Source organism: Pelophylax lessonae (assembly GCF_965119305.1).
Source record: "Pelophylax lessonae genome assembly, chromosome: 5".
Lineage (NCBI taxonomy): Eukaryota > Metazoa > Chordata > Amphibia > Anura > Ranidae > Pelophylax > Pelophylax lessonae.
Window position 1 is genome coordinate 560978606 of NC_138772.1, and position 122134 is coordinate 561100739.

The window sequence follows — 122134 nt, forward strand, 5'->3', positions numbered from 1 at the left end:
CCCTGACTAAGGCCCCCCTCCCCCGATCACTCAGTTTGGCTGGGCGGCCGCTCTAGGAGGAGTCCTGGTGGTTCCAAACTTCTAAAAAGAAACAAATCACCGCTCTGAAAGCAGCCAGCTGAGCCAGATGGATCCCGAGCAACTGTGGCAGTCCTGCAGGAATGGGTGCTCACCAAGGTCCGCAACCTGAGAAGTCCATGTAAGTAGAATAGAAAGTGGCACTTCCAGACCCAGGAACTTGGAAACTTGAGTTTTATTCTTCAAATCAAAGGTACAACATCAGACAGGAACACAAGACAAACTGGACAGCAGACGCGTTTCACACCTTGTGCTTATTCATTGCATAGCAATGAATGAATAATGAATAGCAATGAATAAGCACAAGGTGTGAAACGCGTCTGCTGTCCAGTTTGTCTTGTGTTCCTGTCTGATGTTGTACCTTTGATTTGAAGAATAAAACTCAAGTTTCCAAGTTCCTGGGTCTGAAAGTGCCACTTTATTTTCTACTTACATGGTTCCAAACTTCTTCCATTTACAGATGATGGAGGCCACTGTGCTCATTGGGACTTTCGATGCTGCAGAAATATTTCTGTACCCTTCCCCCAATCTGTGCCTCCATACAATCCTGTCTCCGAGGTCTGCAGACAATTCCTTGGACTTCATGGCTTGGTTTGTGCTCTGACATGCACTGTTACCTGTGTGACCTTATATAGACAGGTGTGTGCCTTTCCAAATCATCTCCAATCCACTGAATTTACCACAGGTGGACTCCAATCAAGTTGTAGAAACATCTCAAGGATGATCAGTGGAAACAGGAGGCACCTGAGCTCAATTCTGAGTGTCATGGCAAAGGGTGTGAATACTTATGTACATGGGATTTTTTTCCGTTTTTTTTAAATTTGCAAAGATTTTAAACAAACTTCTCTCACGTTGTCATTATGGGGGAGGGGTTTGTAGAATTTTGAGGAAAATTATGAATTTAATCTATTTTGGAATAAAGCTGTAACATAAAATGTGGAAGAAGTGAAGCGCTGTGAATACTTTCCTGGATCCACTGTAAGTCACAGGCCTCAGATCAGTCTCAGTTCCTGAACCTTCACACCTCAGATCACCCCAAGTAGTAGAACTTCACACCTTGATTCGCCCTAATTCCTGAACCTTCTTACCTAAGATTACCCCCAATACCTGGACCTTTACACCTCAGATCACCCCAATTCCTTCACCTTCATACCTCCGATCACCCCAATTCCTAGACGTTCACACTTCAGATCACCCCCAATTACTGGACCTTTACACCTCAGCTCACCCCAATTCCTTCACATCTTAGATTACCCCAATTCCTTCACCTTCATACCTCCGATCACCACAATTCCTAGACGTTCACACCTCAGATCACCCCCAAATACTGGACCGTCACATCTCAGATCACCCCCAGCACCTGGACCTTTACACCTCAGCTCACCCCCAATTACTGGACCGTCACATTTCAGATCACCCCCAGTACCTGGACCTTTACATCTTAGATGATCCCAGCTCTGTGAGATCTTTCCGGAAGCGCTGTATCTTATCTGTTCACATGCTGGTTGTCTATAGTTAGGAAATTGACAACTCGTGGGAAGTATTTTTTTTGTCTTTCTGGCCGCGCTTTCCCCAAATCACAGTGATTGACAGCTAGTGAGACTTTTATCTCCAAATTCCTAAACCGTGAGACTCCAGATCAATACGCACCCTATACTCCACAAATTCCTAAACAGTGACTCTCCGGGACAATACGCACCCTATACTCTCCGAGGGGAACAAACCTCTGGTGCCTCCCACAGGTACACAAAAATGGACTCTGTTCTCATTGGTCAAATAAAGCCACGTCCGGAGACGATGAACGTTGGGTCATTCACAGGAGGATGCCATGCTGAGAGTTCCCTCTGTGTTCCGGCACCTCCAGGGCTCATTCTCACACATTTCCTTCTCATAACCTCCAGCGATGGGGATATCCTCGGTCACCCTGTGATGTGAAGCCTGGGTGACCCTTCCAACCATCATGGTGTCCAGGATCCACAAGTTCTCTTCCTACCTTCTCCATGTCCTCCTCATTCTGTATCAAGTGCGCACCAGCCTTCAGGAGACCTTCACAAATGGTGAGTCCTCGTCCTCTGGGGTCGTACATCTGGGTGACATACTGGGGGGGAACTATATAACCTGGGCACAGGGGGGCAGAGATCAGAGGGGCAGAAGACTGCCCTCTGTGAGTAGACAAAGGAAGAGGCCACCATGATCATGTGTCACTAAACCCTAAATATAAATGAGCCGCTGACATCAACACCCCTTGTATGTTGCTTCCCCTATCTTCCTCATTGAGCCAATCCATCGCGGCCCCAAGTCTTCCTATGTTTGGGGGGCTGCGTTGCCTTACAGGGCCCTATGGGGCCACCCTTTCACAGTGGAGGACTACCTCCAGACGTTTATACGCTGACTCAGCCTTAACCCAAGGCCAGGCTAACAGGACAAGATGGCGCAGAAATGGTGGCGGTAGGACACGTAGCCCACAAGTAGGAGAATTAGATGGCATGCATAGTGTTTACTTCCTCACAGGAAGTTCAGGGAAGCGGCAAAGAGGAAGCAGGTTTCTGCAGCTGTAAGAACTTTGAAATGAGTTTGTGGTCACTAAACATTTTTTGGCCAATGCTAAATTGGTAAATAACAATGTAATTTAAAAAATATGGGCTTTAGCACTACCCTAACCAGATCTTGACCTGTTACCAGGGTCGGGGGCAGGAGGGGCAAGTGCCCTGGGTGCAATGGGGACACTGTGCAGATATTGGACACCATACCTGGGTGGGAGGCTCCTCCTGTCTCTGCCATAGTGTTGATGGTGACTGGGATGTTCTCTATCTGAGGAATCTCGATATGTTCATATAAACCAGATACCGTATAGAATGGAAAGTAGATGGGGCAACAAAAATAATTAGGGGAATGGAGGACATCAGCTATGAGGAAAGACTACAAGCACTGAACTTATTCTCTCTGGAGAAGAGACGATTGAGGGGGGATATGATATCAATGTACAAATACTGTACTGGCAACCCGAGCATAAGGAACAAACTATTCAGAGAAAGGGAATACAATAAGACACGTGGCCACTCACTAAAACTAGAGGAAAGGCGGTTTAACCTTAAAATACGTAGGGGGTTCTTCACTGTCAGAGCAGTAAGGATGTGGAATTCTCTTCTACAAGCAGTCGTATCAGCAGGGAGCATCAATAGTTTGAAAAAACTATTAGATGGGCACCTTAAAGACGACAACATACAGGGGTATACAATGTACAACATACAGGGGGTATACAATGTATAACATACAGGGGTATACAATGTACAACATACAGGGGTATACAATGTACAACATACAGGGGGTATACAATGTACAACATACAGGGGTATACAATGTACAACATACAGCGGTATACAATGTGCAACATACAGGAGTATACAATGTACAACATACAGGGGTATTCAATGTACAACATACAGGAGTATACAATGTACAACATACAGGGGTATACAATGTACAACATACAGGGGGTATACAATGTACAACATACAGGGGGTATACAATGTACAACATACAGGGGGTATACAATGTACAACATACAGGGGTATACAATGTACAACATACAGGGGTATACAATGTACAACATACAGGGGGTATACAATGTACAACATACAGGGGGTATACAATGTACAACATGCAGGGGTATACAATGTACAACATACAGGGGTATACAATGTACAACATGCAGGGGTATACAATGTACAACATACAGGGGTATACAATGTACAACACACAGGGGGTATACAATGTACAACATACGGGGGTATACAATGTACAACATACGGGGGTATACAATGTACAACATACAGGGGTATACAATGTACAACATACAGGGGTATACAATGTACAACATACAGGGTTATACAATGTACAACATACAGGGGTATACAATGTACAACATACAGGGGTATACAATGTACAACATATGGGGGTATACAATGTACAACATACAGGGTTATACAATGTACAACATACAGGGATATACAATGTACAACATACAGGGGTATACAATGTACAACATACAGGGGTTATACAATGTACAACATACAGGGGTATACAATGTACAACATACAGGGGTATACAATGTACAACATACAGGGGTATACAATGTACAACATACAGGGGTATACAATGTACAACATACAGGGGTATACAATGTACGGTTAACAGCAAACACGCACACACATCTTAGGTTGAACTGGATGGACTGATGTCTTTTTTCAACCTCACAAACTATGTAACTATGTAACTATGATGACTTTCAGTGAAGGCCGTATTTCTGAGAGCTTCTGGGAGAAATATTTAAAGCTTTTTGGGCTTTAGTGTTTTCAAGACATAAAAACAAATGTTTGGAGAGCCGTTAGATGGACATCTATCACTTAGGCGGAGAAGACAATCATGATTCCTTTATTTATATTGCAGAGACGTTGACATATAATGCCACTACAGATCTAGACTTGTCCTTCCCCACCGGAGAGGATGTCACCACCAACACTACGTCCGATAAAGGAGAAGCCTCACATCCAGGTATGGTATCCCAATGGGGGACGTCTGTATGGTGAACCTGGATATGATAATCCTGATGCCATATGCAGTGGATTATTAGACCAGATTGATCATGAAGAGCCTCATTTATTTTATGACTGAAAGCTGATTGGTCAAATATTTGAATCTTTTTGGGTTTTAGTGCATTGATGTGTAGACAGCGTTAGCATAGATCGGAGTTATCACCGAGGGCCTCATTTCTCTTAAATCTAAGAGCTGCTGGGTAAAATGTTTAAACCTTTTTTTGGTCCATGGAGTTTTCGGGACGAAAAATCTTTGAAGTTCCATTTGTTAGACAGCGATGACTTAGAGAAGATCACAATGATTCCAGTATTTATTAGACATGTGCAATTTTTTTTGGTCATTCAGAGATTCGTATGAATCCAAATCTCCAAATGAGAATGTTGAAATTCGTTTTGTTTATTCGTTTTCTAACGAATTCCAAAATTTCAGAATTATTTGAATTTGGATCGGTCTAAAATGATCGACCGATTCAAATTTTGTGTGAAGAACAAGCTGGTTGTTAAGGAGAAGGCCGGGGAAGCCGGCCACCGCATCCCTAACAATGAATGACTCATCAGCTGTCAGTGGGGTTCCCCGCAACTAAAAAATTCTGAAATAAAAGACAGCTTGAGTCCCCGCCCCCCCTCCCAATCCATACCAGGCCCTTTGGAATCCCCATGCCGAAATGTATAAAAAAATGGCGTGGGACCCCACGCCAAAATCCATTACAGACACTTATCCAAGCAGGAAAGGGGGGGGCAGGTGATCGCCCTCAAAAATGTTCTCACTTTTGAACGTGCCTTTGTTATCATCATGTTTAGCTATGGGGAGCACTATGTGTGCTGCTCTCATCATGTTTGGCTACGGAGAGCACTATGTGTGCTGCTCTCATCATGTTTGGCTATGGGGAGCACTATGTGTGCTGCTTTAATCATGTTTGGCTACGGGGAGCACTATGTGTGCTGCTCTCATCATGTTTGGCTACGGGGAGCACTATGTGTGCTGCTCTCATCATGTTTGGCTACGGAGAGCACTATGTGTGCTGCTCTCATCATGTTTGGCTTTGAGGAGCACTATGTGTGCTGCTCTCATCATGTTTGGCTACAGGGAGCACTATGTGTGCTGCTCTCATCATGTTTGGCTACGGGGAGCACTATGTGTGCTGCTCTCATCATGTTTGGCTACGGGGAGCACTATGTGTGCTGCTCTCATCATGTTTGGCTACGGAGAGCACTATGTGTGCTGCTCTCATCATGTTTGGCTACGGAGAGCACTATGTGTGCTGCTCTCATCATGTTTGGCTACAGGGAGCACTATGTGTGCTGCTCTCATCATGTTTGGCTACGGAGAGCACTATGTGTGCTGCTCTCATCATGTTTGGCTTCAGGGAGCACTATGTGTGCTGCTCTCATCATGTTTGGCTACGGAGAGCACTATGTGTGCTGCTCTCATCATGTTTGGCTACGGAGAGCACTATGAGTGCTGCTCTCATCATGTTTGCTACGGGGAGCACTATGTGTGCTGCTCTCATCATGTTTGGCTACTGGGAGCACTATGTGTTCTGCTCTCATCATGTTTGGCTACGGGGAGCACTATGTGTTCTGCTCTCATCATGTTTGGCTACAGGGAGCACTATGTGTGCTGCTCTCATTATGTTTGGCTACGGGGAGCACTATGTCTACTGCTCTCATCATGTTTGGCTACAGGGAGCACTATGTGTGCTGCTCTCATCATGTTTGGCTACGGGGAGCACTATGTGTGCTGCTCTCATCATGTTTGGCTACGGGGAGCACTATGTGTGCTGCTCTCATCATGTTTGGCTATGGGGAGCACTATGTGTGCTGCTCTCATCATGTTTGGCTACGGGGAGCACTATGTGTGCTGCTCTCATCATGTTTGGCTACGGGGAGCACTATGTGTGCTGCTCTCATCATGTTTGGCTATGGAGAGCACTATGTGTGCTGCTCTCATCATGTTTGGCTACAGGGAGCAATATGTGTGCTGCTCTCATCATGTTTGGCTACAGGGAGCACTATGTGTGCTGCTCTTATCATGTTTGGCTACGGGAAGCACTATGTGTGCTGCTCTCATCATGTTTGGCTACGGGATGCACTATGTGTGCTGCTCTCATTATGTTTGGCTACGGGGAGCACTATGTGTGCTGCTCTCATCATGTTTGGCTGCGGGATGCACTATGTGTGCTGCTCTCATTATGTTTGGCTACGGAATGCACTATGTGTACTGCTCTCATCATGTTTGGCTATGGGGTGCACTATGTGTGCTGCTCTCATTATGTTTGGCTACGGGGAGCACTATGTGTGCTGCTCTCATCATGTTTGGCTACAGGGAGCACTATGTGTGCTTCTCTCATCGTGTTTGGCTATGGGATGCACTATATGTGCTGCTCTCATTATGTTTGGCTACGGGGAGCACTATGTGTGCTGCTCTCATCATGTTTGGCTACGGGGAGCACTATGTGTGCTGCTCTCATCATGTTTGGCTACGGAGAGCACTATGTGTGCTGCTCTCAACATGTTTGGCTACGGGGAGCACTATGTGTGCTGCTCTTATCATGTTTGGCTACGGGATGCACTATGTGTGCTGCTCTCATTATGTTTGGCTACGGGATGCACTATGTGTACTGCTCTCATCATGTTTGGCTACGGGGAGCACTATGTGTGCTGCTCTCTTTATGTTTAGCTACGGGAGCACTATGTGTGCTGCTCTCATCATGTTTGGCTACGGGGAGCACTATGTGTGCTGCTCTCATCATGTTTGGCTACAGGGAGCACTATGTGTACTGCTCTCATCATGTTTTGGCTATGGGGTGCACTATGTGTGCTGCTCTCATTATGTTTGGCTACGGGGAGCACTATGTGTGCTGCTCTCATCATGTTTGGCTACGGGGAGCACTATGTGTGCTTCTCTCATTGTGTTTGGCTACGGGATGCACTATATGTGCTGCTCTCATTATGTTTGGCTACGGGGAGCACTATGTGTGCTGCTCTCATCATGTTTGGCTACGGGGAGCACTATGTGTGCTGCTCTCATCATGTTTGGCTACGGAGAGCACTATGTGTGCTGCTCTTATCATGTTTGGCTACGGGGAGCACTATGTGTGCTGCTCTCATTATGTTTGGCTACGGGGAGCACTATGTGTGCTGCTCTTTTTATGTTTAGCTACGGGGAGCACTATGTGTGCTGCTCTCATCATGTTTGGCTACGGGGAGCACTATGTGTGCTGCTACTGAACCCTTAATTCTCTATGGAGCTCCTTTTATTGCTTGCTAAGGGTGGCTTGGAGGGGGTCCCAGGGCTTGCATTGGAGGTTTTTGTTTTTTTAGGCCAAATATTGCCTAAACCAACTGGGTGAACCTAAAGACTAATTTCGATAAAGTTTCAACAAAGATGAAAATCCCAATTTTGTAGCTAAATTATTTTCCCCCGAAGTGTCTCCCTTCATCTCTACTCATTATCTAAATTTTTTGTCATAATACAGAAATGGGCTCATTGTACCCCACTGGAGGGGGGATCACAGTCACCCCCAGCACTACGCCAGGGACAGGAGGAGCCTCCCACCCAGGTATGGCATCTGATGCACGTTCGCTCCATGAGGAACCTTTATGTGGAGAATCTGAATATTCTCATATGAACTGGATACTATATAGAGAAGAATATAGATCGGAGTTATCACCGAGGGCCTCATTTCTCTTAATGCTAAGAGCTGCTGGGTGAAATGTTTGAACCTTTTTTGGTCCATGGGATTTTTGGGGCTCAAAGATTCTTTGAAGAGACACTAATTGGACAGCTATGACTTCAGCTGAGAAGACAATAATGATTGCAGTAATTATATTACAGAGCCATCTATGTATAATGCCAGTGCAGACCCAGGCTTGTCCTTTCCCACCAGAGATGAGATTCCCGGCACCAGCAACACTACGGTAGAGACAGGAGGATCCTCCCAACCAGGTATGGCTAAGAGTTGCTGGCTTCAATATTTTACATTTTTATGGTTTCAGTAGCATCCATGGAGTTTTCAGGAAGAGCCACTAGTTGGACGGCTATGAATTATGCAGAGTAGACGGTAATATTTCCAGTATTTCTATTATAGATCGATCGATGTACAATGCCAGTGCAGGCCCAGACCTTTCCTTCTCCACTGAACAGAAGAACTCTGTCACCACCAACCCTACAACAGAGACAGGAGGAGTCTCCCACCCAGGTATGGCATCTGATATCCGCACAGTGGTGTCCGTATGGGGGAACCTTCTATGTGGAGCTGGATATGCTCATATAAACCTGATACTATTTAAAGTAGAATGTAGATCAGAGTAATCATTGAGGGCCTAATTTCTCCTAAAACGAAGAACTGCTGCGTGAAATGCTTAGGACTTTTTTGGTCCATGGAGCCTATGGGACAAATGGATTCTTTGAAAAACCTGTAGGGGGGCTTTGGGGGGGGGGTCTTGATTGACCTTTCTTCCATGCTTCCCGGTAACTCGTTGGGTGCCAAGTTCTGGGTCACATAAGAGGACTACCCCACTGAGGTAGGTTCTTTGGACTACGCCAGGTGGTGTCCAGAGTCACTCATGCTAGTACAGGGGTAACACCTCGTCTGAAGGTGTGCTCACCAATGCCTGGGACCAGGCGGGGGCCACGGTCATATGAAGAATCAAACATTGGGGCAGTCCCCCAACTCAGAGTTGAGCCACTTGTGTGCAGTGTTGTATGTGGAGTCCCTCCAGGAGATGTTGTCCCTTGTCCTACACAATTGTACAGGTGTATGTGTTGCATTAGGAGGGATAAGCAGAGCCTATGCCCACTCCTCCAATCAGCTTACCTCTGTTACCCTACTCCCAGTAACAGAATGGGGTTCCGCTGAGCACCTAGCATGGACCTCATGCATGCTCTCAGTTAACTCTTGCCTTGCGTACCTATTGACTAAGCGCTAGATCTCTGTAACGCTGTTACGCTCCCAGACACCGGCGGAGACAGACAGCTAGGGAGCAGTTGGAACAACGAACCCCCTCGCTACTGGAGGACACGTCACCTAAGCAGGTACCACGCCAACGACTAGTTGCTGTTTCCTCCTGTGGTTGCCCATAGCAACTTCCTTCTCTTCTTAGACTCACAGGCTAACCTTGTGCTGCAGTGATTTTCACAGACCTCCAATATGCTGTTTCATTCCTGGTTTTCTTGGAGAGATGCCAAGACCCCACATGCACCCTTGAGTAACTTCAGACCAGGCAGCTTTGAGCAGTTGAAACAACTTTACTGAACTTTCGGCAGAACATGTATAACAGGCAGTAACGTCTTTTCCCTAACTGGATCTAACTGTGCCTGCCTCAGGTTACCTGCACAGGTGAAGTTTCTTAGAGGAAAGTCCAAGCTTGGTGGTGCTCTAACAGAGAAGTCCATGTTCCAGGTTTCTTCTGATGAACTGGAATTCCATAGCAGACCAAAGGTCCCAGTATCAGGGATCCACTGGCATGCGGTTTGGTGCCGCAAACCGGCGAATGCCTATGCGCATGCGCGTACGAAGAGGCGCCTTGAATAGCTAGAGGCTACCTTACAATAGCTCAAGGCTACCTTGGAATAGTCAGAGGCTACCTTGGAATAGTCAGAGGCTACCTAGGAATAGTCAGAGGCTACCTCGGAATAGTTCGAGGCTACCTTAAAATAGTTTGAGGCTACTAAATTGGAGCCAAAACGGCCTATTTAAACACAGCAGTCACTCCAGGTAATTGCTGTGTTATCTTCAGCTCTTCCTTGTGTTCCTGTGTACCTGTTGTTGCTGATTATTTGACCCGGCTTCCTCTTGACCTTGCTACTTGCTGCCCGCCCTGACCTTTGGCTCGTCTGACTACTCTTTTGGTTATCCCTTGTCTGCTTCTCCGCTTCTGGACCGGAACCTGCACTCTGCCTGGCTGGGTGATCCTGGGGACCGCGACCTGGTGCTAGCTTGCAGCGTAGTCCATCCCCACCACTAGGGGCTCTGGTGAAAACCAGCTAACACTTAGATTCCGCATCTCAGGTGAACCTGTGTCCTTATCAGAGTACTTACCTTAGTGTCCATCCAGCATCCAGCTCTGCTATCGCAGCCTTTCCTCAGGTGAGAGTTCTCTCTATTAGTCAGGCTCCACCTGCCATCCTGACAACCAGCAAGTCTTTAGCGTAGGTTCTCCATGCTTTTTCCCAGTGTTTTGAACCTCTTCCTTTTTATAGTTCAGGGGAGGGAGGCTGGACCCCAGCAAAAGTTGAGGACCACCACCCAGTTATGGGATCCCAAGTCTCTATAGTGGCTCCAGGGTGGAAACTTCTGTGTGGAGAACCTGGAATCTCTATGAATCCAATAAAATACATAGAGGAGTTTGGATCAGAACTTTCATCGAGGGCCTCATTTCTCTTAAAGCTTAGAGCTGATGGGTGAAATATTTAAACTTTGTTGGGTTTAGCAGTATTTTAGTAGATATTGAAAGGAACAAGGAATATTGTGACCATTGTCTATTTCTTGACCACATATTGAAATGCTTTTTTCTGCATATTGTCAAGATTGCCCATTTGTTGCCCATGTATTGTAATAATAATGACCATATAACTGTAATTGAATCCACTGTGTGGGCTTATCACTATTGGAATATGTCTCTGTTATCCCTGTGTTCGGCTGAGGAGCACTATGTGTGCTGCTCTCATCATCTTTGGCTACGGGGAGCACTATGTGTGCTGCTCTCATAATGTGTGGCTTTGAGGAGCACTATGTGTGTTGCTACTGAACCCTTATTTCTTCATGGAACACCTTTTACTGTTTGCTAAGGGTAGCTTGGAGGGAGTCTCAGGGCTTTCATTCAACGTTTTTGTTTTTTCTTTGTTTTTTAAGGCCAATGTTGCCTAAACCGGCTGGGTGAACCTAAAGACTAATTTCGATGAAGTTTCAGTAAAGATAAAAATTCCAGTTTTGCTGCTAAAATATTTTCCCCCGAAATGTCTCCCTTCATCCCTACTCCTGATCATCTCAATTTTTTGTCTTATAGAAATGGGCTCAATGTACACCACCGGAGGGGGGATCACAGTCACCACCAGCACTACGCCAGGGACAGGAGGAGCCTCCCACCCAGGTATGGCATCTGATGCACGTTTGCTCCATGAGGAACCTTTATGTGGAGAACCTGAATATTATCATACGGATACTTTATAGAGAAGAATGTAGATCAGAGTTATCATTGAGGGCCTCCTTTTTCTTAAAGCTAAGTGCTGCTGGGTGATATTTTCAAACTTTTTTTGGTCCATGAAGTTTTCAAAGCCCAAAGAATATTTGGAGAACCTCTAGTTTGAAAGCTATGACTTAGGCCGAGAAGACAATAATAGTTTCAGTATTTATATTGCAGAGCCATCGGTGTACAATGCCAGTGCAGTCCCAGACTTGTCCTTCCCCCCCAGAGATGAGATTCCTGGCATCAGCAATGCTACACCAGAGACAGGAGGGACCTCCTACCCAGGTATGACATCTGATTTCCACATGGTGCCTCCACGAGGGAACTTCTATATGAAGAATCTGGATAAGCTCTTATGAACCTGATTGTAATGATGTTGTGCCCGGAGTACCCTAAAAGCTGTCGCGAGCAACCATCCTTGTCCCCACGGGCAGCCATCTTGTTCAGTGACACAGGCAGCATTCCAGTTTAAGCTATAGCAGCAGATGTGTACTCAGCAGAGATATTTCCTTCCCCCCTCTCTCTCACTCAAAAGAGTGCCTTATCTCCAAACACATCCTGGCTGGCAGGTTGTAAAGTCTTATCTGCCCTTCTAGCAGGATTTGGGTCTCCGAGGACAGCATGGGGTCTGAGCAGATGTCCAGTGAAGTTGCCTTGTAAATTCCCCAAGCCAAATTGTTAATTTACATCTCACGATCCATGCTCAAATCATACCTTTTTAGCTGAACATAACACATTGCCAAAAAGTAGATATTTGGATGCCCCATAAAATACCGATCGAATTAAGATCCAACATGAACACCTTCATGCCTAGGAAAGACAAGCTAGCGATCAGATGCCTTACATGTCAGAGGTTATTCCGAGATAACCCATGTTTAGTGTCTGTGGAAAGCCAATTCAAAACCGGACCATAAAATATCAGTTTCAAGCATGTAACCATTACATATTTCAAGATATGAGTGCTTTTAATATTCTGTCAAACCGGGAGGTCCCTTAGCAGTTTATGGCCCCAGAGCCTATTGGCCAAGTACTTCTGGTGACACCCCCTGGGGGGTCAGAGAAAAAGGACAGGAACTGATAAAGAGTCAGTTCTCATCCTACCATCCAAGCCATAACATCGCTCAAGGGGAACCAATCATACCTGTTCAGCTTCTGAAATGAAGGTAATACCAGGACAGTTTTAATGCAAGTATTTTCATTCTTTATATTCATATTTCTAAATTGCTGTATTGTGTCTCTATTTCTTTGTAACCCATATTTCTGTAAATATTTTTATTTGCACCAATTTTAACCGATCTTATAGTTAAACCTTATTTTGAAAAGTGTTAACCTTGTCTCTAAGCTCTTAAACGCAAACTGACCCAAAAGAACCTGCCTCCTGAAAGAGCGCTACTGTTTAGGCTAACCTATCTGAAACATTCTTGTCTGAGGTGACAGTGTGTGTTACAGACGGTTATTCTAAAGTCATAATTGATATTTGTAAAATCACGAGCATCCTCTAGGCTCATTATAACGTAGAGGTGGTGGCAGAGAAAGGGTTAATCGTTTAATTAGCCCAGTGACAATCGCTCTCAGTCTGCTTGCATCTAGATTGTGGTCCCGCAAGCTGGACAATCTGTGTACCGGGTGCAAATGAGAGTGGCATTGTTACGCAAGTGACGGCAGGGTGTGAGATTGCTTGGTCTTTGGTCACGAGGTGGATGAGAAGGCCAGGGGTCTGATACCCGCCACCGTCACACTGATACTAGATAACATAGGATTTAGATCAGAATGAGCATTAAGGGTCTTGTTTATCTTACAACTAAAAACTGCTCCATTCAATATTTTTACTTTTTATGGTTTCAGTAGCTTCCATGGAGTTTTAAGGAAACAAAAAGTATTTGGAGAGCCGCTAATTGGACAACTATGAGTTATGCAGAGAAGACAGCAATAATTCCAGTATTTCTATTACAGATCCATTGATGTACAATGCCAGTGCAGGCCCAGACCTTTCCTTCTCCGCTGAAGAGAAGAACTCTGTCACCACCAACCCTACAACAGAGCCAGGAGGAGTCTCCTACCCGGGTATGGCATCTAACATCCACACAGTGTCCCTATGGGGGGAATTTCTATGTGGAGAATCTGAATTTGCTCGTATGAACCTGATACTATATACAGCGGACTGTAGATCAGCGTAATCATTGAGGACCTCAATTCTCCGAAACCTGGGAGCTGCTGGGTGAAATGTTTAAACCTTTTTAAGTTCATTGAGCTTTTGGGGTTCAAAGATTCTTTGGAAAGTTTCTAGTTGGACAGCTGTGACTTAGACTGAGAAGACAATAATGATTGCAGTATTTATATTACAGAGCCATCGGTGTACAATGCTAGCGCAGGCCCAGACTTGGCCCTCCCCACCGGAGAGGTGATCACTGTCACCACCTACCTTACGGCAGTTGTGGACCCCCACCCAGGTATGGCATCCCAAGTCTCTATAATGGCTCCATGGTGGAAATTTCTGTGTGGAGAACATGGATCTTCTCAAATTAACCCAATAATATATAGAGAGGATTGTAGATCAGAACTTTCATTGAGGACCTCATTTCTCTAACAATAACATGGAGCTGATGAAATATTTAAACTTTTTGTGTGAAATGGTAATTTAGTAGATATTAAAAGGAGCGTTGGCATAGCGTGACCATTGTCTGCTTGTTTCCACATATTGCTTCTTTTCCCTGCATATTGTAACGATTGCCCATTTGTTCCCCGTGTATTGTAATAATAATGACCATATTATTGTAATTTAATCCCTAGTGGACCTCTCACTTTTGAATATGCCTTTGTTATCAATGGTCTTCAGGTTCACCCATTTGGTTTAGGCAACATTTGCCTTAAAACAAAAACAAAAAAAAACCCTCCAATGCAACCCCCTAGATTCCCTCCAAGCCACCCTTAGCAAGCAGCAAATGGGGCTAATGATAATAAAAAAGGCATGTTCAAAAATGTTCTCTTCTCATTTAAACATGCCTTTGTGATTTCTGTGTTTGGCTATGGGGAGCACTATGTGTGCTGCTGTTATGTTTGGGTACAGGGAGCACTATGTGTGCTGCTGTTATCATGTTTGTCTAAGTAGAGCTTTATGTGTGTTGCTGTTATCATGTTTGCCCAAAGAGATCACTATGTGTGCTTCTCTTATCATGTTTGGCTACGGGATGCACTATGTGTGCTGCTGTAATCATGTTTGGCTACGGGGAGCACTATGTGTGCTGCTCTCATCATGTTTGGCTACGGGGAGCACTATGTGTGCTGTAATCATGTTTGGCTATGGGGAGCACTATGTGTGCTGCTCTCATCCTGTTTGGCTACGGGGAGCACTATGTGTGCTGCTCTCATCATGTTTGGCTATGGGGAGCACTATGTGTGCTGCTCTCATCATGTTTGGCTATGGGGAGCACTATGTGTGCTGCTCCCATCATGTTTGGCTACGGGGAGCACTATGTGTGCTGCTACTGAACCCTTAATTCTCCATGGAGCTCCTTTTACTGCTTGCTAAGGTTGGCTTGGAGGAAGTCTCATGACTTACATTGGAGGATTTATTTTTTCTTTTTGCCTAAACCAGCTGGGGAAGCCTAAAGACTCATTTAGATTAAATCACAATTTTGCAGTTAAATTATTTTCCCCTGAAATGTCTCCCTTCCCCCCACTTCTCATTATCTCAATTTTATGTTTATTAGAAAGTGATAACAGCACAGAAGCGGGGCCATTTCCCCCCATCGGAGGCGGGATCACAGCCAACACCAGCCCTATGCCAGGGACAGGAGGAGCCTCCCACCCAGGTATGGCATCTGACATCTGTACATGGGGGACTTCTGTCCGGAGGAACCGAGGTGATACTCATATGGATCTGACAGAGCGCTTCACCCGTGTGTCCTCCATCCTTCTAGGACAGGGGACCCCAAACTTCCTAAACAAAGGGCTAGCTTATTATCCATCCATCTATTTATATCAGACATTAGGGGGCTGGATTGTGGCTAGTAGGAGTAGAAAATGTCCTGGCGTTGATAACATTGCTGCATCATTGGTGTCAGTGGGAGGAATAGTGCCCCATCATTGGTGTCAGCGGGAGGAATAGTGCCCCATCATTGGTGTCAGTGGGAGGAATAGTGCCCCATCATTGGTGTCAGTGGGAAGAATAGTGCCCCATCATTGGTGTCAGTGGGAGGAATAGTGTCCCATCATTGGTGTCAGGGGAGGAATAGTGCCCCATCATTGGTGTCAGTGGGAGGAATAGTGCCCCATTGTTGGTGTCAGTGGGAGGAATAGTGCCCCATCATTGGTGTCAGTGGGAGGAATAGTGCCCCATTGTTGGTGTCAGTGGGAGGAATAATGCTCCATCATTGGTGTCAGTGGGAGGAATAGTGCCCCATCATTGGTGTCAGTGGAAGGAATAGTGCCCCATCATTGGTGTTTGTGGGAGGAATAGTGCCCAATCATTGGTGTCAGTGGGAGGAATAGGGCCCCATCATTGGTGTCAGTGGGAGGAATAGTGTCCCATCATTGGTGTCAGTGGGAGGAATAGTATCTCTTCATTGGTGTCAGTGGGAGGAATAGTATCTCATCATTGGTGTCAGTGGGAGGAATAGTGCCCCATCATTGGTGTCAGTGGGAGGAATAGTATCTCATCATTGGTGTCAGTGGGAGGAATAGAGCCCCATCATTGGTGTCAGTGGGAGGAATAGTGCCCCATCATTGGTGTCAGTGGGAGGAATAGTGCCCCATTGTTGGTGTCAGTGGGAGGAATAGTGCCCCATCATTGGTGTCAGTGGGAGGAATAGTGCCCCATCATTGGTGTCAGTGGGAGGAATAGTGCCCCATTGTTGGTGTCAGTAAAGGAATCGTGTCCTATTGTTTGAGTCAGTGGGAGGAATAGAGCGTATCAGTAAATAGATATCTAACATGTCTCGCTTTAATCACTTAACCCCCCGCACAAAGGCCGAAAGACAGCTACAGCGTAGGCTTCAAATGCTGGGAGGGTGCCCACGCGCCCCCTGTGCTTGAAACATGGCTGATCACATCAGGTCCTCTACCACATGATCAGCTGCCAGCCAATGAAGTAAACCCTTTCAGTGTGAATAAAGCTGTTAACTGGCTTCTGTTAGAGGGACATCAGTCCCCTAAGTGCCCACCATTGCCATCTGTCAGTGCCCATCAGTGCCTCCTGATCAGTGCCCATCTGTGCCGCCTATCAGTACCACCTCTCTGTCCCACCTACCAGTGCCCATTAGTGCCACCTATCAGTACCCATTAGTGCCACCTATCAGTGCCTCCTGATCAGTGCCCACCAATGCCACCTAACTAGTGCCCACTGGTGCCACCTATCAGTGCCTCATTAATCAGTGCCCACCAATGCCACCTAACTAGTGCCCACTGGTGCCACCTATCAGTGCCACCTATCATTGCCCATCAGTGCCTCCTGATTAGTGCCCACCAATGCCAACAAACAGTGCCCATCTGTGCCACCTATTAGTGCCCATCAGTGGCTCCTGATCCGTGCCCACCAATGCCACCTAACTAGTGCCCACTGATGCCACCTATTAGTGTCCATCAATGCCACCTATCAGTGCCCATCAGTGCCTCCTGATCAGTGCCCACCAATGCCAACTAACAGTGCTCACCAATGCCACCTATTAGTGCCCATCTGTGCCACCTATTAGTGCCCATCATTGCCACCTCTCTGTGCCACCTATCATTGCCCATCAGTGCAGCCTCATCAGTGTCACCCATCAGTTCAGCCTCATCAGTGCTTCCTGATCAGTGTACACCAGTGCCGCCTCATCAGTGCCGCCTCATCAGTGCCCATCAGTGAAGGAGAAAAATTACCTGTTTGTAAAATTTTATATGATTAAATATCACCAAAAGAAAGCGCTTTTAGTGCGAATAAAATGTCATATGGGTGCATGTTACATGACTGAGTAATTGTCATTCAAAGTGTGACAGCACTGAAAGCTGAAAATTGGCCTGGGCAGGAAGGGGGGAAAGTGCCCGGTAAGCAAGTGGTTAAAATTGCGCATGTTCGTGGAATGGAGCCATACTACGATATTTAAAAATCTCCATAGGTGACGCTTTAAAAATGTCTACAGGTTACCAGTTTAGAGTTACAGGGGAGATCTAGGGATAGAATTATTGCTCTCATTCTAACGATCACAGCGATATCTCACATGCGTGGCCGTTTACGTATGAGGGCGCGACCTACGTATGCGTTCGCTTCTGTGTGCGAGCACGGAGGGATGGGTGCTTTGCTTTTTTTTCTTTTCTTATTTATTTTATTTTTTATTTTTCCTCTGTTCCTTTAATATTTTTTTTCTTATTTATTTTATTTTTTATTTTTGCACTGTCCCTTTCATTTTTTTTTTATATTTTATTTTTGCACTGTCCCTTTCATTTTTTTTTTATTTATTTTATTTTTTATTTTTGCACTGTCCCTTTCATTTTTTTTTTATATTTTATTTTTGCACTGTCCCTTTCATTTTTTTTTATATTTTATTTTTGCTCTGTTCCTTTAATATTTTTTTTCTTATTTATTTTATTTTTTATTTTTGCACTGTCCCTTTCATTTTTTTTTAATTATTTTATTTTTTATTTTTGCACTGTCCCTTTCATTTTTTTTATATTTTATTTTTGCACTGTCCCTTTCATTTTTTTTTATTTATTTTATTTTTTATTTTTGCACTGTCCCTTTCATTTTTTTTTATATTTTATTTTTGCACTGTCCCTTTCATTTTTTTTATATTTTATTTTTGCACTGTCCCTTTCATATTTTTTTTTTTTTTTTTTTATTTTTTTTTTGCACTGTCCCTTTCATTTTTTTTTTTTTTTTTTGATTACTTTTATTTCTATTACAAGGAGTGTAAACATCCCCTGTGATAGAAATAAGGGATGACAGGTACTCCTTATGGAGACATCTGGAGTCTATAAGACCTTAAATCTCTCCTCTACCTTTAAAAGTAAAAGATCAAAAAAAAAAAATTAGATCTTTTGGTATAAAAAAATAAATAAAAAATTTACTGTTGCTCTAGACTGGAAGTGACATCATGATGTCACTCTGGTCCTCCAAGATCATAGAGGTGATGAGAGGCAATCTGGTCTCTGTTTACCTCTGTGTCCAGCCGCCGCACTGTCAGATTGTTTCTTGGATGTACCGGTGAAAGCGGTAAGCCCGAGAATCAGTGGTGTCATGCCTTCAGCCTATAAGGAAAAATATCTTTGGACTTGCAATACCAACATTGTCCACAAGATGCCACTCTAGCAAAAGACAACTGATGGACAGTGTTCTATATGGTATTAAACATTTCCTGTTATACCACTGGGAACTCGCTGCACCTCCCACTGCAAGTTCTTTTTACATTCTCCATTGGGACACAACGCATGGGAGTCAGCTAAGCCTGCACCACACGTTTCCGAGGAAATCCTTATCTGAGGCAGCATCGCTGGTGTGCTTAAAGATTGTTAGCTGTATATCCAGTAGACATTTGTTTATGTTCATGTACTTATTATATGTTCATTTATCTGTTTATTTCTAGTTTCACTGCATCTGTGTACATCCTATTCTTATATGACCATCATCTGTTCATTGTAATAAAGATCGAAGTTACAGACAGTCTGGTAATTTTAGGATTCAAGGTTTAAGCTGTATGTTGAGCTACATACACGCCAGGGGCAAACGTGTAGTGAGAACAGAAGAAGTGGCATGGGGGGAAGGGGATGACCCCTTTTGCTGCTTCTGAAAGCGATCCAGCTGCTAATTAGTCGCTTGGACCGCTTTTATGAGAATGGGAATCACTGGCTTGATAAAACAATAGCCGATAGCTTCATCCACGACCTCGGGGAACCACTTGCAAGCCGCAACGTATAAATATAGCGGGGGGGAAAATAATGAATTGATCCCTGCAGATTGTGTAATTTTGCCCACTTACATAGTAATGGGGGGTGTATAATTTTTATCATAGGTGTATTTTATATGATAGAGACAGAATATCAACCAAAAATACAGAAAAATCACACAATACAAATATTATAAATGGAGTTGCAGTTCAGTGAGTAAAATAAGTATTTGATCCCCTTAGTAGTTGGTGGAGAAACCCTTGTTGGAAGCACAGAGGTCAGACGTTTCCTGTAGTTGGAAGCACAGAGGTCAGACGTTTCTTGTAGATGGAAGCACAGAGGTCAGACGTTTCTTGTAGTTGGAAGCACAGAGGTCAGACGTTTCCTGTAGTTGGAAGCACAGAGGTCAGACGTTTCTTGTAGTTGGAAGCACAGAGGTCAGACGTTTCCTGTAGTTGGAAGCACAGAGGTCAGACGTTTCTTGTAGATGGAAGCACAGAGGTCAGACGTTTCTTGTAGATGGAAGCACAGAGGTCAGACGTTTCTTGTAGTTGGAAGCACAGAGGTCAGACGTTTCTTGTAGATGGGAAGCACAGAGGTCAGACGTTTCTTGTAGATGGAAGCACAGAGGTCAGACGTTTCTTGTAGTTGGAAGCACAGAGGTCAGACGTTTCTTGTAGATGGAAGCACAGAGGTCAGACGTTTCTTGTAGATGGAAGCACAGAGGTCAGACGTCTCTTGTAGTTGGGAGCACAGAGGTCAGACGTTTCTTGTAGTTGGCCCCCAGGTTTGCACACATCTCAGGAGGGATTTTGGTCCTCTCTTCTTTACAGATCTTCTCTAAATCCTTAAGGTTTCTTGGCTGTCACTTGGCAACTCAAAGTTTCAGCTCCCTCCATAAATTTTCTATAGGATGAAGGTCTGGAGACTGACTGGGCCACTCCATGACCTTAATGTGCTTCTTCTTGAGCCACTCCTTTGTTGTCTTGGCGATATGTTTTGGGTCATTGTCATGCTGAAAGACCCATCCATGACCCATCTTCAGTGTTCTGGAGGGAAGAAGGTTCTCACATTGCTGTATATAATGAGGGGGAGGGGGGACACATTGCTGTACAGTATCTGACAAAAGTAAGTACACCCCTCCCATGTTACAACACTGAAGAAATGAGACTTTGTTACAATGTAAAGTAGTGAGTGTACAGCTTGTATAACAGTGTAAATTTGCTGTCCCCTCAAAATAACTCAACACACAGCCATTAATGTCTAAACCGCTGGCAACAAAAGTCAGTACACCCCTAAGTGACAATCTCCAAATTGGGCCCAAAGTGTCAATATTTTGTGTGGCCGCCATTATTTTCCAGCACTGCCTTAACCCTCTTGGGCATGGAGTTCACCAGAGCTTCACAGGTTGTCACCGGAGTCCTCTTCCCCTCCTCCATGATGACATCACAGAGCTGGTGGATGTTAGAGACCTTCCCCTCCTCCACCTTCTGTTTGAGGATCCCCACAGATGCTCAATAGGGTTTAGGTCTGGAGATGCTTGGCCAGTCCATCACCTTTACCCTCAGCTTCTTTAGCAAGGCAGTGGTCATCTTGGAGATGTTTGGGGTCGTTATGTTGGAATACTGCCCTGCCCCCCAGTCTCTGAAGGGAGGGGATCATGCTCTGCTTCAGTATGTCACAGTACATGTTGGCATTCATGGTTCCCTCAATGAACTGTAGCTCCCCAGTGCCGGCAGCACTCATGCAGCCCCAGACCATGACACTCCCACCACCATGCCTGACTGTAGGAAGACACACTTGTCTTTGTACTCCTCACCTGGTTGCCCCCACACACGCCTGACACCATCTGACACCAAATAAGTTTATCTTGGTCTCATCAGAGCACAGGAGATGGTTCCAGTAATCCATGTCCTTAGTCTGCTTGTCTTCAGCAAACTGTTTGCCGGCTTTCTTGTCCATCATCTTTAGAAGAGGCTTCCTTCTGGGATGACAGCCATGCAGACCAATTTGATGCAGTGTGCGGGGTATGGTCTGAGCACTGACAGGCTGACCCCTCCCCCACCCCTTCAACCTCTGCAGCAATGCTGGCAGCACTCATACGTCTATTTCCCAAAGACAACCTCTGGATATGACGCTGAGCACGGCACTCAACTTCATTGGTGGACCATGGTGAGGCCTGTTCTGAGTGGAACCTGTCCTGTTATACCGCTGTATGGTCTTGACCACCGTGCTGCAGCTCAGTTTCAGGGTCTTGGCAATCTTCTTATAGCCTAGGCCATCTTTATGTGGAGCAAAAATTCTTTTTTTAGATCCTCAGAGAGTTCTTTGCCATGAGGTGCCATGTTGAACTTCCAGTGACCAGTATGAGAGAGTGAGAGCGATAACACCAAATGTAACACACCTGCCCCATTCACACCTGAGACCTTGTAACACTAACGAGTCACATGACACCGGGGGAGGGAAAATGGCTAATTGGGCCCAATTTGGAGATTGTCACTTAGGGGTGTACTGACTTTTGTTGCCAGCGGTTTAGACATTAATGGCTGTGTGTTGAGTTATTTTGAGGGGACAGTAAATTTACACTGTTATACAAGCTGTACACTCACTACTTTACATTGTAGCAAAGTGTTATTTCTTCAGTGTTGTCACATGGGAGGGGTGTACTTACTTCTGTCAGATACTGTATATAATGGGGGGTTGGGCACATTGTTGGAAATAATGAGGGGGAGGGGGACACGTTGCTGTATATGAGGGGGGGGGACACGTTGCTGTATATAATGAGGGGGAGGGGGGACACGTTGCTGTATATAATGAGGGGGATGGGGGACACATTGCTGTATATAATGAGGGGGAGGGGGGACATATTGCTGTTTATAATGAGGGGGGACACGTTGCTGTATATAATGAGGGGGGGGACACATTGCTGTATATAATGAGGGGAAGGCGGGACATGTTGCTGTATATAATGAGGGGGAGGGGGGACATATTGCTGTATATAATGAGGGGGAGGGGGGACACGTTGCTGTATATAATGAGGGGGGGACATGTTGCTGTATATAATGAGGGGGGGGGACACGTTGCTGTATATAATGAGGGGAAGGCGGGACATGTTGCTGTATATAATGAGGGGGAGGGGGGACACGTTGCTGTATATAATGAGGGGGGGGGGACATGTTGCGGTATATAATGAGGGGGAGGGGGGACACATTGCTGTATATAATGAGGGGGAGGGGGGACACGTTGCTGTATATAATGAGGGGGAGGGGGGACACGTTGCTGTATATAATGAGGGGGAGGGGGGACACATTGCTGTATATAATGAGGGGGGGATATGTTGCTGTATATAATGAGGGGGGGACACGTTGCTGTATATAATGAGGGGGGGACATGTTGCTGTATATAATGAGGTAGGGCATGTTGCTGTATATAATGAGGGGGGCATGTTGCTGTATATAATGAGGGGGGGACACGTTGCTGTATATAATGAGGGGGGGCATGTTGCTGTATATGAGGGGGAGGGGGGACACGTTGCTGTATATGAGGGGGAGGGGGGACACGTTGCTGTAAATAATGAGGGGAAGGCGGGACATGTTGCTGTATATAATGAGGGGGAGGGGGGACACATTGCTGTATATAATGAGGGGGAGGGGGGACACGTTGCTGTATATGAGGGGGAGGGGGGACACGTTGCTCTATATAATGAGGGGGAGGGGGGACACGTTGCTGTATATAATGAGGGGGAGGGGGGACACATTGCTGTATATAATGAGGGGGGGGGACATGTTGCTGTATATAATGAGGGGGAGGGGGGACACATTGCTGTATATAATGAGGGGGAGGGGGGACATGTTGCTGTATATAATGAGGGGGAGGGGGGACACATTGCTGTATATAATGAGGGGGAGGGGGGACATGTTGCTGTATATAATGAGGGGGAGGGGGGACACATTGCTGTATATAATGAGGGGGAGGGGGGACACATTGCTGTATATAATGAGGGGGAGGGGGGACACGTTGCTGTATATGAGGGGGAGGGGGGACACATTGCTGCATATGAGGGGGAGGGGGGACACGTTGCTGTATATAATGAGGGGGAGGGGGGACACGTTGCTGTATATGAGGGGGAGGGGGGACACATTGCTGCATATGAGGGGGAGGGGGGACACGTTGCTGTATATAATGAGGGGGAGGGGGGACACATTGCTGTATATGAGGGGGAGGGGGGACACGTTGCTGTATACGGTATATAGTAAGGATTCCCTCTCTCTGATTGCAGAGTTCCTCTCCTGCCTCCGGGACACAGACTGCCCCCCGCTCAGCTCCTGTACACCGGGCCCCGGGCCCCCCAGCTGTCTCTGTCACCTCGGCCTCTTCTTACACCCGCACCTCGGCTGTGTCACAGGTAATCCTATGAGATTCTTATTACATCTCATCCTTCATTCAGTGACTCTCAGCAATGTCCGTCTATCATCAGGCACAGGAGATTCTTCCTGCTGCTCCGCAGAGATTCCTCCTCTACACATAATGATCCATGGGGCCGATGATGATATACAGGATCTGACAAAAGTAAGTACACCCCTCACAATATTTTATTCTATCTTTTCATGTGACAACACTGAAGAAATGAGACTTTGCTACAATGTAAAGTAGTGAGTGTACAGCTTGTATAACAGTGTAAATTTACTGTCCCCTCAAAATAACTCAACACACAGCCATTAATGTCTAAACTGCTGGCAACAAAAGTCAGTACACCCCTAAGTGACAATGTCCAAATTGGGCCCAATTAGCCATTTTCCCTCCCAGGTGTCATGTGACTCGTTAGTGTTACAAGGTCTCAGGTGTGAATGGGGGGCAGGTGTGTTAAATTTGGTGTTATCGCTCTCACTCTCTCATACTGGTCACTGGAAGTTCAACATGGCACCTCATGGCAAAGAACTCTCTGAGGATCTGGAAAAAAAGAATTGTTGCTCTACATAAAGATGGCCTAGGCTATAAGAAGATTGCCAAGACCCTGAAACTGAGCTGCAGCACGGTGGCCAAGACCATACAGCGGTTTAACTGGACAGGTTCAACTCAGAACAGTCCTCACCATGGTCCACCAAAGAAGTTGAGTGCACCTGCTCAGCTTCATATCCAGAGGTTGTCTTTGGGAAATAGACGTATGAGTGCTGCCAGCATTGCTGCAGAGGTTGAAGGGGTGGGGGAGGGGTCAGCCTGTCAGTGCTCAGACCATACCCCGCACACTGCATCAAATTGGTCTGCATGGCTGTCATCCCAGAAGGAAGCCTCTTCTAAAGATGATGGACAAGAAAGCCTGCAAACAGTTTGCTGAAGACCAGCAGACTAAGGACATGGATTACTGGAACCATCTCCTGTGCTCTGATGAGACCAAGATAAACTTATTTGGTGTCAGATGGTGTCAGGCGTGTGTGGGGGCAACCAGGTGAGGAGTACAAAGACAAGTGTGTCTTCCTACAGTCAGGCATGGTGGTGGGAGTGTCATGGTCTGGGGCTGCATGAGTGCTGCCGGCACTGGGGAGATACAGATCATTGAGGGAACCATGAATGCCAACATGTACTGTGACATACTGAAGCAGAGCATGATCCCCTCCCTTCAGAGACTGGGGGGCAGGGCAGTATTCCAACATAACGACCCCAAACACCTCCAAGACGACCACTGCCTTGCTAAAGAAGCTGAGGGTAAAGGTGATGGACTGGCCAAGCGTCTCCAGACCTAAACCCTATTGAGCATCTGTGGGGGATCCTCAAACGGAAGGTGGAGGAGGGGAAGGTCTCTAACATCCACCAGCTCTGTGATGTCATCATGGAGGAGGGGAAGAGGACTCCAGTGACAACCTGTGAAGCTCTGGTGAACTCCATGCCCAAGAGGGTTAAGGCAGTGCGGGAAAATAATGGCGGCCACACAAAATATTGACACTTTGGGCCCAATTTAGACATTGTCACTTAGGGGTGTACTGACTTTTGTTGCCAGCGGTTTAGACATTAATGGCTGTGTGTTGAGTTATTTTGAGGGGACAGTAAATTTACACTGTTATACAAGCTGTACACTCACTACTTTACATTGTAGCAAAGTCTCATTTCTTCAGTGTTGTCACATGAAAAGATAGAATAAAATATGAGGGGTGTACTTACTTTTGTCAGATACTGTAAATTCTGAGGAGCACAGACTGAGAAATGTATTTTATAATAGGACCCCCTTGAGCCCGCCCCTGAGTTCTGTTCATTGGCTCTGGGGCGGAGCCTCTGATGGACAAGCTGACAAAGCTGCTTTTTGTGAGGCGGAGTCTTGGGGTCTATTTATAGGACCTTCGCTGGACGAAAGCCACACCCACCTTCCTGCAGGCTGGATGAAAGTTCCTCTAAATCCTCGGCTCCATCTAGTGGCCAGAATACAGAATACTCTGCTTGGTGCGTCTCAGATATCTATACCATATTCTGCCCACTAGATGGAGCCGAGGATCTATTACAGAGAATACAAGGAATGTTCATGCAGCCGACTCCTCCCCCTGCACTGAAACGCCTTCCTCTGATTTCACCGCACACTGCGAGCTTCTCATCATGTGCATTAGAAGCTGCAGCAACCCAGATAAAGCCCTGCCCCCATTTCCTAGCTGGAGGACATTCAGCATCATCTAGCCCTTTCCTCCTCAGCCTGACTGTCCCTGGCTCCGCCCCCTCCATTCATTGGATTTTTAGTTTTTTCAATTATGGAGGCTCAGCATGCTCCTCCCATAAATTGTAACATTTCTCTGTGTTTCCTGAAAGCCAGAACATTCCCAGCCCGACTCGCCCTCTCCGCCCTGCACTCCACACACCGGCCAATCCGAGGAGACAGCCAACCAGAGGCACCGATGTCCCAGGAGGTGATCAATCTGGTGAGTGTCAATATCCCCTCCCCCACATTCACACCCGTGTCTGAACCAGGGGAGCTTACACTCTAATGTCCCCTCCCCCCACAGTCACATCAGTCTCTGTACCAGAGGAGCTTACACTCTAATGTCCCCTCCCCCACAGTCACATCACTCTCTGTACCAGAGGAGCTTACACTCTAATGTCCCCTCCCCACAGTCACATCAGTCTCAGTACCAGAGGAGCTTACACTCTAATGTCCCCCCCCCCCACAGTCACATCAGTCTCTGTACCAGAGGAGCTTACACTCTAATGTCCCCTCCCCCACAGTCACATCAGTCTCAGTACCAGAGGAGCTTACACTCTAATGTCCCCTCCCCCACAGTCACATCAGTCTCTGTACCACAGGAGCTTACACTCTAATGTCCCCTCCCCCACAGTCACACCAGTCTCTGTACCAGAGAAGCTTACACTCTAATGTCCCCTCCCCCACAGTCACATCAGTCTCTGTACCAGAGGAGCTTACACTCTAATTTCCCCTCCCCCACAGTCACATCAGTCTCTGTACCAGAGGAGCTTACACTCTAATGTCCCCTCCCCCACAGTCACATCAGTCTCTGTACCAGAGGAGCTTACACTCTAATGTCCCCTCCCCCACAGTCACATCAGTCTCTGTACTCCAGGAGCTTACACTCTAATGTCCCCTCCCCCACAGTCACATCAGTCTCTGTACCAGAGGAGCTTACACTCTAATGTCCCCTCCCCCACAGTCACATCAGTCTCTGTACTCCAGGAGCTTACACTCTAATATCCCCTCCCCCACAGTCACATCAGTCTCTGTACCAGAGGAGCTTACACTCTAATGTCCCCTCCCCCACAGTCACATCAGTCTCTGTACCACAGGAGCTTACACTCTAATGTCCCCTCCCCCCACAGTCACACACTATTATTATTATACATTATATAGCTCTGACATATACTGCAGCGCTACACACACAGTTTAGTTTTGGCTGCACTGACTTCCCTCCACCTGTAGATGGCAGTGTTTGCTCAATAATAGAAGCAGTGACTCTCCTCCACCAGTAGATGGCAGTGTTTGCTCACTAATTAAAGCAGCGACTCTCCTCCACCAGTAGATGGCAGTGTTTGCTCAGTAATAGAAGTAGTGACTCTCCTCCACCAGTAGATGGCAGTGTTTGCTCAGTAATAGAAGCAGTGACCTCCCTCCACCTGTAGATGGCAGTGTTTGCTCAGTAATTGATGCAGCGACTCTCCTCCACCAGTAGATGGCAGTGTTTGCTCAGTAATAGAAGCAGCGACTGTCCTCCACCAGTAGATGGCAGTGTTTGCTCAGTAATAGAAGTAGTGACTCTCCTCCACCAGTAGATGGCAGTGTTTGCTCAGTAATAGAAGCAGTGACCTCCCTCCACCTGTAGATGGCAGTGTTTGCTCAGTAATTGATGCAGCGACTCTCCTCCACCAGTAGATGGCAGTGTTTGCTCAGTAATAGAAGCAGCGACTGTCCTCCACCAGTAGATGGCAGTGTTTGCTCAGTAATAGAAGCACTGACTCTCCTCCACCAGTAGATGGCAGTGTTTGCTCAGTAATAGAAGCAGTGACTCTCCTCCACCAGTAGATGGCAGTGTTTGCTCAGTAATAGAAGCACTGACTCCCCTCCACCAGTAGATGGCAGTGTTTGCTCAGTAATTGATGCAGTGACTTTCCTCCACCAGTAGATGGCAGTGTTTGCTCAGTAATAGAAGCACTGACTCCCCTCCAGCAGTAGATGGCAGTGTTTGCTCACTAATTAAAGCAGTGACTCTCCTCCACCAGTAGATGGCAGTGTTTGCTCAGTAATAGAAGTAGTGACTCTCCTCCACCAGTAGATGGCAGTGTTTGCTCAGTAATAGAAGCAGTGACTCTCCTCCACCAGTAGATGGCAGTGTTTGCTCAGTAATTGAAGCAGTTACTCTCCTCCACCAGTAGATGGCAGTGTTTGCTCAGTAATAGAAGCAGTGACTCTCCTCCACCCCTGTAGATGGCAGTGTTTGCTCAGTAATTGAAGCAGTGACTCTCCTCCACCAGTAGATGGCAGTGTTTGCTCAGTAATAGAAGCAGTGACTCTCCTCCACCCCTGTAGATGGCAGTGTTTGCTCAGTAATTGATGCAGCGACTCTCCTTCACCAGTAGATGGCAGTGTTTGCTCAGTAATAAAAGCAGCGACTGTCCTCCACCAGTAGATGGCAGTGTTTTCTCAGTAATTGAAGCAGTGACTCTCCTCCACCAGTAGATGGCAGTGTTTGCTCAGTAATAGAAGCAGTGACTCTCCTCCACCAGTAGATGGCAGTGTTTGCTCAGTAATTGAAGCAGTGACTCTCCTCCACCAGTAGATGGCAGTGTTTGCTCAGTAATTGAAGCACTGACTCTCCTCCACCAGTAGATGGCAGTGTTTGCTCAGTAATTGAAGCAGTGACTCTCCTCCACCAGTAGATGGCAGTGTTTGCTCAGTAATTGAAGCACTGACTCTCCTCCACCAGTAGATGGCAGTGTTTGCTCAGTAATTGAAGCAGTGACTCTCCTCCACCAGTAGATGGCAGTGTTTGCTCAGTAATTGAAGCAGTGACTCTCCTCCACCAGTAGATGGCAGTGTTTGCTCAGTAATTGAAGCAGTGACTCTCCTCCACCAGTAGATGGCAGTGTTTGCTCAGTAATTGAAGCAGTGACTCTCCTCCACCAGTAGATGGCAGTGTTTGCTCAGTAATTGAAGCAGTGACTCTCCTCCACCAGTAGATGGCAGTGTTTGCTCAGTAATAGAAGCAGTGATCAGTGGAATGGATGGAATTGTTACATGAAAACTCCAGATTAACCCTTTGTGTGTCTGTTGGGTTTGTAATGAGAAATGTGTATCTAAGCAGCTATAGGGAGAATCTCATTAGATACATCTATATAGCTCTGACATATTCCATGGCGGACACACCCGGGTAGTTCTAGAATTCTCTATCTTTATTTCATTTTCTGAGCAGACGTTTCCCGCACACGGGAAGGAAATTCCATGTAGATCTGTCTCTGGTGAGAATTGAACCCTGGACTGCAGCGCTGTAAGAGAAGAGTGATAACTGAAGGTTTTCCATGCTGGTCCCCTCCCATCACTGTATATATTATATGGGGGAGACCCCGGGGTCCCGTATACATTTTAACGGGTATTTCTCTTGCAGTTTGGCGGTGTTTTCGGAAATGTTCGGGGATATCTGTCCACATCGGTGACCAGCCTGCAGTGAGTAGAGTGTGTGCGGGGGATGGGAGCTCAGAGCTGGGACCCCCAGTCTCTGAAGTTCTGTTTCTGGGTCAGGAGACTTTCTGTTTTCTTTTTCTTTTTTTACTTTACTTTTTTAAAATACAAAATAAATTGAAAAAAAAAAAAACAAAAAGGCCGGAGTCTCCGTCCATCTTATCTTCTTTATGTTGTTTTATTCCATGAAATTCAAAGAGAATGCATAGATTCTATGTCCACCCAACACACCAATCACCAACGCGTTTCACCAAAATGGCATTACAGTAGGTACTCAGCACAGCACCCAAGGGAGGGGGCATGGGGGACAGGACATGACAAATGTAGGGAGAGGATATGGCGGGATAGGACACAATAGTGGGGACAGGACATAAGTGACCGGGGGGGGATAGGACATGAGGGACAGGACAAGGAGGGCCGGAAACCAGGGGACAGGGCATGAGGGACAGGAGATGAAGGCTGGGGGACAGGAGATGAGGGACAGGAAATGGGGGACAGGAAATGGGGGACAGGAAATGGGGGACAGGGCATGAGGGACAGGAAATGGGGGACACGGCATGAGGGTCAGGATACCAGGGGACAAGACATGAGGGACAGGACATGAAGGAATGGGGACAGGACATAAGGGACAGGAAATGGGGGACAGGACGTGAGGGACAGGAAATGGGGGACAGGACATGAGGAACAGGAAATGGGGGAAAGGACATGAGGGACAGGAAATGGGGGAAAGGACATGAGGGACAGGAAATGGGGGAAAGGACATGAGGGACAGGAAATGGGGGACAGGACATGAGGGACAGGAAATGGGGGACAGGAAATGGGGGAAAGGACATGAGGGACAGGAAATGGGGGACAGGGCATGAGGGTCAGGATACCAGGGGACAAGACATGAAGGACAGGACATGAAGGATGGGGGACAGGACATGCAGGATGGGGGACAGGACATGCAGGATGGGGGACAGGGCATGAAGGATGGGGGACAGGGTACGAAGGATGGGGGACAGGGCATGAAGGATGGGGGACAGGACATGAAGGATGGGGGACAGGACATGAGGGATGGGGGACAGGGCATGAAGGATGGGGGACAGGGCACGAAGGATGGGGGACAGGGCACGAAGGATGGGGGACAGGGCATGAAGGATGGGGGACAGGACATGAAGGATGGGGGACAGGGCATGAAGGATGGGGGACAGGACATGAAGGATGGGGGACAGGGCATGAAGGATGGGGGACAGGGCATGAAGGATGGGGGACAGGACATGAAGGATGGGGGACAGGACATGAAGGATGGGGGACAGGACATGAGGGATGGGGGACAGGACATGAAGGATGGGGGACAGGGCATGAAGGATGGGGGACAGGGCATGAAGGATGGGGGACAGGACATGAAGGATGGGGGACAAGACATGAGGGATGGGGGACAGGGCATGAAGGATGGGGGACAGGGCATGAAGGATGAGGGACAGGACATGAAGGATGGGGGACAGGACATGAAGGATGGGGGACAGGGCATGAAGGATGGGGGACAGGGCATGAAGGATGGGGGACAGGACATGAAGGATGGGGGACAGGACATGAGGGATGGGGGACAGGACATGAGGGATGGGGGACAGGACATGAAGGATGGGGGACAGGGCATGAAGGATGGGGGACAGGACATGAAGGATGGGGGACAGGACATGAGGGATGGGGGACAGGGCATGAAGGATGGGGGACAGGACATGAGGGATGGGGGACAGGGCATGAAGGATGGGGGACAGGGCGTGAAGGATGGGGGACAGGACATGAAGGATGAGGGACAGGACATGAAGGATGGGGGACAGGACATGAAGGATGGGGGACAGGACATGAAGGATGGGGGACAGGACACGAGGAACAGGAAATAGGGAAAGGACATAAGGGTCAGGAAACCAGGGGACAGGAGATGAGGGACAAGAGATTGATCATGAGGAGCGGAATGCTGGGGGACAGGACACAAAGGGAGAGGATATGGGGGACAGAAGATGAGGGATGCGGGGACAGAACATAAGGGAAGGAGGAAATGGACATGAGGGATGGAGGGGGGGGGGGTGGGGGCCGGACATGGGATACAGGACATGAGGGATAGTGGGAATGGACATGAGGGACAGAATGCTGGAGGACATGATAGGTGATGGAGGAATGGGCATGAGGGTTTGGAGATGGGTAATGAGGAACAGAATGCTGGGGACACAAGGGACAGGACATGAGGGGACAGCATTTGGGGGGCAGGAAATGAAGGACGGGTGGAAAGGAAATGAAGGATGCGGGACAGGACATGAGGAATGAGGGAAATGGACATGAGGGTCAGGATATGGGGGACAGAGAATAAGGTACAGTACAGAATACAGGGGACAGGATATCAGGGACAGGGGGACAGGACATGAGGCTCAGGATATGGAGGGACAGAACATGAAGGACAGGAGACTGGTCATGAGGGACAGAATGCTAGGGGACTGGGTACAAGGGAGAGGATATGGGGGCAGAACATGGAATATCAGACATAAGGGACAGGATATAAGGGATGGGGAGAGAGGACACGAGGGACAGGATATAAGGGATGGGGAGAGAGGACACGAGGGACAGGATATAAGGGATGGGGAGAGAGGACACGAGGGACAGGATATAAGGGATGGGGAGAGAGGACACGAGGGACAGGATATAAGGGATGGGGAGAGAGGACACGAGGGACAGGACACAGTCTCACAACACCGTAGTGTTAAAATGTAACAAGTTTTTTTTTTTTTTTTTTGGTTCATTACACTTTATATTCAACCTTCTTTGCTCAACTCCACCGAATCCATATCCATATCACCTACAACTGCTGAGTTTAAAGGTCACCGGCATCAATAACCATAAAAGGTCAAAAGAGTAACAATGGCGCTGCAACAGTGGTGGGAGAAGCTCTCGTTCTGAACACATTATATAGACCGTGTGTCCGCTTCCTAAGGAGATGAATGGAGGGCTTAGTATATTGTACAAAGCTTAGTCTAACCATAGAGTCCGGTTCCCGAAGAGGCCGACCACAAGACACATCACATGGGTTTATTCCACATGAAATAAAAAAAACAAGCCAATCATCTGCAATGTCCATAATCATTGTGTAGTTGATAGGAGGAAGAAGAATGGTGGCCACCACATTTCAATGGCCTGGAATCCCCCCTTCATCAGCGCCTGATGTCAGAAATTGTTAAATGGACTCTGTAGAACCTCTTGGAGGAAGATCTCTGTCAGAAGAAATAGCTGTGTCCTCTCAGTTGACTTGTAATGGAGATCCCGGTATCAGAAGTGTTGTTCCATTGTTATTTAAATATGTTCCAGCAACCGAATCAGCACTCCTGATACCGGAATCCTTTACAAGTCAATGGAGTCGGCATGGTTACTTCATCTGATAGAGAATGTACTCCGGGACATCGAGTCCTCCATAGAGTCCTCCATAGAATCCTCCATAGAGTCCTCCATAGAGTCCTCCATAGAATCCTTCATAGAGTCCTCCATAGAATCCTTCATAGAGTCCTCCATCGAGTCCTCCATCGAGTCCTTCATAGAGTCCTTCATAGAGTCCTTCATAGAATCCTCCATAGAGTCCTCCATAGAGTCCTCCATAGAATCCTCCATAGAGTCCTCCATAGAATCCTTCATAGAGTCCTCCATCGAGTCCTCCATCGAGTCCTCCATCGAGTCCTTCATAGAGTCCTTCATAGAGTCCTTCATAGAATCCTTCATAGAGTCCTCCATAGAGTCCTCCATAGAGTCCTCCATAGAGTCCTCCATAGAGTCCTCCATCGAGTCCTCCATAGAATCCTCCATAGAATCCTCCATAGAATCCTTCATAGAGTCCTTCATAGAATCCTCCATAGAGTCCTCCATCGAGTCCTCCATAGAGTCCTCCATCGAGTCCTCCATCGAGTCCTCCATCGAGTCCTCCATAGAGTCCTCCATAGAGTCCTCCATAGAGTCCATGTAAAAACAGCTCTGGTATTAAGCCTGAGCCCTGATGAAAAGGTAACTTTAGGGGATTGTTTGGTGCTCTGTGTTTTTTTTATTTCATGTGAACATCTAGATTCAGTTGGCTTCTACCTTGTGTTGTGAACATATCGCCATTGTTCATATCAGTATTATCAGTGTGTCTATATGTTGCGTGTGGATTCCATACGTGTCCTGACAGCAGTCATGTGTCGTTATATTTGCCTGTCCTCCAGGTTCTCCATGTCATTGTATGGACATGTCCTGCAGGTGTCCTCTGTAATCATTTGTGGACCTGTCCTTCCCCTTCTTGTATGTCATGGTTTTCTGGTTTGTCATTCTGGTAGACCCAGCGAGGGACACGTGACCATCGTCCACTCCTTCTCCATGCTGCATGAGATCACCGAGGAGGTTCTGCGGGAAGAACTGACAGTCTCGGCACTGCGGTGTGAGGAGGGGAATGGCTCCTGTATCTCCCTTCTTGGAACAGAGATCTACCAGAGTAAGATGTGGGAGGATCTATGAAACATGTTGGGGCTCCCCGACCACTTTGGTATACAGTAGGTGGTGCCTGGAGTGGGGGGTCAGTGAGGAATGAGACGTGGTGGGGTCAGAGGTCAGGGAAGGTAGTGGTGCCTCGGTAGACCTCCCATAAACTCGGGCAGTCATGGCACAGATGGATCTCAGTCAGTTGACGCATTTTGGGAACCCCACAAATTTATTGAATAAAACTCTGACAGAGGGTCCAACCCTTCTACACTCCATCTAAAACCGAAAACCAAGTTGCAGCTGGAGATTCCCTTTTCTTTATACTAAGAGATGGAGCCTGATGAACAATCTCAGGCACCCAATGTAGGTTAGCCAATGAGGCCTTCCCATTGGGGAGGAGGCTGGTAGAAGGCGGGGCTTAACCATGAAATCAGGAAGGGTCAGGCCCCTGTTCCAAAGCTTGTTTCGTTACGAATTAAAATTGGGACAAATTTTTCATTTTTCAGAATTTCGGATGTATCCGAATTTTCGAATTACAATAGTAATGAACTTAAATAAATCCGAAATAATGAAATTTCAGACAAAACGTGAATCCCTAATATTCTTTTCTATTCTATTATTTTATTTTCTAAGAATAAAATAGAAAATAAAATAATAGACAAGAAAATAATAAAATAAAAAGAATATAACAATATAACCATTTTCTGAAATTGGAACAGAATAATTTTGAATTAGAATATAAATAAAACGATTAGAATAGAATAGAAAATAATAGAATATAATAGAAAAGAAAAGAACAGAATAGAAAATAAAAAAATAGAATAGAATGGAATAGAAAGAATATAACCATCTTCTAATATTCGAAATTCGAATAGAATAAATTCTGCACTTGTCTAATGTAGATAAAGTCCGGTACAGTGAAAAGCTTCCAGAAATTTCCAGACTCTGGCAGTCTACAGTCTGTCATAGAACAGAGCTATAGGGAATGGAAGCTGAAGGCCGGAGTCTATCCTATGGCAGTAGACAAAGGGCATGGATTTAAAGCTGTAGTGCAGTTACAGATAACATCTTCCTACCCATAGCGGACACAGCCCAGTGTCACCCATCTCTCATGGTTGGTCCTTCAGACACAGCCCAGTATCGTCTCTCTGAACTGGCTGACTCCTCAGACACAGACCAGTTGTCTCCCATCTCTCATGGTTGGCCCTTGTGACACAGTCCCAGTATCTTCCCTTTCATGGTTGGTCCTTCAGGCATGACCCAGTATATTCTCTCTTTCATGGTTGGCCCTTCTGACACAGCCTCTGTATCTTCCCTATCTCATGTTAGGTCCTTCAGACTCAGCCCAGTATCTCCTCTATTTCATTTTAGGTCCTTCGGACACAGCCCAGTATCTCCCCTATCTAATGGTTGGCCCCTTAGGTACAGCCCAGTATTGTCTCTCTGAAATATCTGACTTCTCAGACTTAGCTCAGTTGTCTCCTATCTCTCATGGTTGGCCCTTCTGACACAGCCCCAGTATCTCCCCTATCTAATGGTTGGCCCCTTAGGTACAGCCCAGTATCGTCTCTCTGAAATATCTGACTTCTCAGACTTAGCTCAGTTGTCTCCCATCTCTCATGGTTGGCCCTTCTGACACAGCCCCAGTATCTCCCCTATCGCATAGTAGGTCCTTCAAGCATGACCAAGTATATCCTTTCTTTCATAGTAGGTTCTTCAGACATGGCCCAGTATCTTCTCTCTTTCATGGTAGGTCCCTCAGATATGGCCCAGTATCTTCTCTTTTGTGGTAGGTCCTTCAGACACAGCCCAGTATCTCCGCTATCTCATGTTAGGTCTTTGAAACATGGTCCAGTATCTTCTCTCTTTCCTGGTAGGTCCTTAATACACGGCCCAATATCTCCCCTATCTTATGGTAGGCACTTCAGACCTGGCCCAATATCTTCTCTCTTTCATGGTAGGTCCTTCAGACACTGCCCAGTATCTCCCCTATCTTATGGTTGGCCCCTCAGGTACAGCCCAGTATCGCCTCTCTGAAATGGCTGACTCCTCAGGCACAGCCCGGTTGTCTCCCATCTCTCATGGTTGGCCATTCTGACACAGTCCCAGTATCTCCCCTATCTCATCTCATGGTGGGTCCATCAAGCATGACCCAGTATATTCTCCCTTTCATTGTAGGTCCTTCGGACACAGCCCAGTATCTCTCCTATCTAATGGTAGGTTCTTCAGATATGGCCCAGTATCTTCTCTCTTTTATGGTAGGTCCTTCAGACACAGTCCTGTATCTCTGCTATCTCATGTTTCTGTAGGTCCTTCAGACATGGTCCAGTATATTCTCTCTTTCCTTGTAGTTCCTTCATATACGGCCAAATATCTCCCCTATCTTATGGTAGGTCCATCAGTAACAGCCCCTTATCTTCTCTCTTTCATGGTAGCTCCTTCAGCCATGGCCCAGTATATTTTGTCTTTCCTGGTGGGCCCTTGATACATGGCCCAATATCTCCCCTATCTAATGGTAGGTCCCTCAGACATGGCCCAGTATCTTCTCTCTTTCATGGTAGTCCTTCATACACAGCCCAGTATCTCCCTTCTCTCATGGTTGGCCCCCCATATCTGATGTCACCCTCCGCTGTCTCATCTCTCCGTCTCTCTCCCGCAGGTCTCAGTCTGTGTGATTTTGCGTTATGTGACTCCTCCTCCAGCGACTGTCAGAGCCACGCCGGGCTAGTGACCTGCAAGTGCCAGAATGGATATTATAAATTCGACCCCAGTGACCGCTCGTGTAGAGGTGAGTGCTGGACACTAACATGCAGCACCTACCTACATGTCATCACTACAGAGACACTAACATGCAGTACCTACCTACATATCATCACTACAGAGACACTAACATGCAGCACCTACCTACATGTCATCACTACAGAGACACTAACATGCAGTACCTACCTACATATCATCACTACAGGGACACTAACATGCAGTACCTACCTACATATCATCACTACAGGGACACTAACATGCAGTACCTACCTACGTATCATCACTACAGAGACACTAACATGCAGTACCTACCTACATATCATCACTACAGAGACACTAACATGCAGCACCTACCTACATGTCATCACTACAGAGACACTAACATGCAGTACCTACCTACATATCATCACTACAGGGACACTAACATGCAGTACCTACCTACATATCATCACTACAGAGACACTAACATGCAGCACCTACCTACATATCATCACTACAGAGACACTAACATGCAGTACCTACCTACGTATCATCACTACAGAGACACTAACATGCAGTACCTACCTACATATCATCACTACAGAGACACTAACATGCAGCACCTACCTACATATCATCACTACAAGGACAGTTACAGGCGGCACCTACCTACGTATCATCACTACAGGGACACTAACATGCAGCACCTACCTACATATCATCACTACAAGGACACTAACATGCAGTACCTACCTACATATCATCACTACAAGGACACTAACATGCAGCACCTACCTACATGTCATCACTACAGAGACACTAACATGCAGTACCTACCTACATATCATCACTACAGGGACACTAACATGCAGTACCTACCTACATATCATCACTACAGAGACACTAACATGCAGCACCTACCTACATATCATCACTACAGAGACACTAACATGCAGTACCTACCTACGTATCATCACTACAGAGACACTAACATGCAGTACCTACCTACATATCATCACTACAGAGACACTAACATGCAGCACCTACCTACATATCATCACTACAAGGACAGTTACAGGCGGCACCTACCTACGTATCATCACTACAGGGACACTAACATGCAGCACCTACCTACATATCATCACTACAAGGACACTAACAGGCGGCACCTACCTACGTATCATCACTACAGAGACATTAACAGGCAGCACCTACCTACGTATCATCACTACAGGGACAGTTACAGGCCGTACCTACCTACATATCATCACTACAGGGACAGTTACAGGCAGCACCTACCTACGTATCATCACTACAGGGACACTAACAGGCGGCACCTACCTACATATCATCACTACAGGGACACTAACATGCAGTACCTACCTACATATCATCACTACAAGGACAGTTACAGGCAGCACCTACCTACGTATCATCACTACAGGGACACTAACATGCAGTACCTACCTACGTATCATCACTACAGGGACACTAACAGGCAGCACCTACCTACATATCATCACTACAGGGACAGTTACAGGCAGCACCTACCTACATATCATCACTACAGGGACACTAACATGCAGTACCTACCTACATATCATCACTACAGGGACAGTTACAGGCAGCACCTACCTACATATCATCACTACAGGGACACTAACATGCAGCACCTACCTACATATCATCACTACAGAGACACTAACATGCAGCACCTACCTACATATCATCACTACAGAGACACTAACAGGCAGCACCTACCTACGTATCATCACTACAGGGACACTAACAGGCGGCACCTACCTACATATCATCACTACAGGGACAGTTACAGGCAGCACCTACCTACATATCATCACTACAGAGACACTAACATGCAGCACCTACCTACATATCATCACTACAGAGACACTAACAGGCAGTACCTACCTACATATCATCACTACAGGGACACTAACAGGCAGCACCTACCTACATATCATCACTGCAGGGACAGTTACAGGCAGCACCTACCTACATATCATCACTACAAGGACAGTTACAGGCAGCACCTACCTACGTATCATCACTACAGAGACACTAACATGCAGTACCTACCTACGTATCATCACTACAGGGACACTAACATGCAGCACCTACCTACATATCATCACTACAAGGACAGTTACAGGCAGCACCTACCTACGTATCATCACTACAGAGACACTAACATGCAGTACCTACCTACGTATCATCACTACAGGGACACTAACATGCAGCACCTACCTACATATCATCACTACAAGGACAGTTACAGGCCGTACCTACCTACATATCATCACTACAGGGACAGTTACAGGCAGCACCTACCTACAGTACTTGTTATCATTTCAGGGACACTTAGGGACAGAACCTACCTACATATCTTCACTACATGGACACTAGCAGGCAGCATTAACACCATAGGGAGCCACCCAGGAATCACAGCTCTGGACACGTATGATAAACCTTTACTCCATATTAAATCTTAAAACAAAAGTTTCTCCTATGTGCAGAAATCGGTTCTCACCGCCATTACCTGCAATCCCTCCTCTGTGAGCCTCTCTGGTTAAGTTTCACTTTGTTACTTGATCCTGATGACTTTCTCCGACTTTCTGGCTCAGCCCTGCCCACTGACACGTCTTTTTCTAATGAGGGTGTCCTTATTGGCCAATGAGGCCTTCCCATTGGGGAGGAGGCTGGTAGAAGGCGGGGCTTAACCATGAAATCAGGAAGGGTCAGGCCCTTGTTCCAAAGTGAAACTAATCCAGAGAGGCACACGGAGGAGAGTTGTGCTGTATATGATAAGAGGAGAGGCTCACCTGGTGGGGGACCCCAGTGAAGCTGTAGGTGACACTGGAGGAGGCCAATGGCAGTGAGATTATTGAGGTCAGCTGACGTGCTTGGGTTTGATTGGCTCATGTCTTCCTACGTTCTCAGGATAAAGAGATTCTCCAACATTTTATTACACATATAGCGCCTTGAAAAAGTATTCACACCCCTTGAAATTTCCCACACTTTGTCATGTTACAACCAAAAACGTAAATGTATTTTATTGGGATTTTATGTGATAGACCGACACAAAGTGGCCATAATTGTGAAGTGGAAGGAAAATGATAAATGATACAAATAAATCTGTGAAAAGTGTGTGTGTGTGTGTGTGTGGGGGGGGGGCATTTGTATTTACCCCCCTTTACTCTGATACCCCTAACTAAAATCTAGAGGAACCAATTGCCTTCAGAAGTCACCTAATTAGTAAATAGAGTCCACCTGTGTGTAATGTAATCTCAGTATAAATACAGCTGTTCTGTGAAGCCCTCGGAGGTTTGTTAGAGATCCTTAGTGAACAAACAGCATCATGAAGGCCAAGGAACCCCCCAGACAGGTCAGGGATAAAGTTGTGGAGAAGTGTAAAGCAGGGTTAGGTTATAAAAAAACCCCAAAACTTTGACCATCTCACGGAGCGCTGTTCAATCCATCATGGGAAAATGGAAAGAGTATGGCACAACTGCAACCCTACCAAGACATGGCTGTCCACCTAAACTGACCGGCCGGGCCCCTACCAAGACATGGCTGTCCACCTAAACTGACCGGCCGGGCCTCTACCAAGACATGGCCGTCCACCTAAACTGACCGGCCGAGCAACCCTACCAAGACATGGCCGTCCACCATAACTGACCGGCCGGGCCTCTACCAAGACATGGCCGTCCACCTAAACTGACCGGCCGGGCCTCTACCAAGACATGGCCGTCCACCTAAACTGACCGGCCGAGCAACCCTACCAAGACATGGCCGTCCACCATAACTGACCGGCCGGGCAAGGAGAGCATTCATCAGAGAAGCAGCCAAGAGGCCCATGGGAACTCTGGAGGAGGTGCAGAGATCCACAGCTCAGGTTGGAGAATCTGTCCACAGGACAACTATTAGTCGTGCGCTCCACAAATCTGCCCTTTATGGAAGAGTGAGAAGAAGAAAACCATTGGTGGAAGAAAGCCATAAGAAGTCCTGTTTGCAGTTTGGGAGAAGCCATGTGGGGGACACAGCAAACATGTGGGGGGAGGAGCTCTGCTCAGAGGAGACCAAAATTACACTTTTTGGCCTAAAAGCAAAACGCTATGTGTGGGGGAAAACTAACACTGCACATCACCCTGAACACACCATCCCCACCGTGAAACATGGTGGTGGTGGCAGCATCATGGTGTGGGGATGCTTTTCTTCAGCAGGGACAGGGAAGCTGGGCAGAGCTGATGGGAAGATGGATGGAGACAAATACAGGACAATCTTAGAAGAAAAGACTTGAGACTGGGGCGGAGGTTCTCCTTCCAGCAGGACAACGACCTGAAACATCCAGCCAGAGCTACAATGGAATGGTTTCATGTGTTAGAATGGCCCAGTCACAGTCCAGACCTAAATCACATTGAGAATCTGTGGCAAGACTTGAAAATTGCTGTTCACAGACGCTCTCCATCCAATCTGACAGAGATGAGATATTCTGCAGAGAAGAATGGGCAGAAATGTCCTCTCTAGATGTGCAAAGCTGGTAGAGACACCCCCAAAAAGACTTGCAGCTGTAATTGCAGGGAAAGGCGGTTCTACAAAGTATTGACTCCGGGGGGTGAATACAAATGCAGCCACACTTTATTTGTATCATTTATCATTTTCCTTCCACTTCACAATTATGGCCACTTTGTGTCGGTCTATCACATAAAATCCCAATAAAATACATTTACGTTTTTGGTTGTAACATGAGAAAATGTGGGACATTTCCAGGGGTGTGAATACTTTTTCAAGGCACTGTTAATGGCAGATTTGTATGCGGAGAGGGCACATAGAACAAACTGTAGAGGGGAGGAGGGGGTCATATAAATCTTACGCTTTCTTATTGTGCTGATTTCATCTTGCAGCATGTGAGAGCGGATTCTGGTGGACGGAGGGTCGGTGCCAGAGGTGAGTCCCCCTGTGACCATAATTCTCCACTTTTTGTTCCCATCCATTGAGGGACACAGGAATGTAGATTCAGTCAGTTAGGTTGTACTGCCACCTACAGGAAAATTGTAAGCCAGCCCCAGGATAACCCAGCCTCTACCCAGCATGCCTCAGTTTTTTGCTAGTGTCCTCCCCCATTCTGGTCAGGTTGACCCTCAATGGTCGCCCTTTCAGTCGTGTTGGCAGGTTTCCCTATCTGGCAGGGGGTCCCACCTCATCCATTCAGATTTAACTGTTAGTCCCCCGGATGGTTCCTGGGCTGTAAGTGGTTCCCAGTCCTCCCAGGGCGCCCCCTAGCGTTTTTGCTGTCACCAACCTATCAGTTGGATGTTTCTTTTGGATCTGAATTCCTGTGTCCTTCAATGAAGGAGAACAAGACTCCGGTCCCTCTGGGATTCCATTCATGCCCTGGGTGCTGTTTTACCACAAAACCTAGGCATGCTGGGTAGAGGAGGGGTCATTCTGGGGGCTGGCTTACAGCTTTTAGTTTTTTACTGTACAATCCATCTATAGGGGGCCAAATAACCCAACTGTATCAGAATTCCTGTGCCCCTGTATGGACTCCAAGAAATGTTTATTATGGCGCCTTGCACAGCAGTGTGACTATTTCTTGATCCAGTCACTGTGAGGAGCACTGCTAACACCGGCGCTGGGAATGCTGCATGCAGTGTGTGGAGGGCTGGACGTTGTATGACATCATTATGAATGGACTGACTTCATACATTCAGACAAACTGAAACTCCTCCACCATCAACTGACCATCTCCTGTATCTCCCACTGTTTTCTTCCAGGTGCCCCCTGGGATATGGCGGCTTCAACTGCCAAGAGGGTGAGTACCATCCAACTGTCCATCTATTGGGTATTGATTAGTACTCTGGGGTGATTTGGCTCAGGATGGGGTGTTTTGGGATGTGAGGCTCAGGGTGGGGTGTATTGGGATGTGAGGCTCAGGATGGGGTGTATTGGGGTGTGATGGCTCAGGATGGGGTGTATCGGGTGTGATGGCTCAGGATGGGGTGTATCGGGTATGATGGCTGAGGATGGCTTTAAAAGGAATGTGATGTTATGGTAAGCGTGGCGTATTTCAGGGTTTTATGGCTCAGATAGGTTATAATGGGGTATGACGGCTCAGTATGGGGTGTATCGGGTATGAAGGCTCAGGATGGGGTGTATTGGGTATGATGGCTCAGGATGGGGTGTATTGGGTATGACGGCTCAGGATGGGGTGTATTAGGGTGCCATGGCTCAGGATGGGGTGTATTGGGTATGATGGCTCAGGATGGGGTGTATTGGGTATGAAGGCTCAGGATGAGTTGTATTGGGTGTGATGGCTCAGGATGGGGTGTATTGGGTATGAAGGCTCAGGATGGGGTGTATTGGGTATGATGGCTCAGGATCAGTTGTATTGGGTGTGATGGCTCAGGATGGGGTGTATTGGGTATGATGGCTCAGGATGGATTGTATTGGGCATGAAGGCTCAGGATGGGGTGTATTGGGTATGAAGGCTCAGGATGGGGTGTATTGGGGTGCCATGGCTCAGGATGGGGTGTATTGGGTATGAAGGCTCAAGATGGGGTGTATTGGGTATGAAGGCTCAGGATGGGGTGTATTGGGTATGAAGGCTCAGGATGGGGTGTATTGGGTATGAAGGCTCAGGATGGGTTGTATTGGGTATGAAGGCTCAGGGTGGGTTGTATTGGGTGTGAAGGCTCAGGGTGGGTTGTATTGGGTATGACGGCTCAGGATGGGTTGTATTGGGTATGAAGGCTCAGGATGGGTTGTATTGGGTATGATGGCTCAGGATGGGGTATATTGGGTATGATGGCTCAGGATGGGGTGTATTGGGTATGAAGGCTCAGGATGGGGTGTATTGGGTATGATGGCTCATGATGGGGTGTATTGGGTATGAAGGCTCAGGATGGGTGTATCGGGTATGAAGGCTCAGGATGGGTTGTATTGGGTATGAAGGCTCAGGGTGGGTTGTATTGGGTATGATGGCTCAGGATGGGGTGTATTGGGTATGAAGGCTCAGGATGGGTTGTATTGGGTATGAAGGCTCAGGATGGGTTGTATTGGGTATGATGGCTCAGGATGGGTTGTATTGGGTATGATGGCTCAGGATGGGGTGTATTGGGGTGCCATGGCTCAGGATGGGTTGTATTGGGTATGATGGCTCAGGATGGGGTGTATTGGGTATGAATGCTCAGGATGGGTTGTATTGGGTATAATGGCTCAGGATGGGGTCAATCCAGTATAATGGCTCAGGATGGGTTGTATTGGGTATGATGGCTCAGGGTGGGTTGTATTGGGTATGAATGCTCAGGATGGGTTGTATTGGGTATCATGGCTCAGGATGGGTTGTATTGGGTATGAAGGCTCAGGGTGGGTTGTATTGGGTATGAATGCTCAGGATGGGGTGTATTGGGTATGAAGGCTCAGGATGGGTTGTATTGGGTATCATGGCTCAGGATGGGGTGTATTGGGTATGAAGGCTCAGGATGGGGTGTATTGGGTATGAAGGCTCAGGATGGGGTGTATTGGGTATGACGGCTCAGGATGGGGTGTATTGGGTATGAATGCTCAGGATGGATTGTATTGGGTATGATGGCTCAGGATGGGGTCAATCCAGTATAATGGCTCAGGATGGCTTGTATTGGGTATGAAGGCTCAGGGTGGGTTGTATTGGGTATTAATGCTCAGGATGGGTTGTATTGGGTATCATGGCTCAGGATGGGGTGTATTGGGTATGACGGCTCAGGATGGGGTGTATTGGGTATGATGGCTCAGGATGGGGTGTATTGGGTATGACGGCTCAGGATGGGGTGTATTAGGGTGCCATGGCTCAGGATGGGTTGCATTGGGTATGACGGCTCAGGATGAGTTGTATCAGGTATGATGGCTCAGGATGGGGTTTATTGGGTATAATGGCTCAGGATGGGGTGTATTGGGTATGAAGGCTCAGGATGAGTTGTATTGGGTATGAATGCTCAGGATGGGTTGTATTGGGTATGATGGCTCAGGATGGGGTGTATTGGGTATGATGGCTCAGGATGGGGTGTATTGGGGTGCCATGGCTCAGGATGGGGTGTATTGGGTATGAAGGCTCAGGATGGGGTGTATTGGGTATGAAGGCTCAGGATGTGGTGTATTGGGTATGAATGCTCAGGATGGGTTGTATTGGGTATGATGGCTCAGGATGGGTTGTATTGGGTATGATGGCTCAGGATGGGGTCAATCCAGTATAATGGCTCAGGATGGGGTGTATTGGGTATGAAGGCTCAGGATGGGGTGTATCGGGTATGATGGCTCAGGATGGGGTGTATTGGGTATGATGGCTCAGGATGGCTTGTATTGGGTATGATGGCTCAGGATGGGGTGTATTGGGTATGAAGGCTCAGGATGGGTGTATCGGGTATGAAGGCTCAGGATGGGTTGTATTGGGTATGATGGCTCAGGATGGGTTGTATTGGGTATGACGGCTCAGGATAGGGTTTATTAAGGTGCCATGGCTCAGGATGGGGTGCATTGGGTATGACGGCTCAGGATGGGTTGTATTGGGGTGCCATGGCTCAGGATGGGGTGTATTGGGTATGATGGCTCAGGATGGGGTGTATTGGGTATGAAGGCTCAGGATGGGTTGTATTGGGTATGAAGGCTCAGGATGGGGTGTATTGGGTGTGATGGCTCAGGATGGGGTGCATTGGGTATGATGGCTCAGGATGGGTTGTATTGGGTATGAAGGCTCAGGATGGGGTGTATTGGGTATGAAGGCTCAGGATGGGGTGTATTGGGGTGCCATGGCTCAGGATGGGGTGTATTGGGTATGAAGGCTCAAGATGGGGTGTATTGGGGTGCCATGGCTCAGGATGGGTTGTATTGGGTATGAAGGCTCAGGATGGGGTGTATTGGGTATGAAGGCTCAGGATGGGGTGTATTGGGTATGAATGCTCAGGATTGGTTGTATTGGGTATGAAGGCTCAGGATGGGTTGTATTGGGTATGAAGGCTCAGGATGGGTTGTATTGGGTATGATGGCTCAGGATGGGGTTGTATTGGGTATGAAGGCTCAGGATGGGTTGTATTGGGTATCATGGCTCAGGATGGGGTTGTATTGGGTATGAAGGCTCAGGATGGGTTGTATTGGGTATCATGGCTCAGGATGGGGTTGTATTGGGTATGAAGGCTCAGGATGGGTTGTATTGGGTATGAAGGCTCAGGATGGGTTGTACTGGGTATGAAGGCTCAGGATGGGGTGTATTGGGTATGATGGCTCAGGATGGGTTGTATTGGGTATAAAGGCTCAGGATGGGGTGTATTGGGTATGAAGGCTCAGGATGGGTTGTATTGGGTATGATGGCTCAGGATGGGTTGCATTGGGTATGAAGGCTCAGGATGGGGTGTATTGGGGTGCCATGGCTCAGGATGGGGTGTATTGGGTATGACGGCTCAGTATGGGGTCAATCCAGTATAATGGCTCAGGATGGGGTGTATTGGGTATGAAGGCTCAGGATGGGTTGTATTGGGTATGATGGCTCAGGATGAGGTGTATTGGGTATGAAGGCTCAGGATGGGGTGTATTGGGTATGATGGCTCAGGATGGGTTGTATTGGGTATGATGGCTCAGGATGGGGTGTATTGGGTATGAAGGCTCAGGATGGTGTGTATTGGGTATGAAGGCTCAGGATGGGGTGTATTGGGTATGATGGCTCAGGATGGGGTGTATTGGGTATGAAGGCTCAGGATGGGGTGTATTGGGTATGAAGGCTCAGGATGGGGTGTATTGGGTATGATGGCTCAGGAGGGCTTGTATTGGGTATGATGGCTCAGGATGGGGTGTATCTGGTATGAAGGCTCAGGATGGGGTGTATTGGGTATGAAGGCTCAGGATGGGGTGTATTGGGTATGATGGCTCAGGATGGGTTGTATTGGGTATGAAGGCTCAGGATGGGTTGTATTGGGTATGATGGCTCAGGATGGGGTGTATCTGGTATGAAGGCTCAGGATGGGGTGTATTGGGTATGAAGGCTCAGGATGGGTTGTATTGGGTATGATGGCTCAGGATGGGTTGTATTGGGTATGAAGGCTCAGGATGGGTTGTATTGGGTATGATGGCTCAGGATGGGGTGTATTGGGTATGATGGCTCAGGATGGGTTGTATTGGGTATGAAGGCTCAGGATGGGTTGTATTGGGTATGAAGGCTCAGGATGGGTTGTATTGGGTATGATGGCTCAGGATGGGTTGTATTGGGTATGATGGCTCAGGATGGGTTGTATTGGGTATGATGGCTCAGGATGGGTTGTATTGGGTATGATGGCTCAGGATGGGGTGTATCTGGTATGAAGGCTCAGGATGGGGTGTATCTGGTATGAAGGCTCAGGATGGGGTGTATCTGGTATGAAGGCTCAGGATGGGGTGTATTGGGTATGAAGGCTCAGGATGGGGTGTATTGGGTATGATGGCTCAGGATGGGTTGTATTGGGTATGAAGGCTCAGGATGGGGTGTATTGGGGTGCCATGGCTCAGGATGGGGTGTATTGGGTATGAAGGCTCAAGATGGGGTGTATTGGGTATGAAGGCTCAGGATGGGGTGTATTGGGTTTGAAGGCTCAGGATGGGGTGTATTGGGGTGCCATGGCTCAGGATGGGTTGTATTGGGTATGAAGGCTCAGGATGGGTTGTATTGGGTATGAAGGCTCAGGATGGGGTGTATTGGGATGTGAGGCTCAGGATGGGGTGTATTGGGTATGATGGCTCAGGATGGGTTGTATTGGGTATGATGGCTCAGGATGGGTTGTATTGGGTATGAAGGCTCAGGATGGGGTGTATTGGGTATGATGGCTCAGGATGGGGTGTATTGGGTATGAAGGCTCAGGATGGGGTGTATTGGGGTGCCATGGCTCAGGATGGGGTGTATTGGGTATGACGGCTCAGTATGGGGTCAATCCAGTATAATGGCTCAGGATGGGGTGTATTGGGTATGATGGCTCAGGATGGGGTGTATTGGGTATGACGGCTCAGTATGGGGTCAATCCAGTATAATGGCTCAGGATGGGGTGTATTGGGTATGAAGGCTCAGGATGGGGTGTATTGGGATGTGAGGCTCAGGATGGGGTGTATTGGGTATGATGGCTCAGGATGGGTTGTATTGGGTATGATGGCTCAGGATGGGTTGTATTGGGTATGAAGGCTCAGGATGGGTTGTATTGGGTATGAAGGCTCAGGATGGGGTGTATTGGGTATGATGGCTCAGGATGGGGTGTATTGGGTATGAAGGCTCAGGATGGGGTGTATTGGGGTGCCATGGCTCAGGATGGGGTGTATTGGGTATGACGGCTCAGTATGGGGTCAATCCAGTATAATGGCTCAGGATGGGGTGTATTGGGTATGAAGGCTCAGGATGGGGTGTATTGGGTATGATGGCTCAGGATGGGGTGTATTGGGTATGAAGGCTCAGGATGGGGTGTATTGGGTATGATGGCTCAGGATGGGTTGTATTGGGTATGAAGGCTCAGGATGGGTTGTATTGGGTATGAAGGCTCAGGATGGGTTGTATTGGGTATGAAGGCTCAGGATGGGGTGTATTGGGTATGATGGCTTAGGATGGGGTGTATTGGGTATGATGGCTCAGGATGGGGTGTATTGGGTATGAAGGCTCAGGATGGGTTGTATTGGGTATGAAGGCTCAGGATGGGGTGTATTGGGTATGATGGCTTAGAATGGGGTGTATTGGGTATGATGGCTCAGGATGGGTTGAATTGGGTATGATGGCTCAGGATGGGTTGTATTGGGTATGAAGGCTCAGGATGGGGTGTATTGGGTATGAAGGCTCAGGATGGGTTGTATTGGGTATGAAGGCTCAGGATGGGGTGTATTGGGTATGATGGCTTAGGATGGGGTGTATTGGGTATAATGGCTCAGGATGGGGTGTATTGGGTATGAAGGCTCAGGATGGGGTGTATTGGGTATGATGGCTCAGGATGGGGTGTATTGGGTATGATGGCTCAGGATGGGTTGTATTGGGTATGAAGGCTCAGGATGGGTTGTATTGGGTATGAAGGCTCAGGATGGGGTGTATTGGGTATGATGGCTTAGGATGGGGTGTATTGGGTATGATGGCTCAGGATGGGGTGTATTGGGTATGAAGGCTCAGGATGGGTTGAATTGGGTATGATGGCTCAGGATGGGTTGTATTGGGTATGAAGGCTCAGGATGGGGTGTATTGGGTATGAAGGCTCAGGATGGGTTGTATTGGGTATGAAGGCTCAGGATGGGGTGTATTGGGTATGATGGCTTAGGATGGGGTGTATTGGGTATAATGGCTCAGGATGGGGTGTATTGGGGTGCCATGGCTCAGGATGGGGTGTATTGGGTATGAAGGCTCAGGATGGGGTGTATTGGGTATGATGGCTCAGGATGGGGTGTATTGGGTATGAAGGCTCAGGATGGGGTGTATTGGGTATGAAGGCTCAGGATGGGGTGTATTGGGTATGATGGCTCAGGATGGGGTGTATTGGGTATGAAGGCTCAGGATGGGGTGTATTGGTTATGAAGGCTCAGGATTGGTTGTATTGGGTATAATGGCTCAGGATACAGTAGCTTTTAATAGAATGTGATGGCTTAGGCTGGAGAATAGAGCATCCGGAAAGTATTCACAGAGCTTCACTTTTTCCACATGTTGTTATGTTACAGCCTTATTTCAAAATGGATAAATTCATTATTTTCCTCAATACTTTGGTGAAGCTCCTTTGGCACCAATCCCAGCCTCCAGTATTTCTGAGTATGATGCTACAAGCTTGGCCCTCCTATTTTTGGGAAGTTTCTCCCATTCTTCTTTGCAGGACCTCTCAAGCTCCATCAGGTTGGATGGGGGAGGGTCGGTGCTCAGCCATTTTCAGATCTCTCCAGAGATGTTCAATCGGCTTCAAGTCTGGGCTCTGGCTGGGCCACTCAAGGACATTCACAGAGTTGTCTCGTAGCCACTCCTTTGTTATCTTGGCTGTGTGCTTAGGGTTGTTGTCCTGTTGGAAGATGAACCTTCGCCCCAGTCTGAGGTCCAGAGCGCTCTGGAGAAGGTTTTTATCAAGGATGTCTCTGTACATTGCTGCATTCATCTTTCCCTCCTTCCTGACTAGTCTCCCAGTTTCTGCTGCTAAAAACACCCCCACACCATGATGCTGCCACCACCATGCTTCACAGTAGGGATGGTATTGGCCAGGTGATGGGCGGTGCCTGGTTTCCTCCAGACATGACGCTTACCATTCAAAGAGTTCAATCTTTGTTTCATCAGAGCAGAGAATTTTGTTTCTCGTGGTCTGAGAGTCCTTCAGGTGCCTTTTGGTAAACTCCAGGCGGGCTGTCATGTGACTTTTACTGAGGAGTTGCTTCTGTCTGGCCACTCCCATACAGGCCTGATTGGTGGAGTGCTGCAGAGATGGTTGTTCTTCTGGAAGGTTCTCCTCTCTCCACAGAGAAATGCTGGAGCTCTGTCAGAGTGACCATCGGGTTCTTGGTCACCTCCCTGACTAAGGCCCTCTCCTCCCCCGATCGCTCAGTTTGGCCGGGCGGCCCGCTCTAGGAAGAGTCCTGGGGGTTCCAAACTTCTTCCATTTACAGTTGATGGAGGCCACTGTGCTCATTGGGATCTTCAATGCTGCAGAAATGTTTCTGTACCCTTCCCCCGATCTGTGCCTCCATACAATCCTGTCTCCGAGGTCTACAGACAATTCTTTGGACTTCATGGCTTGGTTTGTGCTCTGACATGCACTGTTACCTGTGGGACCTTATATAGACAGGTGTGTGCCTTTCCAAATCATGTCCAATCACCTGAATTTACCACAGGTGGACTCCAATCAAGTTGTAGAAACATCTCAAGGATGATCAGTGCAAACAGGATGCACCTGAGCTCAATTCTGAGTGTCATGGGAAAGGGTGTGAATACTTATGTACATGGCAAAGGGGGTGAATACTTATGTACATGGGATTTTTTTATTTTTAATAAATTTGCGAAGATTTCCAACAAACTTCTCTCACATTGTCATTATGGGGGAGGGGTTTGTAGAATTTTGAGAAAAATAATGAATTTAATCCATGTGGGAATAAAGCTGTAAGATAACAAAATGTGAAAGAAGTGAAGCGCTGTGAAAACTTTCCGGATGCTCTGTAAATTGGATTTTATGGCTCAGGATGGGGGGGGGGGGGGGGTGACAGCTTAGGGTTGAAAATATTGGGCTGTGATGGCTTAGGATGAGTTATAATGGGGTGTGATGGGTCAGAGAGGGGTGTATTGGGGTGTGATGGCTCAGTATGAGTTATAATGGGGTGTGATTGCTCAGAGAGGGGTGTATTGGGGTGTGATTGCTCAGAAGGGGTTATAATGGGGTGTGATGGCTCAGAAGGGGTTATAATGGGGTGTGATGGCTCAGAGAGGGGTGTATTGGGGTGTGATTGCTCAGTATGGGTTATAATGGGGTGTGATGGGTCAGAATGATGTGTATTGGGGTGTGAGGGCTCAGTATGGGTTATAATGGGGTGTGATGGGTCAGAGAGGGGTGTATTGGGGTGTGATGGCTCAGTATGGGTTATAATGGGGTTTGATGGCTCAGTATGGGTTATAATGGGGTTTGATGGGGATAATGATGTGTATTGGGGTGTGATGGCTCAGTATGAGTTATAATGGGGTGTGATTGTTCAGAGAGGGGTGTATTGGGGTGTGATTGCTCAGTATGGGTTATAATGGGGTGTGATGGGTCAGAATGACATGTATTGGGGTTTGATGGCTCAGTATGGGTTATAATGGGGTGTGATGGGTCAGAATGACATGTATTGGGGTGTGATGGCTCAGTATGGGTTATAATGGGGTGTGATGGCTCAGTATGGGTTATAATGGGGTGTGATGGCTCAGTATGGGTTATAATGGGGTGTGATGGGTCAGAATGACATGTATTGGGGTGTGATGGCTCAGTATGGGTTATAATGGGGTGTGATGGCTCAGTATGGGTTATAATGGGGTGTGATGGCTCAGTATGGGTTATAATGGGGTGTGATGGGTCAGAATGATGTGTATTGGGGTGTGATGGCTCAGTATGGGTTATAATGGGGTGTGATGGGTCAGAGAGGGGTGTATTGGGGTGTGATGGCTCAGTATGGGTTATAATGGGGTGTGATGGCTCAGTAGGGGCTATAATGGGGTGTGATGGGTCAGAGAGGGGTGTATTGGGGTGTGATGGCTCAGTATGGGTTATAATGGGGTGTGATGGCTCAGTAGGGGCTATAATGGGGTATGATAGCTCAGAGAGGGGTGTATTGGGGTGTGATTGCTCAGTATGAGTTATAATGGGGTGTGATGGCTCAGTATGGGTTATAATGGGGTGTGATGGGGATAATGATGTGTATTGGGGTGTTATAGAGATGTATATTGTCTCCCGTAGCCTTCCTGCTGGTGGTGATTGCGGAGTCCTGCGCTCTCGGTGTCCTCCTGGGGTCCCTGATCACCGTTCTCTTCTATTATTTCCGGTAAGTAACCTTATCCTGGAGAAACGGGGCAATTCCTGTCCTGTGTTACCCCAGAGCTACCTGAAGGGGGAGGATAGATTGTTTGTTTTTGTAATTAATATCTTAGTAAGGACAGTATGGTGGATCTCTGGTTACCATTGTAATCCTTTAGTGTTAGGGTCAGCTTCTCACCAATGCGAACCCACTGTGTGTAAGGATGTGACTGTGGGGGAGGGGACATTAGAGCGTAAGCTCCTCTGGTGCAGAGCCTGACATAGTAGCCAGTAAGTATTTAGTTATTAATGATTTATTCTGTTTTGCACCCCTCTGTATCTTCTATCTGCTTTGGACGGTTGGTCTTTGTGCCGCCGTTATCTCTGCACTTTGTCCGATGAAATGATTTGATTTGTTTCTGGCGCTGTGTTCCGTTTCTTGCACAATTTTTGGCAGCTTGGCTGTGTTCTGAGGGTGTGAAGGACCGGTAGGAGGTGTCCGTTTAGGATGAATGAACCCTTTGTTTGCCCAGCAGGATAACAAAGATGTACACTGGAGGTTATCGCAGGTTACACATCATGGCCGTGAGAACACCAGATAAGATTGCACACGCAGGAAAGCAATCTTGTGAAATCCAGAGTGGGACACAACTAATGACCAGCTGGCCTTGGGTGCCACCTGTGTGATCAGGAGCTACCCCCGATGGAGTCACAGGGTGACTTCATCTCCTTTAACCATTTATTGCAATTAAGGATTCCTCGGACTCCGATCTGGTACCAATCTGAATCCACTGCCTATGACCACATGGTATCATTCTGGTTACAGGTGTGAAATTGTATCGGGGAGGTCCAATGGTCTCAGTGCCATCTTCAGTGGCTTCATTGTTCACACGGAGAGTAAGAAGGACGAGCTTGCTTATGGGGGGTATTCTAATAATGAGTTTGAGGACCCATATCACCTCAGACCGGCCCCGCTGATGTGTTCTGGTGTTTATGAGGGAGATGTGTCAGCCAGAAGAATTAGAGGCCCCATCTAGACACATTGGTTCCTGAACTTCTGATCATGACTGGTCTCCTACAAGGAAGAAGGCCAAGTATAGAGATGATGGAAGCCTTCATTCCAGCTGTCAAAGTGCTGAAATGCCAAAGTATGTGTTGAATTTCTCAGTTCAGAAAGATTTTCATACCCCTACAGACAGCATGAAGACCAGTGAGACAGACCACCATCATGTTGTCTAAGAACGTAGACAGCCATTGGTGGACAAGGCTTGGTTTAGGGATCACATTGGAATCTCATCTTCATCGAATTATCTGATTATACGAATGTCTAATATTTGTTTTATTTTTCCTGTATTGGTTTGTTTTATTTCCAGGAAAAAGAAAAAACCAAAACCCACCTTCATGGACAGCCTTGTCCTGGGGATCTCCACGGACCAGCCGGAGCTGAGACTGCCGAGAGCTCAGTTCTCTTGGAGAAGAGAGTGGGAATGGACTGACCCACCTGGGAAAAACCCGGAGGATCTTCCTCAGGAGGGGACAGTGCTGGTATGGTTCCTTTTCCAGGGCCAGTTGGTAGCGGGGGGTCATCATTGGGATTTCATATGATCATTATTGATAGATTCTTGGGTAATACTCTTTATTGTAAAATGTTATGTCATCGAATATCTTACTATCAGCTCAAGAACACGGCTGTATATACAAAGTCTTCATTGGGTGCGAACATTGCCATTATTTCCATGCTTCGCCATCCTAATTCTGACCGTGTATGCACCATGTCCTGTGCATAGGGGATCACATGTCTTCCCTAAGGGGGTCTCCAAAATCTAATTTATTGTATATGTCCTCTACCCTACCCCTCTTATCATCCTTCTTTACCTACCCCACCCATCACTATAATTTATCTATCATTTCTGTATCTGTCCTTTACATTCTGCTCAAGTCCCTTTCCGGTACCTACCCTTCCTGTCTGTACTTTACATACCCTCCTGTCATTGCCCTTTATCTACCCCTCCTGTCACTGTCCTATACTTACCGCTCCAGTCATGTCCTTTACTTACCGCTCCAGTCATGTCCTTTACTTACCGCTCCAGTCATGTCCTTTACCTACCGCTCCAGTCATGTCCTTTACCACCTTCTCTTTCCATTGTCTTATACCTACCCCTACTGCCATTTTTCTCCTCTTTCCATTGTCCCATACCTACCTCTACTGCCATTGTCCTCCTCTTTCCATTGTCCTATACCTACTCCTCCATTCTCTGTCATTCACATACAACACCTCATAACTCTACAGCTCCCTGTTCTTTATCCACCCTTCCTGACTCTTTACATTCTGCTCGAGGTGCTGTCCATTACTTACCTTTCCTGTGTGTGTCTTTTATATACAACTCCAGCCACTGTCTTTTACCACCACCTCCTTCCATCCTTTATCAACCCCCCCCCCCCCTCCCTTGCCGCCCATCAATGTCCAGCACCTACCCCCTTGCCTTTGCCCTTTACATCCTGTACCCTTCCAGTCTCCGCTCTTTATCTTCCCCTTCTGTCTCAGGTCTGATAAGTTATTATTTTCCAACCTTTAACCTGTAATGGCTTTCCTGTGTATGGGCCACCACCAGGTATTGAGACTTCTACAGTATGTCCTCCATCCTTCTACTTCAGCACTGTTCAGACTTGAAGCTTTGTATTCTGTACTAGAGGGTTACTAATATAACTCCAGACTTAGACTCATGTATGGACTGCAGACTTATAGACTGATGTATGGACTGCAGACTTATAGACTGATGTATGGACTGCAGACTTATAGACTCATGTATGGACTGCAGACTTATAGACTGATGTATGGACTGCAGACTTATTGGCTCGTGTATGGACTGCAGACTTATAGACTGATGTATGGACTGCAGACTTATAGACTGATGTATGGACTGCAGACTTATAGACTGATGTATGGACTGCAGACTTATAGACTGATGTATGGACTGCAGACTTATAGACTGATGTATGGACTGCAGACTTATAGACTCGTGTATGGACTCCAGACTTATAGACTTGTGTATGGACTCCAGACTTATAGACTGATGTATGGACTGCAGACTTATAGACTGATGTATGGACTGCAGACTTATAGACTGATGTATGGACTGCAGACTTATAGACTCATGTATGGACTCCAGACTTATAGACTTGTGTATGGACTCCAGACTTATAGACTGATGTATGGACTCCAGACTTATAGACTGATGTATGGACTCCAGACTTATAGACTGATGTATGGACTGCAGACTTATTGGCTCGTGTATGGACTGCAGACTTATAGACTCGTGTATGGACTGCACTCTCATGTATGGATTGCAGCGGTCTAAATCTAATAAGCTTTTCCATTTTCTTTGATAGAACCAAAACTCTGAACCGTCAAATATCCAATTGAGGACCTTTGGAAGTGTTTCCAGAACTTCAGTCCCAATCTACAATCGCGGCAGCCATAATCTGGCTTTTATTAGTGATAATTAGGTATGAGGGGCGGGGCCTGACAGCGCTTATCCTGAGCAGCCATGATGGTATTATTGGACCTTCAGAACTGATATCACAGCAGGAACGGAAGATGAGATGATTGCAGAGTCAAACCGCTTCCTCCTCGTCAGGTCCGTCTGGAATGCAGGAACCGCAATGACAACCATAGACTCGGCCTGACACGCATCTATTCTTCAGTTGTCACACAAGAAACGGCAAATCTGTCATATATTTGGCCACATATCCATCATATGGACCTTCTACAATGGAGACAATCTTCTACAATGGGGACAGTCTTCTACAATGGGGACAGTCTTCTACAATGGGGACAGTCTTCTACAATGGGGACAATCTTCTACAATGGGGACAGTCTTCTACAATGGGGACAGTCTTCTACAATGGGGACAGTCTTCTACAATGGGGACAATCTTCTACAATGGGGACAATCTTCTACAATGGGGACAGTCTTCTACAATGGGGACAGTCTTCTACAATGGGGACAATCTTCTACAATGGGGACAGTCTTCTGCTCTGCACAGTCATGAGGACATTTTTTGTACCCTAAGAAGCTTCTTTTTATAGGATGAATCTGGCAGCAACTTTGTATCTATACTGTATTAAATTCCTCTTTGTTATCATTTATGAATATGTCAACCCCATCCTTGGTCCACCTAGAGGTTCAGACTGATTGAGCACCTGACATACTGACCCATCGAGAGCACACAGGGTCTATCCATGATGACTCACGAGCATCTACTGCAAATACTAAAATGCCATCTCCCCTGCGTGTGCTCAGCTAGATGGGCACAGCAGGTGTACAGACCCAGGAACTCAGCACACGGATGGTGGAAACCCCTCATAATGGGCACAGCGGGTGTACAGACCCGGGAACTCAGCACAGGGATGGAGGGAATCCCTCATAATGGGCACAGCGGGTGTACAGACCCTGGAAATTAGCATAGGGATGGTGGGAACCCCTCATAATGGGCACAGCGTGTGTACAGACCCGGGAACTCAGCATAGGGATGGTGGGAACCCCTCATAATGGGCACGGCGGATGTGCAAACCCAGGAACTCAGCACAGGGATGGAGGGAACCCCTCATAATGGGCACAACAGGTGTACAGACCCCGGAAATCAGCACAGGGATGGTGGGAACCCCATTATAACGGGGGAAACTGTCCATCAGTCTATCCAGCTTGTTCTGTGTCTATTGATGAACGCTGCAGGTGGCGATCAACTGCAGCAGCATTGCAGAGGGAGAGGAAGTTGAGAGGAACATGGTTCTTGTGTCACTTGGGAAGTTATCCGATTGGATGCTACTGCCCCACGTGACTACGGGAGTTTATTTTAGACTCTGGATCCCCGACTTTGTGCGCATTTAGTGAGTGCGTAGTGTAGGGACAGGTCACCCGTCTGTCAGGGACAGTGACTGGTGGTAGAGAGGGGTTTGGCCACGGACAGGCAAGGCCACATTCTGTCCCTCAAGACAAACGCTGTCGGCACATCAGAGAACTGCTCTACTACACATCGCTGTTACATCCTGTCAGTGTTCCCAGTTGGGGGCCTTTCCGCTGGGCTTATTGTGAATTTCCAAGCTTTAACTTTAATACAAGTTCTGTTTTCTGAAACTGGACTCTGAGTGTTTACTGCCGCTGCACCTCTCCACATCTTCCTTAGAGAAAGTGATCTGTACCAGAAATATTTCTATTCTCTTCATTGAGGACATTCCATAGATAGGAAACTTCTCATAAGCAGACCTAACCCACAATTTTTTACAGAAAAATGGGTTACAAAGAAATAGAGACGCAATTCAGCAATTTAGAAGAATAGATAAAGAATTAGAAATTAAATACTTGCATTCAAAGTCCCAAGTGTATCTTAGTTTCAGAAGCTGAACATGTGTGATCGGTCCTCCAGCTTGATGTTACTGCTTTGATGGTAAAATGAGAACTGAGAGCTCCATCAGCTTCTCTCTTTTTCTCTGACCCGCAGGGGGTGTCACCAGAAGTACTTGACCAATAAACACTGGGGCCATGGGTGGCCCCGGAGGCATAAGCTGCTAAGGGACCTCCCGTTTAGACAGATTTATAACAGAATTCATATCTTGAATTATGTAATGGTTACATTCTTGAATCTGATACTTTAGTGTATGGCATTGAATTTTACATCCATAGACACCAAACACAGGTTATCTCGTAATAACCTCTGACCCGTAAGGCATCTGACCGCTAGCTTGTCTTTCCTAGGAGCGAACGTGATCATATTTGATCTTATTTCGATCGGTATTTTATTTGGCATTCAAATTTTGGTTAATGTGTCATGTTCCTATCTGCATTTATGAAATAGGTATAAATTGCTACATGTATGTGTTACATTCTAATTAACAATTAGGCTTGTGGAATTTACAACCCAGCCTGCTGAGATAAGGTTTGCCTTGATTATGACCCGGCATCTGCCAGGGTCTGTTAAGATAAGGCTTTCGTTTGAAGTAACAGTTCCTTTTGAAGCTCTCATACTAATGTTAATTAGGATAAGGTGGGGGCTGGTGGAGGAGTGCCTTTTGGCTTTTAAACTTTCATGGCTGAGCTCTGAAACGAAAATGGCTTTTTGACAAAATGGTGTCCCAGCGCATGATATCATTACACCCTGGACAAAAGGGTAAGGGTTAATGTTTTGACCCGGTTTTTTAGTTTGGCGGGTTTTCTTGGGTCTGACCCACTGATCCTGTGTTATAAGAGAGGGGCAAAGGTCCAGAGCAGAGAGCCTTAAGGTAAGAGTCAAAATGAGAACATTCTCATTAGTGCAGCTTTCTAACTTCTGCATCTGCCTTGATGTAGGAGGTCATCAGTATCGGGGGTTCATTCCAGCCACTGAGGAATGTCATTGATGGATCCCCTTTATTATACAAGGCCTCTGCCTTTTCAGGTATGCTGGGGCAGCACGTAGCCTTAGTTAGGAGTAGGGATGAAGGGAAAGGGTGGTTCTCGCATGTTTGGACTTTGTGATATTCTTGCACTTTTCCAAGTAAAGCTTTTGAAACCTTGTTCCCACCTTGTCTGAAGATACTCAAGAGGTGTAATGCAAGTAGCCAGCATATTTCTACAGCTCAGGTCACTAAATTACTTCTGGGTATGAAGACCTTAGTACAAAGAGTTCCTACAGTGCAAAAGATGCAAGTGGTTACCAAGGGTATCGGAGGTTTACCAAGCAGCCTGTTGTGAAGCGTGTACATGTGACAGGTAGGACAGCCTCTCGCAGCGAAGAGAGTTGTTGTTGGGGCTCTCTCCGTGAGCAGTCCATCTCCCATAGTAACAGAAGCAGACTCAGGCAGCAGAGGCCCTCATTCTGAAGAGAAAGTGTTAAGTGAAGTTGACTGCATGCATAGAGTCCGCGCTGGGTGCACGGTGGGACCCCATACTGTTACAGGAAGTGAGGAAGTGGAGATACACTGCACGGTTGGAAGTGGGCAAGGCTCAGAGTGTCCCTCAGGGTATACATAGTCACAGGGGCCCCAGAGTTTACTGGAGTTCGTTCATGTATAGTCATCTGTCCAGGTCGAAAAGTAAAAATCCCCAATGTGTAGTAAAGTGATCCTGTTACAGGTGCCTAGCGTAGCCCAAAAAACCCACCCTGGGGTAGGCCTCCTATATGACCCACACTTGGCGCCCATGGAGGAGGGGAACATGGAGGACGTGATGACAACCCTGTCACCTTGACCCTACCCTACAAACATAAAAAGAGCATTAGGATGGACAACACAGAAAAAGTAAGAAAATGAAATAAGTAAACCAAATTGTTGACTACCAGGCGGCTTCCTAAGAAATATTTTCCTTTACTGGCTTGAGTAAGCACTAAACTCCCTATATGGCTTCACAATGAGTGGAAAGGGGCACACGTGGCCCGTAGGTTGGACACCAAGGTATTAGAGTCTGATCTGGGTTGTACCTACAGGGGTCGCAAAGGTTGCAAATGCGACCCGGCTCCATACTTCAGGGGGCCCCTGCGGGAGGGAGAGGAGGAGAAGCTGACATTCAGCGGCTGCAGGAGAAAAATTGTGAGATTGGTGCCCCTGGAGCTCCTTCTAGCCAGCTTCTTTATGTTGTCGCCCTGCGTGTTCTCCTGCCCCCTCCCCTGAGATTCCCCCCCCCCCACGCTCTGCCAGGTTCCCCCCTCTCCTCTCCCGCCGGCTGCTGTGGATAATGTGTCAAGATCGAGAGTCATTTACCAGCCCCTTCTTTTTCTGAATGGAGATTCAGTGATCTGTACCGATCACTGACCCTGTCCATTCAAAAACATAGTAAACTGTGTTTATTCATAACTGTGTTTACTATGCTTCAGTTTGTGAATGGAGGGAAAGTTCTGTACAGAGCTCTTCCTGTCCATTCATTCTGTGCAGCCGAGGCTGCAGAGAAGGAGATGGAGGGCTGTATCCTCAATCTCCTTTCTCTGTCTCAAAGGTAAAACATCAGGGGTCTGTTTAGGTCCGATATCTCATCAAAGCCCCCCATCGGGGCTCCTAAAACAATTCTAAAAAATAATAAAAAATAAAATAGTTAAAAAAATACAAATAAAAAAAGAAAAGATACAAAACAATAAAAAATAAAATAACAAAAGCCAAAAAAACTGACACTAGTGGCAGAACTCGCACTCGCTACTGGGCCCTGGAGTTCCGCCACTGGGCTCAGAGGAAAGGGCCCACTGACGTTTCTTGCACCGGGGCTGTTAGCCCCCGACCTGGTCGACTGACAGGTCGCCGTAGGTCGCCTTCCATAGGGAAGCTGCGGACCCGTTCTAATAGGAGCGACACAAGTCACTCCGACTTAGAAAAAGGGTCCGGAGCTTCTTTGGGGCGACCAGGAGCGACGTGCATTGACTTCAATGTTATGAAGTCCGTGCTGGCCGCTCCGAGGTCGCGGTGCGCGACCTATGAGGTCGCCCGGCAAAGTAGCGTCGCCCCAGTGTGAACGGGGCCTGAGGGTTTTATTTACATCACTGAGTCTAAATGTAAGCATAACTCACAGCTTCTGATGCATTTACATCAGTTATAATATTTGACCTGAACATCTGTCAGGTTGGCTCTCTTCATCTTCTCTTGGAGGTCTGTAGGCCTTTTTCTGACATTTGAACTTGAACTTTTGTTCTTCATTCTCTACATTTCTCCTCCTGATTCTTTCTTGCTCTCTTATCTCTTATGTTAAAGGATCTTTTCCAACCTTTCTCTGGTTCTACGAAGCCTTCTTTGGACCCAACTTCTTTGGAGTTGTCTACTTCTTCATTACTCTTTCAATTGTGTAACATTCTAATTTTGAAATGTATGAGGACATGATTATTGAGTAAGATCATTGGAATTAGTTATGGCGGTGCAGAGACCAGTGATGACCTCCATAGTGGAGTGACCCCGGTTCTCTCCAACGCTCTATAGAGGAGCAGAAAACAGCCTGTAGGGTAGGGGGTGGTATTCACGTCCTCCATGTTTTCTTCCTCGTTGGGTGCCAAACAAGGGTCACGTAAGAGGTCTACCCCTAGGTGGGTTCTTCTGGGCTATGCTAGGATTTTTGGATAGGATCACTGCTCTACACATGGGGTACCTTTTCTTGAACAGATGACTGAACTCTAATAGACTCTTTAATGTATTATACACCAACATGGTAACTGGTGCATTTAGGAGGGACACGCAGAGCCAATGACCTCTCCAACTCTCCAGCGTATCACCTCTACCTTACTCCCGGTAACAGTATGGGGTCCCACCATGCGCCTAGCGCTGACTTCACTCTTCCTCTTCCATATCTGTTCACTGCTGATCTGCTCCTGTTGCTATGGAAGACAAAGCTGCTCACGGAGAGAGTGCCAACAACAACTGCCTACTTCAAGAAATTATCCCCCATGCCACATGTACACGCTTAACGACAGGCTGCATGTGGAACCTCCGTTACCCTTGACAACCACTTATGTCTCCCCATTTCATTAACTGTTCTACTGCTGTCTTCATATCCAATGTGTAAAAATGACCTGAGCTGTAGACTATGTGTGTCAGTTACTTGCATTACACCCCTTGAGTACCTTCAGACCAGGCAAAGTTTCAAAAGCTTTACTTAACCACTTGCCGACCGCTCACATGGAGCGTACTGCGGCAAAGTGGCACGATCCCGTCCAGCGACGTAGACCTACGTCGCTGGACTCCTCCCCCTGTAGGCGGCGCTCGCGCGCCGCGGGAGGAGCGCTCCCGCTGTTTTCATTCACAGCGGGAGTCGGGCCAGGGGAGGAGCAGCGGCGATCGCCGCTGCTCTGCCCCGATCGTCGGGGAATCTAGTGAGGAGATCCGCCCGCCTGTGTAAACAGAGCGGGCGGATCTCCATAGTGACAGGGACTGACAGATCGGAGTGTTCAGCATAGCTGGACATCCGATCTGTCCCTGTGTCACTCAGTCACCTCCCCCCCCACACGTCAGTAAGCACCAGGCATACATTAACCCCTCCCTCTCCAATAAAATTAACCCCTTCACTGCCAGTGTAATTTTTACAGTAACAGTGCATATATATAGCACTGATTACTGCAGTAATGTCACTGGTACCCCCAAAAGTGTCAAAAATGTCAGTCAAGGGTCCGATCTGTCCGCCGCAATGTTGCAGTCCCGCAAAAAAAATCGCAGATCGCCGCCATTACGCGTTAAAAAAACACCATAAATGACAGAAATCTTTCCCTTAGTTAGTAAACGCAATAACTTTTGTGCAAACCAATCAAAATACGCTTATTGCGATTTTTTTTACCAAACATAGGAAGCAGAAAACAAATTGGCCAAAAATTTTTTAAAAAATTGATTTTTACATTTTTTTGGGGGGGAATTTCATATAAAAAAATGTTAAAAATATTGTTATTTTTTCAAAATAAACGCTCTTTTTTTGTTTATAGCGCAAAAAGTAAAAATCGCACAGGTGATCAAATACCACCAAAAGAAAGCTCTGTTTGTGGGAAAAAAAGGACGTAAATTTCGTTTGGGTACGGCGTCGCACGACCGCGCAATTTTCAGTTAAAGTCGCACAGCGCCGAATCGCAAAAAGTGGCCTGGACGGAAGACAGCAAAATCCTCCGGTGGTCAAGTGGTTAAATACTGTGGCATGACAGTCAAACAAAGGCAACATTCTTTCTCTAAACTAATCCCTACCTTAGGCTTGTAGCTGCCCCAGCATACCTGCACAGAATAGAGCCCATAACTGGTTGAGTCCATAGTGGTAGTATCTACGATTGGTATCTTCAGGGCCGACTACAGGTCCCAGCAACCCCCCCCCCCCCCCCTAGGCTGTAGAAGGATCCTGAAGCCAGATGTTCACTAATTGGTACTCCGGTCTCTGTATATTCATCAGGGTAGGAGGCCGGACTCCGACAACGGTAACAGCAGTGACTGCTCTTCTCTTGTTCCCAAGCCCCCCGAGCCCCCTAGGTCCGGACCCCTCTACTTTTTATACTACACAGAACCAGTGGGTTGGACCCAGTAAAGCTCACCAAGAAAGAACCATGAACATAGTTAACAATAACCCTCCCGACTGAGGCAGCATAAAACTCTATCTGTCTACAAGCATTATGTTGTATCCCCATTTAACATTTTAGAAAAATATTCAGGAGGGAGGAGCCTCCTCTCCTAGTACGGTCGTCATTTACCTGATCCCCCCCCCCCCCCAGTATGCACTATTTCTAGGTTATGAGTTTGTATGTACAGTGGGGAAAATAATGAATTGCTCCCTTGCAGATTGTGTAAGTTTGCCCACTTACAAAGAAATGGCGGGTGTATAATTTTTATCATAGGTGTATTTTATATGATAGAGACAGAATATCAACCAAAAATCCAGAAAAAAACACATGATACAAATGTTATAAATTGAATTGCAGTTCAGTGAGTAAAATAAGTATTTGATCCCCAAGCAAAACATGACTTAGTAGTTGGTGGAGAAACCCTTGTTGGCAAGCACAGAGGTAAGATGTTTTTTTTTTAGCTGGTGACCAGGTTTGCACACATCTCAGGAGGGATTTTGGTCCACTCTTCTTTACAGATCTTCTCTAAATCCTTAAGGTGTCACTTGGCAGTTTGAAGTTTTAGCTCCCTCCATAAATTTTCAATAGGATTATAGTCTGGAGACTGACTAGGCCACTCCATGACCTTAATGTACTTCTTCTTGAGCCACTCCTTTGTTGCCTTGGCGGTATGTTATGGGTCATTGTCATGCTGGAAGACCCATCCATGACACATCTTCAGTGTTCTGGCTGAGGGGGAGAAGGTTCTCATCCAAGATTTTAAAATACACGGCCCCGTACATTGGCCCCTCACTGCGGCAAAGTTGGCTTGTACCTTTAGCAGGGACACAGCCCCAAAGCATCATGTTTCCACCCCTGTGCTTGACTGTAGGGACGGTGACTGTAGGGACGGTGACTGTAGGGACGGTGACTGTAGGGTTATAGTCAGCATTTTTCTTCCTCCAGGCACGACGAGTCGAATTAATGCCAAAGAGCTCAATTTTGGTCTCATCTGACCACAGTACTTCCTCCCAATCCTTCTCTGAATCATTTAAATGTTCATTGGCAGATGTCAAACGGGCCTGGTAATATGCCTTCTTGAGGAGGGGGGCCTTGCGGGTGCTGCAGGATTTAAATCTATGTCGGCGTATTGAGTTACCAATGGTTTGTTTGGTGACTGTGGTCCCAACTGACTTGAGATCATTCACAAGCTCCTCCCATGTAGTTCTGGGCGGATCCCTCACTTTTCTCATGATCATCCTCACCCCATGAGGAGAAATCTTCCATGGAGCTCCAGACTGAGGACCATTGATGATTATTTTTTATTTCTTCCATTTGCGAATAATCGCTCCAACAGTTGTCTCCTTCTCACCAAGCTTCTTGCTGATGGTCTTGTAGCCATTCCAGCCTTGTGCCGGTCTATAATCTTCTCCCTGACCTCCTCTGACAGCTCTTTGGTCTTCCCATGATGGTGAGCTGTGATTGGAGGAAAGAGATTCTGTGGACAGATTACTTTTTTACACATAACGAGGTGTCATAAGGAGCACCTTCCTACATTGACAGGACTAATCTGTGACCACATAGAAACATAGAAACATAGAATGTGTCGGCAGATAAGAACCATTTGGCCCATCTAGTCTGCCCAATATATCTGAATCCTATGAATAGTCCCTGGCCCTATCTTATATGAAGGATAGCCTTATGCCTATCCCATGCATGCTTAAACTCCTTCACTGTATTTGCAGCTACCACTTCTGCAGGAAGGTTATTCCATGCATCCACTACTCTCTCAGTAAAGTAATACTTCCTCATATTACTTTTAAACCTTTGCCCCTCTAATTTAAAACGGTGTCCTCTTGTGGTAGTTTTTCTTCTTTTAAATATGCTCTCCTCCTTTACCGAGTTGATTCCCTTTATGTATTTAAAAGTTTCTATCATATCCCCTCTGTCTCTTCTTTCTTCCAAGCTATACATGTTAAGGTCCTTTAACCTTTCCTGGTAAGTTTTTTCCTGCAATCCATGTACTAGTTTAGTAGCTCTTCTCTGGACTCTCTCTAGAGTATCTATATCCTTCTGGAGATATGGCCTCCAGTACTGCGCACAATACTCCAAGTGAGGTCTCACCAGTGTTCTGTACAGCGGCATAAGCACTTCTCTCTTTCTACTGCTTATACCTCTCCCTATACATCCAAGCATTCTGCTGGCATTTCGTGCTGCTCTATTACATTGTCTTCCCACCTTTAAGTCTTCTGAAATAATTACTCCTAAATCCCTTTCCTCAGATACTGAGGTCAGGACTGTGTCAAATATTCTATATTCTGCCCTTGGGTTTTTACGCCCCAGGTGCATTATCTTGCACTTATCCACATTAAATTTCAGTTGCCAGTTCTGACCATTCTTCTAGTTTTCCTAAATCCTTTTCCATTTGGCGTTTCCCTCCAGGAACATCAACCCTGTTACATATCTTTGTGTCATCAGCAAAAAGACAAACCTTACCATCGAGGCCTTTTGCAATATCACTTATGAAGATATTAAACAAAATTGGTTCCAGTACAGATCCCTGAGGTACCCCACTGGTAACATGACCTTGTTCTGAATGTTCTCCATTGACTACAACCCTCTGTTGTCTGTCACTCAGCCACTGCCTAATCCACTCAACAATATGGGAGTCCATGCTCAATGACTGCAGTTTATTGATAAGTCTTCTATGTGGGACAGTGTCAAAAGCCTTACTAAAATCTAGATATGCAATGTCTACTGCACCTCCACCGTCTATTATTTTAGTCACCCAGTCAAAAAAATCTATAAGATTTGTTTGACATGATCTCCCTGAAGTAAACCCATGTTGTTTTTCATCTTGCAATCCATGGGATTTAAGATGTTTCACAATCCTATCCTTTAATAGGGTTTCCATTAATTTGCCTACTATTGATGTCAGACTCACTGGTCTATAGTTGCTCGATTCCTCCCTACTACCTTTCTTGTGAATGGGCACGACATTTGCCAATTTCCAATCTTCCGGGACGACTCCTGTTACTAATGATTGGTTAAATAAATCTGTTAATGGTTTTGCCAGCTCACCACTAAGCTCTTTTAATAATTTTGGGTGTATCTCATCAGGACCCTGTGACTTATTTGTCTTCACTTTAGACAGCAATCTTAGAACGTCTTCCTCTGTAAAGACACATGCATCAAACGATTCATTAGTCATCCTTTCGAGTGGAGGTCCTTCTCCTTCTTTTTCTTCTGTAAAAACTGAACAGAAGTATTCATTAAGGCAGTCGGCTAGCCCTTTATTCTCTTCTACATACCTTCCGTCCTTTGTTTTTAATTTAGTTATTCCTTGTTTTAATTTCCTTTTTTCATTTATATATTTGAAGAATGTCTTATCCCCCTTTTTCATAGACTGAGCTAGTTTTTCTTCTGCCTGCGCTTTAGAAGTTCTTATAACTTGCTTGGCCTCTTTCTGCCTAATCTTGTAGATTTCCTTATCTTCATTGCTCTGGGTTTTTTTATAATTACAAAATGCTAGCTTTTTATTTTTAATGATTTGGGCCACTTCTGCTGAGTACCACAGTGGTCTCTTCCTTTTTTTGCTTTTACTGACAAGTCTAATGCAATTTTCTGTTGCCTTCAATAATGCACCTTTTAAGTAGTCCCATTTCTCCTGGACTCCATGTAATCCGTTCCAGTCTGATAAGGACTCATTTATGACTAATTTCATTTTTGAAAAGTCTGTTTTTCTAAAATCTAAAACTTTTGTTTTTGTGTGGTGTGACTCTTTCACAGTTCTTATATTAAACCACACTGACTGGTGATCACTAGATCCCAAGGTTTCGCCTACAATGACATCATATACCGAATCCCCATTTGTGAATACCAAATCCAAAATGGCCTCCCTCCGGGTTGGCTCCTCAACCACTTGTTGCATAGACAACCCCAGTAGGGAATTTAGAATATCTGTACTCCTGGTAGAACTTGCTTTTTTGGTTTTCCAGTTTATATCTGGAAGATTGAAATCTCCCATAATGATAACTTCTCCTTTCATTGTCATTTTAGCTATTTCTTCAACTAGTAGATCATCTAGTTCTTTAACTTGACCAGGTGGTCTATATATCACACCTACACGAGTTACTGCATGATTAGCAAACTGCAACGTAACCCAAACTGACTCTATGTTGGCCTCACCAACTTGTATTAGGTTAGATTTAATGCTATCTTTCACATACAGGGCCACTCCTCCTCCTTTCTTGCCTTCTCTGTCTCTTCTGTATAAAGAGTACCCTGGTATGGTTATGTCCCAGTCATTTCTTTCATTAAACCATGTCTCCGTAACAGCCACTAAATCTACATTCTCAGATGCCATTATTGACCCAAGTTCATTGATTTTTTTTACCTAAACTGCGAGCATTTGTAGACAGGACTCTGAGCTTATCATTTCTTAACCTCTGTGCTTCTGACCTGTTCTGGCATTGTTTCGGGGGGCAATGCCAGAGCACCTACTGTAGCCAGTCTGTGGGAGGCAGAATTATTGTTGGTTGCTTGGATTTCAAATACTTTTTTTTACTCACTGAATTGCAACTCCATTTATAACATTTGTATCATGTGTTTTTCTGGATTTTTGGTTGATATTCTGTCTCTATCATATAAAATACACCTATGATAAAAATGATACACCCGCTTTTTCTTTGTAGGTTGGTTCTCAGGGGATCAAATCATTATTTTCCCCTCTGTAGGAGGACCTCCAATGTAACAGAAGAGGAGGTTGGTGGAATATTAGCTTTGTGTTCAGCAAAGTCAGCAAATAATGTTTCATTTTCAAAACATGAAATAAAATTTTATTGCCTGTTAGTTGTTTATTATGCAAAGTTTGCACATAGAGCTTGTTAGTAATTTCAGGGAAGGTGCTTAGTGAACCTCTGCCTGTTGGGTTCCATATCTGGGTCAATATGCAGCGGATTTGCTTATCTCAAGGAATCTCCATGTCTGACCCATAAACTGGAGCCCTGCCAAGTTTTGTGTCTGTGCGGGACCCGAGCCGTGTTTACATTCTGGTGGTTAATATGTGACCCGTGTAATGTGTCACCCATGTGCAGTATAGCCTTATCTAGATGTACTACAAAAAACAAGAATGAACTTTCTTCACCGGGAGAGTAACTACAGACTATGGGGCCCCATAGCAAAATGTTGATGCCCTCTCCCCCAGAGACCCACTTACTGCCATTGATCTTACCATGAAGTATGTCTAATTGAAGGATATGTAGAAGGAGAGATGAAGCATAGTCAGTACAATACTAGGAAGCAGATCTGAGGATAGACATTGATAGGAGGAGGGAATCCGTGCAGAGAATTTGCTTTTACTACAGAGTGCTGTTGCATCAGTTTTTATCTAAGGAGGGGTTAGAGGGTTAGATTCAGTTCAGGTTGGGATGACCAGAAGCTCCGAGGACAAGACATCGACACCACTAATAACTAAACAAATACTCTTTATTGCACACGCTGCAAAAGTGGATCTATGACTCTAGAGACCCTTCTCCAGTCTCCTCCTGTACATCCAATGTCAACTCTTCTTGATTTTTCATGTCACATGGGGTACAGGGGTAATAGGTCAAAGACAGCAATACATAAAAAAAACCCTTAGGAGTCCAACGTCTTTAATGTTCAACTGATTATAAGCAGGGCAAAAGATATCCAACAAATTTCAGGGGCCGCACAACCCCAGGGGGTCAGTGTCAGCATCAACCAATTCCTTCTTAATAATAGTGATAGATTTGTGTTATTTTCACATTGCTCAACAGCAACCCCAGGTGGGGGATCCTTCCCACTCCAGGCCCCAAAATTGTTGCATGGCCTGCTGTGTCCATTGTTACACCACTTGTCCTCATTACCCAGCAGAGAGCTACACATATACAGTGCCTTGCGAAAGTTCCAGGTCTGAGAACTGGCAGCCATACTGACATTTTCTGTCATTGCTCCCAGTGAACAGACAGGAGCTCCTGGTGTATGTGGTTCATTATCTCCAGTATGACAATATACAGTGCCTTGCGAAAATATTCGGCCCCCTTAAACTTTGCAAACTTTTGCCACATTTCAGGCTTCAAACATGAAGATATAAAACTGTAATTTTTTGTGAAGAATCAACAACAAGTGGGACACAATCATGAAGTGAAATTTATTGGATATTTCAAACTTTTTTAACAAATAAAAAACTGAAAAATTGGGTATGCAAAATTATTCAGCCCCCTTAAGTTAATACTTTGTAGCGCCACCTTTTGCTGCGATTACAGCTGTAAGTCGCTTGGGGTATGTCTCTATCAGTTTTGCACATCGAGAGACTGAAATTTTTGCCCATTTCTCCTTGCAAAACAGCTGGAGCTCAGTGAGGTTGGATGGAGAGCGTTTGTGAACAGCAGTTTTCAGTTCTTTCCCCAGATTCTTGATTGGATTCAGGTCTGGACTTTGACTTGGCCATTCTAACACCTGGATATGTTTATTTGTGAACCATTCCATTGTAGATTTTGCTTTATGTTTTGGATAATTGTCTTGTTGGAAGACAAATCTCCGTCCCAGTCTCAGGTCTTTTGCAGACTCCATCAGGTTTTCTTCCAGAATGGTCCTGTATTTGGCTCCATCCATCTTCCCATCAATTTTAACCATCCTCCCTGTCCCTGCTGAAGAAAAGCAGGCCCAAACCATGATGCTGCCACCACCATGTTTCACAGTGGGGGATGGTGTGTTCAGGGTGATGAGCTGTGTTGCTTTTACACCAAACATAACGCTTTGCATTGTTGCCAAAAAGTTTGATTTTGGTTTCATCTGAGCAGAGCCCCTTCTTCCACATGTTTGGTGTCTCCCAGGTGGCTTGTGGCAAACTTTAAACGACACTTTTTATGGATATCTTTAAGAAATGTCTTTCTTCTTGCCACTCTTCCATAAAGGGCAGATTTGTGCAGTATACGACTGATTGTTGTCCTATGGACAGAGTCTCCCACCTCAGCTGTAGATCTCTGCAGTTCATCCAGAGTGATCATGGGCCTCTTGGCTGCATCTCTGATCAGTCTTCTCCTTGTATGAGCTGAAAGTTTAGAGGGACGGCCAGGTCTTCCTAGATTTGCAGTGGTCTGATACTCCTTCCATTTCAATATTATCGCTTGCACAGTGCTCCTTAGGATGTTTAAAGCTTGGGAAAACTTTTTGCATCCAAATCCAGCTTTAAACTTCTCCACAACAGTATCTCGGACCTGCCTGGTGTGTTCCTTGTTCTTCATGATGCTCTCTGCGCTTTAAACGGACCTCTGAGACTATCACAGTGCAGGTGCATTTATACGGAGACTTGATTACACACAGGTGGATTCTATTTATCATCATTAGTCATTTAGGTCAACATTGGATCATTCAGAGATCCTCACTGAACTTCTGGAGAGAGTTTTTCTGCACTGAAAGTAAAGGGGCTGAATAATTTTGCACGCCCAATTTTTCAATTTTTTATTTGTACAAAGTTTGAAATATCCAATAAATTTCGTTCCACTTCATGATTGTGTCCCACTTGTTGATTCTTCACAAAAAATTACAGTTTTATATCTTGATGTTTGAAGCCTGAAATGTGGCAAAAGTTTGCAAGGTTCAAGGGGGCCGAATACTTTCGCAATGCACTGTATATTGTCATACTGGAGATAATGAACCACATACACCAGGAGCACCTGTCTGTTCACTGGGAGCAATGACAGAAAATGTCAGTATGGCTGCCAGTTCTCAGACCTGGAACCTGAAGACCATCTGAAAGGATTTTAGAAATCTCCTTTGTTTTTTGTGCTGTTCTCAGTGGTTCTCCTGATTTTTTAATATTCTTCACCTGTGTCATCTATTATATACATTCCTGAAGATGCCAGTGTCCCCTCCATCTCCAGAGAGAAAAGTAAGCCTTTGCTGACTTCTCCCTCATATTAAGGTTAAGAAATGAACCCAAGGGCTCAGGGGCCATGCTTTCACAAGTAGAAGATGGCCAGAAAAGGGTCACTGTCTACCCCAGTCACAGCCTACATGCAAACAAAAAAAAAAAATCCAGCAAACAACAACTCTTTTAAACTGGAGCTGCTGGCACTGATGTGGTGTGGGCAGTCAACACATGTGTTGCATAGTATCTAAAGGCCAAGTCTGAAGTCCATTGGTATATCTACGAAACAGGCACTTTAGAACAATGTGGTGGCCTGCTTTGCAATCTTTAAATTCTTCTTACTCTATTACCCTGGAAAGAACAACCAGGAGGCAGATACCATGTTCTTTATCCTCTAAACTGAACCCATGGGGACATGGATGAAGAAGTCCCAGACTGGACTGGAGGAAGTCCTAAGAGCAGACTTCAGGTGATCCTCCTCAATGTACTAGAAGAGTATACCTGGGAAGAGACCCAGAGAGAAGACCCAGTGCTTGCCCCCACCACCACCAATCCTGGCAGCACAATAATGACAGTGGCCCAGTTCCATATAGAACAAAAGCTGTTGACTGGCCCAGCCTTGTCTTGAGAGATGGCATGCCGTACCACAAAATGATGTTAGCCCATGACTTATCGGTGACCTTGCTGGTCATGTTGTTAAGCCCTTTCTGTGGCTGAGAGAATGCACTTGGAAACAGAACATTGGTGTTTCCACAAGACTTTCTCCTGGTGCATGCGATAAGCCATGTGTGAGGGTCTGTTCCAGTTGACTGAACAAGTTTGCCAACATTGTGAGGGCTTTTCAGTGCCGAAAGAGACTGAAGTTAGGGTGCCATCCCTGACCTGGCACCAGTTAACCCCACTGGAAGTACTAATTGTCTGCTTCATTACTCTCAACACATTGGAAGACAGTTGTCATCATACCGTTTGCTTGTATTTGTATGCTTTACATAATTTGCAGTAACTGTGCTTGTGTTTAGACTGTTTCCAAAATGGTGTGGAAGTTTTTCTGCCTTTCCCTACGGTTTTCCACAAAGGATACACTAGGATCAGGGACCCTAATTTGAGAGTAAGTTCTTGCAGGAATGGTTTCCTTCTCTAGGCATCATGAGGGCACTTACTGCCCTATAGCACCTTCAGGACAACAGAGCATGTAAGAGGTTCAACTGTAACCCTGAAGAGATGGGCCCACTAGTTGGCTGAATTGTTCTGACAATTTGATTACACAGTGCATTCGTTGACAGGTCACTCACCCTATCACGTCATGTTCAACCAAACCCAGGTGGCCATTGACCTTTGGGGTGCTATCTCCACTAAAGAATTAGAACACACAAAAATATCTTGATTTCGGGACTGGAAGCAATGCCTGTAGGAGGTTCAACAGTTCCTTAAAGTCATGGGCGGAACAAGAGGAGTTGGTGTCATCAGTTTTTGGCCTACGACCAGAAGGCAGAGTTCTTGTTCAGGGCAAAGGCACACAGTAGAAGGGCAAGTTAAGACACCATGGAAGGAATCCCAGGAATCGTCTTACAGCAACCTATTCTGGATGTACTAGTCCAGTGTTTCTCAACCTTTTTACAGTCAAGGCACCCTTTAAAAATTAAGGACAATCTCAAGGCACCCTTTACAAATTAAGGACAATCTCAAGGCACCCTTTAAAAATTGTGGACAGTCTCGGGGCACCCTTTAAAAATTATGGACAGTCTCGAGGCACCCTTTACAAATTATGGACAGTCTTGAGGCACCCTTTAAAAATTAAGGACAATCTCGAGGCACCCTTTAAAAATTGTGGACAGTCTCGAGGCACCCTTTAAAAATTGTGGACAGTCTTGAGGCACCCTTTAAAAATTAAGGACAATCTCAAGGCACCCTTTACAAATTATGGACAGTCTCGAGGTACCCTTATTCTAATAGTTTTACATAATTCAGCAATATCCACACGTCCAAGTAGGACACCCACTATTAAAGGTGATTTATTCTTCCAAAGCAAATACACATTTATAAACTGGTTCTGACTAGTATTCCGATGTTTTTCTTCTTCTTCTTGACTTCTTGACTTGGCCTTCATCCACAATTTTTAGGCATTTTTCCAAGGCACACCTGAAGAAACCTCAATGCACCCCGGGGTGCTTGGGCACCCTGGTTGAAAAAGGCTGTACTAGTCTATGGCATCCAGATGGAGGGTAACTGTGACAAGCCAAGACTCCTGCTCTATAGGCTCCTCAATTGTAAAAATATAGAGAGGCTAATAAGAGATGGTATGGAGAACCTGTCCAAGTTAGTGAGCCTTGTCCAAGGTGTCTTGGCCATCAGAGGTCTGTCTTGGCCATCAGAGGTCCAATGGTGGCTAACCCCTGTTTTTCCACATGTACCCTCCAGGACCATCAGGAGAAGTTATTGACCCTGACCATGCCACTCAGTCTCTCTGTGGAGGTGTGCCACTGCACACACTTGTAGGGGTATTGGCCAGGGTGCAATCTGTGAAAAAGTACCTGTTATATGCAGCAGGCAGTAGGTGCACTCAGCGGGACTTACAACAGGAGGTATTTTCCAACGTAGCTCAATGTCAATGATTTGGTGAAACACAGCCCACTTTGCTCAACATTGATTAACCACTTGCCGACTGCTCACATTGACAGTACTGCGGCAAAGTGGCTCGTTAAGGTCTGGCGACGTAGTCCTACGTCACCAGATTCTCCCCTCTCTCGGCGGCACGCGCGCGCCACCAGAGGCTCGCTCCCGCTGTATTCAGACACAGCGGGAGTCGGGCCAGGGGAGGAGAGGTGGTGATCACCGCCGCTCTTCCCCGATCGTCGGGGATTGAGTGAGGAAATCCGCCCACTTGTGTAAATAAAGCAGACGGATCTCCAATGTGACAGACAGGGTCAGATTACAGGATTCAGCATTGCTCAACCTGCGATCTCTGTCTGTGTCACACAAACCCCTCCCCCCACACACGTCAGTAAGCATGAGGCACACATTCCCACATGGAAGAAAAATATATTTAAAATATATTTTTAAAAATATTTTAAATTCCCCCAAATTTTTTAAATTCCCCCAAATTTCCCCCCCCCCAAATATATTGGAAATATATTTGAAATGCTACAATTTTGGCCATATTCAATATATTTCTAAAAATTTTTCCCTAAATATATTGGAAATATATTTTTCTTCCATATGGGTTTAACCCCTTGATCACCAACAGTGTAAACCCCTTCCCTGCCAGTGTGATAAGAACAGTAACAGAGCATTTTTATAGCACAGATTACTGTATTAATGTCACTGGTACCCCCAAAAGTGTCAAAAATGTCAGTTCCGATCTGTCCACCGCAATGTCGCAGTCCCGCAAAAAAAAATCGCAGATCGCCGCCATTACTAGTAAAAAAAAATAAACAATAAAAATGACAGAAATCTTTCCCGTAGTTAGTAAACGCAATAACTTTTGCACAAACCAATCAAAATACGCTTATTGTGATTTTTTTTTGCCAAAAATATGTAGCAGAAAACAAATTGGCCTAAAATGTTAAAAAATGTTGATTTATAATTTTTTTTTGAGAATGTTATATATCAGAATGTAAAAAATATATATATATTTTTTTTAAATTGTCGCTCTTTTTTTCAAAAATTAAAAATCGCACAGGTGATCAAATACCACCAAAAGAAAGTTCTATTTATGGGGAAAAAAAGGACATACATTTAATTTGGGTACAGCGTCGCACGACCGCGCAATTATCCGTTAATGTAACGCAGTGCCGAATCGCAAAATATAGCCTGGTCAGGAAGGGGGTAAAATCTTCCAGTCTTAAAGCTGTTAAAAATACGCTCATTGAGATTTTTTTTGTCAAAGACATGTAGCTAAATACATTTTGGTCTAAATATATGACAAAAATTGAATATATTGGATGTTTTTTAACTGTCAAAGTAGAAAATGTTAATTTTTTCGCAAAATTTTCGCTCTTTTTTTTATTAATATCGCAAAAAATGAAAATCGCAGAGGTGATTAAATACCACCAAAAGAAAGCTCTGTTTGTGGGAAAAAAAGGACGTAAATTTAGTTTGGGTATGGTGTTGCATGACCGCGCAATTGTCAGTTAAAGTCGCACAGTGCCGAATCGCAAAAAGTGGCCTGGATGTAAAGCAGGAAAATCCTCCGGGGCTAAAGTGGTTAAACTTTGTTGGAAACTTCCTCTTGCTATAAGTCCCTTTGAGTGCACCCACTGCCTACTGCAAATACCACTCAGCCGGATTGCCATACACCTTAAGTCCTAGTTCCCTCTGTGGAGCCCTCTCTGACCCACCATCTACCAACCTGCCTGAAGATGGGGACGTGTCACTTCATAGCCTCCTAGGTCAGCCTTTCTCAACCTTTTTACTCAAGGGGAAACCTTGAAATCATTTTAAAATCTCAGGGAACCCCTAGTAAGATTTGTACATGGCAAGGGGGTCATTGGGAAAATGCTCCTTACATTGGTGTTGATAAGTCTGAAGAATGCTATCCTTACAGAGGTGGACATCCTTGCAGTTATGCCTCTGCATCTGCCAAGTGGCATTGGCCCTAAAACTTTGCAGGCAGCATGAGATGGGGGGGCCAGTTAATCACAGCTCAAGGAACCCCTAGCTAAACCTGGAGGAATACTAGTTGAGAATGGCTGCCCTAGGTGGATCCAAATCTTAATCCCTCCATTGCCCCCCAGAGGTCTAACTTCAAAAAGCCCCCCACACACTTTGCACAAGATGACTTTGTATGGTCAACAAAAGGGTGCACCCACCTCGAGGACTTCTGCTACCACCTGGATGTCCAGAGCAGATACTCCTTCCACCCTCCTATGTGGAGCCTCTTTAGAGATCCCTGTGGCTGAGCTGGTCCAGAGAACCCTGTGGCTGAGCCGGTCCAGAGATCCCTGTGGCTGAGCCGGTCCAGAGAACCCCGTGGCTGAGCCGGTCCAGAGAACCCTGTGGCTGAGCCAGTCCAGAGATCCCTGTGGCTGAGCTGGTCCAGAGATCCCTGTGGCTGAGCCGGTCCAGAGAACCCTGTGGCTGAGCTGGTCCAGAGATCCCTGTGGCTGAGCTGGTCTAGAGATCCCTGTGGCTGAGCTGGTTCAGAGATCCCTGTGGCTGAGCTGGTCTAGAGATCCCTGTGGCTGAGCTGGTCTAGAGATCCCTGTGGCTGAGCTGGTTCAGAGATCCCTGTGGCTGAGCCAATCCAGAGAACACTGTGGCTGAGCCAGTCCAGAGATTCCTGTGGCTGAGCTGGTCTAGAGATCCCCGTGGCTGAGCCGGTTCAGAGATCCCTGTGGCTGAGCCGGTCCAGAGATCCCTGTGGCTGAGCCGGTCCAGAGATCCCTGTGGCTGAGCCGGGTCAGAGATCCCGTGGCTGAGCCGGTCCAGAGATCCCTGTGGCTGAGCTGGTCTAGAGATCCCTGTGGCTGAGCTGGTTCAGAGATCCCTGTGGCTGAGCTGGTCTAGAGATCCCTGTGGCTGAGCTGGTCTAGAGATCCCTGTGGCTGAGCCAGTCCAGAGAACACTGTGGCTGAGCCAGTCCAGAGATCCCTGTGGCTGAGCTGGTCTAGAGATCCCCGTGGCTGAGCCGGTCCAGAGATCACTGTGGCTGAGCCGGTCCAGAGACCCCTGTGGCTGAGCCGGTCCAGAGATCCCTGTGGCTGAGCCGGTCCAGAGATCCCTGTGGCTGAGCCGGTCCAGAGATCACTGTGGCTGAGCCGGTCCAGAGACCCCTGTGGCTGAGCCGGTCCAGAGATCCCTGTGGCTGAGCCGGTCCAGAGATCACTGTGGCTGAGCCGGTCCAGAGACCCCTGTGGCTGAGCCGGTCCAGAGATCCCTGTGGCTGAGCCGGTCCAGAGATCACTGTGGCTGAGCCGGTCCAGAGATCCCTGTGACTGAGCTGGTCTAGAGATCCCTGTGACTGACCACCTGGGGGAGTGAGAGAGAGTAGAGAATGTGTTTCTATCAGGTAGAAGGTACGGATAGCCATGACATTGCAGAATTGATAAGATTCCTGATTTCCTGACACTCTCACTGCCCTCCCAAGAAATGTTTAACTTAGACGCTGATCCTTGGGGATTAGGAAGGTAATTACTCGGTGGAGTTTGTCAGTATTTTACTGATACGATATGTGATAAACCAAACTCCACTTGTATGGCTGCCATTAGGAGGGTAATAAGAGTGATGGGGCTGATAATGGCTCACAATGACACTTAATCAGTAACTGGTTTTTATAAAGCAATAAATCCAGAGTGCAGAAGATAGAGCCGCACATTACAGTGCAGGGCGATGGGAAGAGACACTCCGACTGCCAACACTCTCCTGGACCACTGACCCCTTTAAGGTAATTCTTTGCTAAGCGACATGTAGTAGAAAGTGGAAGCTTTTAGGTCCCAGCGCCCTGGACATTTTCCGCCATACTTGGGGATGTCATAGTCCAGCGATACAAGAACTCCAATCATTGGGTAAAGTGGGCTTAGCAAATAAGAAAAAGAAAACAATGAACATGATCTTTAAGGCCCGACTCCAACCCTAAGGTATAGATAGAGTGAAGAAGGATGGGAACTTCTTTGTGTTCCCATAGAGCAGGGGTTCACAAACTTTCTAAGCAAAGGGCCAGTTTACTGTTCTTCAGGCTTTAGGGGGGCTGGACTGTGGACAGTGGGACTAGAAAATGCCCCGACATCAGTGCCCCATCATTAGTTTTATTGGGAGGAATAGTGCCCCATTGTTGGCATCAATTGGAAAAATAATTCCCCATTGATGGTGTCAGCAGGGGGAATGGTGCCCCATCATTGGTGTCATTTGGAGGAATAGTGCCCCATCATTGGTATCAGTGGGATGAATAGTGCCCCATCATTGGTGTCAGTGGGAGGAATAGTGCCCCATCATTGGTGTCAGTGGGAGGAATAGTGTCCCATCATTGGTATCAGTGGGAGGAATAGTGCCCCATCATTGGTGTCAGTGGGAGGAATAGTGCCCCATCATTGGTGTCAGTGGGAGGAATAGTGCCCCATCATTGGTATCAGTGGAAGGAATATTGCCCCATCATTGGTATCAGTGGGAGGAAAAGTGCCCCATCATTGGTATCAGTGGGAGTAATCGTACCCCATCATTGGTGTCAGTGAGAGGAATAGTGCCCCATCATTGATATCAGTAGGAGGAATAGTGCCCCATCATTGGTGTCAGTTGGAGGAATAGTGCCCCATCATTGGTGTCAGTTGGAGGAATAGTGCCCCATCATTGGTGTTAGTTGGAGGAATAGTGCCCCAAGGGCAAGATAAGGGAAAGCAAATGGCCATATCCAGCCCCCAGGCAGCAGTTTGGAGACCACTACCATAGAGGAAATGTTTGTTCCCTTTCTGTTCTGCCTGACGATCGTCACCTGAACAGGAAGTGAGAGGAAATTTCCCACACAGGGACAGCAGCAGAATGATGACAGAGTTTTAAAATCCTAATATTGTTAAAAATTGTGGGGGGTTTTATCAGCGTTCCCTTTTAAGAGAAATCCCAAAGAGGCTCCACCCCTTTTCTGCTCTATCCAAACATTCTGGCTGGAGTTGGGCTTTAATCTTAGCTAAGTGCTTAACCATTCTCCAAGCTGGTTGCAGGGTGTTCCCAACAATGTGGAATGAGCAGTCCTTTCCCAGTCCACAAAGATACCCCCCCCCCGCCCCAGTCTTGACATAACACAGCGGTGTACCTCTCATGTGTTTGGCAGAACAGTCATGCACAAGTCTGCATTTTTGGAGCTAATTATAGGCGGGAGGTGGGAAGGGGTTGCTGGTGCTGCATCTCTCTTTAGACTGAGCAGAGCACAGCCAGAGGCAGAGCTACAGTAAAGCATAAAAGTTGGTGTACTCTTACACTAATTTTAACCTTAAACCTAACCTCTAACTCTAACAGCACCAATCCCATAACTCTCTCTAAACCCTATCACCCTGGCATCTAACTAATAATCCGAAACCTCACCCTAAATCCCTAAACAGAAAAACAATGCCTAACTCTCAACCATAAACCAACACCTAACCCAAAACCATGACTCTGACTTCAACTTAAACCCTAACCATCACCCAGCACCAAATCCAAATCCATTACTCTGGCCCCTAAAAACAAACAAATGCCTAACCTTTAAAAAAACCTCTAACCATCACCCAGCATCTAATCTAAAACCATAACCCCAACCCCTAAACAAAAACGAATGCCTAACCCTCAAGCATACCTCTAACCATTACCCAACACCTAACCCAAACCCATGACCCTGACCCTCAACCAAATCTCTAACCATGAACTGACGTATAATTCAAACCCTTAATTCTGACTCAACCAACACCTAACCCAAACCTACAACTCTGACTTTAACTCAACCCCTAACCATCACCAAGCACCTAACCCAAACCCATTGCTCAGGCTGCTAATTAAAAACCAATGCCTAACCCTCAAGCAAACCTCTAACCATTAACCAATACCTAACCGAAACCTATGACTCTGACCCTCACTCTAACCTCTAACCATCACCAAGCACCTAATCCAAACCCATAACTCTAACCATTACCTAGCACCTAACCCAAACCCACAACTCTGACTTCAACTTAATGTCTAACCATCAACCAACACTTAATCCAAACCCAAAACTCTCACCCCTAACCATCACCTAGCACCTAACCCAAACCCATAACTCTAACCCCTAAACAAAAAACAATGCCTAACCCTCAAGCAAATCTCTATCTATTAACCAACACCTAACCCAAACCCATGACTCTGACCTTCAATCGAATCTCTAATCGTCAACTGACATATAATGCAAGCCCTTAACTCTGACCCAACCAACACCCAACCCAAAACTACAAATCTGACTTCGACTTAACCCCTAACCATCACCCAGCACCTAACCCAAACCCATAACTCTAACAACTAAGCAAAAAACAATTCATAACCCCCAAGCAAACCTCTACTAATGACCCAATACCTAATCTCTAACCATCAACTGACACCTATTCCAACCCGTAATTCACACCCAACCAGCACCTAACCAAAATCCAAAACGCTGAGTTCAACTTAACTCTTATCCATCACCTAGCACCTAACTTAGACCCATAACTCTAACCCTCACTCTATCTCCTAAACAAATACCAATACCTTACCCTCAAGCAAACCTCTAACCATTAACCAACACATAACCCCAACCTGTAACTCTGACTCTAAACCTAATCTCTAACCATCAACTGACCTCTAATCCAAACCCTTAATTTTGACTCAACCAACACCTAACCCAAACCCATGATTGTGACCCTCAACCAAACCTCTAACCATCAACCAACACCTAACCCAAACCCATGATTGTGACCCTCAACCAAACCTCTAACCATCAAACAAAACCTAACCCAAACCCATGATTGTGACCCTCAACCAAACCTCTAACCATCAACCAACACCTAACCCAAACCCATGATTGTGACCCTCAACCAAACCTCTAACCATCAACCAACACCTAACCCAAACCCATGATTGTGACCCTCAACCAAACCTCTAACCATCAATCAACACCTAACCCAAACCCACAACTCTTACTTCAACTTAACCCCAAACCATCACCCGACACCTAATCCAAGCCCACAACTCTAACCCTTAAACAAAAACCAATGCCTAACCATCAACCTAACCTCTAACCATCAACCAACACCTAACCCAAACCAATAACTCTAACCCCCAACCTCACCTCTAACCATAACTATAACTTTTGTTCTAACCCCTAAAATTCTAACCCTTAATTGCTATGACTTTTTATCTAACCCCCCTAACGATCACCCTGGATGGAACTTTATGCATTCTTAATATGTAAGGTGGCCACCTATACTAATCATTGACTGACACCAAAAGGTCAGATAGACCATAGTGCGTACCGTATGTTCAAAGGGACACCCTATTAAAAAACAAAGAAGGGCAAATTCTAGTTTACTATAACAGTTGCTCTTATACTATATACCTTATAATGTGCCCTAACGTATATACACGGCTCAAACCAATGAAAGGAACACTTGGAAAACACATCAGATCTCAATGGGGCAAAATATTATACTGGATATCTATACTGGTATGGACTGGGTAACATGTTAGGATATATACTGGTATGGACTGGGTAATTTGTTGGGATCTATACTGGTATGGACTGGCAAATGTGTTAGAATCTAAAGTGGTATAGACTGGGTAATGTGTTAGGATCTATATTGGTATGGACTGGGTAATGTGTTAGGATCTATATTGGTATGGACTGGGTAATGTGTTAGGATCTATACTGGTATGGACTGGTTAATGTGTTAGGATCTATACTGATATGGACTGGTAAATGTGTTAGGATCTACACTGGTATGGACTGGGGAATGTGTTCGGATCTATACTGGTATGGACTGGGTAATGTGTTCGGATCTATACTTGTATGGACTGGGTAATGTGTTAGGATCTATATTGGTATGGACTGGGTAATGTGTTAGGATCTATACTGGTATGGACTGGGTAATGTGTTAGGATCTATACTTGTATGGACTGGGTAATGTGTTAGGATCTATATTGGTATGGACTGGGTAATGTGTTAGGATCTATACTGGTATGGACTGGGTAATGTGTTAGGATCTATACTGGTATGGACTGGGGAATGTGTTAGGATCTATACTGATATGGACTGGTAAATGTGTTAGGATCTACACTGGTATGGACTGGGTAATGTGTTAGGATCTATACTGGTATGGACTGGGTAATGTGTTAGGATCTATACCGGTATGGACTGGGTAATATGTTAGGATCTATTATACTGGTATGGACTGGGTAGTATGTTAGGATCTACTATACTGGTATGGACTGGGTAATGTGTTAGGATCTATACTGGTATGGACTGGGTAATGTGTTAGGATCTATACTGGTATGGACTGGGTAATGTGTTTGGATCTATACTGGTATGGACTGAGTAATGTGTTAGGAAGGAAAGGATGTCACATTGTTTGATGGAAATGAAAATTATCACCCTACAGAGGGCTGAATTCAAAGACACCCGAAAATCAAAGTGAAAAAATGATGCAGCAGGCGAGTCCATTTTGGTGAAATGTCATTGCAGGACCTCAGAATGGTCCTCAGTAGTTTGTATTACCCCCACATGCTTGTATTCATGCCTGACAATGTCACGGCATGCTGAGACAACGGATGGTGTCCTAGGGTATTGTCAGGGGCGTAACTACAGGGGTTGCAGGGGTTGCAATCGCTACCGGGCCCTATGCTCCAGGGGGCCCGGTAGCAAACCAGTGGGTGAACTTCTAGGATCTCAAAGGTCACAGTTGCGACCGGGCCCTGGCATTTCACCACTGTGGGGAGGCCCCAAGATTGCAGGAAGGGGGCCCACTGCAGAACTTGTGAAAGGATCCTGATGCGGGACCATAATAAAAGGCCATGCAATGAGATTAAAGAGCCCCAGGATTAGTGGGAAGAGCCCCGGGTTTGAAGGGAAGGGCCCCAGCCAGGGGTCTGGGGGGCCCTTCATGGTTTCTTGCATCGGGGCCCTGAAGGTTCTAGTTACGCCTCTGGGTATTGTCATGCACCAGGAGGAACCCAGGACCCACTGCACCAGCATAGGGTCTGACAATGGGTCCAAGGATTTCATCCCAATACCTAATGGCAGTCAGGGTTCCATTGTCTAGCCTGTAGAGGTCTGTGAGTCCCTCCATGGATTTGCCTCCCCAGACCATCACTGGCCCACCACCAAACCGGTCATGCTGAACGATGTTACAGGCAGCATAACGTTCTCCACGGCCTCTCCAGACCCTTTCACGTCTGTCACATGTGCTCAGGGTGAACCTGCTCTCATCTGTGAAAAGCACAGGGTGCCAGTGGTGGAGCTGCCAATTCTGGTGTTCAATGGCAAAAGCCAATCAAGCTCCACGGTGCCGGGCAGTGAGCACAGGGCCCACTAGAGGATGTCGGGCCCTCAGGCCACCCTCATGAAGTCTGTTTCTGATTGTTTGGTCAGAGACATTCACACCAGTGTCCTGCTGGAGCTCATTTTGTAGGGCTCTGGCAGTTCTCATCCTGTTCCTCCTTGCACAAAGGAGCAGATACCGGTCCTGCTGATAGGTTAAGGACCTTCTACGGCCCTGTCCAGCTCTCATAGAGTAACTGTCTGTCTCCTGGAATCTCCTCCATGCTCTTGAGACTGTGCTGGGGGACACAGCAAACCTTCTGCCAATGGGACGTATTGATGTGCCATCCTGGAGGAGTTGGACTTCCTGTGCATCCTCTATAGTAGCCTTTCTCAACCTTTTCAACACTGAGGAACTCTTGAAATAAATTTCTGATCTCGGGAACCCCTGCTAAAAATTAAAAGTCTACAACTCATGACACATTAGTGTGACAGTCAGTGGGAAGAATGCTCCTTACTCATCATTGGGAAGAATTACCCCACTTACAGATAGCTAAAAGGAACAATGGTGTCATTGGAAACTTATCTGAGAAGCAGAAATAGCCTTTTGCTCAAGGAACCCCTAGCAATCTCAAGAGGAACCCTAGTTGAGAAACCCTGCTCTATAGGGTCCAAGTATTGCCTCATGCTACCAGTAGTGACACTGACCCCCCTCTATAGGGTCCAGGTATGACCTCATACTACCAGTAGTGACACTGACCCCCTCTATAGGGTCCAGGTATGACCTCATACTACCAGTAGTGACACTGACCCCCCTCTATAGGGTCCAGGTATGACCTCATACTACCAGTAGTGACACTGACCCCCTCTATAGGGTCCAGGTATGGCCTCATACTACCAGTAGTGACACTGACCCCCTCTATAGGGTCCAGGTATGGCCTCATACTACCAGTAGTGACACTGACCCCCTCTATAGGGTCCAGGTATGACCTCATACTACCAGTAGTGACACTGACCCCCCTCTATAGGGTCCAGGTATGACCTCATACTACCAGTAGTGACACTGACCCCCTCTATAGGGTCCAGGTATGACCTCATACTACCAGTAGTGACACTGACCCCCCTCTATAGGGTCCAGGTATGGCCTCATGCTACCAGTAGTGACACTGACCCCCCTCTATAGGGTCCAGGTATGACCTCATACTACCAGTAGTGACACTGACCCCCTCTATAGGGTCCAGGTATGACCTCATACTACCAGTAGTGACACTGACCCCCTCTATAGGGTCCAGGTATCGCCTCATGCTACCAGTAGTGACACGAACCCCCCTCTATAGGGTCCAGGTATGACCTCATACTACCAGTAGTGACACTGACCCCCTCTATATGGTCCAGGTATGACCTCATACTACCAGTAGTGACACTGACCCCCTCTATAGGGTCCAGGTATGGCCTCATGCTACCAGTAGTGACACTGACCCCCTCTACAAGGTCCAGGTATGGCCTCATGCTACCAGTAGTGACACTGGCTCCCCTCTATAGGGTCCAGGTAGGGCCTCATACTACCAGTAGTCACACTGACCCCCTCTATAGAGTCCAGGTATGACCTCATACTACCAGTAGTGACACGGACCCTAGCCAAGTGCAAAACTAGTGAAAAACAGTCAGAAAAGATGGATAGGGAAAAAAAATGTCCGTGGTCTCCACCTGTAAAACCATTCCTGTTTTGGAGGTCGTTTCATTGTTGCCCATCTAGTGCACCTGTTGTTAATTTTATTAACACCAAAGTAGCTGAAGATGATTAACAACCCCCTCTGCTACTTAACTGACCAGATCAATATTCCAGGAGTTTATTTGACTTGATGCTCTACTGAAAGTGTTCCTTTAATTTTTTTAACAGTGTCGTTTGATAACCACACATGTACTGGATGGAATGGGGACATTAAAGGTGCTTTAGTGTGGTGATGATTCAACATATAACCTTAACCCATTACTCTAACCCCCAACCTCACCCATAACTACCAATGAAAATCAAACCCATAACTCTTACTCTTAACCTACAGTAACTGTGACCCAATGCTTAACCTCGATCTAAAGCGCCAACCCTCATTCTATCCAACTACTTATCGGCCCACACCTAACTCTAACTTTCAGCCTAACCACTAACCTTCGACCAATTCCTAACCCAAACCCATAAATCTAACCCTCAACCCAAGCACTAACCAACAACCATCAACTAATCTGAACCCATAACTTTAACCCCCAACCCAATTCTTAATCACCCCCCAGCATTTAACACTAATCTATGAATCTAACTCTTAAAAGGGTAGTTCAGCTGTACTTACCTCCATGGGTGAGGAGCTGTCAGTGCCCGGGCAACTGGTGTAGCAGTCCACTTTTCTTCATCTTCTTCTGTAGGACTTCCAGGATGAATCAGAGTGATCCCAGTTGGTCACAGCAGTCATGTGCCCATGCCAACTGATCAGAATCGCACTGATCTGTCCAGGAATCCCTACAGAAAGCAAACAAAGAAAGAAAACAGTTAACCCTAAACCTCACCCAGCACCCTGCCCTAAGCTTCAGTTCTACCCTCAACTCAACTCCTAACTGACTGCTAGTTCTGGTCCCTAGCCCATAATTCTATCCCTCATCCTGACCATTAAACATCAACAAATACCTAATGCTAAACCATGGTTCTGACCCTCAACCTAACCACCAACCTTCAGCCAGCACCTAATCCTTGACCCTAACCCTCAACCTTCAACCAACACCTAATCCATGACCCTAACCCTCAACCTTCAACCAACACCTAATCCTTGACCCTAACCCTCAACCTTCAACCAACACCTAATCCATGACCCTAACCCTCAACCTAACCATCAACCTTCAACCAACACCTAATCCTTGACCCTAACCCTCAACCTTCAACCAACACCTAATCCATGACCCTAACCCTCAACCTAACCCTCAACCTTCAACCAACACCTAATCCATGACCCTAACCCTCAACCTTCAACCAACACCTAATCCTTGACCCTAACCCTCAACCTTCAACCAACACCTAATCCATGACCCTAACCCTCAACCTAACCATCAACCTTCAACCAACACCTAATCCTTGACCCTAACCCTCAACCTTCAACCAACACCTAATCCATGACCCTAACCCTCAACCTAACCACCGCCAACCTTCAACCAACACCTAATCCATGACCCTAACCCTCAACCTAACCACCGCCAACCTTCAACCAACACCTAACCCTTGACCCTAACCCTCAACCTAACCACCAACCTTCAACCAACACCTAATCCATGACCCTAACCCTCAACCTAACCACCGCCAACCTTCAACCAACACCTAATCCATGACCCTAACCCTCAACCTAACCACCGCCAACCTTCAACCAACACCTAACCCTTGACCCTAACCCTCAACCTAACCACCAACCTTCAACCAACACCTAATCCATGACCCTAACCCTCAACCTAACCACCGCCAACCTTCAACCAACACCTAATCCATGACCCTAACCCTCAACCTAACCACCGCCAACCTTCAACCAACACCTAACCCTTGACCCTAACCCTCAACCTAACCACCAACCTTCAACCAACACCTAATCCATGACCCTAACTCTCAACCTAACCACCGCCAACCTTCAACCAACACCTAATCCATGACCCTAACCCTCAACCTAACCACCGCCAACCTTCAACCAACACCTAACCCTTGACCCCAACCCTCAACCTAACCACCAACCTTCAACCAACACCTAATCCTTGACCCTAACCCTCAACCTAACCACCAACCTTCAACCAACACCTAATCCATGACCCTAACCCTCAACCTAACCCTCAACCTTCAACCAACACCTAACCCTCAACCTAACCATCAACTAGCACCTAAGCCTAAGCTATGACTCTAACCCTCAAGGTAACCCCTAACCATCAACCAAGACCTCTTTCTAAGTTATAACTACTTACACACTATTTATGGCTGCTGGAGTGCGCCATGGACGCAGCTACTTGACTTGGCAGCAGAACTGATGTTTCCTATGACAGCCAAATGTGTGTTCCTATACTCCAGCCTGGCAATATGAGGATCAAATCTACAGAACTGACATTGTAATGAGGGCACTTCACCACCAACGCCAACATAATGAGGTCATTACACCACTGACAGCAATGTATTACAGGCACTTTACCTCTGATACCCGATGTGGGGATTCCCTATATCACTGACATCTGCGTAAAGGGGCACTACACTACTGAGAACAATACACTCACCACTCTGCATAGTGCATATACCAATCATGCTCCTGACCACTGCACCCTCTACACTATGTTGTACGTTACATACTCCTGACCACTGCACCCTTTACACTATGTTGTACATTACATACTCCTGACCACTGCACCCTTTACACTATGTTGTACATTACATACTCCTGACCACTGCACCCTTTACACTATGTTGTTTGTTACATACTCCTGACCACTGCACCCTTTACACTATGTTGTTTGTTACATACTCCTGACCACTGCACCCTTTATACTGTGTTGTACCTTACATATTCTTGACCATGGCAGCCATCTATTTTCTGTGTACAGGATATATACAGGTAAATGGTGAAAGGTTCATTTTTTTAAAGTGATCCTTTGTGTGTCTGTGAGGTTCCACAATCAATAAGGCGTATATTTAGTTACATAGTTTGTGAGGTTGAAAAAAGTCATCAGTCCATCCAGTTCAACCTATGATGTGTGTGTGTTTGCTGTTAATAGTACATTGTATACCCCTGTATGTTGTACATTGTATACCCCTGTATGTTGTACATTGTATACCCCCTGTATGTTGTACATTGTATACCCCCTGTATGTTGTATATTGTATACCCCTGTATGTTGTACATCGTATACCTCTGTATGTTGTACATTGTATACCTCTGCATGTTGTACATTGTATACCCCTTTATGTTTTACATTGTATACCCCTGTATGTTGTACATTGTATACCCCTGTATGTTGTACATTGTATACCCCTGTATGTTGTACATTGTATATCCCTGTATGTTGTACATTGTATACCCATGTATGTTGTATATTGTATACCCCTGTATGTTGTACATTGTATACCCCTGTATGTTGTACATTGTATACCTCTGCATGTTGTACATTGTATGCCCCTGTATGTTGTACATTGTATACCACTTTATGTTTTACATTGTATACCCCTGTATGTTGTACATTGTATACCCCTGTATGTTGTACATCGTATACCCATGTATGTTGTACATTGTATACCCCTGTATGTTGTACATTGTATACCCCTGTATGTTGTACATTGTATACCCCTGTATGTTGTACATTGTATACCCCCTGCATGTTGTACATTGTATACCCCTGTATGTTGTACATTGTATACCCCTGTATGTTGTACATTGTATACCCCTGTATGTTGTACATTGTATACCCCTGTATGTTGTGGTCATTAAGGTCCCCATCTAATAGTTTTTTGAAACTATCAATGCTCCCTGCTGATACCACTGCTTGTGGAAGAGAATTCCACATCCTTACCGCTCTGACAGTAAAGATCCCTTTATGCAGTTTAAGGTTAAACCTTTTTTCCTCTAGTTTTAGTGAGTGGCTGCGAGTCCTTTTATATTCCCTTTCTCTGAATAGTTTGTTCCCTATGCTAGGGTCACCAGTACAGTATTTGTACATTGATATCATATCCCCCCTCAATCGTCTCAACCGGTGCCCAGAACTGGACAGCATACTCCAGATGTGACCGGACCAGAGTCTTGTAGAGCGGGAGAATAATCTCTTTATTTCTGGAGTGAATCCCCTTTTTATACATCCCAGTATTCTGTTGGCTTTGCTTGCAGCGGCTTGGCATTGCATGCCACTGCCAAGCCTGTTGTCTACCAGTACCCCCAGGTCCTTTTCCATCTTGGATTCACCCAGAGGTTCCCCCCCTAGTGAGAAGCTTGCTTTCTGGTTTCTGGCCCCCAAGTGCATTACTTTACATTTTTCAACATTAAATCTCATCTGCCATGTAGTTGCCCCCCCATTATTTTGTTCAGATCCGCTTGTAAGGTTTCCACATCCTGCATAGAAGATATTGGCATGCTTAGTTTAGTATCATCCGCAAATACTGAGATTGTACTAGATATCCCCTCCTCTAGATCATTTATGAATTAAACAGGATTGGCCCCAGGACAGAACCCCTGGAGCCAGTTCTCTATCCAGGTACTCACCTTATGGTCCATACCTACCTTCCTTAGTTTGTACCAGTGGCGGTTTTAGGCACGGGCGAACGCATTTTTTCATAACACGTGGGGGGCGGCATGCCCGGGCCGCGGACCGGTACCGGTCCATGGATCAAATGGTACCGGACCGCCCGAGCCCCGTTCGCCCATGCCTATAACCCGCCGCAGCCGAGCCAAGGAGCAGAGCATTGCTCCCCCCCCCCCGAGCCCGCCCATCGTGTGACAATAGCGAATGAAAATTCGCTTTTGTCACACTGATCCTCCTTCTGGCCAATCAGGGAGCGGGTCCTCCCGCTTCCTGATTGGCCAAAAGGCAAACCCCACGCCATTGGCCGAGGAGGAGGCGCCGCGGAAGGACTGAGGAGACGTGAAGAGAAGTGAGGTAAGTACACGGACGGGTCTCGCGGGGGGAACGCTGGCGCTCTGCATTGAAAAGTGGCACTCTGGCATGGCATCTCTACATTGAAAGGGGGCAATGCTGTGGCGCTCTGCATTAAAGGGGGCAATGCTGTGGCATCTCTACATTTAAAGGGGGCAATGCTGTGGCATCTCTACATTTAAAGGGGGCATTGCTGTGGCGCTCTGCATTGAAAAGGGGCATTGCTGTGGCGCTCTGCATTGAAAGGGGGCATTGCTGTGGCGCTCTGCATTGAAAAGGGGCATTGCTGTGGTGCTCTGCATTGAAAGGGGGCAATGCTGTGGCACTCTGCATTAATTGGGGGCATTGCTGTGGCACTCTGCATTTATTGGGGGCAATGCTGTGGCACTCTGCATTTATTGGGGGCATTGCTGTGGCACTCTGCATTTATTGTTATGTTGTCATGTTATTTTTTTTGGGGGGGGGGGGTGCCGGGTGGGAGTCTTGCCCGGGGAGCAATTTAATGTAGAACCGCCACTGGTTTGTACAGTAAGCGTTTGTGGGGAACGGTGTCAAAGGCCTTTGCTGAGTCCAGATACACCACATCCACAGACCTTCCTTTATCCAGATACACCACATCCACAGGCCTTCCTTTATCCAGATACACCACATCCACAGACCTTCCTTTATCCAGATACACCACATCCACAGACCTTCCTTTATCCAGATACACCCCATCCACAGACCTTCCTTTATCCAGATACACCACATCCACAGACCTTCCTTTATCCAGATACACCACATCCACAGGCCTTCCTTTATCCAGATACACCACATCCACAGACCTTCCTTTATCCAGATACACCACATCCACAGGCCTTCCTTTATCCAGATACACCACATCCACAGACCTTCCTTTATCCAGATACACCACATCCACAGACCTTCCTTTATCCAGATACACCACATCCAAAGGCCTTCCTTTATCCAGATACACCACATCCACAGGCCTTCCATTATCCAGATACACCACATCCACAGGCCTTCCTTTATCCAGATACACCACATCCATAGGTCTTCCTTTATCCAGATACACCACATCCACAGACCTTCCTTTATCCAGATACACCACATCCACAGGCCTTCCTTTATCCAGATACACCACAGCCACAGGCCTTCCATTATCCAGATACACCACATCCACAGGCCTTCCTTTATCCAGATACACCACATCCACAGACCTTCCATTATCCAGATACACCACATCCACAGACCTTCCTTTATCCAGATACATCACATCCACAGACCTTCCTTTATCCAGATACACCACATCCACAGACCTTCCTTTATCCAGATACACCACATCCACAGACCTTCCTTTATCCAGATACACCACATCCACAAGCCTTCCTTTATCCAGATACACCACATCCACAGGCCTTCCATTATCCAGATACACCACATCCACAGGCCTTCCTTTATCCAGATACACCACATCCATAGGTCTTCCTTTATCCAGATACACCACATCCACAGACCTTCCTTTATCCAGATACACCACATCCACAGGCCTTCCTTTATCCAGATACACCACATCCACAGGCCTTCCTTTATCCAGATACACCACAGCCACAGGCCTTCCATTATCCAGATACACCACATCCACAGGCCTTCCTTTATCCAGATACACCACATCCACAGACCTTCCTTTATCCAGATACACCACATCCACAGACCTTCCTTTATCCAGATACACCACATCCACAGACCTTCCTTTATCCAGATACACCACATCCACAGACCTTCCTTTATCCAGATACACCACATCCACAGGCCTTCCTTTATCCAGATACACCACATCCACAGACCTTCCTTTATCTAGATGGCAGCTCACTTCTTCATAGAAGGTTCATAGATTGGTCTGACAAGAACGATTCTTCATAAATCAATGCTGATTGCTACAAAATACAGTTTTCATATTGTCTTTAGAAGGAGGGGGGTATATAAATGGAATGAATTCTGTGAGTAAATGCACCCCGTAACGCAGGATTTGGCCCCGTGCACCATTCACTGTGAAGTCTGACGCACATTGCAGCCTTTCTCTTACACGGGGCCCCGGGGGTCCCCGGCCGCTGTCCTCCCTACATTGTCATCTCTAACTATAACATTACATTTGTAATATTCTCATCAATCATTCCTTATCAGGGGGAATCTCCTTATATTTTACCCTGGGATGGAGGATGGGAGACTCAACCCCCACATTTATACCCACAGCGCCGGCACAGAGCCAATCAAACTGTCTGGATGTGTGCCCAGAATGAAGGTGTGATGTGTGTCCTCTGCCCCCCTGACACCCTCCAGTCTGTCACTGTCACCATCCCCCTCCCTCTTCTTCATAAAAAGTTAGCACTGCAATGCTGATAAGAGACGCCACAGGAGACGGATCTGCAGAAAGGTGAATTATTCCATCCGCTCCGTGCACCGCACAACCTGCACCGCTGCCTATACCCCCAACACTCTGCTATCTGCCCTACTACCCCTTACCTGTCCATCTACCCCTTACCTGTCCATCTACCACTCAACTGTCCATCTACACTACTACCCCTTACCTGTCCATCTACCCCTCACCTGTCCATCTACTTCACTACCCCTCACCTGTCCATCTACACTACTACCCCTTACCTGTCCATCTACCACTCACCTGTCCATCTACACTACTACCCCTTACCTGTCCATCTACCCCTCACCTGTCCATCCACACTACTACCCCTCACCTATCCATCTACCCCTCACCTGTCCATCTACCCCTCACCTGTCCATCTACTACTCACCTGTCCATCTACACTACTACCCCCCACCTGTCCATCTACTCCTCACCTGTCCATCTACACTACTACCCCTTACCTGTCCATCTACCCCTCACCTGTCCATCTACACTACTACCCCTTACCTGTCCATCTACCCCTCACCTGTCCATCTACACTACTACCCCTCACCTGTCCATCTACCCCCCACCTGTCCATCTACTCCACTACCCCTCACCTGTCCATCTACTACTCACCTGTCCATCTACTCCACTACCCCTCACCTTTCCATCTGCCCCTCACCTGTCCATCTACTCCACTACCCCTCACCTGTCCATCTACTCCTCACTTGTCCATCTACTCCACTACCCGTCACCTGTCCATCTACCCCTCACCTGTCCATCCACACTACTACCCCCCACCTGTCCATCTACTCCTCACCTGTCCATCCACACTACTACCCCTCAACTGTCCATCTACCCCTCACCTGTCCATCCACTCCACTCCCCCTCACCTGCCCATCTACCCCTCACCTGTCCATCTACTCCACTCTCCCTCACCTGTCCATCTACTCCACCCCCCCTCACCTGCCAATCTACCCCTCACCTGTCCATCCACTCCACTACCCCTCACCTGTCCATCTACTCCACCACCCTCACCTGCCAATCTACCCCTCACCTGTCCATCTACTCCACTAACCCTCACCTGTCCATTTTCCCTATTTCCCCCTCACCTGTCCATTTATTCCACTACCCGTTACCTGTCCATCTACCCCTCACCTGTCCATCCACACTACTACCCCCCTGTCAATCTACTCCACTTTCCCTCACCTGTCCATTTACTCCACTACCCCTCACATGTCCATCTACTCCACTACCCCTCACATGTCCATCTACTCCACTACCCCTCACCTGTCTATCTACCCCTCACCTGTCCATCCACACTACTAACCCCACCTGTCCATCTACTCCACTACCCCTCACCTGTCCATCTATTCAACTCTCCCTCACCTGTCCATCTGCCCTATTCCCTCTCACCTCTCCATCTACCCCTCACCTATACATCTACCCCTCCCCTGTCCATCTACTCCACTCTCCCTCACCTGTTCATCTTCCCAATGCCGCCTCAACTGTCTATCTGCCCTATTCCCTCTCACCTGTCCATCTCCCCCACTCTCCCTCACCTGTCCATCTACCCCTCACCTGTCCATCTACTCAACTCTCCCTCACCTGTCCATCTTCCCCATTCCCCCTCACCTGTCCATCTGCCCTATTCCCTCTCAACTGTCCATCTACTTCTCACCTGTCCATCTACCCCTCACCTCTCCAACTACCCCTCACCTGTTCATCTACTCCACTCCCCCTCACCTGTCCATGTACCCCTTATCTATTCATCTACCCATCACCTGTCCATCTACTTCACTCTCCCTCACCTATCCATCTTCCTCATTTCCCCTCACCTGTCTATATCCTTCACTACCCCTCTCCTATCTAACCCTCACCTGTTCATCTACCCCTCACCTGTCCATTTCCCCATTCCCTCTCACCTGTCCATCTCCCTATTCCCCCTCACCTTACCATTTTCCCACTACCCCTCACCTGTCCATCTCCCCAATTCCCCCTCACCTATCTATCTACCCCTCACCTGTCGATTCACTCCAATCTCCCTCACCTGTCCATCTTCCCCACTCCCCCTCACCTGTCTATCTCCCTTTTCCCCCTCATCTGTCTATTTCCCCCATTCCTCTCACAAGTCCATTGCCCTCACCCCCCCCCTCACCTGTCCATCTCCCTATTCCCCTCACCTATCCATTTTCCCCACTACACCTCACCTGTCCATCTCCCCCATTCCCCCTCACCTGTTCATATCCCCCATTCCCCCTAACCTATCCATCTCTCCCACTCCCACGTCCATCTACCTCTCACATGTCCATCTACTCCACTCTCCCTCACCTGTCTATCTCCCTATTCCCATCACATATCCATTTCCCCCACTACCCCTCACCTGTCCATCTACCCAACTCCCCCTCACCTATCTGTTTTCCCTACTACCTCTCACCTGTCTATCTTCCCCATTCCCCCTCACCTGTCCATCTCCCCATTCCCCCTCACCTGTTCATCTCCCCTACTCCCCCTCATCTGTCCATCTCCCCTCACCTGTTCATCTGCCCCATTCCCCCTCACCTGCCCATCTCTCCCACTCCCCCTCATCTGTCCATATGCCCCACTTACCCTCACCTGTCCATCTACTCCACTCTCCCTCACCTGTCCACCTCCCCCACTACCCCTCAACTGTCCATATTCCCCTTTCCCTCTCACCTGTCCATTTCCGCCATTTCCCCTTTACCTGTCCCCTTCCCCTACTACCCCTCACCTGTCCATCTCCCCCATTTCCCCTCTCCTGTCCATCTACCCCACTACCCCTCATCTGTCCATATCCCCCATTCCCTCTCACCTGTCCATCTCCCCCATTCACTCTCACCTGTCCATCTCCCCCATTCCCCCTAACCTGTCAATCTCACCCACTACCCCTCACTTTGTCCATCTCCCCCATTCACCCTCACCTGTCCATCTCTCCCACTCTCCCTCATCAGTCCATCTCCCCCATTCCCCCTCACCCGTCCATCTCTCCCATGTTCCCTCACCTGTTCATCTACCACACTCCCCCTCACCTGTCCCTCTCCCCCATTCCCTCTCACCTGTCCATCTCCCCCATTCCCTCTCACCTGTCCATCTCCCTCATTCTCCTTCATCTGTCCATCTCCCCCATTCCCCCTCATCTGTCCATCTCCCCCATTCCCCCTCACTTGTCCATCTCCCCCATTCTACCTCATCTGTCCATCTCCCCTATTCCTCCTCACCTGTCCATCTCCCTCTTTCCCCCTCACCTGTCCATCTACCCCACTACCCCTCAACTGTCAATCTCCCCTATTCCCTCTTACCTGTCCATCTCCCCCATTCCCCCTCACCTGTCTATCTGCCCCACTCCCCCTAACCTGTCCATCTCACCTACTACCCCGCACCTTGTCCATCTCCCCCATACCTGTCCATCTCTCCCACTCTCCCTCATCTGTCCATCTCCCCCATTCCCCCTCACCTGTCCATCTCCCCCACGTTCCCTCACCTGTTCATCTACCCCACTACCCCTCACCTGTCCATCTCCCCCATTTCCCCTCACCTGTCCATCTACCCCCCACCTCACCTGTCCCTCTCCCCCTACTACCACTCATCTGTCTATCTCCCCCATTCCCCCTAACCTGTCCATCTACCCTACTCCCCCTCACCTGTCCATCTTCTCCATGCCCCTTACTGGTCATTCTCCTCCATTCCCCCTCACCTGTCCATTTCCCCCCACTACCCCTCACCTGTCCATCTCCCCCATTCCCCCTCACCTGTCCATCTCCCCCATTCCCTCTCACCTGTCCATCTCCCTCATTCTCCCTCATCTGTCCATCTCCCCCATTCCCCCTCATCTGTCCATCTCCCCCATTCCCCCTCACTTGTCCATCTCCCCCATTCTACCTCATCTGTCCATCTCCCCTATTCCTCCTCACCTGTCCATCTCCCTCTTTCCCCCTCACCTGTCCATCTACCCCACTACCCCTCAACTGTCAATCTCCCCTATTCCCTCTTACCTGTCCATCTCCCCCATTCCCCCTCACCTGTCCATCTGCCCCACTCCCCCTAACCTGTCCATCTCACCTACTACCCCGCACCTTGTCCATCTCCCCCATTCCCCCTCACCTGTCCATCTCTCCCACTCTCCCTCATCTGTCCATCTCCCCCATTCCCCCTCACCTGTCCATCTCCCCCACGTTCCCTCACCTGTTCATCTACCCCACTACCCCTCACCTGTCCATCTCCCCCATTTCCCCTCACCTGTCCATCTACCCCCCACCTCACCTGTCCCTCTCCCCCTACTACCACTCACCTGTCTATCTCCCCCATTCCCCCTAACCTGTCCATCTACCCTACTCCCCCTCACCTGTCCATCTTTTCCATGCCCCTTACTGGTCATTCTCCTCCATTCCCCCTCACCTGTCCATTTTCCCCCACTACCCCTCACCTGTCCATCTCCCCCATTCCCCCTCACCTGTCCATCTACCCCACTACCCCTCTTCTGTCCATCTCCACCATTCCCTCTCACCTGTCCATCTCCCCATTCCCTCTCACCTGTCCATCTCCCCCATTCCCTCTCACCTGTCTATCTGCCCCACTCCCCCTTAACCTGTCCATCTCACCCACTACCCCTCACCTTGTCCATCTCCCCCATTCCCCCTCACCTGTCCATCTCTCCCACTCTCCCTCATCTGTCCATCTCTCCCATTCCCCCTCACCTGTCCATCTCCCCCATTCTCCCTCACCTGTCCATCTCCCCTATTCCCCCCTCACCTGTCCATCTCCCCCATTCCCCCTCCCCTGTCCATCTTTCCCACTCCCCCTCATCTGTCCATCTCCCCCATTCCCACTCACCTTTCCATCTCCCCCTCTCTCCCTCACCTGCCCATCTACCCCACTCCCCTTCAGCTGTCCATCTCTCCGACTCCCCCTCACCTGTCCATCTCCCCCAGTACCCATCACCTGTCCATCTCCCCCATTCCTCCTCATCTGTCCATCTACCCCACTCCCCCTCACCTGTCCATCTCCCCTACTACCCCTCACCTGTCTATCTCCCCCATTCCCTCTAACCTGTCCATCTACCCTACTCCCCCTCACCTGTCCATCTTCTCCATTCCCCTTACTGGTCCATCTCCCCAATTCCCCTCATCTGTCCATTTCCCCCACTACACCTCACCTGTCCATCTACCCCATACCCTCTCACCTGTCCATCTCCCCCATTCCCTCTCACCTGTCCATCTACCCCACTACCCCTCAACTCTCCATCTCCCCCATTCCCTCTCACCTTTCCATCTCCCCCATTCCCTCTCACCTGTCCATCTCACCCATTCTCCCTCCCCTGTCCATCTCCCACACTACCTATCACCTGTCCATCTCCCCCATTCCTTCTCACCTGTCCATGTACCCCACTCCATCTCACCTGTCCATCTCCCCCATTCCCTCTCACCTGTCCATCTCCCCCATTCCCCCTCACCTGTCCATCTCCCCCATTCTCCCTCACCTGTCCATCTCCCCTATTCCCCCTCACCTGTCCATCTCCCCCATTCCCCCTCCCCTGTCCCTCTTTCCCACTCCCCCTCATCTGTCCATCTCCCCCATCCCCCCTCCTCTGTCCCTCTCCCCCACTACCCATCACCTGTCCATCCCCCCCATTCCTCCTCACCTGTCCATCTCCCCCATTCCCCCTCCCCTGTCCATCTCCCCCACTACCTATCACCTGTCCATCTCCCGCATTCCTTCTCACCTGTCCATCTACCCCACTCCATCTCACCTGTCCATCTCCCCCATTCCCTCTCACCTGTCCATCTCCCCCATCCCCCCTCACCTGTCCATCTCCCCCATTTTCCCTCACCTGTCCATCTCCTCTATTCCCCCTCACCTGTCCATCTCCCCCATTCCCACTCCCCTGTCCATCTTTCCCACTCCCCCTCATCTGTCCATCTCCCCCATTCCCTCTCACCTGTCCATCTCCCCCATTCCCTCTCCCCTGTCCATCTCCCCCATTCCCCCTCCTCTGTCCATCTCCCCCACTACCCATCACCTGTCCATCTCCCCCATTCCTCCTCACCTGTCCATCTCCCCTATTCCCCCTCACCTGTCCATCTCCCCCATTCCCCCTCCCCTGTCCATCTTTACCATTCCCCCTCACCTGTCCATCTCCCCCACGTTCCCTCACCTGTCCATCTCCCCCACTACCCATCACCTGTCCATCTCCCCCATTTCCCCTCACCTGTCCATCTACCCCCCCCCCCTTAACCTGTCCATCTCCCCCTACTACCACTCACCTGTCTATCTCCCCCATTCCCCCTAACCTGTCCATCTACCCTACTCCCCCTCACCTGTCCATTTTCTTCGTGCCCCTTACTGGTCATTCTCCCCCATTCCCCCTCACCTGTCCATTTCTCCCCACTACCCCTCTTCTGTCCATCCCCCCCCATTCCCCCTCACCTGTCCATCTACCCCACTACCCCTCTTCTGTCCATCTCCCCCATTCACTCTCACCTGTCCATCTCCCCCATTCCCTCTCACCTGTCCATCTCCCCCATTCCCTCTCACCTGTCCATCTCCCCATTCCCTCTCACCTGTCCATCTCCCCCATTCCCTCTCACCTGTCCATCTCTCCCATTCCCTCTCACCTGTCCATCTGCCCCACTCCCCCTAACCTGTCCATCTCACCCACTACCCCTCACCTTGTCCATCTCCCCCATTCCCCCTCCCCTGTCCATCTTTCCCACTCCCCCTCATCTGTCCATCTCCCCCATTCCCCCTAACCTGTCAATCTCACCCACTACCCCTCACTTAGTCCATCTCCCCCATTCACCCTCACCTGTCCATCTCTCCCACTCTCCCTCATCAGTCCATCTCCCCCATTCCCCCTCACCTGTCCATCTCTCCCACGTTCCCTCACCTGTTCATCTACCCCACTCCCCCTCACCTGTCCCTCTCCCCCATTCTCCCTCACCTGTCCATCTACCCAACTACACCTCACCTGTTCATCTATCCACCCCCCTCACCTGTCCCTCTCTCCCATTCTCCCTCACCTGTCTATCTCCCCCACCCCCCCTCACCTGCCCATCTACCCTACTCCCACTCACCTGTCCATCTCCCCCACTACCCATCACCTGTCCATCTCCCCCATTCCCTCTAACCTGTCCATCTACCCTACTTCCCCTCACCTGTCCATCTTCTCCATGCCACTTACTGGTCCATCTCCCCCATTCCCCCTCATCTGTCCATTTCCCCCGTTACCCCTCACCTGTCCATCTCCCCAATTCCCCCTCACCTGTCCATCTACCCCACTACCCCTCAACTATCCATCTCCCCCATTCCCTCTCACCTGTCCATCTCCCCCATTCCCTCTCACCTGTCCATCTAGCCCACTACCCCTCAACTTTCCAACTCCCCCATTCCCTCTCATCTGTCCATCTCCCCCATTCCCTCTCACCTGTCCATCTCCCCCATTCTCCCTCATCTGTCAATCTCCCCCATTCCCCCTCATCTGTCCATCTCCCCCATTCCCCCTCACTTGTCCATCTCCCCCATTCTACCTCACCTGTCCATCTCCCCTATTCCTCCTCACCTGTCCATCTCCCTCTTTCCCCCTCACCTGTCCATCTACCCCACTACCCCTCAACTGTCAATCTCCCCTATTCCCTCTTACCTGTCCATCTCCCCCATTCCCCGTCACCTGTCCATCTGCCCCACTCCCCCTAACCTGTCCATCTCACCTACTACCCCGCACCTTGTCCATCTCCCCCATTCCCCCTCACCTGTCCATCTCCCCCATTCCCCCGCCTCTGTCCATCTCCCCCACTACCCATCACCTGTCCATCTCCCCCATTCCTCCTCACCTGTCCATCTCCCCTATTCCCCCTCACCTGTCCATCTCCCCCATTCCCCCTCCCCTATCCATCTTTACCATTCCCCCTCACCTGTCCATCTCCCCCACGTTCCCTCACCTGTCCATCTCCCCCACTACCCATCACCTGTCCATCTCCCCCATTTCCCCTCACCTGTCCATCTACCCCCCCCCTTAACCTGTCCATCTCCCCCTACTACCACTCACCTGTCTATCTCCCCCATTCCCCCTAACCTGTCCATCTACCCTACTCCCCCTCACCTGTCCATTTTCTTCGTGCCCCTTACTGGTCATTCTCCCCCATTCCCCCTCACCTGTCCATTTCTCCCCACTACCCCTCTTCTGTCCATCCCCCCCCATTCCCCCTCACCTGTCCATCTACCCCACTACCCCTCTTCTGTCCATCTCCCCCATTCACTCTCACCTGTCCATCTCCCCCATTCCCTCTCACCTGTCCATCTCCCCCATTCCCTCTCACCTGTCCATCTCCCCATTCCCTCTCACCTGTCCATCTCCCCCATTCCCTCTCACCTGTCCATCTCTCCCATTCCCTCTCACCTGTCCATCTGCCCCACTCCCCCTAACCTGTCCATCTCACCCACTACCCCTCACCTTGTCCATCTCCCCCATTCCCCCTCCCCTGTCCATCTTTCCCACTCCCCCTCATCTGTCCATCTCCCCCATTCCCCCTAACCTGTCAATCTCACCCACTACCCCTCACTTAGTCCATCTCCCCCATTCACCCTCACCTGTCCATCTCTCCCACTCTCCCTCATCAGTCCATCTCCCCCATTCCCCCTCACCTGTCCATCTCTCCCACGTTCCCTCACCTGTTCATCTACCCCACTCCCCCTCACCTGTCCCTCTCCCCCATTCTCCCTCACCTGTCCATCTACCCAACTACACCTCACCTGTTCATCTATCCACCCCCCTCACCTGTCCCTCTCTCCCATTCTCCCTCACCTGTCTATCTCCCCCACCCCCCCTCACCTGCCCATCTACCCTACTCCCACTCACCTGTCCATCTCCCCCACTACCCATCACCTGTCCATCTCCCCCATTCCCTCTAACCTGTCCATCTACCCTACTTCCCCTCACCTGTCCATCTTCTCCATGCCACTTACTGGTCCATCTCCCCCATTCCCCCTCATCTGTCCATTTCCCCCGTTACCCCTCACCTGTCCATCTCCCCAATTCCCCCTCACCTGTCCATCTACCCCACTACCCCTCAACTATCCATCTCCCCCATTCCCTCTCACCTGTCCATCTCCCCCATTCCCTCTCACCTGTCCATCTAGCCCACTACCCCTCAACTTTCCATCTCCCCCATTCCCTCTCATCTGTCCATCTCCCCCATTCCCTCTCACCTGTCCATCTCCCCCATTCTCCCTCATCTGTCAATCTCCCCCATTCCCCCTCATCTGTCCATCTCCCCCATTCCCCCTCACTTGTCCATCTCCCCCATTCTACCTCACCTGTCCATCTCCCCTATTCCTCCTCACCTGTCCATCTCCCTCTTTCCCCCTCACCTGTCCATCTACCCCACTACCCCTCAACTGTCAATCTCCCCTATTCCCTCTTACCTGTCCATCTCCCCCATTCCCCGTCACCTGTCCATCTGCCCCACTCCCCCTAACCTGTCCATCTCACCTACTACCCCGCACCTTGTCCATCTCCCCCATTCCCCCTCACCTGTCCATCTCCCCCATTCCCCCGCCTCTGTCCATCTCCCCCACTACCCATCACCTGTCCATCTCCCCCATTCCTCCTCACCTGTCCATCTCCCCTATTCCCCCTCACCTGTCCATCTCCCCCATTCCCCCTCCCCTGTCCATCTTTACCATTCCCCCTCACCTGTCCATCTCCCCCACGTTCCCTCACCTGTCCATCTCCCCCACTACCCATCACCTGTCCATCTCCCCCATTTCCCCTCACCTGTCCATCTACCCCCCCCCCCTTAACCTGTCCATCTCCCCCTACTACCACTCACCTGTCTATCTCCCCCATCCCCCCTAACCTGTCCATCTACCCTACTCCCTCTCACCTGTCCATTTTCTTCGTGCCCCTTACTGGTCATTCACCCCCATTCCCCCTCACCTGTCCATTTCTCCCCACTACCCCTCTTCTGTCCATCCCCCCATTCCCCCTCACCTGTCCATCTACCCCACTACCCCTCTTCTGTCCATCTCCCCCATTCACTCTCACCTGTCCATCTCCCCCATTCCCTCTCACCTGACCATCTCCCCCATTCCCTCTCACCTGTCCATCTCCCCCATTCCCTCTCACCTGTCCATCTCTCCCATTCCCTCTCACCTGTCCATCTGCCCCACTCCCCCTAACCTGTCCATCTCACCCACTACCCCTCACCTTGTCCATCTCCCCCATTCCCCCTCCCCTGTCCATCTTTCCCACTCCCCCTCATCTGTCCATCTCCCCCATTCCCCCTAACCTGTCAATTTCACCCACTACCCCTCACTTAGTCCATCTCCCCCATTCACCCTCACCTGTCCATCTCTCCCACTCTCCCTCATCAGTCCATCTCCCCCATTTCCCCTCACCTGTCCATCTCTCCCACGTTCCCTCACCTGTTCATCTACCCCACTCCCCCTCACCTGTCCCTCTCCCCCATTCTCCCTCACCTGTCCATCTACCCAACTACACCTCACCTGTTCATCTATCCACCCCCCCCTCACCTGTCCCTCTCTCCCATTCTCCATCACCTGTCTATCTCCCCCACCCCCCCCTCACCTGCCCATCTACCCTATTCCCACTCACCTGTCCATCTCCCCCACTACCCATCACCTGTCCATCTCCCCCATTCCCTCTAACCTGTCCATCTACCCTACGTCCCCTCACCTGTCCATCTTCTCCATGCCCCTTACTGGTCCATCTCCCCCATTCCCCCTCATCTGTCCATTTCCCCCGCTACCCCTCACCTGTCCATCTCCCCTATTCCCCCTCACCTGTCCATCTACCCCATTACCCCTCAACTATCCATCTCCCCCATTCCCCCTCACCTGTCCATCTCCCCCATTCCCTCTCACCTGTTCATCTAGCCCACTACCCCTCAACTTTCCATCTCCCCCATTCCCTCTCGTCTGTCCATCTCCCCCATTCCCTCTCACCTGTCCATCTCCCCCATTCTCCCTCATCTGTCCATCTCCCCCATTCCCCCTCATCTGTCCACCTCCCCCATTCCCCCTCACTTGTCCATCTCCCCCATTCTACCTCACCTGTCCATCTCCCCTATTCCTCCTCACCTGTCCATCTCCCTCTTTCCCCCTCACCTGTCCATCTACCCCACTACCCCTCAACTGTCAATCTCCCCTATTCCCTCTTACCTGTCCATCTCCCCCATTCCCCGTCACCTGTCCATCTGCCCCACTCCCCCTAACCTGTCCATCTCACCTACTACCCCGCACCTTGTCCATCTCCCCCATTCCCCCTCACCTGTCCATCTCTCCCACTCTCCCTCATCTGTCCATCTTCTCCATGCCCCTAACCTGTCCGTCTCCCCCACGTTCCCTCACCTGTTCATCTACCCCACTACCCCTCACCTGTCCATCTCCCCCATTTCCCCTCACCTGTCCATCTACCCCACTCCCCCTCACCTGTCCCTCTCCCCCTACTACCACTCACCTGTCTATCTCCCCCATTCCCCCTAACCTGTCCATCTACCCTACTCCCCCTCACCTGTCCATCTTCTCCATGCCCCTTACTGGTCATTCTCCCCCATTCCCCCTCACCTGTCCATTTCCCCCCACTACCCCTCACCTGTCCATCTCCCCCATTCCCCCTCACCTGTCCATCTACCCCACTACCCCTCTTCTGTCCATCTCCACCATTCCCTCTCACCTGTCCATCTCCCCATTCCCTCTCACCTGTCCATCTCCCCCATTCCCTCTCACTTGTCTATCTGCCCCACTCCCCCTTAACCTGTCCATCTCACCCACTACCCCTCACCTGTCCATCTCTCCCACTCTCCCTCATCTGTCCATCTCTCCCATTCCCCCTCACCTGTCCATCTCCCCCATTCTCCCTCACCTGTCCATCTCCCCTATTCCCCCCTCACCTGTCCATCTCCCCCATTCCCCCTCCCCTGTCCATCTCCCCCATTCCCACTCATCTTTTCAATTCCCCCTCTCTCCCTCACCTGCCCATCTACCCCACTCCCCCTCAGCTGTCCATCTCTCCGACTCCCCCTCACCTGTCCATCTCCCCCACTACCCATCACCTGTCCATCTCCCCCATTCCTCCTCACCTGTCCATCTACCCCACTCCCCCTCACCTGTCCATCTCCCCTACTACCCCTCACCTGTCTATCTCCCCCATTCCCTCTAACCTGTCCATCTACTCTACTCCCCCTCACCTGTCCATCTTCTCCATGCCCCTTACTGGTCCATCTCCCCCATTCCCCTCATCTGTCCATTTCCCCCACTACACCTCACCTGTCAATCTCCCCCATACCCTCTCACCTTTCCATCTCCCCCATTCCCTCTCACCTGTCCATCTACCCCACTACCCCTCAACTCTCCATCTCCCCCATTCCCTCTCACCTTTCCATCTCCCCCATTCCCTCTCACCTGTCCATCTCACCCATTCTCCCTCCCCTGTCCATCTCCCCCACTACCTATCACCTGTCCATCTCCCCCATTCCTTCTCACCTGTCCATGTACCCCACTCCATCTCACCTGTCCATCTCCCCCATTCCCTCTCACCTGTTCATTTCCCCCATTCCCCCTCACCTGTCCATCTCCCCATTCTCCCTCACCTGTCCATCTCCCCTATTCCCCCTCACCTGTCCATCTCCCCCATTCCCCCTCCCCTGTCCCTCTTTCCCACTCCCCCTCATCTGTCCATCTCCCCCATTCCCCCTCCTCTGTCCCTCTCCCCCACTACCCATCACCTGTCCATCCCCCCCATTCCTCCTCACCTGTCCATCTCCCCCATTCCCCCTCCCCTGTCCATCTCCCCCACTACCTATCACCTGTCCATCTCCCCCATTCCTTCTCACCTGTCCATCTACCCCACTCCATCTCACCTGTCCATCTCCCCCATTCCCTCTCACCTGTCCATCTCCCCCATTCCCTCTCACCTGTCCATCTCCCCCATTCCCCCTCACCTGTCCATCTCCCCCATTTTTCCTCACCTGTCCATCTCCCCTATTCCCCCTCACCTGTACATCTCCCCCATTCCCCCTCCCCTGTCCATCTTTCCCACTCCCCCTCATCTGTCCATCTCTCCCATTCCCTCTCACCTGTCCATCTCCCCCATTCCCTCTCCCCTGTCCATCTCCCCCATTCCCCCTCCTCTGTCCATCTCCCCCACTACCCATCACCTGTCCATCTCCCCCATTCCTCCTCACCTGTCCATCTCCCCTATTCCCCCTCACCTGTCCATCTCCCCCATTCCCCCTCCCCTGTCCATCTTTACCATTCCCCCTCACCTGTCCATCTCCCCCACGTTCCCTCACCTGTCCATCTCCCCCACTACCCATCACCTGTCCATCTCCCCCATTTCCCCTCACCTGTCCATCTACCCCCCCCTTAACCTGTCCATCTCCCCCTACTACCACTCACCTGTCTATCTCCCCCATTCCCCCTAACCTGTCCATCTACCCTACTCCCTCTCACCTGTCCATCTGCCCCACTCCTCCTAACCTGTCCATCTCACCCATTCCCCCTCCCCTGTCCATCTCTCCCACTCTCCCTCATTTGTCCATCTCTCCCATTCCCCCTCACCTGTCCATCTCCCCCGTTCTTCCTCACCTGTCCATCTTTCCCACTCCCCCTCATCTGTCCATCTCCCCCATTCCCCCTCACCTTTCCATCTCCCCCTCTCTCCCTCACCCGCCCATCTACCCCACTCCCCCTCAGCTGTCCATCGCCCTCACTCCCTCTCACCTGTCCATCTCCCCCACTACCCCTCACCTGTCCATTTCCCCTCACCTGTCCATCTGCCCCACCCTCTCTCACCTGTCCATCTCTCCCACTACCCCTCACCTTTCCATCTACTCCATGCCCCTTACTTGTCTATCTCCCCCATTCCCCCTCACCTATCCATCTCCCCCACTACCCCTCACCTGTTCATCTGTGCCCATTCTACCTTACCGCTCTATCTGCCTGACTCCCCCTTACCTGCCCAACTGCCTCACTTCCCTTTACCTGTCAATTTACCCCACTCTGCTTGACCTGTCTGTCTGCCACACTACCCTTTACCCGTTCTTCTACTCCTCTCTCCCCTTACCTGCCCATCTCCCCACCCAATCTGCACCGCTGCATTCCCCCTCACCTCTCCATCTCCCCCACTCCTCCTTACCTATCCATCTGCCCCACTCCCCTCATCTGTCTATCTACCCCATGCCCCTCACCTGTCTATCTCCACCACTCCCCCTTACCTGCTTATCTCCCTCATTCCCCCTCCCCTGCCCATCTCCCCCATTCCCCCTTACCTGCCCTTTTCCCTCAATTCCCCTCATCTGTCTATCTCCCCCCATTCCCCCTCACCTGTCCATCTGCCCCATTCTACCTTACTCCTCTATCTGCCTGATTCCCCCTTACCTGCCCAACTGCCCCACTCCCCTCACCTGTCTATCTACCCCATGCCCCTCACCTGTCCACTGTCCATCTCCCCCCACTCCCCCTTACCTGCTTATCTCCCCCATTCCCCCTCACCTGCACAACTGCCCCACTTCCCCTTACCTGTCCATTTACCCCACTCTCCTTGACCTGTCTGTCTGCCACACTACCCCTTACCCGTTCTTCTACTCCTCTCTCCCCTTGCCTGTCTATCTGCCCCACTCTCCTTTACCAATCCATCTCATGTACTCCCCCTTACCTGTCTATCTCCCCCATGCCCCTCACCTGTCCATCTCTCCCAGTCCCCTTGACTTGTTCTTCTACACCATACCCCTTTACTGCCCCTCTGCTACCACCAGTACTACTGTCTATATACCCCCAATACTGTTCTATTCGCACCATTACCCCTCACCTCACCTCTCCATCTCCCCCACTCTCCCCTCACCTGTCCATCTCCCCCACTTCCCCTCACCTCTCCATCTCCCCCACTTCCTCTTACCTGTCCCTCTGCCCCATTCTACCTTACCCCTCTATATGCCTGACTCCCCCTCACCTGTCCCTCTACCCCACTCCCCCTTGCCTGTCCATTTACCCCACTCTCCTTGACCTGTCTGTCTGCCACACTACCCCTTACCTGTTCTTCTACTCCTCTCTCCCCTTACCTGTCTGTATGCCCCACTCTCCCTAATCTGTATGCCTCATTTCCCCTGACCTTTCTATCTGCCCCACTCCCCCTGATATGTCTGTTTGCCCCTGTCCATGACTGGTCCATCCACCCCACCTTTCCCCTCATACACCCTCATACATCCTCATCATACTCCCCTCTCCTCCATCCTCCTCTTACACCCTCCTCATTCACCCCTCTCATCTATCCTCCTCATACTCCCCTCTCATCTATTCTCCTCATACACTCTCCTCATTCACCCCTCCCATCCATCCTCCTCATACACTCTCTTCATTCACCCCTCCCATTTATCCTCCTCATACACCCTCCTCATACTCCCCTCTCACCCATCCTCCTCATTGATCAATCCGACCCTTACATCCTCTTCATACACTCTTTTCATATACTCTCCTCTCCTTACTCTCATACACCATCCCTCATGTACACCCTCCTCATACATCTTCCTCATATTCCCCAGTTATACTTCCCTTTCATACAACCTCCATGTACCCTTCTGTCATTCTTCTTTCATATTCATCATCCCCATATACCTTTCTCATTCCCCCTCTTATATACCCTCCTCATACACCCTCCTCATACACCCTCCTCATACAACCTTACCATACACCCTCCTCATACACCCTCCTCATACAAACTCCTCATAAACCCTCCTCATACACACTCCTCATACACCCTCCTCATACACCCTCCTCATACAACCTTACCATACACCCTCCTCATACACCCTCCTCATACAAACTCCTCATACACCCTCCTCATACAAACTCCTCATAAACCCTCCTCATACACACTCCTCATACACCCTCCTCATACACCCTCCTCACACACACTCCTCATACACCCTCCTCATAAACCCTCCTCATACACCCTCCTCACACACACTCCTCATAAACCCTCCTCATACACACTCCTCATACACCCTCCTCATACACACTCCTCATACAAACTCCTCATACAAACTCCTCATAAACCCTCCTCATACACCCTCCTCACACACACTCCTCATAAACCCTCCTCATACTCCTTTCTCATCTATCTTCCTCATACACCCTCCTCATACACCCCTCTTATCCATCCTCCTCATACACCCTCCTCATACACCCTCTTCATACACCCTCCTCATACAACATTACCATATACCCTCCTCATACACACTCCTCATACACCCTCCTCATACACCCTCCTCATACACCCTCCTCATACAACCTTACCATACACACTCCTCATACACCCTCCTCATACAACCTTACCATACACACTCCTCATACACCCTCCTCATACACCCTCCTCATACACCCTCCTCATACAACCTTACCATACACACTCCTCATACACCCTCCTCATACAACCTTACCATACACACTCCTCATACACCCTCCTCATACACACTCCTCATACAACCTCCTCATACACCCTCCTCATACCCTCACCATACACCCTCCTCATACCCTCACCATACACACTCCTCATACACCCTCCTCATACACCCTCCTCATACAACCTTACCATACACACTCCTCATACAACCTCCTCATACACCCTCCTCATACAAACTCCTCATACACCCTCCTCATACACCCTCCTCATACACCCTCCTCATACACCCTCCTCATACACCCTCCTCATACCATCACCATACACACTCCTCATACACCCTCCTCATGCACACTCCTCATACACCCTCCTCATACCATCACCATACACACTCCTCATACACCCTCCTCATGCACACTCCTCATACACCCTCCTCATATTCCCCATTTATACATTCTTTATTGAAACAGCTACTTTTCGTCACTATTGAAAGCCATTGTGACAGGGTGACAACACAGGAATACAGTGGGGATCCAGGGACAAAGTGTTGTCACCCTGTTACAGGAAGCGCCTAAACAAGGCCAATCATCACAGGGATCACCAGGGGTTTATTTTAGTGAAACCGCAGATTTAAAATATTGAAAATTCCTGGTGAAATGACATTAACATGTTAGATATTCTATGAGATATCAGTCATGGGGGTCACATGGAGTTTTATTCTCCATTTCTGGGTGTTTGCAGTCGTTGTGTCTTTAGAATCTCCGACCTTCTTTCCATCTGTGAGACGTTGGGCTCCAGGATTTGTCGTAGAACAGATTCTTCCTCTACCTGCACACAATGTCCCCCATCTGTATATCGGGGCTCAACTTTAACTCAACGCCTACCGCTTCAACATGCTTTATCACGTGTTTTTCATGCATTGGTGATGCTTTTTCGATGCTTTAATGAAGCTTGGCAAATGCCGTGTGTTGATTTTCAATTTCTTTTAGAGGGGCCAACTGAAACCCCAGCTCAGTAGTACCCCAGTTTAGCAGATCCCCAGCTCATTATTACTCCCAGCTCTGCTGATCCCCAACTCAGAAGTAACCCCCAGGTCTGACGATCCCTCCCCCTCAGTAGTAACCTCCAGCTCTGCTGATTCCTCTCTCAGTAGTATCCTCCAGCTCTGCTGATCCCCAACTCAGTAGTCACTCCCAGCTCTGCTGATCCCCCCCCTCAGTGGTAACTCCTAGTTCTGATGATCCCCCACTCAGTTGTAACCTCCAGCTCTTATGATCCCCCACTCAGTAGTAACCTCCAGCTCTTATGCTCCCCCCCTCATTAGTAAGCCCCAGCTCCACTAATCCCTCACTCAGTAGTAACCCTCAGTTCCGCTAATCTCTCACTCAGTAGTATCACCCAGGTCTGCTGATCCCCCACTCAGTAGTAACTCCTAGGTCTGATGATCCCCCACTCAGAAGTAACCTCCAGCTCTAATGATCCCCCACTCAGTAGTATCCCCCAGCTCTGCCAGATCCCCAACATAGTAGTAACCCCCAGCTCTGGTGTACCCCCCTCATTAGTAACCCCTAGCTCTGCTGATCCCCCACTCAGTAGTAACCCCTAGCTCTGCTGATCCCCCACTCAGTAGTAACCCCTAGCTCTGCTTATCCCCCACTCAGTAGTAACCCCTAGCTCTGCTGATCCCCCACTCATTAGAAACCCCTAGCTCTGATGATCCCCCACTCAGTAGTAACCCCTAGCTCTGCTGATCCCCCACTTAGTAGTAGCCCTCAGCTCTAATAATCCCCCACTCAGTAGTAACCCCCAGGTCAGCTGATTCCCCACTCAGTAGTAACCCCTAGCTCTGTTTATCCTCCCACTCAGTAGTAATACCCAGCTCTGCTGATCCCCCAGTCAGTAGTAATCCCCAGCTCTGATGATCCCCCATTTAGTAGTAACCCCCCAGCTCTGAGTATCCCCCCATTTAGTGGTAACCCCCCAGCTCTGATGATCCCCTACTCAGTAGTAACCACTAGCTCTAATGATCCTCTAGTTTGCTGATCCACCTCTCTCTCTTGTCCCTACTCAGTTCCAGCTATATTGCTCCCACACTGCATACCACTTACGACATCTGCTAGTTTTTCCTGCTCTAGTCCCACAGCTCTGCTGATCCTCTTCCACTTAGTCCTTTCTCTTTAGTCCCCGCTCACCTTCCACTATAGGCTTCCCATGTTGCACACTACGTGTGCCGTCTGCTAGTTGCTCTGCTCCAGTCCAGACCCTGCTCACCTTCCTGCTGCTACACACTGCACACCAGATGTAACCTCTGCACCAGACACTTGCAGGATATATACACATGAACTGGAAGTGACTGCTGATGACTTCTTTCTGGTTAAGCTTTTTGATTTCCTAGTGCATCCTGGGATATCTCATATCTCCAATGTCTCCAAAACAAAGCAAAGCTAGCTCTGAATAAAAGCCTCTCAAAAGCTGCAGGTGCTGTTAGCAAGCTTTGTCATGGAGTTCTATGGAGGCTTTGGAGCCTTCAGCCCCGATTTCACTGAGGCCTCAAGAACAGCTTCACAATCCATGGGCTGCCTAATAGCAGCTCCTCAGGCTTGGAACTCTCCTGGGGAGAGAGATCTCAGCCTCTCCAGTGCTTCAGACTATTTGTCACCCTTCCAGCCCCCTACTGGACACTCCTCTCCAGAGATTGACTGGAGTGTAATAAATATTCAGGCTGGCTTTCTGAATCTCCCTCCCTAAGCTCTGGAAGTTTCTTCCAGAGGCAGGGGAAAGCAATCAAACTCCCAGCCTGTGAAACCCTCGAGAGGACAGAACAAACAATTACCACCCCTTTCATTACGGAAGGAACCTAAAAATAAATGTACCTAGCATCATACACTGGGAAAGTGCTACATCATTGCTCCATTAATGTCATAGCAGAACCAGCAAGGAGAATACATTTAGATAATCTTCCATGATTAGTAAGAGTTTTTATTTTAAGGATTCTCCTTCAGAGGGGCCCGTGGCTGTTGGTGCAACACTTAGAGGAGTTCTCGCTGGAAGAGTACTTACATGACTTGGATTTAGGCCCAATAAACCTTTTTAGGTGTCACGTATCTGGTAGAGGAACCTGAAGTGATGAAGTGGGCCTCTCTTACACCTCTGGTCCAGGACCCCTGGTAAAGTAAACAGGTAGAACAAGGGCACAGAGTGTCACAAGTGCCTCATAGTTCTTGCCAGCAGCAACTGGTAATGGGTAGATAGGCTGAATGTCAGCAGAGTCAGCCCAGCCAGGTGGCAGAAGATCAGCAGAGTCAGGCCAGGCAGTGGGCAGAAGATCAGCAGAGTCAGTCCAGGCAGCAGGCAGAAAATCAGAGGGGTCAGCCCAGGCAGAAGATCAACAGAGTCAGTCCAGGCAGCAGGCAGAAGATTAGTAGAGTAAGGCTAGACAGCAGGCAGAAGATCAGCAGAGTCAGCTCAGGCAGCAGGCAGAAGATCAGCAGAGTCAGCTCAGGCAGCAGGGAGGGAGAAGATCAGCAGGGTTAGCCCGGGCAGCAGGCAGAAGATCAGCAGGTTCAGCCCAGGCAGCAGGCAGAAGATCAGCAGAGTCTTTGCAGGCAGCAGGCAGAAAATCAGCAGAGTAAGGCCAGGTAGCCGGCAGAAGATCAGCAGAGTCAGCAGAGGCAGCAGGTAGAAGATCAGCAGAGTCAGTCTAGGCAGCAGGCAGAAAATCAGAGGGGTCAGCCCAGGCAGAATATCAACAGAGTCAGCCCAGGTAGCAGGCAGAAGATCAGCAGTGTCAACTCCGGCAGCAGGCAGAAGATCAGCAGAGTCAGGCCAGGCAGCAGGCAGAAGATCAGCAGAGTCATCCCAGGCAGCAGGCAGAAGATCAGCAGATTTAGCCCAGGCAGTAGGCAGAAGATTAGCAGAGTCAGGCCAGGCAGTGGGCAGAAGATCAGCAGAGTCAGTCTAGACAGCAGGCAGAAAATCAGAGGGGTCAGCCCAGGCAGAATATCAACAGAGTCAGCCCAGGTAGCAGGCAGAAGATCAGCAGAGTCAACTCCGGCAGCAGGCAGAAGATCAGCAGAGTCAGTCAGAAGATAGGCAGAGTCACCCCAGGCAGAAGGCAGAAGATCAGCAGGTTCAGCCCAGGCAGCAGGCAGAAGATCAGCAGAGTCATTCCAGGCAGCAGGCAGAAAATCAGCAGAGTAAGATCAGGCAGCAGGCAGAAGATCAGCAGAGTCAGCAGGTAGAAGATCAGCAGAGTCAGTCTAGGCAGCAGGCAGAAAATCAGAGGGGTCAGCCCAGGCAGAATATCAACAGAGTCAGCCCAGGTAGCAGGCAGAAGATCAGCAGAGTCAGGCCAGGCAGCAGGCAGAAGATCAGCAGAGTCATCCTAGGCAGCAGGCATAAGATCAGCAGATTCAGCCCAGGCAGTAGGCAGAAGATTAGCAGAGTCAGGCCAGGCAGTGGGCAGAAGATCAGCAGAGTCAGTCCAGGCAGCAGGCAGAAAATCAGAGGGGTCTGCCCAGGCAGAAGATCATCAGAGTCAGCTCAGGCAGCAGGCAGAAGATCAGCAGAGTAAGGCCAGGTGTGAAATCAGCCACAGATGTTGGACGAGAACGGTCCTAGTCATTTTCTAGCAAAAATACAGATTTTAGCTTGTAAGCAACAAGTGTCAGTAAAAGGCTTAGTCTCCAAGGGGTTAAATACCACCAAAAGAAAGCTCTATTTGTGTGAAAACAAATGATAAAAATATCATATTGGTACAGCGCTCCATGACCGCGCAATTGTCAGTCAAAGTGTGACAGCGCTGAAAGCTGAGAATTGGCCTGGGCAGGAAGGGGTGAAAGTGGTTGAATAGCCCGCTTGGCGCCTGCCTCAGTGGCAGACCTGCGTTCACTTTCTTGCGCATGCATTCACAGACGCGATCGCGCACCTCTTTGCGGGGGTGCGCCTATGTGCCGGCCTGGGAGTGCACACAGATATTCGTTCGATGCACCATTTCATATACCCGGTGTGCCCTTTCTGTTCAGCGGTTCTCTATAACCATGGTGGAGGGACGGGAAGAGACCTAAAACTTTTCTCATTTTTGGGGGGGGGGCAGAGGGTAAGAATTGTTTTAAGGGGAGAAATTTAGGGGAGATGTTCTAGAAGTGGGGATTGAGGGGAATTTTAGGGGATGGGGGGAAGAGGATTTGTGCTAGGAGGGGGAATTTTGGAGGTTTGCACTAGAAGAGGTGATGTGTTAGAGGGGGGAGGGGAATTGTATTAGAAGGGGATATTTTATTTTGTGCTAGTAGGGATGATTGGAGCGATTTGTGCTGGGAGGGGGGATTTGCAATGGGGGGGGGGGGGGGAGAGGGTGTGTGCTCGGAGGGGAGAATTTTAAGGGTAGAGGATTTGTACTAGGAGGGATGATTTTTTTTTTTTTTTTGGTTGGGGAGATTTGTGTTGGGGGGATTTAGAGAAATGTACTAGAAGGGGTTTGTTTGGGGGTATTTGTGCTAGTAGGGATGATTGGGGGGTATTTGTTCTAGGAGGGGGGGTTGGGGGGATTTGTGCTGGGAGAGGGGAGATTTGCAGTGGAGGAGAGGGAGAGGATGTGTACCTGGAGGGGAAATTTAAGGTGTAGAGGATTTGTGCTAGGAGGGATAATTTTTATTTTTTATAGGGGGACATTTGTGTTGGGGGGATTTTGAGAAATGTACTAGAAGCGGAAATTTTTGTTTGGGGGGGGGGGGGGATTTGTGCTAGTAGAGACGATTGGGGCCGTATTTGTGCTAGGAGAGAACATTTTTGGTTTGGGGGGTATTTGTGTTAGTAGGGATGATTAGGGGGGATTTGTGCTGGGAGAGGGGAGATTTGCAGTGGAGGAGAGGGAGAGGATGTGTACCTGGAGGGGAAATTTAAGGTGTAGAGGATTTGTGCTGGGAGGGGGTATTTGCAATGGGGGGGGGGAAGGGGGTGTGCTTGGATGGAAGAATTGGAGGAGTAGAGGATTTGCGCAAGGAGGGGTGATTTTTATTTTTTTTTTGGTTGGGGAGATTTGTGTTGGGGGGTTTAGAGAAATGTACTAAAAAGGGGAACTTTTTGTTTGGGGGTATTTATGCTAGTAGGGATGATTTGGGGGATTTGTTCTGGGGGGGGGGGGTGGGGTGGATTTGTGCTGGGAGGGGGGATTTGCAGTGGAAGGGAGGGAGAGGATGTGTACCTGGAGTGGAAATTTAAGGGGTAGAGGATTTGTGCTAGGAGAGGTCATTTTTTTTTAGGGGGGGACATTTGTGTTGGGGGGATTTGGAGAAATGTACTAGAAGCGGAAATTTTTGTTTGGGGGGGATTTGTGCTAGTAGAGATGATTGGGGCTGTATTTGTGCTAGAAGAGAACATTTTTTTTTTGGGGGGGGGGGGGGTTTGTGTTAGGAGGGGGGGGGGTTGGGGAGGAACTTGTGCTGGGAGGGAGGATTTGCAGTGGAGGGGAGGGGAAATTTATAGGGTTGAGGATTTGTGCTAGGAGGAGTAATTTTTTTGGGGAGGGAGGGATATTTGTGCTGGGGGGATTTGGAGGATGGGGGGCAAAGATTTATGTTGGGAGAGGGGATTTCAGCAGGGGGGGGGGGAATTTGTACTAGGAGGAGGGGGGATTCATGCTTAGGGGGTAAGCATGCAGATTAGTGCTTGATTTTTATTTATTTTTTTAGGGGGGAGGGGGGATTTTTTCTGACACAAGATGCCCATACATCTTGGGGGCGAGGGGGGTAGGGAACTTGGCATGGTCTCCTGGGCTCTAGGCAGTGGTGTATTTTGGTTTTGTGCTGCCCTAGGCAAGACTAAAATTGGGCGCACCCCTAATGTAAATTTGCCCCACTCCTTCCTTTTAGACAGATGTGTCTCCTTCCAAAATTTAAGGACTACAAGTCCCAGCATGAACCCTGAGATCTCATGAGAGGGGGGGGCGAGAGGGAGTGGGAGAGAGAGGGGGATGGGTGAGGGAGGGAGAGAGAGAGAGGGGGAGAGAGGGGTGGGGATGAGAGAGAGAGAAAGAGAGGGGGGATGAGAGAGAGAGAGGGGGGGTGAGAGAGAGAGGGGGTGAGAGAGAGAGGGGGATGAGAGAGAGAGGGGGGGAGTGAAAGCGAGAGAGAGAGAGAGAGAGAGAGAGAGGGGGGATAAGAGAGAGAGAGAGGGGGGATGAGAGAGAGAGAGAGAGAGGGGGGGATGAGAGAGAGAGAGAGAGGGGGGATGAGAGAGAGAGAAAGAGAGGGGGGGTGAGAGAGAGAGGGGTAGTGAAAGCGAGAGAGAGAGAGAGAGAGAGAGGGGGGATAAGAGAAAGGGGGGATGAGAGAGAGAGAAAGAGAGGGGGGATGAGAGAGAGAGAGAGAGGGGGTGAGAGAGAGAGGGGGATGAGAGAGAGAGGGGGTGAGAGAGAGAGGGGGTGAGAGAGAGAGGGGGATGAGAGAGAGAGAGGGGGAGTGAAAGCGAGAGAGAGGGGGGGATAAGAGAGAGAGAGAGGGGGGGATGAGAGAAAGAGAAAGAGAGGGGGTGAGAGAGAGGGGGATGAGAGAGAGAGGGGTGAGAGAGAGAGGGGGATGAGAGAGAGAGAGGGGGAGTGAAAGCGAGAGAGAGAGAGAGAGAGAGAGAGGGGGGATAAGAGAGAGAGAGGGGGATGAGAGAGAGAGAAAGAGAGGGGGTGAGAGAGAGGGGGATGAGAGAGAGAGAGAGGGGGGATGAGAGAGAGAGAAAGAAAGAGAGGGAGGGTGAGAGAGAGAGGGGGATGAGAGAGAGGGGGAGTGAAAGCGAGAGAGAGAGAGAGAGAGAGAGAGAGAGAGAGAGGGGATAAAAGAGAGAGGGGGGATGAGAGAGAGAGAAAGAGAGGGGGGATGAGAGAGAGAGAGAGAGAGGGGGGGTGAGAGAGAGAGGGGGATGAGAGAGAGAGAGGGGGAGTGAAAGCGAGAGAGAGAGAGGGGGGATAAGAGAGAGAGGGGGTGAGAGAGAGGGGGTGAGAGAGAGAGGGGGTGAGAGAGAGGGGGGATGAGAGAGCGGGAGTGAAAGAGAGAGAGAGAGGGGGGATAAGAGAGAGAGAGAGGGGGGTGAGAGAGAGAGAGAGAGAGAGAAGGGGGGTGAGAGAGAGAGAAGGGGGTGAGAAAGAGGTGGCTCTAGCAACCAGTGGCCAATAGTCTCAGGGGAAGGGGGGGGGGGTTGCTGCCCCCCTGCAAAGTGCTGCCCTAGGCCTGGGCCTTGTTGGCCTAGGCCAAAATACCGCACTGGCTCTAGGTGACCTTGTCCCGGCACTGTATGTATGGAATTTTGTGGGATGCGTAAAATGTAAACCTAACCCACTTGTTCTTCATTGTAGGCTCTCCTGAACAGACATAATGAGGTGTACCTACCTCCTACAGGTGGTGGCCATGCTTTGTATTACAGCAGCCAACTCCCATGAAAAGTCATCATCCATGGGTCGGCACATGGCCTCTGTATTCGCAGACTTGACCACCGAGGAGATGAAATCCATAAAAAGTTTTCTCATGGACCAACCACAACTCAAACTGGTTTCCAGCCAGAACACATACGGCAAAAACACCATTTTTATGATGGAGCTGAATGTGCCAAGAAAGAGTAAAGTTTTGAAATTCTTCGATAGTAATGGCAAACATAAACCCCTACGAGAGGCCAAAGTTGTCATATTTTTTGGAAACGAACCCAACCCCAATGTCACAGAATTCATTGTGGGTCCCCTTCCCCATCCATATTATTACCGACAGATAATTCCCAGAGGAAAAAAACGGATTCACTTCGAGTCCCGGCCTGTGACCAATGTAGAATATGAGAAGATCCATAAGAAGCTGGTAGAGGTCACCAAGGAATTTAACCACATATTGGTGGAAATTTCCGGTTATTCCTTTTATAACTGCTCAAAGCGCTGCCTGGCGTTCACCGACATTGCTCCTCGTGGCTTGAGGTCCGGAGAGCGCAGGTCTTGGATAATCTTGCAGAGGTATGTCGATGGCTTTTTCCTCCATCCTATAGGCTTTGAGATCCTTCTCAATCATCGTTCCCTCGACCCTAAGGAATGGACGGTGGAGAAGCTCTGGTATAATGGACAATACTTTGATAGCATCAAGGAACTTATTGAAAAATATGAAAAAAAGGAGCTGAACATTTTGCCTCTTACGGATTTTACAGAGGAAGATCCCTACTCAACGTTCATGCCACGTGGGGATTTTAAGACCAAGACCAATGTTCATGGACCCAAAATATGTGAACCTCAGGGCAAACGTTACAAAGTTTTGGGTAACTATGTTGAGTATACAGGATGGAGCTTTGCATTTCGTGTGCGTCCGTCCGCTGGTTTACAGATATTCGACATACAGTACAACAATGAACGAGTAGCATATGAGGTGAGCATACAGGAGGCCATCGCATTTTATAGTGGGGTCACTCCGGCAGCCATGCAGACAAAATACATCGATTCCGGGTGGGCAATGGGAACAGTACACTATGAGTTGGCCAAAGGTATTGACTGCCCGGAAGTGGCCACTTACCTGGACTTGTACAACTTTTATGACACAGATGAGCCTCTGCGTTATAAGAACGCTTTGTGCATCTTTGAACTGCCCACGGGGATGCCATTACGTCGCCACTTTGACAGCACCCATGACGGTGGCTACAAATTCTACGCTGGAGTGGAGAACCACGTGCTGGTGGTGAGGACAACTTCCACCGTCTACAACTACGACTATATCTGGGACTTTGTCTTCTACCAGAACGGGGTGATAGAGGTTAAAGTCAGTGCCACGGGCTACATCCACGCCACGTTTTTCACACCCGATGGCCTCCACTATGGAAGTAAAGTCTACAGCCACGTCCTGGGGAACCTGCACACTCACCTGGTGAATTATAAGGTTGACCTGGACATTGCAGGTAAGATTCTACTCAGAAGGCTCGGTTCACACTAGTGCTACTTATTGTGAGACACGTTGAAACCTATTTATTTCAAGGGCACCCGTTCCAATCTATGCAACTAAAGTCGCAGAGTCTTTAACCCTTTCCCGCCCACGCAAAATCTGAAAGATGGCTACAACATAGTTCTCCAGCCCACTGTGGTGTGCATCGGGGGCACTCTGTGACTACTGTGTCCTTTACACAGCCCCTTTACCACGTGTTTAGCTGTATCCAATCACAGCTGGTCACTTGTGTAGCACTACCCCTCCTAGGAGTTTCTGAGGTCAGGTGTAACAGAACCGCGACCCACACTGTGTTTGTGGGCTTCCATCAGTATACGGCTTCCACCAGTCTTGAACATAGGTATCAGATATTCTAGCCGCCCCCCCATACAAAACTAGATGGAACTTAGCTTGTAGAGAACCGGAATCTTTATTTGAACTAACTCACACCGAATATATATACAGGATGGACATCCCCCTCCTGATCAGATTACCCCACCAGGTCAGGTGCCTGATTACATTATCATATGCAGATTAAATTGTGTACAGAAATATAATTAACCTGAACTAATTATCTAAAGAACAAACAACACAAACAGTATTCTACTTTTCCACCAGTAACTAATAGATGACAATGATTCAATCAACCTAAACCAAGCAGACTGCCGTCCTCGAGCTCCTGAACACACACATTATCATAAGGCTCGGTTCACACAGGGGCGGCTTCAATGTTGCCTGACTCTGAAGCCGCTCCAAGCAGCGCGCCCTCAGCATGGCTTGCAAACGACTCCTCTAATAGAAGTCAATGCAAGTCGCCCCCAACGTAATGAAGAAACCTTTTTCTAAGTCGGAGCAACTTGAGTTGCTCCGATTAGAACGGTTCCATTACACTGAACTGAATGAAGCACGACTTGTCAGGCGGCTAAGTGGCCTGACAAGTTGCCCCAGTGTGAAACAGGACTAAGTGTAAACACAGAACCCACAGTAGGTAACAGGTGAGTAAATCAGCATATTCAACGATGTGTGGAAGACAGGGGGTTGAGCTGATGATATTAGCATCTGCTATGAGTCTGTGTGTCTTGGGGAGACATGGACTTGAATCAGGGCCAGATTAACGTAGGGGCTATTGGAGCTGCAGCTCCAGGCCCCTACCTTCATATAGGCCCCGGGTTGGCCATATTCACTGTTACCGCTCTTCTGTCACTTGTAAACACAGAAGTCTGGCTTCTATGCTCGCTTCCCCAGGCAGCACCCTCAGAACCTCCCCACACAGCACGAAGGCCGGACAAGGAGGGACAGTTGCCGATGCATGGATGTGTTTATGGGCTTCACAGACAGCATCCCATGTTGAATTAGGCATGCATGGCTGCACCCTTCCTCCTCTGGGTGCATGCCAAGGCACGGCCCTTAAGGCCCTTCAAAATCCTCAGCACCAAGCCCATGATGCTCTTAATCCGGCCCTGACTTGAATCCGAAGTAACATTACTCCAAGGGCCCCACATATAGTGTCTGTCTCTCATTCCCAGTGGCGGTGACTACCCTCACATATCATCCTCCCCAAAGGTAGACTTACCAGGTACCAGACCTCCAATTGGTCTGTGCCTGAGTTTGTTGGGTAACAAGTCCCATAGAGTGAATCCATCCAGGCAGCTTCCTTGACAAAGTTCCACATAGTTTGTAAGTTTTGTCTCGTCAGGGCGCATGGAGCTCTCATAGCCGATCAGTCTGTGGAAGTCTGGTTTGGACTGGGCTTCTTGGTCACCCTGTGCCCCTAATAGACACAGGGTGACTTACACATAAGAGGGACCTAGGGGGCTGAGAGAGGGATTTCCCAATCTCTCTAAGGTAAGCTGTGTTCCACGGGCCCCCCAACCAAAGTGACTCCCAGCTTCTGCTGGCTCCCTCCTGGAGGAACCAACAGTCTGTCAGCTAAGCAACAGCCCATTACAGGCAGGAACTCTCAGTCCTTTGGAAAGTAGCACATATGTAGTAAAAAGCATCTCGCACCCCCTTCTGCTTCCCCGCGGACACTGATCCCAGATCCACTGCTTGCAGAAAATGCTATCCCACCTGGTTGCTTTCCTGTTCCCAGTCCTCCTGACTGACACACACACTGGAGACTCCCCAGGGAAAGGTTGGATTAGGACTTGGCAAACCGTTGTCTCTCCCCTTGTCTGTCCTTGCACCGTGCTGATCTACTCACTCTGTCTCTCCTTGCTGTCTCTGCTGCTTCTCCAATGAGGGTCCTCCAACTGCCTCCTGTGGTGGGATCCTTCCAGGACAGCCTCCGGAGCTCCAGCCTGAGGTAAAACCCCTCCCCAGCAGGGTGTTCTTTAAGGGCCACCAACAGCCTCCCTCAGCACTGCTTCTCCATCTTCCATCCGACTCCCAGGCTGGCATGGCTCATGTCTATCTAAGGGCTCCTTAGTTCCCTGCCAGGCCCCCAATCTGGGGATTGGCTGAGGGCCCCTAAACAAATTAAGGCAACCCCTCCTAGCCTCCGCTCACTATTTTCTAGAGCATTCTCCAACATTCTAGAAACAGGGGGAGACACCAGAGAGCTGCCAGAATGAGTCATCCAGCCCTGGCTTCAAATAACTCTGATCCAGATTCAGTGACTCGGGTTTATCCCTGGGCCAGACTATTATTTGCCTACTCTCACTTCTAGTAGCACACACTAGAGCAGTGATGGCAAACCTTGGTACCCCAGATGTTTTGGAACTACATGATGCTCATGCACTCTGCAGTATAGTTGAGCATCATGGGAAATGTAGTTCCAAAACATCTGGGGTGTCAAGATTTGCCATCACTGCACTAAAGGGTGCTACACGTGTAAGCAGACTTGCTGGACTGGTTATCGGCAGTCCTTTCCTCACACGCTGTCTCTGTCAGTGTCTGATAACTGGCAAGGATGACAGTACATTGTTTACATTGATTATCAGTACAGCCCTATCAGTGCAAATCAGTGCAACTTATCAGGTATCCATCAGTGCTGTCTATTAGTGCCCATCAGTGTAGCCTCTTCAGTGCCTCCTCAACAGCTCCCGTCAGTGCAGCCTCATCAGTGCCCATCAGTGCTGCCTATCAGTGCCACCAGATCAGTACCCATCAGTGCCTCCTCATCAGCTCCCATCAGTGCAGTCTATCAGTACCCATCAGTGCAGCCTATCAGTACCCATCAGTGTAGCCTCATCAGTGCCAGTCAGTGCCACCACATCAGTACCCATCAGTTCCTCCTCATCAGTTCCCATCAGTGCAGCCTCACCAGCGCCCATCACTGCCACCTATC

At 48.2% G+C, this 122134-nt stretch overlaps 2 protein-coding genes across 2 annotated transcripts; both read left to right on the forward strand.

Annotated features, from left to right (window-relative positions):
- Window positions 1-1819: 1819 nt before the first annotated feature.
- LOC309555480 (uncharacterized protein) lies at window positions 1820-52615 on the forward strand (the record flags this gene model as incomplete). The annotated part of the gene is made up of 14 exons (XM_082257509.1): window positions 1820-2135; window positions 4528-4632; window positions 8512-8622; window positions 11685-11768; window positions 12039-12149; window positions 13818-13928; window positions 24001-24126; window positions 26511-26620; window positions 29810-29868; window positions 34215-34369; window positions 37016-37144; window positions 42018-42060; window positions 42891-42928; window positions 52527-52615. Exons 1-14 carry the CDS (start codon window positions 2039-2041, stop codon window positions 52613-52615), a joined length of 1368 nt encoding a protein of 455 aa, XP_082113635.1. The 5' UTR covers window positions 1820-2038.
- A 39850-nt stretch (window positions 52616-92465) lies between these two features.
- On the forward strand, window positions 92466-118857 carry AOC1 (amine oxidase copper containing 1; the record flags this gene model as incomplete). Its single annotated transcript, XM_082257695.1, has 2 exons — window positions 92466-92514; window positions 117258-118857. Exon 2 carries the CDS (start codon window positions 117277-117279, stop codon window positions 118855-118857), a length of 1581 nt encoding a protein of 526 aa, XP_082113821.1. The 5' UTR covers window positions 92466-92514; window positions 117258-117276.
- Window positions 118858-122134: the final 3277 nt, after the last annotated feature.